Here is a 121,896-nt window from a genome sequence, read left to right as displayed (position 1 = left end):
AGGAAGAACCTTCTGAATGGTTCTTCCTCCTGCTTACTCCCTGAATGTCTGAAAAATCATGAGCTAAACTGTATTTCAGATTCACAAAAGAAAACTGAATTGATAGGAAAATTATGAAAATGGCACCACAGCAGGATGTCACACGGTAGTTCTTCTTACACTTTCTTTAAATGCATGTGGATTGCCAGACTCTATAATGCATTTTGAGTAACCGTCCCAACGCTTAAGTGCTGCACCAACTGGGCTGTTCACATGCATGATTTTTGAAGCAGAGGCGGGACAGCATGGATACCAAATTCTATTCTTTCATTCTTGTACAACACGTTTGCCAAATCTGAAGAAATCGGAGCAGGGAACAACTGACCTACAGATTGCTGATGGTTAGACAGAAGTCTGTGATTGAAGGATCTCAGCAGAAAAACAGATATTCAGCCCATACTTGATTTTATATGCAAGTTCTTAAAATTAGTTCTATGATGTTTACTTAGGTTTAGGGTATTACATTTGAAGAATAAAAACAACAAAAGAAAAATAAAGAGACTGGATCTACCATTTGTATGTTCATCTTGGATCCTGGCCAGAAAGGGAGAGAAGAAAAAAAAAGGCAATGCTTCTGCCTAAAGAGTAGGCACATGTGGGAGCTTGCTCTGCCAATACAACGAGCAGAAGGAGAACTCCTGAAATCAAGATCAGAAGAGCCACAATGAAAAATAGTCAACAGCTGTCATCCGATGACTTTAAATCCCAATGAAATGATCTTTCCTAAACAGATGTTATTGCTTAATTGCAAGGTTTGGGCTTGACATTTGCTCGGTATCCCCTTGCCTAGGACAAGCCAGTCAGAGAAAGCAGCTACAGCAATTCAGTCTGGCCTGAAAAATGTGCTGTGCAGCAAATTGCTCAGCACTGGCCATTTGTACTTCAGCAAAGAAGCAAACACACAAGAAAACAAAGCTGAAACACAATAGCAGGGTTTGCAATGAACTTGGGAGAAATTTACTGGTCTATCTAAAAAACACTGGTACTTTTCTTATGTTTCCAGAAAAGATGCTGCTATTGGCCCTCCCTACTAGAAACTCACAAAACGCCTGAATTCACACACACATATCACCGATTTTCATCTTATAAATTAATCCTGTGTCATATTTCAAGGCTTCTCTCCTCTTCCATGGAATCTGATACTGGATTTTCCCTCTCTACTCGCAGACATCTGAAGCTGATATGCAAGTGCAGCACAGTCATGAGATTAAAAGCACTTAAACAGTTACTGGCAGTCTCTACAGGGAACATTGGTACAGATGGGAAATTTGTATCGCCAGCTACCATTACAAGTTAGTTCAAAATAAAAAAGCGGACGTCCTATTTTCAGAAAACCTATACATAGTAGAAGTTATGGCATCATTAGTCAAAACAAACAGAAGCTGCTTTCTCATATATGAAATATTAAGTAAACAGTAGCCAGCAAATGACATATTGCATGCACCTGTTTTGGAAGCCTCAAAATAAACTCACAAGCTAAGAAATAAAATGTTAGGGAGTGAACTGTACATGCAGGCTAACTGGCACATACACATGAGACATCTCAACAGTGCAATTCACAATGTTAATCAAGAATACGTAAAAGCGCAATCTCTTCAAGATGGCCTTTATGTGTCTGCAAAAGTTCACAGGCCTAACAAATATTTTTATTGAAAAGGATAGAAAAGAAAGGGTCATTGTTTCTGAGGGTCTACTTTTTTATTAAATGAGTCCATCATCTGACATAGTACAGAAGAGTTTTTCATGAAAGAGGCTTTTAAATCAGTAAGAGATGTAAAGTTAGTTAAGTATACAGACCTATTAAAGACACTACTGATGGGTTTTTTTCTGCTGCTTGTTGATATACAGGTTAATGGAATGTCATGTATGGAATTGTTCCTTTCTAATAATTCTATCAGTATTGAATATAAAATTCACAGCTAAATTTCTACAGCTGAGTTTCAAACATGTTGAGTTTTATCTTTTTTGTCACTCCCTCCCTTCACACACATGCAAGAATACAGAATGCAAACTAAAGCACCACCCTTGCCTAATGGGCTGCATCACTACAACTCAGCTAGAGCCAGCTGACATGTCAATTTTTTGTTTCAGTGGCTGACAGCAGTCCAATACTTATCCCTTGCTGGCTCCTGGCAGCTCAGACAACAGCGAGCACACTCAAGCCATGAGAAGGATCTTGTGAGGTCTATTCCTTCCCAGCAGCCAGACAGCTGCTTAAAGGAAGATGGCCAGCGCAAGCAAGGGAAACGCCTCCGTGGCATTCACTAGTGAACAGACCACCTAACAGCAAATTCCCAGAATAAGCTTCTCTCTACTAGGGCAGCAAATGGAATGTCTACCATGAACATATCTTTTAAATCCAGGCAAGCATTTAAGAAAAACTTGTATCACAAGTAAGGAAAACATGCCAGAGAAGTGGATTTAAGCAGCCCACATCTGAGCACTGCAATGAATGAAGTGCCAGCACGATGCCTCTAGCATCAGAGCAGTCAGCTACAGTGCTTTAACTACTGGTGCTGCCCAAAAAAACATGCTGGTTGCTTAAGAAAGCCATTGCAGACTATCAGGAAAACATTAAAAATTCAAACACATGCTCTGTGTGCTTGTGGAGGACTCCTGTAACATTCCAGGTTTTGACTTTTCAAACCTGGGTCTAGTAGAAAACTGCATTTTAATGGAGTATGACATTACTCATTCACACAGAACATTAGGTACTTTATTCTGACATTAGATAACGCAGCAATGAAATGGTGTAAATCTGATTTAACAGTATTTTCATTAGTAAGTGCAAGTAATTTGTGCTAGATATTTTACCCTATACTTCTATAATGCTAATGCTTCAGAATTTTTTAATTGTATCCCTGCCAAGCCAAACATATATCACAGTTTTCACCTCACTGAAACAAATATTAACTGACTGTTTATTAACACCTCTTGACACTTACAATGCTGAGAGTACAGCAACTTAATCACAAATGCCAGAAGTAAAACAATAAACGTTACTGTTGGTCAGATAAATTGCAGTATCTGACAACACATGAAAAAATAAAATACATTCTGCTTGGTATAGGTACTGTACTGAGATCTTGATTAAATAAAAGCAACAGAAATGACCTTTTTTTCTGCCTGAAGAAAATCCACAGAAACCAACCAGCACCATGCTGCAAAGCTTGCAGAATTCAAAAAGCTCTAACTTAGCAGTCTTAGACTGGAAAGGAGCATAATCAACAAAGAAGTAAAATTTACTGTCTGTATTCTTATTCAAAAAATGCCTTGAAGCAGAACAGTTTTGAAAAGTTCTCTATGTACTGTCCAGAACCAGGGTGTGTGCTGCAGCTAGAATGCACAGGAACAATCTACTTGAAGTCTGATTTCAGGACTTGCTGGCTGGTTCAGCAAAGAAGTACAGCCTTGAAGGCCCCTAAGAACATTTCCAGAAAGCAGCAATTACAGAGGAAAAGATGCACATTGGATGGATAATGCAGAAGCCACTGTATGAGAAATCTTCCATTACTCAGATCTACCAAATTGCTCTGTAGCCTTCCACTGGCAAACTAACAAAAGTAGCTTCAACATCCCACAAAATCACAGCTTATATCGAAGTTAGATCATAATTCAAGCACAGTGAAAGAATAAGGAAAACGAAATAGCAACTATTTATAACCACTATGCTAAAAAGAGCAAAAAGAATGCCAGCACAGATGTATCTTTTTTAAGTTACAGACAGTATCAGTTAGGTTTCTTAGAGCCTCCTGGAACTGGCAAACCCTCCTTAGTATTTAAATCATTCAGTTTCTCTTACGAAGCCAAACACAAGAAAACAAGAATGTATCGAGTCACTACTAATACTGGGTTTTTACTACCTTCATTGTACATTTCCTTCCTGCTTGATTCTATTTATCCTTATTTACCAGCATATTGATTTTGTTAAATGAAGTTAGAAGAATTTTCAGGCATTTTGTCAATGGAAAAATAAAAACACTGACAAAGAAAAGATACTTAAAAATACCAGTCTAAAAACTGCCATATACATCTAAATATAATACCTACATCATTCACCTAATTAATCTGCAAAAATTAGATATTGCAGTTCTTTGCTTATCTTTCTTCTACATATTTAAAATGACATATAGGCACAATATGGAGAAAACATAACCAAAGAGTCTCACATGCAACAACCAGATTAGACATTAAACAACAACAAAAACAAACAAAAAACCAACCAACCAACCAACCAAAACCACCCAAAACAAACAAACAAAAAATCATTCTTCCTTTTGTTTAAAATTTTAGTTGCTTATCATTCTAAATAGAGCATTGCACATCTGTTTCCACTAGACAAATACCTCTGAGTTTGTGACCAAAAAATAATTTAGTTTAATTCCATGCTTTTCAGTTATGGTATTCAGGGAACAGAAAACTGGGTTGTTTGATTTTATTTTTAGATACGTGTGGCTATTTAACAAAAGAAAAGCTGCTACATATTTCTTTCTGAATTTTCATTTTAAAATATTTTTTAATCAAAAAAGAGAAAAAAACCTTTTCTTTGCAAATGTACATTACGTGTTTGCTATTTTTTCACTAGCAAACTGACTTAGAGGGCATGTCACTTCCGTAATATGACTCATTGGGAACAAAATTGTAAGAAATCAGTTAACAGCATAACAGAAAATATCTTTCCACTTCTTACAGCCAAAGGACACTAAGTACACTGTTTTCCTTTCCCCTTGCTCAAAAACAAATACTACATTCAAAAAGCTTTATTAATTCAAGATACTTCTCTTGGATTTTATATGCAAGAATAGAATTCCAAGTAACACCTTTGAGTAGCATAGCACAGGCACTGGCATTACAGGTAAGTTATACAAGAGAACAAATTACTGAGGAAAGTTAGGATGGTCTGTCGCTGCTATTCACCATGCTTATTTTTCTAGTTAAGCTAGAGACAGTTTCACAAAACTTCTAGGGAAAAATACCTTCCTAAGGGTAAAAAACATAAGCCATTGCCACCTGTCTATTCTCCTTGCAGGACACAAAAAACCTAAACAAAGAAGTAAGCAAATTACTGCTGGACACAAAAATTAAGGCAATGAGTTGCAACCTTTATAAGAAATCTGTCCCTTTGAACTGGTAGATTTCTCTATGTCTCTGTTTTCCTTGCTCTCTTTTGTCTGAATAAAAGCCCCATATTTCTTAAATGAATAAATAATAGCATCAGTCATGGCACACTGTTAAGTGGGCTGTACTGCAAGCAATTTTATGGCTGCAGTATCTTTTGACAAAGACCAGCTATTGGTCTAGTACTTAGAGGAGAACACTGTTCTGTGAAAGTTGCAGTATTGAAAAACCCCGCAAATCTGGGAAGAGTTTCATTTTGGAAACATTTTCAAAAAGAAGGAAAGAGTTCAGGAAATATCACTCACTGATTTCCTGAGAACACTATGAATCACTTGAGATCATCATTAGTCTCATAAAAGCAGAAGCACAGAACAAAACATTTTAGTAACAACTTACCAATCAAGCAATTGGATATTACTTAAAAGACCCCACAAGTAATTTGGGAGAAAAACTGATCACCAACCAGATAAACAAGAGATGAGCAAACTACTTTAAATTATGTATGTCTCTTGTTACCGAAGGTACTCAGAACAAAATTTTCAACCATCTTTAATATTTATTACTATGTTTCAAAAGATTAACAATTCCAAACAACAGATTATTTTTCAATATAGATGAGGGAATATAAATTAGCAACTATAGCTTATATAGATATCTTTCTGCCCTCGGTAAACTGCAGTGCTAGATGTTAATGGAAATATGACACCTGGATAAGGACCTGATTTGTTGGTTTGATAAATAGATCACGTTAAAATTCTAAACTTTTAATGTAAGTTTTTGAAGAAGTTCATTCATCAGCTTCACAGTCCTTTGGTTTTCTTCTCCACTATGGTTAAATCTGTAAGCAGTACGGATAAGAAGGTTATAAACTTCTTTCCTTGTATCAGTTATCTCAGCAATCTGAAAGGAAACACAGAAAGTTAAATTGGACAATTACATTGCTACATACTAAGAATTCTTCAAAATACTTGCAAGAAAACCAGATTTTTTCCTCACCACTGAATATGTGAGAACCAGCTTCTGCCTGAGGTGTCTCTTTTCATACACCCCAGTGCAGCCAAGGAAGTTTGAGATTTCTGTTGTTGTCTCAAATTTAAGTGAAACAAATCAAGAGGCCAGAAAGTTCTTAAAGGAAACACAAATGGACAGTATAACCATTTGTAAGTCATTGCCATAGAAAATAACTAAAAGCACATGAAGGTTCTGTGTGTATTTGGGGAGACAATTCAATTCTGTAAAGCTTTCAAAAGTGAAAATAAATACCACCCCCAAGAGATGACAAAAAACAGGAAAATACTCTAAGTTGCAATTTTTGCAGATTGGAAGGGACTTGACTTCTCATTGTCTGTGTTAAACCCAAAGTTTACTGTGCTAAAAGGAACCACAACCATGCATCCCAAATCAGTTCCATACCGTTCTGCCTTTCATATATTGTCTTTAGTCCCTTTCAATTCACATGGAGAGCCTAGCTACACATTAGTGATTATACAGATACAGTCAAAATCAATCAGACTGATAAACCAACAAACTGGCCTACAACAGTTCATGACCACTCTGCACTGGGCAATATTCAGAGTTTTGAAAGTTAGTAATATTGCTATCTATAAAGAAGCAGAAGACTGCCTTTGGTCCTCCTGGAGGGACTTAAAGTAGCAGGCTAGTACATTACAGCATCACAGCTCAACAGCTGCACTCTCTTCATGAAGAGAAACTAGAAACAGCAGTCTGTAAAAATATATACCACCCCCCCAAACTTTATCATTACATTCTTATGCTGAGAAAAAAAATAGATAATTTGTGAACTTGCACCCTAGGATGTGAGAAATACCTTAGCCCTTCTTAAAGAGAAAAATGTTATGTCTTTTTAGTCAGCCAGCTGTGTCAGAAAGTCAGATGCCTTACATATGCCATACAGCCTATACAGGTCTATACATAAGACCACAATGCTGCTGAATGGAAAAACGTTTCAAAGTATTAAAACTACACACTGACCCTGGACCTGCTTGCATAGGGGGCATGCACTTCTTACAAGAACATGGTTTGATAGTAAGGAATGGCTTTCTAATCCTACACTGACATAGCACTGTTTATCTTAAGTTACACAAACACATTTTATAGTTTGCACCAATACACCTGAAGGCTGTCATCACCAACAGGAAGATACTGTGGCAAGCTTCCAGCCTTATACTCCTCTTCATCTTTTTTTACAACTTAAGAGATGCTATCTTAGCTCTTCATTTTCTCCTTCTCTCTTAATTACCACACTGTTTTCTTCACTGGCTTTGCCAACCAAGCTTCTGCCACATCAATGCTAAGACCTAGTAACCAGCTGTTCCACCCAATGGAAAACAGCGAGAAGAGAGTTCCATCACGTCTGCAGTAGCTGGATAATTTAGGGATTGATTTTCTTTGGAAAAATCAAAATGTTTGCACATGCTATCTATAGCATTGTAAATGAACTGTAGGTGTCCCTTAAATGCAAGCTATTAGTTCACCTGTTTCTGCATCTGCACAGTGACGACGGTAACCCTGTCAGTGAGATCAAGAAGTGAATGGAAAACAGTTTAACTGTAGCTGAAATAGATATGTAGCAGGTTAGATATAGCTGTTGTAGCCACAGTCTCCTTTAATTCTCTGTGTTTTCTTTCTTAAGAGGTAGAAACTTAAATCAAAAATAATAAAGTAAGTATGTATTTAAGTTAACCTGAAAAAGAAAGGAATAAACACTTACACGGTAAATACATTCCTGGGCAATCTTATGTCCACCAGGTGAAAAGAGCAAGAAGTTGGTCAGAAGATGTGTTGTGCATTGCTGGTTACAACACTGCTGTATACCTGTTACCCTGTGTACAGCAGTCTCCAGGTCTTTGAGAGAAAGGTCTGTGCAGCTGAACAGCATCATTAGATGATTGTAGACTGCTTGAACTTCTACCTGTAGGAAATAATTTCAAAGGGTGCAGGATCAGAGAAGAGTAAAGGTCAAATCTATGGTATTTTACTTTGGATTTATTCACTAAACAAAAACTGAATCCTTGGAGAAACAACTCAAACATGAAAAAAGTTTGAATTTAAACAGCAGGAAAACCAGGAAAGGAAGGGCTGTAACACATTTTTTTACACTGATTCACAGACACAAAGGTGGACAAAATGGACTTTTTTTTTCTTTGGTCTTACAAATGAAGCAGACAGGGCATCAAGCCAGGATTTTACCTTTTTTAATAATATAAGGAAATGGAGAAAGTCCCTCAGAAGAACATGGTCTGATTTTTACATTGTGGGAAAAAGAACAAAGGCTCCTCAAGGGCTCGTTTCAGTATAGCTGCTGTAAATCAATTAGATCCCCATGCAGTCTGACCTCGGCTGATAAAATGTTCTGGTAAGAATGCACAATTTAATTTCTTCCTGTGCTGTTCACAACTTATGTTTTTATGTTGTGACCTAGACAATAAAACCTAACTTCTGCTTGGGGTAGGAAACAGAAGATTTTGGCACCTCTAGAAAGAGAACTATGAGCAACTACTGTAAAAAATCCTAACAATAATTCTGTTCACTGTATTAAAAATTAACTTGAAAAACTTGCAGATGGAATGCAAATGATTATCAGCTGGAGCAATAGAAAAATACACCACTGCTGGCCTAAAGGAAAAGAACACCTGTTTCTCAAGGACATTCACAGGGACAATTTTTTTCAGACATTTCTCTGACAATGACCTACCCTTTCAACAATTTCACATAATATAGTCTGAAAAAGCTGCTATTCTTGCATGAAGTCCACAACTACATGTGAGGCACAAATGATACCAGGATCTACAAAAAGGTAACTGGAATTCCTCACGATTCTTTATTCCTCTGTGCATCATATGAGCCAGAGACTGCAGATGGAGAGTAGCAGGTCCTGCTCCAAGAGCTCATGTACCCCAGAAATCTCATTCTTAGGGCCAAACTCCAAGTTTTGCTCCTTCAATGTTTCAGACCCAAAAGGTATGAAAGGAGTGCAACAAAGGAATAAATATTGAGGAGTAGAATTTTTAGTCCTGCACATATGAATAAACTCTAGTGAACAGCAAAAAGAGCCACTTTCTTCTTTAAATAATTTAAACACTTTGTATTACATTCTGGCTAATATAAAGGTGTTACCTAAAGTACAGAGTAGGAAGACAAAATCCTAAGTGCAAACCTTTCCATACAAAAATCATGCTGAATGAAAAGTACACTACACAAAAAAATGCTGAATGACAAGATTGACATCTGCCGGAAGTTCCCATGGCATGCTAATCCTTAACTAGTGAAAGGTGCTGGGTTTGAGGTGGAAACCGCTTCATTTAAAAGAGCAGAGAGCTAATCTGCCAAAGGACAAATTTAAAAAAAAACCCAAACACCTAACTAAAGGCAAAAGCTTTGCATGAAGTGTGGGAATCCTTCTGAAGTAGCCTGACCTGTGGGGAAAAAAAAAGTCTCAGTTCAAATACCTAAGAAAAGAATGATAATGATCTGAAATATCAGACCTCTGGGAAAAGATGAGTCACTGCGTGGGCTGTCAGCAGAAAAGCTTTTTTGTTTATAAAGTCTGTCTTATGTTATGACTGAATAACAAAATGGAATAGGGGACACACAGGGAGATTATTTCATGGATGGGGCAAAGTGATTTCACTCTGTGGAGTTAGAACAATACATTGATCTGCAGCTATAGTGCAATAGTTTCAAGCACTCTTGTTTATTGCTCATATATTGCCTACTTTCCCAAAACTACATTCTAAAAACAAGCCTGATTTCTTTACTTCACCCTAGCTCTAGCCTAACTCTGCTCAGCCAACCTGTCCCTTGCCTTCCCAGCCAGCTCATCCCATCCCTTGCTCCTAGACAATGAGAAATTTAAGTGCAAAAAAAATTGTAGGTGATTGGGACGCGATCTTGTATTTGTAGTGCCATCAGCAAAAGGGGAAGGAAATAAAATATTGCATAATGCACTGCTGTACGTGGAGCATTAGATGTAAATGTAAATCATTATTTTTACTACTGTGGTGTACAGAGCTGCATTTTTAAATCCATCAGAATCCATTTTCAAATTAAGGAAAACTAGACAGAAGTTGTAGCCTTTTGAATTGGGCCTTCGTAGATCCAGTTGCTTGGGCTAGTTCAGATTTGCACAATAGGTTTGAATTAAAGGCTTTCGGGTATCTGCTTGCAGACAGCGGGTAAGGTCAGAGCACTGCTCCTCCCGTAGCAGCCCAGCACATCCATTATCACCGATTTGTCACTGTATCACAAACTGGAGAGAAATCAGAGCAGCGGGGCAAGGTTAGGATTCCAGACTGTACTTGAATAAGTATCTTCACAGTTTCAGCTGCTGTGATTTCTCTTGTTTCCTTCTCAGAAGATGCCATAACACAGGCATGCTGAATTCTGCCACACTGATTTTCACTAGGGTATTTTTATTTAGGATTGAAAACACCCAAAAAAGAAAGCCAAGAGAGTGCTAATCTATATCATATACTTAAAAAGGAGGAAAAAGCTTTTCTAAATGTCAAAAACCAGAAAAAATTCCCAATTTTCAAATTTGCCGATGTGACACAATTCCCAGAGACTTTGTAAAGTCAATATATTTCATTTTTCTGATGTGCACTATTTGTTTTACAGCAATAAGATATAATCAGACTATTGACTAGTTATTGGCACTTACTATCACTACATTACACACCATTGTCTGAGTCCTTTGTTGATTTTCATTCTTAGGACAGTAGTAAAATGCCAGCAGCCACAGCACAGGATCCGGTTCCACAGCAGCCTTCAGTAATTGTTCTGCTGCAACATCCAGCCATTCTCCAAAACAAGCAACCAAAAACCAGATTTCAAAGAGGTCAGTGAGAGAACTGGAAAACAATGCAGATAAAATTAGTTATTTCTCATTATTTAATATTTTAAATTGCCTTAAATTAAATTATTTTATATTTTATTTTATATTATTATTTTATATTTAAATTTTTTTCTTAAATTAACTGTCAGCATCCTTTAGAAAGGATGCTGACAGTTAATTTAAGAAAAAAATATTTAAAATATTCAACAAAGAATACCTTACCTACTAATCATACAGTCATGTAGTACTTAGTCTATTATCTGAAATCACAATCAAATGAGACACATCCAATGTTCTTACAGATTAGCTTTGACAGTACAACAGACTATCCTTAACAGCAGCTTCTAATAAACTGTGACATACGTACATAATAAAATTCATCCCTACTGTTTATAGGCTTCAGCTCCAGGATTTCCAAAACTTTAAAATCATATCACACTCTTAGCATACTGTTGCCTTTCACTTTCTCTCTGTTGCCTTCCAGGGTTATTTTCTGCTTTTTGGTAATTCATGAAGTGCATATTTTTTGGTAATTAACAAGGAATTACATTTAGAGGGACTAAATATAAAGTTTCAAAGTATATTTTAAAGTATATCTCCTGACTGTTAAAATTTATGTTTTCTTAAATGAAAATTTTGAAGGTGTTTACAAAAGGATTATTGCTATAAGAAAGGATGACCATTCATCTCTGCACTTTCTCATGTGTATTCCTCTAAAGTCAGAGAAGATTAAAGAGAAGAGATGTAAACTAATGGTAGGTGTCTCAGAAGCAAAAAGTTAAACTAAGCATGGAAAGACAAACAGAAGGATGGCTAGATTAAGAACTAGGAACAATTATTTCTAATAAATTTGGCAAAACTTTAAAGAATTAGATGGTTTTCTTATGTTTTATTCCTGAGGCCTCCAAAAGCTGCTGTGCCACCTTTGCAAGGAAACTACAAGAAGATCTTAGAAATTCCAGGAGCTGATATTACCATTATATTGAGGACTTTCTACCATTAGAGAGCCTGTTCTGGATTCATGTACCCTCCACTTCCATCCACACTGCTGTTTCTGCCCACTCTGTAGCGGCACCTATGCTCCACTGTCGTTGCAAAAAGTGGCACTTCACTATTTTTGGGACTTTCCCCCACAAAATGTCCACAAGTTCATCAACTGATCCACTGATTTCTAGTTTAAAACGTCATGTAACACTCACTGCTCACTGAGAGTACTACATACAATAATAAATCTCAGCACAGAAGCAATGTGTTGATTAGGAGGACACAGAAAGCACTTTGCTATAAGATTCACATTTGGTATAAAAGAAAACTTCTGAAAACCAGTCTATATAAAAAGAAAGCCCTGAGAACCAACAGGATATGCTGTGTAACAGTATTTTTTTCTCCTCTGTCCATCTTATTAAGTCAAAAGAATATGGAATCAGGAATAAAGCAATAAAAAAAACTGAATACAGTTTCTTCAAGGATATTAGTATTTATAACATGTTAGGTCAACTTTCTTTCTAACTGGGAGGGGTTTGGTAGAAAACATAATTGTTGTAGGAATTCTAAAGGAAGTAGGAGTGTATTCTGGCAAGTACAATACTGTTCAAACTAGTGTATTGTTTAAAATAAAGGAGGAAGGAATACTGTTCAAATAGACTATATATAAACCAAGCAAGGGCTGGGCAACAAAAGGAGAACAGACATGGTTATATTACTGTAATGCATTATGATGGATGGTATTTGTTTTATTTATTTAAGCTCAAGTTATGTGTTGCTTTAAGGAAACAGAATCAGCCATGGGTCACACTCCAAGGACAGAAAGGTTTGACACACTTCAGGGATGAACAGGCGAACACTGAGCTGTAGCTTATACAGAAAGTGAGACGCTACCACCAGACAGCCTGGCCTCAGAGAGAACAACAAAAAGCTTTTTTCTGCCACTCAGCAACAAAAAAAAAGACCCCCGCGAGTTAACTGAAACCAAACATGGTTGCAAGTATCTTTGTTCCAGTACCCAGGGGAAAACTGGGACAGAGTGGCTGGACAGCAGCAAGGCAGGAAGGGACCTGGGGGTACTGATTAAATGCAGACTGAACACTAGCCAGCAGTGAGCCCAGGTGGCCAAGAAGGCCAATGGCATCCTGTCCTGTATCAGCAATTGGACCAAGGCAGTGACTGTCCCCCTGTAGTGGGCACTGGTCAGGCTACACCTTGAGTGCTGTGCCCAGTCCTTCTCTCAATTTAGGAAGGACAGTGAGATGCTGGAGTGAGTGCAGACAAGGGAAGCCAACTTGGTGAAGGGTGAACCATACCCTGTGAGGGGCAGCTGAGGGAGCTGGGGTTGTTTAGCCTGGAGGGGGTTCAGGGGAGGCCTCACTGCTCTCCACAGTGACCAGAAAGGAGGGTGCGGCCAGCGGAGGGTCGGTGTCTTCTCACAAGCACCAGTGACAGGACAAGATGACAGTCTCAAGCTGCACCAGTGAAGGTTTACGTCGGACATTAGGAAAAAATTCTTCACAGAAAGAGTAATGAGACATTGGAATGGGCTGCCCAGGGAGGTGGTGGAGTCACTGTCCCTTGGAGATGTTTAAAAAAGACTGGATATGGCACTTGGTGTTGACAGCATGGTGTTAGGTCATAGGTTGGACTTGATGATCTCAAAGGTTTTTTCCAGCCTAGGTGATTCTGCGATTCTATGATCTTGTTTCACAAGTCTGCCTGGCCTTGGTGTTCTGTGTTTCTTTGGATATATTTCAAGTTTAAAATCAAAATTAATTTGGTTTTTTTGAATTTAAAAGCTGTTCGACATTCTTTGGACAGCTAACTCTCAGAGCAGACCTAAGTAAACTTGTATCCAAGCGCTATACAAGTCAGGTCTCATCACACTCCTTATAAGAAAGAATTACAAGGCAGCAGCAGATAAAGATGTATGCTTTTCCATTATTTTCATATAGAAAATTCCCAGAATATCCCCTACCAAAGCATAATTCAAGTAGACAAACAAACCCCAAGGGCAGCAGGTCAGAAACATGGAGTGACAGCCCAAAGATTAACACAACAAAAATGATACAGCAGTCTGGCATTCATATTTATGAAAATAAGGAAGTTTGCAGTTTGGGCATTTGTACAAGCCTGCAGAAAGCCAAGCTCCTTCATGAAACAGGGTTAAAAGTTTTGAGGGAGAAATGGGAGAACAGACAAGTAAACATTTCCATTATGCAGCTAGGTATTTATTGGAAGGAATGACAAGATTTTGTTTCCTCAGAGGCTTATTGGCCAGGTAGATAGATGTCATAAAGCTCAGGTTCAGAAAGTAATCCAAGTACTATTCTTAAAAATAAAGCCCAACATAGAGAATAATAAGAAAATTATGAAACACAGCCACTAAAGACTTCAAATGACGTGACCTTTCACAAACTAACGTGCAAATGACAAAAAGTTTGAAGATCTTATACTGCTTACCTAGTGTTTGTATCTTCTACTAATGCCTTGAGCATATCTGAAATGTGTTTCACGTGTTGAGACCAATATGTAGTTGGGAGTTCTGAGGATGAAGGATGAATACAAAACACTTAAAATCATAGCCTGTCCACTAGAATGTAATACTGAAGCATTAAGGTAGCTGTAAGGTTTCTCCAAATTGATTAAGTTATCATGAAGTATTTAAAATTTCATTTTAAAACTTCCCAATTTTAAACAATATTACTGTGTTTCATACAACAATTCATTGATAAAGCCATGGAAGGAAGTACAGCTAGATATATTGAAATGAGGCTGATGTTCCTTTGCTACCACAATATTAATATATAATCAGTGCAGTAGCACTTTTACAGGCTCTTGTACCGAGCTTTAATTATTGTCCATAAAAAAATCATGCCAAATTGAACAGTGGTTTCTTGATATGTATGAATAGGAAACATAAAAAAAAGTTGGGTTTGCAATCTAAAATATCAGACAGAATTCAAGCCTCAGAGAGAAACAGAAAGCCTGTTTCCTGTGAAGTACATGTGAATTTTTCCATAATGACAATTATGGAAAGAAGATTGCAGTATTTTTACAATCTCTGTAACATGGCTTCATTCCTACATAATTATGCATTTTTTCTTTGTTATTCACTTCTGATTTAGTTTTCTTTAAAGTTACATTGGTAGTTTTGTTACATAAGAACCAGATGTTCCTGCAGAAAAATGCATTAAAAAATATTATGAAAATTGCTAAATCAAACACACCCTATACAGGAAATTGCAAAAAGTTATCTCTATCCCTTTAGAAGTTATTTTAAGACATATACAGACCATGCAGATTCATAATGCTACAAATACTTTGTGAAAAAAACTTACCAAAAGGACGTCTGACTAAACCTCTAACAAGAGGCTGGTGATGGTATGGGAAGTAGGCCTTCAGTGGAAATTTATGCTAAGACACAAAATCATTATTTTAAGAGGTTTCTGGTCAGTTTTCAAAACAAACCAACAGTGAATAATCTCATCTAAGGCAGTAATTAACAATACAGAGTGAAGCAAGAAAACGGAAAATTAACTCTTCAGTTAATTTTAGGATTTGGCATTAAAAAGGGGGATAAATAGGAAATGCTTGCTTATAAAAAGTAATTATTTATAGATTTTAAAAGTATATGCATAAAAGAAATTCAGAGCATGAAGAAAATTACATTATTAGTCTCAGTTTTTTTCCCTGTAATCACGTAAGCTTTCACTCTTAATATGCAGTGCTTAAAAGAGACACTAGTTTAATTTCATTTTCCAGTGTAAACAGATTCACAGATTATATTAAACTAAGAAGCAATAACATCTACAGAATCTGAGGGCATTGTGTAGATTATTGCCATCTGTTCAAAAATGGAAACCTGAAATTCTTAGGACCTGATCCAGCAGCAGATAGGGCAGTCAGAGACAACAGACTTGCCCTGTTTATTGAGAATGTGTGACTGGTATACTGTGAACACTGCTTGTGTAACTGAGACTAGCAGCAGCACACCTCTGTTCGTTCTGCAAACACGTACTACAGGCACGTTTAACACAGAGCACGTAGGTGCAAGTGCAAGTGCTCCCCTTGAGACAGACAGAAAGCCAGCCAGGCCCACATGGTGATCACTGGCACAAAATCTAGTTGGAGTCCAGTAACTACCAGGGCACAGCAGGGTCAGCACTGGGCCCAGTCTTATTTAACATTTTCATTAATGAACTGGATGAAGGAGCAAGGACTTCCCTTGGCAAGTTTGGTGATGACACAAAACTGGGAGGAGTGGCTGATACATGAAAGGGTTGTGCTGCCATCCAGAGGGACCTTGACAGGCTGGAGAAGTGGGTTGACAGAAGCCAAAAAAATGTCAACAAGGAGAAAGTATAAAGTCCTGCACTCAGGCAGGAATAACTCCAGGCACATGCTGGCAGACACCCAGCTGGAAAGCAGTTTGCAGAGAAGGACCTGGGGAACCAGTGGACACCAAGGTGAGTGTGAGTCAGCAGTGTGCCCTGCAACAGACCAGCAAGTGGAATTTTGAGCTGCATTAGGCAAAGGATTGCCAGCAGGACCAGGGAGGTGCTCCTTCCCCACCCTTCAGCACTGTAAGCAGCCATTCCAGCAGAGTAACCTCAAGTTCTATGCCCAGTTAATGTCCAGTTAAATAAAGAGCCACAAGGATCATGAAAGACCAGAGAACTTCTATGAGGAAGTGCTGAGAGAGCCTGAAGAAGAGAAGGCTCAAGAGGGATCTTACCGATGTATATAAAGACCTAAAAGGAGAGTGCAAAACAAGAGAACTAGGGTTTTCTCAGTGGTGCACAATGACAGGATCAAAGGTAATGAAACAAACTCAAGCACAGGAGGTTCTGTCTGTATATCAGAAAACACGTCTGTAATTTATCTTTTCTCCTTGTTTTTACTGTGAGATGGCCAAGCACCACCATAGCTTGCCCAGAAGAGTTGTAGAGTCCCACATGGACATAGACCTGGACAACTGGTTCTAAGTAGCTATGGTTTGGAGCTGAGGAGTTAGACAAGATGACGTCCAGAGGTCCCTTCCAATTCTCAAGCAATCTATGATTTTCTCCTTTACATCTTTGAATCTCCATACCATTAATCTTAGAACACTTCTGTCTTCTTTTTTAGGAATAAGAAGGCATTTAGCTAACAAATCATCTCTTGAAGCACAGACTGGGAATATGAACACTATAAAATGTGATACAGCTGTAAATCCAATGAAGACTGTATTTAACAACTATTTTCTACTGGCATATATATGCATGCATCTTATAAACAAACAAAAAGACACATTCTCTTTATTACCTTTTTTCTTTGTTCTGTCAACAACAGTTAAATGAAATTACAGCACATGAATATATACACTCTTCTTAGACAGTCTATATTTCACTGGTGTAGTAAGACTCTGAAGTCTTTTTGTTGAGAGGACTTAGGCTAAATGGAAAAAACAATAATCCCTATAGTAAAGTATGCATGTAGCCAATTAACTTGCACCAAAAATTCCCATGAAAAAGTAGCCCCTTGATACAGTTAGTAGTAACCAAGACAACCACAGCATACACTGCATAGAAAACAGTATGGTGAAGTAAGGGAATAACAGCTTTCAGTATACTGTCTAGGCAAAGCCAAAAAGATTTGTTGCGTAAACACAATATTTTAGTCAGTTCTTTCCTCACGTAAGCCATCACAAAACGCAAACCAAGGTACTATCAGAAAGAACAAGTTTGGATGTGGATGGTTATAATAACTGCCATGATGTATAACTGGAAATAAACATTGAACACGGGTTTAAAATATTTACCCAGCTATTGAAAACAAAATTCACAGGTGAAAACCAATGATAATTCTGAAATTATCAAGGGAAAATAATTCATGAGGAAATTATAATTTCTATCAAATATGAATTTTAACTTCATAAATTTGCAAGCAACATGACTCAACTATCCTCAGGTCAGCTTTCACTAGCACCAAAACTTGAAGAAAATTTGCTAATACAAAACATACCCAAGAAGTGTTTTCAGTATGCCCATTCTTAAATTTCTTCTTCAATGACTACAGAAATGGGACTTTTTCCTAAGCAGGTTTAAACCTCATTTTCCATTTATACTGTTTTCAGTCTCCAAAAAACACGGAAAAAAAAACCTATCCCAGCAGCACTGTCTTTTTCCACTCTTCTGCTTTTTTTCTGCCAAACCTTGTTCTCTCTAAATGGTCTACGAAGTTATTATAAAAGACAGCGATTTCTGACAGCTGCCACACTGCAACAGAGAATCACTCTCCTATCACACAAACCTGTGAACTGCCAGACACAAGCCAGTTCTTTTGCCAGTTTTATGGACGCATGTTTGCCTAGAGTTTTTTCAGTTAACTACCTATAAATTCTGAAGGTCTCAGCAACCAGTAGAACCCACTTCATCTTCTGTCATTAATGTTTTACCATTCTTCTGCTAAATGCTACTGGAGCACACTATGTCCTGTCAAGGGCAAACAGATACCACAAAGACAGATACCTTTTGAATATATGTAATCATGACTAAAGGAAGTCATCAAAGGGACCAAAGGGATCTTTTGGTTATGACCAAAGTGAAAAAAAACGGATATGACTGACTTAAAGTTTAGGAAGCTATCTGTACTTGCCTTTTTGCAAGCTAACTGTTAACTAAAATTACAGTTGATTCATAAACTGTGAGACAAGGGACTTTTAATTCTATCACTGAAGACAACACCTTAATCAGAACTCCATGACTTAAACAGTATACAAGTTAAATAAAGGAAACTCAATATTTAAAACCACTTTAGAAAAATGGGCTGCAGTCCATGCTAGCTGCTAGCTAGCAATGCCAGCAGGCGAAGGACTTTCACCTTGAAGAAAACGTATCACCTGCACAGCAGGATTAGCTCTTGGGTGTCTGATGGGTGTGGAATCTTTACTTTCATTCTCACCCACTGATCCCAACCTGGGGGTACACAGTGTGCTGCTGCCATGCAGTCAGGGTGGCACAAGATTATCATGCACAGAGCTGATGTATTAAACAAGACAGCTGCCTGAAGCTAGAAGACAGATTCTATCACATTGCTAATTAAAAGCCAGTATGCCACAAGTTTCAAGAAATCCCAGCATTCTCTTAATTACCATCTCCTTCAAAAAGATGCAAAAAATCAAAGGAACTGAAAACTTCCTTAAGTTTAAAGTGAGAGGTTTTAAATGACAAGGTCTTCCCAAACTTGCATCATATGAATTTGATTTCAAAAAACAAACACGATGGTCAGGATGTGACCATGTGATCTGGGAATCTGAAGTCAAGTTTGCAACCTATAAGTAAAATAAGATTTTTCATATCTGTATTTCAAAATTTTAAGGTAAGAAACTGATCTTGCTTTTGTTTAAATTAGCACAAAACTGATTCTACTTAATTCAGTTCAGTAAGACCTGTACAAAAATCTGTGCAGAAGAAGAAAGACTAAGCTGTGAAATCTGAAAATTTAGACCAAGGAAAATTTCAGGAAGACCACTGTTGACGATCAGAGACTGAAACCAGTATGCATTCTGTGTCCCAGTATGTATTACCTTGTGTCTTTTACCTTCTGAACAGACAAATATGACTACTTAATATCCTACTTATAATTATTTAAGGGACTATGAATGGGGTTGTTATCTCTGCTTCATTTATTGTCAGAGACCCTGCTACTGCAAAAGAAAAATTCATCTAGCATTTTTCCTCCTTTTTATCAAAGATGAATGTTCATGTTCACTCTGCAGGCAGAAACCTCAGCATCAGGGGAACTGAGCCAGGGAAAAGCACTTTAGGCCAAGGTACCTGAGGGTTAAATTAGGTAAACTGCTCTTACATAGTAATTTCATGCTATAATTTTATGCGCAGGTGAAGATGTTTGAACTGAACTTTGGCATATCTATGCAGCTACAGAGGGATGCTATTATTTACCTCATTATATTCAGTCACCTCTCTTAAGAGTAGAATTGGGTTTTTTTCTTGCAAAATTTTGCCTTTGTCACTGGAAAAAACCACTAAAAAGAGATCTTGACTAACCTGTTTGTTGTCACTCTGATAAGCCTGAAGGAAGAGCTGTGTAAACACCTGTATTATTGTCACAACTTCTGAAGTTCCATCAGTTTCCATCAGTGTATTCCTATGCATCGAAAAGTTAGATATGACAGATCAGATAATTAGTCTGCCCATCACACCACTGTTAATTGAATGAAAGAAGTATATTCTTTGTATGCTGTAGATTCAAACTGTGTCTGAGCTCATTACACCACTAACAGAAATACTAACTTTGCAGGCATTTTAGATTTTATTTTAAATAAAAAAAATAAAAAAAAAAAAAAACAACCAAAACAAATCTCATACACAACTCCTACAAATAAATTAGACTTAGTTAATATATATAATATACATGCAGACAGGTGATTTATCCTACCTAAATAAGTATACAATCAAAAAGACTAGCACAACTTTATTAGCCAAATTTGGCATCTGATCAGTTTATTGTGTTCAGAGCAACTACTCCCTTGACTGAGTTAAGCATACTTTATACTGTTTTGTGGCACTGCATCCCATAGGCCACTCTAGAGGTTTACAAAGGTGAGTGCTTCAACTTGCCTTCCACAGAGCAAAATAACCTTGAGCAAATGGAGGAAGTGGAGAAAAACACACAGCAGCAATTTCCATTCTCTTATTTGAAAGACATACAGTAGAAAGGAGAAGAAATGTTCAAAGTTGCCAGTAAGATACAAGTAATTAGAAAATTGTTTCCTTCCTTCTGAAACATATGAACAGCTAACACATTACTGTAACATAGAAATGTCACAAAACTACAGGCAAATATAATCACTGGTAAAAAAAATAAAGAAATACTACATGGAAAGCCTAGGTGTGTGGGCTTCTGTATAGCCACACAAGGCAAGAAAACATAGCAAGAAAACATTGGGAAATAAAAGCAGTATGTGATATCACTGTGATAAGATAATATAGAACAATTATCTCAGTATGCATGCAAATAGCAGGAAAAGTTATTACAGAAAGAGTTAAAATCCATACTTCCAACAGAACACTAGCCACAAATATAGAAGAAATTTTGTGCCAGCTATAGAAACCTAACACAGTTTCCAAGCAAGGAAGTACATTTTCTTTAACAGCAGTTCTCTAAAATCTCACATGTGATTACAACTGCAATAGTATCTTAACATCTGCACACCGCTTGATAATAGTTGGAAGGATGTTAGAGAAATAGAACAAAAATAAACAGAAGGCTGCATAAACCAACTGGTCTGCAAAAAACAAGCTAACATATACAGCTTCATGTAAGTATCAAGAGGAGGTGAGACACCTCACCTTTTTCACTCACAGGAGGTGAGTATTCTTAAAATACATCAACATTTTAATACCAACAATGTAGAGGAACAAGCACACTAAGCAGAAAAATTCAAAGAAAGGGAGCAGAAATGTAGGCTTAGAATCAGGAAAACATAATTTTTTATGACAGTTTGAAACATTAATAGAAGTGCAAAGTTTTACCAGGAAATACTGTGTTGGACAAAGTCCTGCATTAGCTGAGAAACATAATTTTATCCACTTCTACTGTCGACCAAAGGGGAAGGATGCAAAAGTGCAGTGAATTCATGTGTTTTTTGTTTTTTTTTAAATATTCCATATAGCATGACCTTAAATAAGCCAAGAAGCTCAGAAAAATTTTGTCTCCCTGTACCATCACAATTACAGTCTCCAGCTTAAGACATCAGTACACATCTGCTGAAGTCACATCAATTTTTAAATGCATCTTGCTTTGGGAAAGTGATCAACCCTTCAGAAAATGCTATCTGCGTGCAGACACGGGACCACAGCAACAAAGGACTGCCAGAGCGGTGGCTCCCAGGTGGCTCCACTCTCACAATACAGTGGTCTACAGTTTCTACAGCCAAGCCTCTTCTGTTAGTGCCTGCACAAACCTAAATGTGCACACAGACACACAAATGTTCCCACACACATTACCTGGGAGCCCTGTTTTCCCAATGAGCCAAGGATGTCAGTCGCTAAATACATTGCTGTTGTACTGGAATTGTTAACACTGATAACCTCGGCAGTAGATCTAGTTAAAATTACTAAGTATTAAGTCAAGTGAAAAGAAGAGAAAAGCCACTGAAAACTGAATATAAAGGATTTGAAGCCCCCACATGGTAACCAATATATAGGTTCAAAACAATTTTAATGCATTCAAAACCAAACTCACTATTAATAGGTGGATCAATATTTGAAGGCCATTAAAAGCATATCTAACATAAATCCTGAAAACCATAAATACAATGTAAAAGAGGCTACACTGGCTAGTGCAAAAGTTTTTGCTAAATGCTACCTTCATGCTGGCATGGGCCAAGCCATTTCAGCATTTATAATTTTCACCTCAAAACTGTATTTCAACCACAAATCTCTACTGAAGTACAAAATAAATTACAAATTTTAAAGGCTAAAATACAGTGTAGTCAACTGTACCCATGACTATTATGATGCAAGTTTTACTTAAAGTTCACAAGATTTTTAACATTTTTCATTATTTGCAGTGTACTACATAGAAAGGGGCTTTAAAGCAGACAGGTAAAGAAAACGGTATTCTGAAATTACAATATGTTGCAGATTATAATACTGCTTCTGCTCTTGAAGAAAACCTCAATGTTTAAATGGGTTATTTAAACCCCCTCCCACAGTAATTTCAAAACTTACTTGAAAATTTCATTTACAATTCTGAAAATAGCAGGATGGCTTGCTGCTTGTGGCTGTTGATAATCAAATGAAAGAAAATTAGGTGTTAATAAGGAACAACTCATACAACTGTCATTGCATAATTTACAGCTTAACTCATGGATGCTATTACACAGCCATTATTAAACTGTAACTCTAAGATCAACTCTCACTAAGCCCTCAGATTTTCTCAGGATTAGAATACTTAGGATTCTCTACAGCGAGACCAAGCAGGCTCAAGAGCTGACAAATGCAAACACCTGGGATCCCAAACTGTTTATGACAACAATCACTACAAATACTAAAGGTGGCAAACAGAAAGAACAGGTCGTCACATGCAATTGCTAGAGGCTAGACACAGGGAGTATATTTTCAAAAAGCTTTTCTTTCCTCTCTGCAGACAATCCTCTCAGGATGTGCTTTGAGACTCTTGCTACATCTTCAAAATTAAATTCCACAAATTAAATTGATTTTATCACCTTTTTCTTTAATAGTTTTGCATGAATTTTCATCCAAGACATTTTCTCACAGTATAATTTTCTTTTGTGAATTCAGTGTTGCTAGTACAAGCTAATTGTTTCAGTGTATCAAAAAAAAAATTTTTAACTAGTGAAGCCTTTTACCATGCTACCACACAAAACATTTTTTTGAGAAAATTGTTATATTGAACATGCACCAGTAAACACACTGCTTTCTAATCCCATATGCCTAGGCTTTTATAGAGCACCTAGAAAAAACTGCACTTACGCATTTCCCAAAGTATTAAGTTAAAGTCTAAGTTGAAAAGCAAATCCTTACCCAGTGTCTCTGATGTTAGTGCCTGAAGATTTAGTAAGAATATAGCTCTTGAGCAGCCTAGTGTAAAGCATGTTGAATAAAACGCATTATATAAACTTCAGGAAGCACAGTACTTATAAAACTGCATTTATTAATACAGCTTGAAGTGCATAATGCATTACTGAAAACTTGTATGCACTTGTTTCAAGCTAAAAAAGTACCAAGTAGAAAATTAACATAACACTGTAATAATATATATAAATTATGTTTATAAAAATAAGCTATAATCATTATTATAACAATAGTAATAACAATTAAAATAATATCTTTTAATTGTACACAGGGAGAACAAGGACGTTGCCTGCTACGATCCATACATGATAACATTAGAAAACAAACAACCCTCAGTAAGAGCTGTTCAGAAGAGCTGCTGCTGCCGGCAGCTGTGGCCGCCGTACTGTAGAGAGGAGCGGTCCCGCACCTTGCTCTTTTGCTGTTTCGCCCCCGTTTCTCCAGGCCGTGCGCCATGCATGGAACGTGCGCCACCTCCTGCTCCTGCAGGAGCAGCGGCGCCAAAAATCCCGCTGCCGCCGGAGCGGGCAAGGAACCCGCGGCACCAGACGGGCAGGAGGCACGGGCCTCTCCTTCTTCCGGGGTTTGGTTTTTTGCTCGTGTTTTGTTTGTTTGTTTCTTTGTTTGTGAAAGATTGGGCTGTATCTCCAGAGCTGTCCACTAGACCCAACCATCCTGAGGGGTACTGGAGAGCAGTGGAAAGTGAGAGTATGTTTTCAGTCCTGTAGGCTGAACAGTTGATTCCATACTTCCTCCCCTGTCTTTCACTCTACCCACCTTTGCACGCACACTTCTCTGATGAGGAATGGACACACTGTTGCTTAAGACACGCTACAAACCAGAAAGGGTCCACCAGAGCATCAACTCACAGACCAAGATCCAATCCTAGCTCTTTTGAACAAGTCTAAAATAAATGTGCTACTGTATACAACAATGAAAAACTCTGCAGGTCTTCCTGGCAGACAGCAGCAATCTAACAGTATTCACTACAAGAAATCATAATTAATAGCCCCTAGGATTTTATCTACACTATTGAAATCAAAATGAATTTCACCACTGGTAGTCAAAAGGGAAAAAACAAATCCAAGCCCAAACCTCACTGTTACCTAATTTCACAAGATTTTGATCAGTGGACTATATGGAATTAATTTGCAAGCATTCAAGAACAAGAATGCTGTGATAATGCAAAATTCTGCCCCACAATTTGAAAATGCCCTTTGTGTAGCAAGTCAAGAGCAGGCAGCACAATTCTGCTACTGCCAGGAGCGGTTCTGGAATTTGGGAGGGATTATCATTTTCAGGAGGGATTTTAATAAATTTTTCTTCTTGTTGACATTATCTCCTTATATTTTCAAAATTAAAAAGCATTTTACATTTCAATAATCTTGTCTGCAACTATTCAATGCTTTTCACAGAAATCAAACCCTATGTATTGTTCAATCACTTCTAAAACATGCACAATACAGACAGCACAAAACACACTAAACAAAAAGATTTTTTAAACACAGAGCTGCATGTGTGGTATTATGATACAAAAAATGTACTTTTAACATAATGTTTTCCAGACACAAATCTTAAAGAACTACACCACTTATGTATCTGTATTATTAGAAAGCAGAATCTGTAACAACTTATAACACAAAACCAGAACTGAGTAAAAAAATAAGAAAAATACATCTGTATCTACAGTAAGCAAGTAAGTGGGAAAAATGGAGAAAGAATAATCTGCATTTTATTCGCATCACAGAATCCTTTGTAACAATCACAAGTAGGAATAAATATGGGGAAGTAAACATATCCAAGGTCATACAAATTTGAGGTGGTAACTCTTAATTTCCAGACTCACATGCAATTAATTGGACACAACACTTCTAGAAGTTAAGCACATCTAACTTTAGGAAACTACTACAGTGTTGTATTTCAAATGTTGTCTCCATCTTCCAATTGTATATTTGTATTTCTGAATTTTATTTTATATTTACCAGTTTAAAATAGGAAATGTTACATTTTTCTTATAGGAAATGCCAAATGTGGGTTTTTTTTGAAGCATACATTTCTTTTTAAAGCACAAGCATATTTTTACAGAAGTTTTAAAAGCACATTAAGAGTCATTTTCTCTATCTTTCCTCTTTTCTTCCCCTTAATGCCTCTTACATTGGCTCTGTACACTGGGGAGGGTTTTGGCTGCACAGAGCTCAGGGACAGTGGGGATAAGGCTGGGTGCCTGTGGGTGACAGTCAGAGGGATGGCCAACATGGCAGAGATCCTGCTGGGAGTCTGTCACAGACCACCCAGCCAGGATGAAGTGAAATACTCTATCAGTGGATGTTTCCTGATCACTGGCCCTTGCTCTTGTGGGAGACTTTAACTTGCCAAATGTCTGCTGGAAACTCAGCAGTGGAGAGGAGACAGTCTAGGAGGTTCCTGCAGTGTGTGGAAGGTAAATTCCAGACACAGCTTAAGGGAGCCTACCAGAGCATTCCCTGCCCAACCTGCTGTTCACAAGGAGAGAAGGGCTGTGGGACATGTGGTGGTCAGGGACCATCTTGGGCACAGTGACCACGGAATGACAGAGTTTCTCTGTTCTTGGTGAAGTAAGGAAGGGATCAACAGAACCTCTACCTTGGACTTCCAGAGGGCAGACCTTGGCCTGTTCAGGACTCCGGTTCAGAGAGTCCCTCAGGAAACTGCCATTAAAAACAAAGGGGTTCAGGAATGCATTAAGAAGGAAATTTTAAAGGCCCAGGAGCAGGCCATCTCCATGTGCCAATAGATAAGCTGGCAGAGAAGATAACTCCCCTGGCTGAACAGGAAGTTTTCACGGGAACTCAGAGAAGAAAGGAGAGACCTTTGGAAGAAGAGCCAGTCAACTCAGGATGTCATATGGAGAAAACTAGAAAGGCAAAACCTCAACTAGAACTCAATCTGGCCACTGCTGTGAAAGATTATACAAAGTGTTTTTATAAATACTTTAACTACAAAAAGAGGGCCACAAAAAAATTTCCATCCTTACTGGACATGGAAGGGAACATGTTAGGGATGTTAGGGATGAGGAAAAGGCTGTTAGGGATGAGGAAAAGGCTGGGTACCTAATGCTTTTGACCACAGTCTTTAACAGAAAGCTCCATTATCCTCAGGGCAGCCAGCCTCCTGAGTAGGTAGACAGGATGGGGAGCAGAAGAGACCCCCTGCAATCCAGGAGGAAGTTGTGAGTGACCTGCTGTGCCACTTAGACAATCACAAGTCTGTGGAGTCAGATGGGATCCACCCAAGGATACTGAAGGAGCTGAAGTGCTCATTAAGCTGCTCTCCATCATTTATCATTAGTCCTGATTGAGGTCTCAGATGTCTGAAGGTTGGCCAGTGTGACACCCATCCACAAGATTGGTGGAAGGGAGGATCCAGGGAACTACAGGCCTGTCAGCCTGACCCTGGTGCCAGGGAAGGTTATGGATCAGGTCACCTTGTGTGCCATCACACTGCACACACAGGACAACCAGGGGATCGCGCCCAGCCAACAGGGATTTGGGACAGGCTGCCTGACCAACCTAATTGCCTTGTATGACCAGGTGACCTGCCTATTGGATGAGAGAAAATTTGGGGATATTGTCTACCTGGACTTCAGCAAAGCACCTAATTTTAAGGACAGAGGGGCTTGAATGAGTGCAGAGAAGGGCAACAGATCTGGTGAAGGGTCTGGAGTGTCCTGTTAAGAGCGGCTGAGAGCTGGGGGTGTTTAGCCTGGAGAAAAGGAGGCTCAGGGGTGACCTTATCACTCTCTAAAACTGCCTGAGAGGAGGGTGCAGCCAGCTGAGGATCAGCCTCTTCTCCCAGGCAACCAGTGACAGGACAAGAGGACAGAGTGCCAACCTGTGTGCAAATCAGGAAGAATTTTGTCAGTGAGAGGGTAGTTAAACATTGGAACAGGCTGCCCAGGGAAGTGTTGGAGTTACCATCCCTGGAAATGTTCGAGAAACAACTGGACGTAGCACTTAAGAGTCATGATTTAGCTGACATGGTGGTTTTCAGTCAAAGATTGGACTCGATGATCTTGGAGGTCTTTTCCAACCCTAATGATTCTACAAGTCTATGTTAACAAGGTGGAAAACAAAATGCAGCACGAACAGATGGTTTATAAAGAAAAAGACAACAAATTTTAAGTTCTCTCAACCTATTGCACTTTTCTTGCAACATACCTTTGAAACAAATAAAACTACTTTGGAAAGCTATCTTAGAATCAAACAGAAACTATAAATGACACCAATTCAATCATGTATCTTTTTACATACATGGGCTTTAAAATCTGTGTATATACATATCTATCCATTCCTGGTAAAACATAAAATACTAGTATGTGTATTTACTGCATGTTTAGCTGTTAATGCAGACATAAAAATCCTAAAATTACTTCAGAAAGGAAGACATCCACTCACCCACTCAATTTCAAAGAAGGTAAGAGACCATCTGTGATGGCCACTTCACTTGTTTTTATTACTTCTGAGTAACTACAGAATTTCCAATATTAATTTCAGTTTAGCCACAATCACACAAACATAATAGCATGCCATATAAACATAAGTTAGTGGACCATCACACAACAATTACTCTTGGAATTAAAATATATGAGTAGTACGTATCAAGTTTATTTCGTAAGAGAAGTACAGTAGTTAACAACTATCTGCCTACCTTAGATCTCTGTGAGGTTAATGTACAATATGATTACTGTATCAAGACACTTGATTTAGATAAGTTACTCTGATAATGAAATTATGAAAGAGCTGATTGAAATTTCCTTCTTAAAATGTATTATAATCAAATCACTAACATATTTCTGACTATTTGTCCTCTAAAGGTTTTCTTCCAAGGAGGAAAGTAGAAATCTAGTTTTGTCTCATGATTCCACCATTACCATATCCGTAAGGTAAACAGAGCTTACATCCTAAAACACATACTCCAACTGCCAAAAAATGCATATCCACATTCCTAAATAAATATTTGAATATCCTTTAGGCAGGTTAAATTAATATACTGTTGGAATTGAAGTGTTGACTAATTTAATGTCACACAAGTGTCTTTACTGTACCATTAACATGTACAAAACATCTTTATGCATCTAGACCACTATTTCCAGATCACATTACTTTCCTTCTACACTGCCTCTCTGAAGCTTCTCATCCTGTTGTTTTTACCTATTATGCCATCTCCCATATATGTACCCTCCCTCTTATCAGTGCCTATCAATCCAGCTGCCTACTGCTCTTCTTTACGGCTCCATTCATTCCATTCTTTGTCCACAGGATGTCCTCTCTAAACCAGCTTTCAAAGCTGCTACACTGGTGTTGTGCATATCTTATTTTGAAAGCACAAAGTCTTTGGAGCAGAGTCAAGTAAAGACAACCTAAGTGTGCCAGCATAGTAATGTTCCATTCTTTTCAGAGATCAGGATGTAAAGGAAACTGAAGGATGAACATTTTTATTAAATGACAAAAACCAACACTCAAAACAAGTATTTGACTCTTTTTTAAGATTTTTTTTTCCTCAGCTGGTACATGGTGTAGTACCAGATACTATATAAAATTACAGTATATCTGATATAGAAAAATGATGCATAGACCCTGGTTGCTGTAATACCTAAATCCCCAGATGGCATATGAAGAACTGCTGACAACAAGGCATTTATGAGATTTGCAAGTATCGTAATGGAACCCTAAAATTTCCAGGTTCAATTATAAAGGAAGAATTTTTAAAGGTAGCATTCTTTTCCTGACTAGAATACATACTCTGTAAGCAGTTTCATAGGCTGAAAATAAAATACCATATGCCATTCATTAGTTATGTCATTTTACGAAACATATAATTTGAGTGCATAGCACACATGCTATTTCACACTGCAATTAACAATTAAATTTACATTTAGTGCTGCAAACTAGCTCATTATTTTGGAAAAAGTACTGTGCCAGGTTTTCTCATAGGGAAGATTTTTTGTGCTCTGCATAACATAGCATTTGAAAACAAATTTTAATTACAGTGTAGCAAATGTTTTACATTAAGAATTTTATTCAGGTTAGCAAACAAAACCAAGTAACTAAGCAGTCCACAACAAGGGATTCCAATTGTTCAGACTGCTGGACAAAGGGCACAGAGATTGAAGTAAAAGCAGATTCAAATCCTTCCTGGCCAGAGTTTATAATTTTTAAGACAGAGAAAGCACCCTCACCACTGGGATCCTTGTTTCTTTACCCATTCTTCATGACTGGATGAAATAATTTTTCACTTCTACCAATTCAGTGTAAAAACTAAAAAAATAGTGGTGTTTGTAATACTCAAGATTTGGCTTCCATTAGCAAGTCATATGTCCCATAATGGCCATTTATGCTAACATATGTCTCTATGTTGACATATTTGAAAACTGTCACTCCTGAAGCACAAAAGAGCAGTATCAAATGTACTACATGTTGCACATACCAGCAATGAGTCTTTTATGACATGAGCCACTTCTTCCAGTGAATTCAACTGAATGGAAAACAGCTGGTCTAAAAGATGCAAGGTAGCTTTTTCAAGGCTTGGTAAGTGACGAAGCCAAAGACTGAAGACAGCTGATTCAGGAAGGGAGATCTTCTTCCTGGTTTAGAGAGGAAAATACTGTTTTACCTGAGTAACTAGAAGGAGGACAAAAAAAATGTACTTTTCTTTTTTTTTAATATATTGGGGAAAAAGGAAACACAGTGATCAACCTGAAGCAAGAGAGAGATTATCTCGTTTACAGTAGCCTGTTCAACAGCAAATCATAATAGCAAAGAATAACAGGAAATCACCATCATCTACAAATGCAACTTTACCACACAAGTTCAAAACCTAGAAATTTGGTCATGTTGGATCCCATCAAAGGGAAACAGAATGTTTAAGTCTGGAGTTCCCTTCCTCTCTTGAGAAAGGTCCTGTCCCAGGACCTTGCGCTCTCTCACACCCAGATGAGTTCCTGCAGACAGCTACTGACAGATGAACAGGAAGGTTTCTGATCTATAACCAAAGCATCACCTATCCTTGCAGAGAAATAAGGAAGAAACCCAAAACCAATAACAAAAAAAAGGGAAAAAAAAAAGGTAACAAAAGAAGAAAAAAAAAATTACTTAGAGGTAGCTAAGTCTTCAGCCAACCAGCACTGACCAGAGCTATATAACAGACAAATAGTTAAGACAACAAGTTTTCTCTTCACCTAAAGACTTCAGCTATTGGTGTTGTAGCATCACAAAAGAAAAGGCACAGTGTGGACAAGCACAAATCAAAATATACTAAACTAACCTCCCAGGAAAAGCGATCATAGCACAAACACCCTAGAATATTTTTGTAGCTATTGTGATAGTTTCAAATTAAAAGGTTCAAATCAAAACAATACATAAATAACAATAAATATTTGCCTTGGTCTTAAGATTAAAAATTAGCCTGGAGAGTACATGCAAACTAAAGCTACTGATAAAAGGAGAAAAATACCAGCAGAAAAAATACTAAAGCCTTTTTAGGATCTATTTTTAATGTATTTATTTTGTCATACATTTGTTTCATTATCAGCTCTCAGAATTCTGAATTTCATTAAAAAGCCTATATTTTTTCCATTCAGAATTATGAGTGGAATCACCTTAAAGTATACATGAGGAGACAAGAAATACACTGAAGTATCCAGAATTCAAAACTGTAAAGTAATGCTCAATATCAGGATGCAGTTTTATTAAATATTATTATTAAAGCACATACACATATGAGAGTAAATTAAGAATGACAAGAGATTAGCTGATTTTGCCACTATCAACTTTCTTGCTGTTTTTGTGACAGCATGGTAGATATTATAGATAGTGTGGCAGGAAAAGCAAGCTAATAAGCTTACATAGAGGTGCTGCAACTCTAAGATATAAAAACCATATAGGAAATTAACTGTAGTGATTACACTCCCACAGCTGAACTTGCAGACAGCCCCACCAGGACAATTTTGAGTTCTTTGGAGCCCTGCAAGTGCCCTGTTTTCTGGGGCAGGTATCACCCATGTCCAGAAATAAGAAATGTTCAAAACTCAACGGAGTAAGGGAAAATAGAAATCAGTTGTCAGAGCAGGGAAAAGATAAAATACAAGCACATTCACATCAAGACCACATGAGTTCAGTGACAGTCCTGGAATAAATCATGCAAAGCCCACGTGGTCCTGTATCTGCTCTCAGGGAAACCTTCACAAACTGCACTTTTGCTGAGGACCCTGCAAGAGTCACTTAGTCAAAAGTCACTATACCAAGAGCCGATACACCTGTGAAATCAGATATATTTGTTCACTGTGATAAGTAAGCAGCTCAACAGTTAAAAAAGAGACATTTGCTCCAGTCAGAAGAACCTCTTACGACCATCCAAAGAATGACCTTACTCACAACATGGAGGATAAGTCCATCATGATGGACTGCCCATCAGCTTACTGATATGAGAACAAAATGTCTGTACAGAACCTGTGAACTTGCCCTCAAAGTCATTCAGATTTGTGGAATGTGAACAGCCAGAAGCCACAGAAGATGGACAAGTGGAAGAGTGAAAGATAGCTCTGTCTTTTTGGGCACAACTTTCACTACAAACTGCCACATTCATACTCCTTTTTCATTCCTTTTCCTCGACTTCTAGTAACACTCATGGATTAGTTATTGTACTTTTCCATTAATTATCTATTTTTGTCTGGAGCCCTCAATGGATCACCATAAAAATCTTCCTTGGAACATCTCGGAAATTATGATGAGTACAGAGGAAGCAATTAAAACTGATTAAAAAAGGAGAGAAATGGATAATTGACATTAAATGTTCACAAGGGACATTTTCTAGTATAAAAAAAATTGTTTATAACACAGCACTTCAGCTACCATTTGAATAAAGCTGTTCTCTTTAAAGAGAATAAAGCAGGCTGTGATTTCCCTGACATTTTCCCTTTCCTGGCATAGCCAACCTTGCTGATCTTCAGGTTCACTCAGCTGGTTTTCATCCATAGACTAATTTTATCAAAACAGTGGGTTTAGTGGTAGTGAAACAAGCAGAGCTGTATTTCACAAATTGCTCTTGTCTCAGACTCATTAAAACTAATTTGCTGAAAACCAGGAGAATTTAAAATCTGGAGAACAAATTTCACAATCCCCCCCCCCAAAAAAAAAAAAAACAAAAAAAACAACCAAAAAACAAAACAAAAGAAAAAATTTTGAAAACATCAAACGTAAGAATCTATCTTACACACAGAAAAATTAAAATCGCTCCCAAAATGTCAAGTTAGGGATGGTAATACACTTATGTGACACATAAATGACATTTCTGTGAAAAATTATCACAACTTCCACAAAATTCCTAAAATCTGTTGAAGGTTTTAACCTCCTTTTTAGGAAATAGGTGAGACAAAGTCCCAGTCAATATTTAAAGGTGTTATGCCACAGTTTGTGCATTACAGCAATGCAAAATTCTGCTTTGGCCCACATCCTTAGCTCTGCTATTCAACTGCAAGGGAAGTACTTTACTAGAAAAGTATAGAGTGCATTCAGCATACAAACGTAGAAAAAGGGCATTGAATTGAATTTATAGTCTTTATGAAAAAGCAAAACAATAATACAAATCCTGCTACTTACTTTAAAAAGGCCTCATTCACAGCCTCTAGAAACTCTGAACTGAGAATTTCTTTTGATGACCCTCCGTGGTAAAGAAGGAGAGTTTCCAGCAATGGAGTTAGATCAGGCAAAGTAATGAGAGGCACACAGAAAATGGAAATAGCATTCACACGACTGGCTGAAATGCTGAAGAAAAAAATGAACACAGTTCACTTTTCAAGAAAGTCATAAATTCTAAACTGTTAAGCAAAAAAAAAAAAAAAGAACATTAATAATTACAGAATATTAAATGTAAGGCATGCATACCTAACTGCTGAAAAATTATTTACTAAAACATTCCTTATTGTGCGCAGCATGTTAAGAAGTCACACAAAATTTTGATATTTAAGTGCTCAAAGCAAACCATGCAAGGGATATCAACACAACTCGGAATTTAACCCAGTTGTGTTGGCTCCATCACCACAGCCTTCCTAGTAAACACTTCTCTGTCTTTCCCAGGGTCAGTGAAGGAAGACTAGAGACTCATAGCTCCCAGGCAAGTTCTCTGTAGCCCCAGAAGAGACAAGCTAGCTGCTTTTCAGGGCTCCTATTGCTTTTTTAACCTTTCTCTCCTCTGAACAGAAACAATTTATGAAACCTGCTGTCTTCAAGTGCTCAGCTGGAACACTTTTGTCTTACAGATCTACAGCTGAAGAAATATGTAGCCCCTTTGGATCTTAATACACAAACCACTTGCTGGATCTTCTCACTAAAACTACATGATTGGAACTGGTTAAAGACAGTGGAATCTGGAACATAAAGAAAATACAGAAACTTTGGAACTTTAAGAAAATTAAAATGGCAGAGACTAGATTTGCAAAAGGAAATCACAACTTTCTCAGAGAATATGTATTGTTTCTAGCACACGAAACTGTAGCATTGACAGGAAGACACTTACAAAGACCAAGAACTATGAAACACTGAAAGAATTCTAGCAAATTAAAACATTGTCCTATATTGTTTTAAAAGGCTTCCCTCAGTTCCTGCAAATTTCTCCTGAGTCACTAAAAGAAGTGCATTCTCTGAAAGAATCTGAAAGTATTTTCTTTGAGGAGTCACCAATACTACTCCTGAACAGCTGAGACGGGAATTAAGAAGGCTGCTTGGCAGTATGAACACGAGGTACTAATTATCATCTTTTAAACAGAGAGAGAAATAAAAAATGAAATATTTTCAAACATGCATATTTCTGAGTAATTACCTGATTAAATATTTGTTTAAGGTTTCTTATACTGAAATACTTCAAAATGCACTTCTGTTACAAGTGCTTTTGTAAGAACAGTAATTATTCGGATGATCTTATCGTGCAACAGTATTTTCCAGGATACACAAAATTATGTTTCTAATTCCTTATCCAGGATTAGCAAAATCTAGCAGATTAATTTACTCTTACTTAACTTCAGAAGAAAAACCCTGTAAAGGTAGTTATGTTCTACATAATCTTCAAAATATGTTCTTGGAAAACAGTACACAATTCACTCTACTGTGTACAAGGAATTTGCAACCATATTATCATCTGAATTTTTAAAATATCACTAAGTGCAGAAAAGAGAAAATGTACACCTCAAAAGCAAACTATTTTTGTCTCTGGAATTTTAATAAACATCACATTTTCTACACTCAAAAATCACCCTAAGTTCAAAGTTTTCTCTTTCTCCCAGCAGAAATCAGGTATTTTTCTTCCCAACAGTCTCTACCAGCTTTTCAGCTAAGTCTGTTTCACCCTACTTTTTAAAATGTGGGCATTTAGTTCCTACATGGAAAGAAACTTTGTGATATTCCTCATTAACTGCATCCATAATTTTAATACTAAAATCAGTTCTAAACAAATTCAGCTCATTTAATCTTCCTTACCAAATATCTAGATGCAAAGAGGAAGGGGAAGATAATAGCCAAGTTAAACCAAGAAAGGCACAAATCAGACAGCAAAAGGACATGATCGTGTGACTAAGAGTGACAACAGCACCATTAGGCAAGTGATCTTTGAAGGTCCCTTCCAACCCCTCTACTACTACTATGTTAAGTACAAACTCTTACATGAAGCCAAGCTTACCAAACTTGTCCACACCTTAAATTATCTAACATATGTATCCGAAACTTTTCAACTGAAGCCTAAGTTGCCCAAGACTGTAAAATGATCCTCACTGAACTGTAATGACCCAAATCAAAACATATCAAACTTATGTTTAGATAACACCTACCTCTCCTGAATGTTAAGTCCATTGAACCGGTTTTCTCTGAGTTCTGTTACTAATGAAACTACCATCTGTTAAATAAAATAAAAGTAAATAAAATACATTTACTGACAATAAGCAGACATTAGTTGCATGTTTCTCTGTGTAACTGTAAAGGATGTACTGCAATGGTTAATAACTTCCTCTGTTCATCTATTTTGATTTTTTAACTACTGATGTCAAATTAAAGCTTTACAAATCACTGAACAAACTGTACTGCAAAATGTTATTTTACACATTATACACTTTATACATGCTTTGCCTAATTTGAGTCAATATGTCATTAAATATTTTTCCTATTATTTTTATATATCTTAAATAAAAAAGTGACTTTAGCTAACATTTAGGGTTTATCTCCCATTTTAAACACAGCAGATACATTAAAAAAAACATTCAGAAGTTACATTCTAATACAAAATATAATTTTAACTTCATGGGGAAAAAAAAAACAATAGAATAAGGCTATTCTTTTGTTATAGCACAACAGGAATGGGAATTCTGTTTTTATGGATATTTATTACAGTGTAATCTAATAAAAATGTCTCATTTGTCCAGAGATCTCCCACTTCAGTTTTTCCCTTAAAAGGTTGTAAAAGTAACTGAGGTAAGAAAAGATAAACAAAGTTCAGTTCATGTTCCTTATCACAATGACAGCTCCATGCACATGCTTATAAACTGGTGATTTATTATTGTCAGAATCTCAATTACACAAAATACTTACATTTTTAACCAAGTGACAATAATAATCTGCTGACGTGTAGCCCAAAGCTGATATGAATGTACTGGTTTCCGCTTCATTATTTTCCCACTTAGAAGAAGAAAGGAGATGGCACAGCAAACTCTGAAAAATCAACATAATTGCAATAAAGTTGCATGCTAACACCAGCTGTGTAAAGGGATAGGACAGCTATTGAACTCTGTCTGGGGTAAGGCCTTTTGATCAGCTGTGGCCATTTACACCATTGATGCAGAAGAGCAGACAGCCCCCACCAGCCATAAGGAAAATACGGCAGCTGCTGCAATCAAAGGTGGGTTCACACACACCACACGATTTCGGCAGCTGTCCAGTCGCAATGGAGACCATTCACATCAAAACCACAGACTGTAGCTAGGTTTCAGCTCTCTGAGAGCCATTTCAATCATCTGTAGTCTTGATCAGTACAATGATCAAGAAGAGCAAGTGTGAAATTAACATCTATTTTCCCATATCACTTTTTCAGGACGCTCTGGAACTCAGAGTCTGGTCTCATACTGCAATTTGCTTAATTCCCTCATTACTTTGAGAAGATGTTGATAAAAATCTTGACATTTACTTCCCCACCAATTTCACTACAAAATGCTTTACATTTCATTAAAGCCTTTTAAATACATCAAATGAAAATCTAAGCAATCCTTTGATGATAGATTCTAAGTCAGATTAACAGATTTGGTACACTGGTTCTGCAGGCATGCACAGGGGACTCTGAGCATAGTACTTATGTTTTCCTGTTTCTTCAGCCCTATAATACAGCTCTGCTGTCATTCGGACAGATCTTACACCCCAGCACATTCCCTAGCAAACTCATTATAAAAACCAAAAGTGTGAAATCTTGAGCAGGTTTTTGCATCCTAGTGTCACAACTGAGCTGAGATAGCTCTAAGTTGATCATCAAACTATCTGCTCTGCATTTTTTACAGCTTTCATTTCTTTCTGTTCTTGACTGCTACATGCTGACATAACAACAGTTATGTTCCCTTTCCAGGGTTCATTTCAGGCTTTATGTATCACTGACACTTAAAGTATAAACTTTATATGGCACTAAGTATATAAAATTCTTTGTAACAGAGGGTCAGGATTAGTATACACTGGAAAAGGCCTTCATTTAAAAACCATATGATTAAAGGAAAGTTCAGACAAAACCTCAGTGACTTCCATGGGTTTAGGCTGCTTCGTTCTCTGCATTCTTATTAATAAAAAGAAGAACCTGATGAAAGATTTTTGAGAGTAAAAAAAAAAAAGGAAATCTCATTAACTTATTTTGTCCTTTCAGAAACTCAAGTATTTATATATGCTTTTGTTGAACAACCCTAAGCAACTACTTCAGAAGTCCTGGAATTAGATATATTCAATCCATGTGTTCCATGTTTGATTGATGTGAGAGAGAAGAATCAGCAGAAGAACACCAGAGGTCTAAGAAAATTCACAATTATCAAAATAAGTGACAAGAATTTGGGATACCTTATTTACTGTACTTCAGGATTCTTTTACTACCTTGAAGAGTTATGTCAAATGTCTAAATAGCCTTTTCCTTCATTGTACAACTTTTTTCCTAGATAGCCCTCAACAGGAGCAACGGCTGTTCTACTGCCATCCAGAGAATTCCCATAAACAAAAGGGAAGGCAAAATGCTGTGGCAAAACAGTTTCAAAGTTTACATTCAATTTTTGCATTCTTAAGAAAAAGACAGAAAAAAGCAGATTAAAAAAATGTACAAGCCTCTAAGTGCGTCAAAAGCAAAAGCTAAAATCTATTACACTGTACAATCTCCCAACAGGACTGAAATCATTAATAAAAAATAATAACCTTTATATATTTTTATTGTCTTTTGCAACTATTACTAAAGTTAAATTTTCTTTTCAGAACACTATCAAGGGTACCTACAAAACAGGATAGTTTGCCAAGTGGAATGATATAAGGGACCAAACTGCAAGTCAAAAACAAAATAAAGGAGACGTTACAACAGCAAACCTAGGATGCCACTTTCCTGAGAGGTAAGGAAGGGATTTGAAAAGTCTAAAATCTGTTGGACTAATTAGTGAAAGACTTACAAAAATCTTGACCAGTGTTAATAAACATAAAAATCTCTGAGAAGGATTTGGCAGGCTGACATGGCAGCAAATAACAGCTAAATGAGGGAGTGGCTTAAAACCCCACATATTCACCTGTAACACTACAAAATTTATTGTCTAGTGACCCTTTCTGTAATCAGGATTTTCCTAAGGGTAAAATAAATTCAACACTCTCTTTGTGAAGAGTACTTTCGAAATTACTTTCCCCCCTACCCCTGTGTAACAGCCAGTGTTAACCAAGCAGCAGAAGAAAAGTGAAGACAAAATGACTTTACATCATCAGACTCTGCATATGTCCTGCAACACCTTTCTGCATTGGTTTTCGGTTAGGTACTGTTTTGGAGTTTTGCTTGCTTATATACTTGCTTGGGTTTTTTTGTTGTTTCATTTTCAATTTACTAGATCCGTGCAAGGAATTTGCAGATTTTTTTCTTGAAATGTACAAAATCTCTGAGCAGCCAGAAGGGGGCAAGGGCAACACAGGCAAGGAGATATTGTAGTCAAGATGAAAGGAGCTATTAAGTATTTATATAAGACAAATAGGTATTAAAGATGGAAATATTTACAATTCAGCTCTATGTCTTATGTATTTCATTTTACTGACAGTGTTGCAGTGAAAAGCCTGAGACATCCCTACATGCAACAAAAGTATTTGTTAAAGGTAAGTTAAAGCATTTGTCTTTTTCAGTTTAAAAGCTTTCTTAACTCTTCTAGAACACATACAGAAAGTTCTCCTTCTCTCTAGAAAAAGTAGCTTATTTATTTCTTATATAATTCTGGTTGTAAGTGATAATTCTTTTACTACTCTATATTAACAGAGAGCTGTCTGGAAGAAAAATTAGTAATGATGCTTCACTCATACTTGACAAATAAGTGGTTAGAATAAGGAATATTTAATGTCATCAGTGGGATGGGATGGGATGGGATGGGACAGGATCCACCCAAAAAGGTCATCTGGGAAGTGGGACAGTAGGACTGAGTGCACCCCTAACAAGTTTGCAGATGACACCAAGATACGTGGTGCAGTTGATTCCCTGTGGGAAGGGATGCCATCCAGAGGAAGGAGGGGCGGGTGAACTTCACAAAGTTCAACAAGCCAAGTGAAAAGTCCAGCACCCCCACTGGAGCAATCTCTAGTATCGATTATCAGGCATGAACGGATTGAGAGCAGCCTTGCAGAGAAGGGCTTGGGAATATTTGAAATTAACTCTTTCAGAAAGTATTCTAGAGAAATATAAACAATTTCTGATTTTCTCACATATATAGGAAGCAATACAAACATTCAAACCTTGTGACAGGTTCCAGTATTACACTGTGAATCCGCCAAGCATTTTAGAAAATCAAAAGGCATGACATATTACAGAGCCACAGTATCAAACAGTTATTTGATACTGATGACTTTTAAGGAATCATTTCAAGATCAATACCTACGAGGTATTCAAGTACATGATGAGAACATTGTCAGTACTAAATGTATTCCTGCACTGATGGTACCAGCCAAGGATCCTACACTACACCAGCAAAATTAACAACCGGTGATCTGCATAATCATCAGTTACTCCTGGCAGTGAATCAATCACCACTCACTGTCTAATCCGCTACTACCACATTCTATAAGCCAGGAAAGTGGATCTGCAGCAAAAATACTGCATTCAAAAGGAAAAATAACAAGGGGTCTTTCATTCTTGCATTTACAGAATCAAGATGGCTGATTTTGGAAAACAAACACTAGTCAGGCACACTGTAATATCCTAAACAACTTTTTTCTTGACTTCTCTCACCACTGAGTAAGTAAGAATGAAACCACCATGGCTGTAATTGCAAGAGAAGAAATCCTTTCCCCAGCCTAGGATTAAAGGCATGCTATTCAAAATCCTATTCAACCTGAAACTGAATTATGAATTTTTATAAAGCCCTCATAAGGATCAACTTCTTTGAACAACCTTGCAATTGACTTTATTGTACTGATGCAATTTATACTGAGTAATACTGCAGATAATTCAAAATCCACTGCTACAGAGAGATTTCTAATACCTGTAACAGGCAGACAATCCTATGAGCATTACCACAAAAACATAAACTCATGTATGCACACTGCTTCATATCTACAAGATCCTATACAATACCTCCACTACCTCCCCACTCCCAGAACAAAATTCAGTATGGCATATGGGATAGGATATGATTGATTTGCTGAGGCAAAGCAAGGGAAGAAAACAAACTGTCTCCAGTTCTTAGACCTCACAGTAGTCCTTGTTCTGTGGATGGTCCAGAGCTGGGATATCAAGACAAAGAAAACAAAAGAAAAAGAGAGGATAAAGAGAGAAAAGAGAAAGAACGCCAGAGAAAAGAGAGAATGAGAGGAAAAAATAAAGAGGGGACCTGATTCATTCCCTTTTGTAGTTCATCTGGTGCATGCTTCTTATGTAAACTAGACTTGTCACACAATTTTGTTCATTCATGCACAGCCAGCCCTTCTCCTGGAAGTGTGGTGGGGATGGGGAACTAAGCATGAGTCTCAAGGCAGAGCAGGATCTTAGCTCAGAACAGTACTGCCCCAGCTCCCCAGGACTCTTTGCTCCAATCACTGTAGCAATACTCAGAATGTTTGAGACAAAACATGCTTAGGTCTGATCCTCTACAGTGCCCCCTCAGTCAGTTTGCAGATGAAACCAGAGTTGGGTGGGAGATTTAATTTGCTGAAGTGTAGGAAGGCTTCACTGAGGGATCTGGACAAGCTGGATCAATGGGCTGAGGCCAGTGGTATGAAGTTTGATATGGTGAAGTGCTGGGTCCAGCCCAACGCTGGGTCCAGTCACAACAACGCCAGACAGCACTGCAGGCTGGGACAAGAGAGGCTGGAAAGCTGCCCAGCCAAAAAGGACCTGTGGGTGCTGGTCAACGACTGAGCAGGAACCTGCTGTGCCCAGGTGGCCAGGAAGGCCAGTGGCATCTTGGCCTCTATCATCAAGAGTGTGGCCAGCAGAACAGGGCAGTGACTGTCCCCTGTACTCAGCACTGATGAGGCCACACCTTGAATCCTGAGTCCAGTTCTGGGCCACTCACTGCAAGAAGGCCATTGAGGGGCTGGAGCAAGTCCAGAGAAGGGTAACAAAGCTGGTGAAAGGTCTGAAGCACAGCCCTATGAGGGCCAGCTGTGGGAGCTGGGGATGTTTGGCCTGGAGAAAAGGAGGGGAGACTCTACAACTATTGCTCTCTACAGCTGCCTGAAAGAACGGTGTAGCCAGGCAGGGGTTGGTCTCTTCTGTTACAATCTCAGTAACAACTGATAGGACAAGACAACACGGTCTAAAGTTGCACCAGGGGAGGTTTATACTGGATATTAGGAAAAATTTCTTCACTGACAGTGTTGTCAGGCACTGAAATAGACTGCCATACTGGTGGTGGCATCCCCACTCCTCGAAGTCTTCCAGAGTTGTGTAGATGTGGCACTAGGGTACATGGTTAGGTGGCAACATGGCAGTGCCGTGTTAACATTGGACTTCATGATCTTATAGGTCTATTGCAACCTCTATGATTCTAAAGTGGACTAAGTAACTAAAATACTTTTCACACAAGCTAAGCTAACTCTTTTGATACTCCTCTTTAAGTAATGAAGGCTGATTTCCATGTGCTATAAGAGATTTGTTGAGTTACTCCATAACTTTTCTTGTAACAACTATCTCATGAGGCACGACTCCATGAAAGTGTGGAAATTACTTTTCTAGAGCAAAACTTGTCTCTCCACTGGTTTAACCAACACAGTCCCAGGCAAACACGAACTCAACTAGTGTCCACAAATCCAGCAAGGCAGGAAGTGCTTTAGGTTCTGATACTGTATTTACCAAGCAGGGATCCAAAAACTCTGAACCCTTTTACCCCTTTTCTTTCTGAAATAGCCAATATTTTCCTGTACACATCAGTGGGGAAAAATATAGAAGCTTGAATTAAAGGCACAATTAGTTCTAAAATTCAACCTCAACACATAAACAGAACTTGATTTTTATTACAAGATGGCAAGTTTTATGCTAGTAACTGTATTTGTGTAGCAACTGTCCTGGAATTTATGAAACAGTTTCAAAGACATTCCAGGGAAGGCAATTTATTTCTGGAAACTTCTCAAGACACTCTTTCCAAAATATTTATGGTTCTGAATGTTCTCAGAAGCAGATGTGAAAATCGATAGCTACAATGTATTTTGAACAGTGGAGATGGATGTTTTCACTGAGATAAGCCATTCAAACCTGACACTAATTAAGACTTCCCAGCGATGATACTGAGCTCTTTTTTGCCATCTTGGATAAGTCTATCAAAGCAACAGTAGAGCAGGATGAAACTGAATAATCTATCATTTATTCTAAAGAAATACTTCTCTTAAGTATATTCTGCTCAAAAACACAAAGTGCAGTTATTTTTTGAGGAGACCATTAATGGCATTTTGCAGAAAATTATGATCTGTGTAAATCTGTTGGAGTAAGTACAGCATGGACACCCAAGGGGAAATTTCTGAAACCTGGTCAAGTAACATGTTTATTTCTGACCTTTCTATTCTGTTGACCAGATTCTCACAGCTCTACTAAAAGAAAGCAGGTATAATATGAAAAACTACATCTTATCCAGAGGAAGCTTTAGATGCAAGTGCTATTTCTTATTTGCATTTAATAAGACTTTGGAATGAGAATTCCTTGTATGTCAATGACTTCAGGAGTCTGTACATCAGTGCTGCTCTTAGGTGTTTCCTCTACAGCCAGATGGCCCATGGCTTTCAACACAAGTCCGGAAGACAAGAAGTGAAATTCTATTTCCAATTTGGCTGAAAAAGTAATTCAAAATGGTATAATCGATTACATTACAGATAAATCAGACAATGTGATTTCCCGTCATAATTTAAAAAGATAAAAACATTACATAACAGGGTTTCTCTTTAAATGTAGGATCCTGACATTACTTCCTAAATCATTTAAACAGAGCCCTCAGTAAGCAAGATACACACATTGCTCTGTTTTGTAAGTATAAATTAATTTTTTGTTTGCTAGCTTTCAGCGGCTCAAATTCCTGTATTTTTTAGTAATGTTTTCTTAAAAGTCCTCCCTAAAGGCCTGTGAGTTTTATCATGTCTCATATTCTCTAGAATGAATAACTGACAATAAAACACAAACGGAGTTGGTACTTTTAAAACTTTCTTACTACAAAATAAGCAGCCAGTTCTGAAGAATCACAGTGGTCTGAAGAATAACAAAGCAGTATGCTCATTTAAAGACCATTTCACCAACCGTTTATGAAATCAGTTCTGGGACTGGGTTGCTGACATTCATACAATTCATACTATTTCCACACACTTATCCATTCATAACAAAGTCTGTGACTTCAAATTTTTCTTCTAAGACCTTTTGTTCATTTGCTCTGTGGCTCCAGGAGAAGACAGAAAAATACTTTTCTGCAAACAAAATCAAAATGTAAAAGAATATAAGGTGTGGGAAATGCAAGCACAGAGAGCTCCTAAGGCCTCAAGCATACAAGCTCAGAGATAGAGATGGATACAGTGCTTAACCTAAGACCTTTGATAAGGTTTGGAGCTTTACAATAGAACAGTGAAACAAACATGAAATAAGAATAATTTAAGCACAAATATGTATTAAGCAAGTAGATATAGGCTTCATATAAGCGAACAAATATATTAAGCAAAATAGTAGAAGATTTCAGAGTTTCACAGGAGAACTTGTTGTAGAGTTGATAAAAAGTAGAAGATACAGCAATATGTTTCTGTAGAGTTCTGTGATTGGATAGAAAAAGATGCATTGCTGTAAATCGTGTAAAACATAGCAATTGGCAATTGGTTATGAAGATGCTAGCGAGCTTTGTGGAAGTAGCTGATTGGATAAGAAATTTATAAAAGACATTGCAACTAGAATTTGTTAGAATTAATGGCTTCTGACACAAGGTTTCTAATGTGATAACTATGGATGAATCAGCCTTAGTCTCACCCTTCCATGAGACTGATTTTGCAATAAACCATCTTTTAAACGCCTCAATAGTTGACTCTGTCTTTCTGCATCCCGAACAATTGGTGCCCACCATGTGAAGAACAAGACTTTTATCTCAGTTTGGGACCACCCTGGAGGATGGTTAAGGGAAGCCCTGAAAAGAGGTGAGAGTCGAGATCCAATCGCTGCTGAGAGGAAGAAGATTACCATGTTTGCTGGACCGAGCCTGGCATAAGTCCAACTTCGATCACCTGCAAAGAGACGTCAGGTGAACTCTGGGGAACGGGACAAGAGATGTCCAAAGAACAGAGATGTGTATACTCTGATAAGATCTAACTGTTGTGCCATACCCAAGCAAGAACTTAAAGATCTTTCAAGCTGGCTACAGAAAAATTTTGAAAATGCAGATTTTGAATTTGCCTTTACTATGTCTTTTTGGGATGCTGTTGGAGTTAAGCTATAAGACGTGGTTACTCATTGGGGTTTTACAGTCGCTAGGTTGCTCCTAGTATGCCATGTGCTTATCGAGATATTTAACAAACAGTTCAGTCCAGCTGCACCCTCGGTAACTCCCTCAGCTCTGCCACTCGCTGCAGCTCTGCCTGTGTGGCTCTGCCTGCTCAGGCAAAACCCCTGCCTTGGGTGAGCCCCCCTCCTGCTCCTGCTCCTGCTCCTGCTGTTGCCCAGACCGTGCCTGCAGCTCTGGTTGTGTTACCTCTAGCCGCTTCTGATACTACAGAGAAAGGGAAAGATAAGAAGGAGCTTGAAACTTTTAAACAAACTACAGAAGTACAACAATTTTCTGACTCTTGCACCCCTCTAGTTTGTTTAAAAGTTTCAAGCTCCTTATCTTTGCAGAGAGCTTCCAAGGCCTCCAGCATACAAGCTCAGAGATAGAAATGGATACAGTGTTTGACCTAAGACCTCCGAGAAGGCTTGGAGCTTCCTGTGCTTGCATTTCCCACCATAAGGTATCAAACACCATACATATTTTAATGTCATCTAGCTTTTAAAGTACTATTTTACTCAAAATTATTCTGCTTTCTCAACATTTTATAAAATTCTCAGTGGGAGAATTAGGGGAAATTACATGGCATATATTTGTGAACAACAATTATTAGCAGTATGTGAGAGCATATTATGCTGAAAAAGTAGTAAAAATAATTTTAAAAAAATCTTTTTAAATAAATTAAAAAAAATAGATCATTGATAAGCTAACCAAAAAGTCCAGTCTCTCCTTTAAAATGAAAACCGGTTAAAACACATTTCAAAATACTAAATGTTAAATCACATACACACATACACTTCAATTATTAGCTACTCAACACAAACTCTTACTTTACCAAACTGAGTCTATTCCAGTAATCACTCAGAGGTTTTGCATAAAAGAAACCTCTTTCTCAATTAACATTAGGAAAGCTTGGAATATTCCTCAGTAATTTAGTTAATTAGGGTCAAAGTGCCTAAGTGCAAGGATAGGAGAGGCTTGCTTCCTACATTTCTTTCTGACATTCACTGTCCGGGAGTTTTTCTGTTTCAGCACAGCTTATGGATATATACACCTACAGGATGGTTTCCATTAGCTAAATTCTGTGCCAGCACACTAAATAAAAGTGCTGGCCACGTTTAGGATTTACTGGATCTTCTCATTTTAGTCCTTCTTCGTTTGGAACATAAGTCTGCTATCTGCCTACATCCAAATCTCCATTGATAACCATGAAAGACTAGTTGATCATAAATAAATTATTCTGCTAAACACTCCTACAAAGACAAGGATCTTGTCATTCAAGCATGTGATCAAGTTACAGAAAATCTACAGATAAATGACTAGACTGAATTACTTTTGAACTAAAAATAAAACAAAAACCTCTACAGGAATAGTACTATTCTTTCAGAAAAGTAATACACAGACTTCATTGTTTTTCATGTATTCCCAGACATGAAAACAGATTCTCTGAAGTTCTCCACACTCTACCTGCTGATTACTCTTAACCATGTTCTGTCTCTGAAGAATTAAGCAGGCTCACTTTCAGTCAAGCTGCTTTAGGTGCTCTTATGTTAGGCCAATTTCCTCAACTTTAACAGTCATGACTACATTTTTCTCTTTAAAAATATTTTAAAAGTACGGCAAAAATACACTAAAGGACCATGAAAACCTACTAGAAAAACTTAAATGAAAAAAATTTCAAAATCCCATTGAGACAAATATGCTTTTTCTTTAGAAATTAAAGTATACTATGAATTGTATTACTCTTGCTGATACATGAAGCTTAGTAAAGAGACTAGGCTCATGTTCTACCTCTATTTCCTAAAATGGATGAAAAATGTTACATGATCCTAATTTCCAAATGAAATGTGGAAAGGAAAATTATGGGGAGGGGAAGGGAGGGCTGCACTGTTTTTCCCTCACCAATTCAACCTCAGTTACCTTCTGTGACACTGCTACAGTAAAAACACGCTGCACTACTACTGCGGCTAAGACCATGAAACTTTTTAATGGATGAGTTCCAAAGCCTAAGCTCCATCTGCAAGTCACTAACAAAACCCTCAGAAATCAAACGAAAAAAGCTGAAGAACTGTTGGGCTGTCAAACTTTGAGTCTATTCTCGGCCTCAGACAGGAAAAGCAGTTTCATATCTCCTTCCCTTTACTCTCCCCCTTCTCTTTAAGAAACACCCATCTAGAAAGTGCTATTACTCTTTTTATTAAAAAAGGGGAGACTTTTGATGCTGAAATAAAACACACATTTACACTAACTTACAAAAGGAAATTCAATAGCTCTACCAGAGTAAACCGTAAATCTTTTTTTTTTTTTTTAAAAAGCTCTCTGGTTTAACTAGCTAGTGATTTAGAGTTAATGTCCTTCTTCCCTACATCATTTTCAAAAGCCAAAATGCAAGCTTCCCACTAAAGAATTCCTTCTATGCACACAAAAAAGGCGTGGAAAAGAGGGATGAAAAAGTTTAGAAAGAGTGGATGGATTGTAAGATTGTTTCACTTTGACCTTAAATCTGTGAGTTACACAATTTCTAGACAAATTATAATCTCAAATTTATGCTTTTTTTCAATGCATGTATGTACCCATTTTTATACTTCCAATAGGTACACATTGCAAATACTGCACCTCATTTACAATGATATTCAGGAAAAATTACTTTAATCATTTCAGGGTTGGACTTCCTAAGTATCATGCTGTTAAATGTTTAAGGGAAGAAAATTGTCCACTGAACTTCTTAGCAAAAAAAGCACAAAATACACCTATAATGGTGATACAACAACTGCCAGTCACAGTTATATTAGATTGAGCAAAAATATCTAACGCCAGTAGAATTTCTTCAAATAGAGACTTCTTTTTGTGTCTCAGTAACAAACCATTATTCTTTACTAGAGCCACCTGGCACGACTAAAGTACTCTGAGAAATGTCAGCTGCCTAGCAATTTGTGACACTTGCTGTTAAAGCTCAAGCAGCCTTGCAGGAAAGCAGAATTCTTGGTTTCTCATTTTGTTCTTTGAAACTTAGCCTTTGTTTATTTTGACCCAGAAGCTGAGAAATCCTTTATAACCATGTTAGCCTGGCATTGTTAAAGAAATAAATTTGAAGAAGAGAGGTCTGTTTTTTTCCTAGCCCATTCATAATACCATTCTATTTTCAATCAGAAGACTACAGTAATGTTTGCAAACTTGAAAACATTGCAAATTCTCTTACATCCTACCAATGCAACTGTGTACAGGTGACCAGAGAAGGTCCAAATCAGCTTAAAATGCTGATTCTCAAAAGAGCTAGTGAAAAGACTAACTAACTATCTAGATGTATAATCTTCAAAATTATCAAGTTCAAAGTTATCAAGAACTCCCTCTGGCTGACTTTACAAAAGTGAAAGAACAACAGAAAAAAGAAAATACTGACAGTGAAGTCAGCAAAACTTCAAGACAATAGGCATTAGAAATAGTTTATGTGCTGTACATGAAGACATCTTCATTCTAAAATGTTTTTTCTATGTTAAAAAGATCCAGCCCCAGTCTCTTCTTGTATGAATAAGTTTAACATCTTTTATCATCCTCCTGTCCTTTATGAATTAAATTGCTTTAGAAGCTATTCTACTAGAAATCTCAAATACATACTATCACTGTATCAACTGCTCATCTTTGATTCATCAGTCAATTCCCATTTTCATTGCAGTATTTCTCCTCACCCACACCTCACCATACCTAAGAACCTTGGGGTCTTTAACCTTTAACAGAACTGTACATTAGCAAGTTTAAGAGGCTCAAATTTCTAGCAAATACTGCTACGAGATGTGGGTTTCCTAAGGTGTGTACACCTTAGGAAGCGCACTTCCTTCAACAGGATAAAGTCCTTGGTATGTGGGACACAATTTAATCACACAAAGGACAGAGAAAAGTGCCTGAATTGCTTTTTACTCTCTTGGGACACATTGCAAAGCAAGCCAACTTGATTCTTAAAATTCAATTTTAACTAGTAATTTCAAATTTGAAAAGTTTCTTATCACATTAAGAGTTCATGAAGTCACTAGGCTTTAATAAATTATGTCAGATCTTAAACACGTGCCCATGTTTAACGTAAGTCTTTTGTCCTCTGTTTTGATTCAAAAGAAAATTCACTTTGAACTGTTACCCACTGACACTTAAGACATTTCTTTCAAGCTCATTCACAAACTTGAGTCCACATATGGCTAATTACAATGTAAAAGGTCATCTATCAAAGCATATGCTTTCATGCACATGCACTTAAAAAATGAAATTAAATTATTTGTCCTCAACTGCAGCTGATTAACATACTCCAAAAAAGGCCTGTAAATGCTATGTAATGATTTTCATGACATGAAGTTTAGCTGCTCAAATCTATTCTATTAAACTCAGATTCCAGATATGGATATCTGTACGTCAAACATCAAGGAGGAGAAATCAACTTCCAAAGGAGTAAACTGGCCACAAGGTTAAAAAACACCAGAAAGTTCCCCTTCATTTCAGTTGGAGAAAAGGTATTGTGCTAATGGCTAGGGAGACAATAACGCATTTTACAGAAACAGCAAAACCACACTGGGCATTGAAGAAAAAAAAAATTAGGAGAATGAAAAAAAGATGAAAAGCTTTCAAATTAAACATAATACAGCATTTAATGTAAGGCCAGAGGTTATTTCTTGCTACAAAAACCAACAAATCATTCAGCTTCTAAAGTAATACGTATTTTAACAACAAAAGCTGGAAGAGAGCACAACAAACTTTTTGAAGAGCCCATAGATACATATATACTATTTAGTTCAAGCAGAACTGATTTGGTAGGTAACAGCTGACAGAAGCAAGCAGCCAAAAGGAAGGGTGAAGGGAAGCTATATTTTTTCAAAATTAAAACCCCTTAATGATCTGTGGAATGCTGTTTACTTCAGCTCTTTTTTACAACCACTGCTGCATGGAGAAGCGATTTACTGAAACATTTGCAGCCTGCGGCCACCCACACTCTGGGAAGCACTACGATTAAAGAGAATGCTACGTTGTTGTATCTGCCAGCAGTCTGTTCCATGCTGTAATTATTATACTAGCCGTCTTCTTATAATCTATTGCATCTGTTGTGGCAAGACCCCAGTGTAAGCACTGTCCAACAAGAAAACCACTGAACCTGAATATCAAATTATTTTTAATGTGCACAAATGGTCTGAAAACTGGGTACTTTAAATACCTCTCTTTAAAGTTTATGAAAACATTTTGCTTTACAGGATAGCCAGTGATATAGAGAAAGCAGAACTACCACTGAAATACTCACTTTATCGTAACTACTTAAAGGTACAGTCTGACACACCACCCATTCACCCCACATCTTTATAATGAGCGAAGTTGTTGCGTTAGATCTTTGAAGCACAAAAACTGTGTGAATTCTAGATAAGACACATATCTAGAAAAAACTAATATATCAGAATATATCTCTGTTATTACATATACTGAACATTTCTGATGACCCTATGATTATAACTGCCCCCTTCCTCTATAAGAATATTTAATATTTAATAGCAACAGCAACTTTGAAAATAACAAAATAAGCCCTAAACACCAAAATAAGTAGCAGTTCTCTAAGCAGAAATTTTATTTTGAATTCTGATGTCTGCATTAAGTGGTAAAGAAGTTCAAAACTTGTATTACATGCATTCTCCTGATTTTTTTTGGTGTTTTATCACACAAAATCAAGCAGTACAACACTATTATGCACAACACGTAGCTGTTATTGCACTCTTCTCCAACAAATGGTACAGGCAGCCTGTACCATTTCAACATTTTTGCCAGGAGTTGGCTGCAAATGCTCCTGTGAAAAGCACAGACTGTCTACGGGCTGTAACGATGAGGTATCGCACTAACCGGTGTGCCATCACCTAGCAAAAGAGGGAAAAAGGATACATCACAAGCAAGGCTGAATGAAAACAATCAAGGACTGAGTAAAAGCCCATTTATTCCAAGCACTACAGACCACTTTGAGGAAGTATCTTTAGACCCTCTTACATACAAGCCGTTGATGGAAGGCAAGGGTAAATTCCATACACAGTGATTGAGGAAAACTTCTACAAAGACTCCTGAAGGACCAGTGAAAAACACAGAAAAAATTATTAGAAAAAGTATAAACAAGATACATACTTTAATCACCATCAGATGCCTTTCATCTGAAGGAACACACTATGACCTCTGCAGTGATCAAAGCTCCTGATGATTATTTGCACAGGTTAGAGGAGGAATAACAACGCTTTTCCAAACATACCAAAAAAGCCATAAGACCCGTAAAACCACAAAAGTGAGTCTCAGAAAGTGATTAAGGAACTTTGAACTACTTTGGCCTCCAGGAGACTTAACATTTTCCATTTGTCTCTTGGATGCATGCCTCCTGGAACACAGACGTCCCTCTCCCCAAAACAGCCAGGGAAAACCAGATCCCCTGCTCCATGCCTTCCCATCCCTCTTACACTGACATTCCCTTCTGATTATTTTGTGTTTTATCAAGGTAAAATATTGCAGTGATATTATCACAAAGGTAAGAAATAGTCCAAATCAACTAGTTATTAATCTTAGTGGAAATACTACTCAAATTGTTTTCCCTTTAGAGAGGGGAAATGACAACAAAAAAGTTTGAAAATTCTGTATTGTAATAGAACCCTGCTAAAACCTATGCTCTATGACAGATTTTTTCTCCTTTAACTTTCTCAGTAATAAATAGCAGGTGAAGTATGTTCATAATTTTAACTCAGGTATCTCTGTTCAGCTCTTAATCTCCTTCTTTCAAAGTTGTCTAGATAAGAAGGAAAAAAATATGTTTCTCAGTATGTCCTCTAGCAACTCATAAGCCTTTTAATAGACACATTACCCATATATGTCATTAAAGTAGTATTCTTATCTCATAGAGACATCCTTTATTATAAATTCAACATTATTTTAATACATCTTCCATCAGATGGTCTTGGGGCCCATATACCCTGTGGAATGACAATTCACAAGTGATTTAGGCTCTTCCTAACATAAAAAAAGCAAACTAAAGAACAGCTATTGAGGTTCACTATAATTTGAGCACTACGTATTTTCTCCATGTTACCTTAAATTTCTTTCTCCTAGAAAAATGTGAACTAGAAGACTTCCTTTATAAATAGTTAATTATTAAAAGAATACCTTTTAGGAATAGAAAGAAATAGAAGAGAAAAGCTCTTTACATTATGTTTGGATTAGTCTTAACATATGTATGTCCTTTCCTAACAACTTCTAATGTTTTCCTAACCATCTGACACAGCATGCATACAAATAAAACAGTAGGCAATGAGTTTGAAAGATGGCAAGTATATTGCCCCGAAATCAAATCAACATTCTTTACGTAAGAAAAGAATATTGTAATTCCAATTCTGTACATCCTACACAGCACCACAGAATGGTTTGGGTTGGAAGGGGACCTTGAAGATGATCTAATTCCAACCTCCCCACCATGTGCAGGGATACTTTCAAGGCTGCAGATGTGCCTGTACTGGCCATACACCTTGCTGCCCTGGAGCCTGACCCCTGGCCATGACTTCACAGCTAAACCTTGGGCCTCCTGTGTCACTGTGACCATCACTGGACTCACGGCTGACCCTCGTGATTGCCACTGGACTTGCTCTGCTCTTCTTGTGCAACTGGGCCATTTCCATGTCAGCACAGCTGCACCTGGCACACAGCTCCTGGCTCACCCTGCCCTGTGGAGCAGCCTATCTTCACACCAACTGCGGCAGTGTCACTGAGCTACTCTCAACTGCCCCCGAAATACAACAGTCTCAACACTCAATTTCACTAGGTGTCACTATTAAGTCTCTTCAATTAGCCTCTCTGTTGACTACCCTCAGATCTTGCATAGATTAAGAGTTGATCTACATCTACATTTTGCCTCACTGAATTTTTTCCAAACGCTTACTGAATTTTCCAGCCAATGGCAATTCTACTGGGGATCTGAATTTACCTTCATAAATGCAAAAATTAAGAGCCGAAAAGTGTTTCATTTCTGAATTTACTTACAGATCTTTTGGCCACAACTGGTTTATTATTATTTAAGATGAAGTTCTATTTTCACCAAAAAAAAACCACACAAGCATTTTACTGCATGAACTGAGGTCAGTGGATGACACGGATTTCTTATTCTTGCCTTTGTTAGGCCTGTGGTACAAACAGAAGCATTTTCCCATTTTAACTGACATGACTGCAGCGATACCATCTCTCGGTTTTTTTGCAGAGATGGTCACTAAAACTGAGGATTCTTTTTAATAAATTATTTATTCCATTCTGTTTTGAAAACCTTTCAAGATGTGTAAAGATTGCTTCTTGAAGAGTTTTGCACAAGAGTACACTTAACATAAGGATGGTTCAGGCCACTTGATGATATTCAGAAGACATTTTATACAGTGCATCCACATGCATGATATTCTTAGTACAATCTGTCTTGCTCTACTCTTCTCCATGTGTGTGTTATGCCTGTGCAAAACCCTTTGTGTTTGTTTCACCTAGCTCAGGAATTCTGCTTCTTTCAAAAATTACTTGGAGCTTCTGACTATATGCACTTATTTATAGGCAGCTTTCCCTATGGTGAGGGCTGAACTGGAACTGTTTTTCTAAAAGCAAGCCTGGTGTTATAGAAAGCTTAATGCCTGGCACCAGCCAGAAACTTCTCTTTTTGTGTTATTATCACATATTCTCTTCTTATATATTTAAATGAATAATCTTTCATTGGTGTTGGGTTGGCTTTGTGTATTGCCAAAAAATATACCAGTTATTCTACAGAACAGATGGTCTTCAGGAAAGAGTCAAAGAATATCTGGGCATCTTCAGGTTTGTTCTGCACTTTGAGTACTACTCTACTGAACTGGAAGATTTTTTTTTTGGTCCACTGTCCCAGCATCTGGCAAATGTCATTCAGTTCCATCAAGATCTGCATGCCCTTTCAGCTCACCTTTTTCCCACCCTTTCTGTCAGATTTGCTTTGATAAGTGGCCCTGACAAAACAAGTATTCCATTTTTCCATGCTTTAGCTTTGACTGACATAACCTTTTTTGTCTTCTTTTGGCTCTTATTGTCCCATTGGTGCTTGATGAATACAACGAATCACAACGGTGGTCTATACCTGCTAACATGTAGCTCATCACTTGTTCCACATTCTAATTTACACTGTGATCTCTTGGCTGTGAGTCAGCCTTTAAGTTTGTAAGACTGGCATTTGTTGGATTCAATTCTGATGGCTTATCAACTTAGAAATGACATTAAAATCTGCATTTCCCACCCTCTCCATAGAATATAAGCTTATGGGGGATGAAAAATTGGATTAAAATTTTCATAAATGTTAAGAACATTAATAATTGCATAGCATAACAATAAAATTTCTAAAAATACATTGTTCCAGTGCTTCAAGGCTTTAACCAATCATAAATTATAGGAATAACCTAAAAAAACTCCAAGCATAAATAATGCAATATGACAAAAGGGATCACTAGCCTGTAATTGTTCATAATCTCTTGTGTGTTAAGAAAAGCCTCCAGAACAGGCAACCAGTAGCAGCAGGAAATATGGAAACTGTTCTTGTTTCCTTTTTTATGAGACATGTTTATTTAATGATTGCTCTTAGCTTTAATTAAGAAAGGAAAACTTTAAAAACACAGAACAGCTGAAGATAATGTATATGTACAAGAGCTAATTTCCAGTTTTTATTTTCACCCTCTGCTCTGGTGAGACCCCACCTGGAACACTCCATCCAGCCTGGGGTCCCCAACACAGGAAGGACATGGACCTGTCGCAGACAGTCCAGAGGAGGGACACCAAGATGCTCAGAGGGATGGAGCACCTCTCCTGTGAGGAAAGGTTGAGAGAATTGGGATGAGCCTGGAGAAAAGAAGGCTTTGAGGTGACATAATTGTAGCCTTCCAGCACCTGAAGGGAGCCTAGAAGAAAGACGGGGAGAGACTTTTTATGAGAACATGTGATGACAGGACAAGGGGAAATGGATTTAAACTAAAACAGAGTAGAGATTTGATATTAAGAAGAAATTCTTTACCGTGAGGGTAATAAAGCACTGGCACAGGTTTACCAGACAAGCTGTGGATGCCCCAGCCCCGGAAGTTTTCAAGCTGGATGGAGCTTTGAGCAACGTGGTCTAGTGGGACCTTTCCAACCCAGGCCATTCTGCGGCAAGTTTAACAAATTATCAGCAACCCACCGTACAATACTGCCTTTTTATCAAAACACATGCAGGGAACACCTGGGAAAGGCCACAACAGCACTGCATTAGTTTAACCTCTAACAACACCTAAGTTACCCCCGTGCAGGCAGGGATGCGGGCGGGACACAGCGGCGAGCACTCAGGGCAGAGATCGCCATCTCCCGGTTCCAAGAGCGCCGGCTCTCGCCGTGGACCACGCCTGTGCTGGTGCACTGAGGAAGGCTAAGGCTGGCTCCTACAGAGAGACCACACACAGAAGAATGCGCGATTTGTTGTCCCCCACATCGTGGGGAAAGTCTCGTGCCCACAGAAAAGAAATGGGTGACAGCAGCAGCAATTAAAAAAAAAGGTAGCAGAATGAATTAAAACATGGGAGCAGCAAACCAAGAAATGTGATGAGAGACATATTATGAACATTCAGGATAGATTGGTTAGTTTGTCCTTAAATAATACAAATGAGCTACTAGGAGACCATGCAATAAGGAAAAACGAAGGAGTGGAAATACAGAAGAACCTGTGCTGTTCAGAATACTACTTGTAATTTTACAACAGTGAGAGGAGGAAGCGAGAGAAAAGGAATAGCTGTTTATGCTTCTTTTTATTCAAGCTACTTGCATGGTGAGTTTTTCATTGTAAGTACTTCGGAACCAAGGTTTGAAGTGTCCACACGTAAACTGTTCACATATACTCTTTAATATAACAGATCCCTGGATAGAAAGCCTTAAGTGCTAAAACCCCCCTTAAATATTAAGAATCAGTCACTGTCAAAGCAAGTGAAAACACAGACAGAATTCTTCCATATCTGTGGAAAAATTATGGGCATAAAAATAAAAAACTCAGTTCAACTGAATGCACTATGAATACAGCAAAGATAATGAAATTAATTTTCCTATCAGTGAGGATCCTGAACTGTTGCCAAAAATTTCAGGACTCTTAACACAGAATTCTCACTACTGCAACCAACATTAGAAACTAAGAGTTGAAACAATGCCACACAATAAGGGCAGCAGGGAAGCTGGCTTCTAAACTTGAGACTACTATTAAAATAAATGTTCAGTCTTCCTTGGAAGTACATTTATCAGAATGCTGTGAAACAGAAAACTGTGTACATATTAATAGAAAATGAATCGATACGTATCTATATGTAATAGGAAGAGCGCCATCTACTGGTATATAAAAATACACACCACTGTTCCTAAGTTTGTAAACAGCTGTCACGATAGGCAACAATGCTGTCATTACTATGTTCTACAAACAACAGTGTCCAGTTTTGAACTTTGCCTCACACATTCAGCATACTATATTTTAGCAAATACATGTAAGCCATATATCCTACAACATAAGCTTCTACCCATAAAACAGGAAAAGAACCAAATTCAATTGTCTTATTTTAAGGTCTTAAGACCTTACTGCAGCCGACCAGTATTTAAAGGGGGCTTATAAGAAAGATGGGGATAGATATGGCCATGCACAAGATAAAGATTTGCAAAAGAACTACATATTTTCAGAAAGGAAAATTTGGCGATATCAAAAAAAACACCTCTAAAAACATAGGGGAAACCTTAGAGGTCTTCCACTCCTATACTTATACTGTTATGTATATACTGTCTTGTTCCTTTGTATTCGTGTGAGGGATAGTAAAGCACTGAAAAAGTAAATCTGAAAAAAAAAAAAAAAAAGAAAAACAAAAAAGAAGACAAAAATTTAAAAAAGGATATTAACTTTCTATTTTACCTCATGTGAAAAGAGACAGGCTGCAATACTCTCATAAGTAGGTATGGCCTTCCAACAGAATACACTAAAAGCAGTACTGGGAATAAATTTCAGAGACATAAACAATTCATAAACACAGCTCATAAACTGAGAGCACAGAAGAAGGTGTGGCCAAGTTAATAAAAAGTAAACCTGCTTCAAAAAAGCTCTTACTTGCAGCAAAGTGATTGCAAGAGTAATGTGCAGTGAAAGGAAGCTGCTCTAGCCACATCACAGAGAAGTCTATCCTAAAACCATACGTACTTCACAGCTCCAAAAAATCTCTGCTCAGAGAAGGCCAGCAGGAGAAACTAAATAACTTTCTTAGAGACTGGTTTCACCAGGTCATGATTGTTTTTATTAGTGAGAAGTCTGTGGCAGCATGTATCTTGGCTTCCTGTGCTGTGCTGAGCTTTACAAAAGACCTATGTAACCTGGATTCCAACACTAAGGCTCAGAGTCATAAACAAAACAAAAAATATCTACCATTTTAAGTAGCATCTAATTCTAAAAACAGTCAACACTGCACACTAATTAATGTCACTAAATTTCTTTAAATTAAATGTCACTAAATTTCTTTTCACGTTTTATTCTTTTAAAGAACTTACCAACCTGCACACTCTTAGCATCAGAAATATAGTAATAATGCATTTCAAGTGGGTAGCTACCCTTCTTGCCTTTACAAACAACACAGCTTCTCTATGACAATGGCAGGAAAGTTAAAAACTAACCCAGCATTAAATACATTCAACATTAAATACATTTTTTGCAACTTTGAAAATGCAATTTAGTAGCTAAAAACAAAAGTCTTGAGATCAGCCTGCCTGTCAATGACCTTAGCTAAAGAAGTACTGAATGGCCCCAGTACCCCCCCAGAGGAACTCACGCCTGCCACCAACAAAAAAAGCAATGTGTAATTTTATAGTTAATGTATATAGCTATTAAAGGGAAGAAGAGATTCAACACTAACTTGACCAAATAATGTAATTTTCTAATCAGATACAACTTTGCGTTTTGTTTGTTTTTTAAATATAAATCATTACCATAGATGGCAAAAGAAGACCCTCAAGAGTAGCAAAACATTTAGTTTAGTTTGTTCCGTAAAAACAAGCGTGATAGTCCTTATTTTATCACAATTGCTGGTGACTGGAATGACAGGGATAATCAGGAAAGGGAAATAAAATCACTTTCTTCAAAAGGTTTTGTGATGATGTTTCAGTATAAGAAAAAAGCAGCAGCCCCAGCTCCAACCATTTGCAACTTGTTTGTTCCTGATACGTTTTCTTACATCAGCATCAATTCAGTTACATGAATCAGATGAATCAGATGTTGTAGATTAAGATAATTCAGGGTTTTTTTGCTGTCTGTAGTAGACTGTCTGGGTACAACTCTCCCTCACCACTTAACATCATCAATGCACATGTTATTTACATGCATCATTAATATGTTACGCTACTAAAAAGCAAAATGGACAAATTTTGCTCTGTTTAGTAACTAACTGCATACTACTGTACCTCTCCTGTTCCATTACAAAGAATACAAGGAATCAGCAAGATTACATTTGAAAATGCAGGGGGTGGTTTTTTTGTGTCATTTTACTCTGGTATTCAAGCTTTCCCACACTTTGAATTAAAAGTATACGAACCTCAGTAAAAGCCTCCTGAAAAACACCTTAAAGACAGGAAAAGAATAACAGTGATTTTACTCAGTACTAAATTGTTCAAATTTTCATGGTAGGTGGTACAGCCCACTAAACACGTATATACAGGCACCCAAGGCCACCCAAAAGACTGTGAGAACATATTTCTAAGACTACTGCCTTTACATCAACAATAGTTGTTTACTAATATGTGCATCGTCATCATCACCAATTATTTTATAGTAACTTGTACATCCTAGTATTACATCCATAGCTAGATAATATGACATACGAAATTAACCAGTAAGCAAGAAATTATCTACCTACAGAAACCTAGAAGTATTTTCAGCTTTAGCAGAGCTGTACATAAATATTGATGAGGTTGCTACATTCTCACAAGTTGTGGGGACTAAAAAATTTTAAAAAACATATTAACAATTCCCTTTACATTTTCTACCATAGTTTTACATGGAGCCATGGAAAAAGGAAGTACGCAACAGAACTGCACCCTCAAATTAGTCAGCAATGTAAAATATTACACATCAATGTGCTGCAACCTATTTACATGCTGATATGCTTTGTTAATTCAGTGTGGAAATATATAAAATATGAACAGATGTGCCATGCAAAACCCTAATTTTGGGACTAAAGTTATATATTCATTATTTGTTAAGTCACTAAATATAAATCCACACACAAGCACTGCCTCTTCCCTCTCTGATTGTCCTTGAAGAAAGTTCGGATACAATTAAATTCTTCATAGACAGGAGATTAAACAAAACCAAAAAAGAATAAAAAATACAGAACACATATAAGTTGCTTTCTAAACAAACCATGACATTTTTCTAGGTTATTTATTTTATCCTAATTGAAAAGTTCTTTCATTTTTAATAACAACACTTGCTTCCCTTCTGATTTGAGGTTGCCGCTCATTATTCAAGGATACTAGACCTGATGAATCTAGGAGGTTAAGAGCATCAAAACTATCAAATGTAAAATACCTCATCCTTTTAAGATTTAAAATGAAACTAACACTGACTGTATTATAATTAGAATCATATATTCTTCAACACAATGTGTGTGCAAACTGTGTTTGGAGCAGTTTCTTAAATGACAGAATGACAGTGTGTCTATGCTATAGATGTAGCACCTTTAAATCTCCATTTAATTTAGAGCAGTCCTGGGAAGGATTCATTCACTCACCCGTATCCAGCTGTTGGCCTTCAGTTCCACAGCATTCTGTGGTTCACTGCTGTACAGACAGCATAAGCACCACATCAGAGTCTTCTGGCTTTCATCTGCAGGGAAAAAAGCAAATAAAGATATACTTAGAGGGAAAAGAAAAACCCAAACAAAACAGACAGAATCACAAACAAACCCTATTCATCCACAAAACTGAGACCCTAAATATCAGCCTCAATTCATGCTGCTTCTATTCTACCAAATTCATACCACACACTTAACTTTAATCACTATATACATCTTGTGTAATCATTTCTTTCAATAGCAGATTAAAAGGTACCAAAGTGTTCAGAATCTATACCATAGTTAGATGATATTAAGAAACTTGCAGGACCTAGTAATTCATTCACATAAATAATACCTGAAGCTACCTTCAAGGAACTTTCAACTCAGTAAATAATATCACTAATAACAGACAATAGTCTACAGTAGTAAAATAGTTTATTACATTGTGTCTAAAGCTTACACAACTCAAGTATGCTCAGTTACGAAAAACTAAAGTTTGTGAAGTATGAAATCATTCATAACTAGAATATAAATTGCCAAATTCTCTGTAAAAATACAGAAAGAGTCTCCATACATCAGGAACATGACATTTCTGCACACAGCAGAATAGCTAGATGATGATGAAAAAAAATCCTATTCCAATTTTCTGTTAAGGATCAGATTGGGTTTTACTTAATTCTAACCCACTCGTTTCAAACGAGTTCACTTCTTTAAGGATCTACTATAAAACGAGCACAACTCTCTCTGCTCAGATGAACAGATATTATGGTGGAGTTGATTATCTGAAGTAAGCAGCTGAAGAGCCATTTAACTCATAATTATTTCCCACAACTTTGTTTTCGATAGGCTTTGGTGGTTTTTTTCCCTAATGTTCTTTGGCACATATTAAGACGTTCTACAGTGAATTTAATGCCAGAACAAAACTGTGTGATTGAAATGAAAATTCTGAAAACTGGATGTACTTCAGATAAAATGTTCGCTTAGTAAGCAATAAGCTTCTTGTTAAAAATAATACAAATAAGTGATACTATCAGTTTTAGACATTATATTATGAGACAATTTGATTATCAAGCTGAACAAGTAAATTCTTTTGTTTTCTGTGTATTTGTTATCCAGGATGCAATAAACAGTATTATTTAGAAGTGTTTTGTTGAGAAAGCCTGAGGAAAAAATAAAAGGTCCATTAAGTAATGCCTGTATTTTCACCAGGTGACCAGAGACGTTAACACTGATTTAAACCAGTATGCTTCAATAAATGTCCAACAAACCTGGAGGCCATTACTGACCTCCCACTGAGTAACATCTCTGCAACAGGAATGGTTTCCCAAGCATACACTTAACCCACCACAGTTCAGGGTACTCTGCCATTGTGTGTTTGGGGACTTTTTAATATGGATCTTTAAAAGGCTAATAATTTCCTATGTTTTGTAATTCTGCAGTAAAGGATGCATCTTGCATACTGCTCAGCTAAAATTCTTAAACTCTGATTATATCCAACCGACATTCAGACATCGGCACTAGTAGACAACTATCTCCTTCAAAAGGACCCGTCATCTAAAGTCTACTATGACATTATCTGGGAGGAAAAAAATAATGAGTGGTTTATTTAATTAAATGACTAAATCACAGCAAATTCCTTCTTGGAAAATAAAGATTTTAAACATTATTAATTACTAATACTAAATATCGCCTAATTACAAAATCTGACTTTTGACATACCCTTCAATTATATAAATTACACAGAAAAAGGGAAGAAGACATCAACTCCAAACTTCTTACCTCAAACAACATATACATAGTTCAAGTATTCTTTTGACTCATACAGTTTATAGTGTATGTCTACAATACATCAATAAGTCACTTTATTTAAATTCTGGTTTTCTTTTAACTTAAAAAATTAAGAAAAGGGGTGAAGAAAATACATGTAAATGCTTGAAGAGATTTCTGGATGAGATTTTTGTTACATGTGATGACTTGCTGCATACTATAAAATACTTTGCATGTATTGCTGCCTGTCAGAAATGCAAATCAGTATGATGAAAGCTAAAATGATGAAAACAAAGCCTAGATAAACTAAGTTGGTACACTTTGCCAGCATAATAAATTTACACAGATTAACATAGGTAGATTCAAACTACATCCCCAGTGAAACCATCCTATGCTGGTCTCACAGATAAGTCAAAAGTTTCCAAAAAATAAGGAACTGGTACAAATTCAGATTTTCTTAGTTCAAAAAATTACTTTTTTTTACAAAAATGACTAAAACTGAGGTAGCCTCCCATAGGTCTGTGAAAAACAGGAAAAGGACCCATACAATCCTCCTCCCATGACACATTCTGAGGGAAACTCTTGGTTCACTGTTTTCACAGCTGCCCTGGAAGAGGGGATGAAAGATGGGAAGATTAGGACAGATCTTAAAATAATTACAGCAGCTGCAAAATATAATCCTATCAAAAGACGAAACACAGAGCCATCAAAAACCTAGTGGTGGATTTTTTCCTCCCAGTTTTCTAGCAACTGTGATCTCAATGGTAAAACTATCATCATGATACACACTGAAAAGCATTATCAGGGTACAAACAAAAGCATTTGATCTTACAATGGCACGAAAGGCTGCCTAATACCCAACCAATCAATTAATACATCCACAGAAATAAAATTAAAAACTCAAAGGCGGATATTTCAGCTCAAAAAAGGTAATCTACCACCTATCTACAGGACTCCTTTAGGGAGGTTAATACTGTATTCCAACAAAGGGAATAAAAAATTTCTGTAGGAAATTTTAGACAGCTTGGAAGCTGCTTTGGAAAAAAAAAGGCAAAAAGAAAAAAAAATGACCAACCAAAAAAAGGGATAAGAACCCCAAAGAAACAAACAAGCAAAGAAACAAAAGAACTGAAACACCTGAAACCAACCAACCAGTCAAAAGCCCAAACTTTTATAATTTTGTACTTCTTTCCTGCCAATCTCACAACAAAAAAACTATTTAAAAAAGAGACAAAGAACAAAAACGTATGCTTTTCTCATAACACAATGTAGTCTCAATCATCCCAAGCACATTCACTTTATAAATACCTGGCAGCCAGATAGAAGAAAGAAAACCCTAATCTTTCAGCCAGAAATATTATTTTTTAGAGTTTGCTGTAAAATTTTATTGAAACATATCACAAAACGTGGATTAGCTAAAACTGAACTTTCTGCTGAAATGAGTCCATTCCCAAGCTTGCATGCTCACACACATATACTGACATATAGAGCCACCAAGAAACCTCCAATTTATAGTATTAGTTTGGGATTTGAGACATTTGGGCTCAAAACTCAAACCAGAAGGGTTCTACTGAGAAGATAATCACACAGCCAACAAAAAAAAACAAAAACAAAAACAAAAGAAACCAAAACAAAACAAACAAAAAAAAAAAAAAAAAAAAAAAAACCAAAAAAAAAAAAAAAAAAAAAAAAAAAGAAAAAAAATGAAAACAAAAAAAAAAAACAAACAAAAAAAACCCCACACTCCAAAAAAACTCCAACCACCCAAAAAACAAAAAAATAACCACCAAAAAAACTCCAAACAGAAAAAACACCACCACTGGAATTCCTAACCAAAGCCGAATTCTTCCTGTATCCCTTGTGGCTCAGGACCACAAGTACAGCCATGAGATTTTCTTCAGTCGTGCTTCCCTCACATTAGCATTCTAAATAAGGCTAACTTGGTCACCTCCTCCTCAGGAGTGTTTATGAGGAGATTATTTTCCCTCAGAGACTATGCTTCCTGCACTGAGCGGTCAGCCATGTCAGCTTCCAGCACCAACAGACATTCATCTAAGGTGATAGGTATTGTGGTTTGGACATGATGCAAAAGTATAATGTTTTTCCTGCTCCATTTTTTAGTATGAAAGACTGAATTGAACAAAATTAGCTCCTTCTTCTGTGAGGGTGGCCTGGTCTCAACACATGCCTGAATGAGCTATTTATCCAAATGAGAAATTATATGAAACCCACTTGAGAGTCAGCATCTGCTATAGCCAGCACTATCTCAAAGAATATCTTCAGAACCAGTGCCAAACAAAATGAAAAACTGCTGAATCTAAAATGCCACCAGTACAAAGAGTGCTCAGGTGGCTCTAAGAAGAGGAAGTGGTGCGAATGTATAAGCAGACATCTTCAGGTCTATTGATGTCAGAAAATCTTTAACCATTAAAGTGAAGAATTTCATTCTGAGCAAGTAAAGCTCTCTGGCTTGCTTGCCACTTGGAAAAAAAGAACCTGTAGTAAGACTTCATTGTCAAGCAAACTTCAGAGGCAATGATCAAACTGCAGAAGAAGTGCTTTTGCAGCTTCAGAAAATGCTGAAGGAACACAAAAAAGAGGAAAGAAGTAGAGGAAACCAAGAATGTATTGATGGGATTTTTTTGGAAAGGAGCCAAAAGCAGACACAGATGGCTTTCAACTCTGGTGAGAAATACAGGTGAAGCTACTTTCTCTAACACAATACACTGTCAGCTCAGAAAAACTGACCATTGGAAGACTTGCATATTCCAAACAAAAACTTAGAAGCAAAGTGCGTAAACATCAATCATTACCAACACACTCAAAAACTATGATTAGAAGGGAAACCTCTCCATAGTAAAAATACATCTGTAAAGCACGAAAATGCTTTTCAAAAAGCACACATTTGTTTCTCTGCAAAAGTGGTCTATGCCTAAACCTGTGGTTCCTTCCCAAATTTTGCTTTCAGAGGTGACATGCTGACATTCTACACATCTATTATGCATTTTACAGACAAGTTCATTTTGTCTGTGCTTGGAGCTGTCTAGAAGACAAAGCCAAAACAGAAGATGTATTCTGTGCTTGACTTAAAAAGCTCTTCTAGTTGAAAAAAATTTGCTCTTTTCTGTATTTTCCCAAAAGGAAGCATAAAGCAGAAGAGACATCATGTTATTTATTTTTGTTTTATTTCCCACTTTTATTTGTAGTGGTAATAAGAACAAAAGAGTGACAAAAAGTTATTTTAAGGGGCTCACAGGGAAGGCCAGAATCACTTTCTCTGCTTAAATGAGATCCCAAGTAATTTATCAAAATTTTAATGTCTCAGTTCCTGAAAAATGCATCAGGACTGTTGAGACATAGCACAAGGAGTGTCTCCTCCCTCCCAACAGTTTTCCTGTGCCAAATTTATTTTTTCTTCCATATTCTCACCCACACACATACTCACCACCAGTAAGAACATTTCATTTTTCCACATGCCTTTTTCCTATGTTACTACTTTACTGTTTTAAGGTAGATTCTGTGTGCATTTTCACTTGTTAAGGATGGAGAGATGGGGAGAATACATCATAAGGATTCAATAAAAACAAACAAAATCATAATGTAGACTCATTACAAAACACACCTATCAGAAAAGTTATTTCTTCTATCTTAGCATACACATATATTCTGATACACACAGAAAGAAACTTTTGTTGAAAGTAATTTAAAGCACTAGATTTTGAACATATTGAGACTCCAGCAAAATGTAATCAATACAACAAAAAATGAGAATGGAAATCATGATGCATATAAACACTCACAGGGTTTAAAACCTACTGGTTCCAAACAAGATTCTGTAACCATGAAATTAATTAGATCCAAAAGTAAATTTAACATTTCTGAAGCCCATGTATTTTAAATAACATGGATAGCCTCTTCATCTCAAAATTTTACTTCAGTAAAAAAGAATGCTGTGTCTTCATGGAAAAAATCATAGCATATAACAACTCATTTTTTCGTAATTTCTACAAAATGAAGTTTATGGAACTGCTACAGAAATATCTTAACACATTCTTACCATATCCTATAACAAAAGGATTCCAACAGAGCCTTCCTAGGAGCTGTCCAATTAAAGGGAACTTCTGGATTGCTACAGTGGGACCCTGCTAAAATACAAACAAAAAGATAGTAAATATATTGCACAACAAAAGTAGGTTAAGAGAACCATAAATGATACACACTGCTGTAAATTACAATCCCAATTATTATACTGTGAAATGCTCTGAAAGCAAAACACCTGCAAGTATGTAGATTGTCTATAATGTCATCATTCAAGTCAAAACTTAGATAATTTTCTTACCTAATACTTCACTATGTTAGAAAATTTGTTCATTTGCCTCACACCCAGCAAGCAGATCAGTATTAGTAACCAGCAAGTATATGATTTCATTGTAGTAAAAGCCTAATTAACTCACATTTTTTGATCATCATTCTTACAATACACTGTCTCAGTTTCTGAAGAAAACTAGTACATACTGTGGCATAAAATTATCTTTGTTACTTTTGTTTGTGTTTTTTAAATTAACTTCCTTAATAACTAGCCAGTAACAAACTGACATTTAAGTTCTAACCAAATAGAAAGCTGTTTCACTATAGAAGTAATAGACAATGTAGTTTATATACAGTCCTGCGTCATCAGTCTTATTTTTCCATTTTTGTAGCTTTACTATCTAATAAATGAAGGCTTTGAAAAATAGTGATAACGTGCAAGTAGCAGGGATGATAAGCATCTCCTGCTACTACAATAAATTCTTTACATTGTCTCATGTCGGGAGCTAGACCAAGACTTTCTGGCATCATAGTCACGAAGTCCATTTCAGACCATGCCTTGGATTACGTGAAGTAGCAACATTCTCTTTCCCCATTAAGGAAAAAGAAATAGAAATATGGGAAGAAACTCCACTTCCACAAAACCTTTTACTTAAATTTTAACATTTAAAGTCAGTCCAGAAACAAACCTCACTCTGCAGTCAGTCTACAGATAAGAATATTTTAAAAAAAGAACTTCCATAAGAAGCAAGCCTTATGCCATAATGCAGTACTTCTAAGTCTAATTATATTGAATATATACACTGAAAAAGTGTATATTCTCATAAAAACATACTAGCAACTAAACATGAACAACTACTTTTACTCAAGTGAGTTCAGACAATAATTAAATCAACAAATAAAACAGGCAGCAGCTTATGCCAATGATCTGACCATGCCGCTAGAATTCACTATGTATGCCGTAACACTAGGGTTAACGTGACAGCAGACCCTCTTAAGATTTAAAGGATCAGTCACAGTTTTGCATGCTAAGGCCTTCAAATCATCCAATTTATGACCTGACAACCAGAATCAAATTCTTCTTTACTTAAAGTGTTTTTTTAAGAAGCTAGAGCATTGGCTGGGAAACTTCACGTGACATCAACCTATCAAGAAGAAAAAGTCCCTTTCACAATAAATCAGGGAAACAGGAAGCACATTCCTGTTTGCATTACCTGTGACTGTTTCCTCAGTTTGCCCCTCTGATCCAGTAGTATCTTAGTCAACAAGACAAACCTTTTTGCTACTGTTACCTTCTGGTTTTGTCAAAACATGGTGCAGATTGTTTCAGAGGACCTCTTCAAAAGAGGGCACTCTTCCTTCTAAAGTCACTTACCAAATGTTTTATTGTTTCATAAAGCTGATGTAGAAATTCCTGGAGCTGGGGCAAGTGAAGGCACACATCTTTCTGGGATTCCAAAGTAGTGGCTTGACCCCATTCAATAGCTTTATCCAACCAATACTCAAAGTTCAGTTTGGGCACTGTAGTGTCCTGAGCCATTCCACAATCCTGAAAAAAAGATTTTAACTCCACATCAGGCAGCACTGAACACTGGCTTCAAACCAAGAACAAATATACAAAAGCGAAAGATTTCTGCTACCTTTTTGGTGTGCACACTAGAATGGAGTGTAGGGAGCGTCTGTTTACATCTCATAAGGCTGCTAATTTTCAAACCAAGAACAAATATACAAAAGTGGAAGATTTCTGCTACCTTTTTGGTGTGCACACTAGAATGGAGTGTAGGGAGCGTCTGTTTACATCTCATAAGGCTGATAATTTTAGTTGCAATATTAAGAAGTTAAACTAATAACCCCATCATAACAAAGTAGCAAGGGGGGCACAGTAATCAGTAAATTATCTTAGAAAAAATGTAACACCCAGATGTGTTAAGCCTTTTCTTATCCAACTTTGTCATCATCAATATTTCAATTAGAATTTTAGAATAATTTGAGCATGCATTTGTTTCAAATGCTATGCATGATGAAAAACTAAAAATGCCTGTTCCAAGACAAATGAAAGTATTAAAAATAGGCTCAATCAAAACAAAAGGCACTAGAAGGCCTTCAATCATTGTAATTCCTGTATTTGCAATCGATCATTAGATTTATGTGAAAAAAAGAGTATTCTCCTTAATAAAAACTAACAAATTTAATATTTCAGGTCTGTTTCCTCCTGCATACCATACAAGGAAGAAGGGAAAAAAATATAACCATATGCAGCTTTATATATAACCCAGTTCTGAATGGAAGCTGTACCATAAATGATCTACATCCTATGGCACACTTCACTCTAAAAAACTGGTCTTTGCAGGATAAGCACTATCACCAAGCCAGAACATAAAAACCTAACCAAACTGTGCCAGTAAAAGATACCAAAAAACAACATACAATTTTTTCTGCTTTACTATTATATTTTCTTTGACAGAAGGACAGAGAATAGTACAGCAACCTTTAAATCTCTCTGAAAGAAATGTCTCATAGGCTAGAAGACCAAATGAGCACTTGCAGCCTTTCAATCATTGTTCTTTCTGTCAAAACTGTAAAGACAACTGTCAATTAACAGAATGTGGTGGCAATTTTCAGAAATTAATTGCTGCATACTTGGAGACAAATTCAGACACTCATAGATGCCACAGAAATGAATGAATATGTATATTTGCAAGCTATAAACCAAAAAATAAACCAGAACCTCCACAGCAGCCCTGCAAACCAAGCTTGCTTTATACAGCTAACCCTCAGAAACACAGGATTTGTACAGCATGCTGATCTCAGCCAGATAAAAACTTGAGGATAGTTAATAAGCTTGTTTAATTCTATGAGAAATAAATAAATAGATAAATAAATAAATAACTCCTAGTGAATCACAACTATCATTTAAGTTTGGATCCTGTCCAGACAAAAAATAAAAAAAATTTAAAAATATAAAAGGGGAAAAATTAAATTGATGTTAAGCTGTTGGATTGCTAGTGTACAATATTATTTGCCCCAAACTGGTTCAAAGACAAGTAAGCAAAGCCACTGCTCTTGTGTTCTTTACTACACTCCCATTTTTATCTGCCACTGTTGCTGTTGGCAGAGCTTAAGGGATCTGTGCAGTACCAAGATGTTGGTTACTGATCTTGTTACTGATCTTCTCTGAGTATCAAAACACATTATGAGACTCTCCATCACAGCAGCTGGCTGAAGCAACACGGGTCCCAGATGCAATTAGCCATCAAACACTTTTATCACTACAGGGACATAAGAAAGACTTTCAGAACAAGTTGAAGCCAGGAAGTGAACTAACACATGTGGTTAAATTAATGAGCCTATTTGACGTTTCCAAACAAGATCAATCCTACTAAATAACTGAAAAATCAATCCCCATATAAAATGGCTCCTAAAACTTTTAGGAAAGAAGATAAAAAGGAAAAAACAATCAAAAAAAGAGGAAGCACAACAACTCCAGCATTTTGGGGACAATCATGACTTGATTAAGTATTAATTGAGAATCCAAGGAAAGCAAATCAAGAAGGATAATCTAATATACTGAGTACCTGTTTCTACTACTTCAGTATGCAGAATGGCACAGCCATCACTCTTCTTTTTCCAGAAGTCTGAGATCCCAGCTCTCCAATAAGAAAGGTGTTTTGTCTCCCTGGCTATTATAGCTAAATAAACTGGATTGCACTTTTTTTTTTTAAAGCACTGCTACTTATTAAAAACCCCAAAAACAACAGCACACATCATAAGTGAAAGAAAATCTTAGAAGTGTATCTCTCCTCTATACTGCAAGTGTGCATTTTTTACTGTTTCTGATAGCTAACTCCCTTAAAATATCTGAATATTTTGGAGATGAGAATTCTCCCGTCAACAGACTTGCAATAATCACACACAAGACAAAGCAGCTGTATGTTCAGTGCTATTCAAAACCCTCACCTTGTAGCATGAAAGCACAAACGAAGGACCTGGAACAAAAAAACCTCCAGCTATACCAGCTAACCTAGGATTCAGAACATATCCTCAGAAGTATCAGTCCTGGCCGTGATCTTTTTGCATAATTTTCTGATGAAAATGAAACACTGCTCTGTTTCTAAAGCAAGAGTTCAGGAATTTTAGGTGCAGTATAATGCTCAATTCACGGATACATTTATGGGTAAAAAATAGAGGAGTCAGTTTTATGTGCATTTCCAAAGTAGATTAAAGGACAAATATCTGTGTTTTTCTGTGCAATTAATTTTCTGAAACTGCTAAAAATCCTAATATATCAGCAATAAGGAACAAATGATCCCTACGATTAAGAGAAGATGTAATCTTCAGCGCACATTTTGAATAACCATTTAGAGTGACATGTAAAGATCTTTGCACTTTTTAGGGCGGGGGGAAGGAGGAACGGTTGTGCATTTCTGTAAAGCTTTGAACAAGAACTACTCTGGCAGATTCATTGGTAGCAGAATCCCTTACAGCAACTCTAACATAGTCACAGAATCCTCTGAGCTGGAAGGGACCCATAAGGTCCACCACGTCCAACTTTTAAAGGAATGGTCTATGAGGGAATGGAACCCACAACCTCGGCATTGTTAGTACATTACTCCAATCCACTAAGCTCATCTCAGGGTTGAATGTGGATTTTCAAGAATTATAATCACCAACAATGCTTAAAGGCATTGCTGCTCTCTGTTTTGGAACATCACCAATTCACAGTTTTTATAAAATTACTTCAACTGTAGCATGTAGTCCTGAAGAGAACAATTTGATTAATACAGCTTACTCTTGTTTTCACCCCCACATTACTGGAAAATACACAGTAAAGCTACTGTGTATGTATAAATACTGTGAATTTATAAATAACCTGATTAAAAAGCAAACATACCAGAGACACAGATTTAATCTCAAAAGCCATCACAGGATACAGGATATGGTTTATTAGAGAAACAGAAAACTGTTAGGTAATCAAAGGTAACTTAAATGTTCAGGTCCCAGTATCACATTGAACATATTAGAAGAGCTACAGGAATCACAGACAATAAATACTTGATTAGTAATATGACTTACAATACTGACAGATATATTCCTAAAGTCTCTTTCAGACTAATTTAGATTCTTTTCAATTAGAAAGGACTCATTTTAGCTGCCAAAAATGAAAAACTGATTCTTATTTTGACTGCATTCTCCACAACACAGCAAACTCAGAAGTCAGATTTATTGTGAATCATCTTACAGTATCTTTTACTTCCAGAAAGAAGTCTTTAGCCCTCTTCTCTGAGAACCCCCAGGCAAACCCTCTTGGCCTCACACTTTCAAGTACACAGAACCTTGGGGACCACTGGTATGAGGGTACTCATTATACCTTTCAGAAGTTAATGGCAGCACTTCTAACAAGGAATTTTATTCTGTCAAGTGAGCTCTCTGGATAGTATCTGAAACATACTACTTTAGTCACTAAGTTTTGTTACCAGATCTTGAGGCAAAGTCCTCACATCTTGCTTTAGTAAGTTCAAAAAAATTACAATTAAACTTTCATGAATTTATTTCTCTTTAATCTTTTAAATTCAGCTGCTAAATTTAAATAAAGCCTTTTAAGTAGAAGGATCTTTGAGGTACTATTAAGGTACAATATTTCCTTATGTCACAGTGTTCCAAATAAACATGACTAAAACTTGTATTCAAGGTATAAAGCTCCCACTTTGCCTTGAATCAATGATAAGTAGTTCCATGCTCCAAATGAACATTTTACTTTCCACTCCTCCTCCTCTTCCTTGTCCTCTCTTATAAACTACCTACGAGCAATCTCAGCTTATGAAGAAAAGCACAAAATAAGAAAACAGTTAAAAATACTCTTATGATGTCAGGGCCCAAGGGCCCCAAGCACAAAAGGTCACCATTAAGATAACAAAACATATGGATATAAACTCCAAATTCCAAACTATTTTAAGGGGCTTTCATACTTACAAAAGCAGTAGGACAGTCCTTTTGTGCATATTTATTACTCTAATATATATTAGGAGATAATATTACCAGTTAGGAGCACTTCAGTAATTATATAATCAAAAGATACCACCATTTTGACTCCTTAATCACCTTTAACTTGATTGTGATACAGCATGGTTGATACAGTAATATAACAAAAGAGTATTAATTTTTTCAGTGTGTCAAAGATTATTATAATCAAGTCACAAATTTACTACCTAATGGATATTCTGAGTTTATGCAAAGAGGAAAAAAAAAAGTAGCAATTATCCTGAACATTGTTACTATTTTCTCATTTATTACTTCTCTACATAAAATATCTATTTCTTTACCTTGTTCTCAAGTATATTTTTCATCTTCACCTTGACAAGTCTCCTTCTGCTTGCCAAGAATAGAAGAAAATTCAATATATACTTAGATAGGAAGTAAGAGCAAACATAATTTAAATCTGTTACCAGCCTCCCCCAAAAAAATTTTTTAAATAGTTTATTAGAAAAAAAAAACATTTTTTTAGAAACTTCAGAAAGGCCCAGGAGTAGTAAAGACTATGTGAAAATTAAAAACTATTATTAATTTCAATTATGAAAATTAAAAATTATTACTATAAATTTATTTATTCCCGTCATCTTATTTTCCAGTATAACTCGTTGATATATTAGCTTCACAGGCTGCTTTAGAGGTTGGTATTAAGTCTAATCTACACACAATGGCAGTCCAGCAGTCAAGAATAATTGAGAGAATAACTTCCATCTTCATTTTAGACTGGTGTGCTTACAAGCAGTGTTGATTAGTGTTCATTTTTTATTTAGTAACTTTTCACATAAAACCAAGTTCACCTATTTCTCTTTGTGCCTACATCCACAGATATTTTAGAGCAAGAAAAAACAACTGTTATAGAAAACTGCCTGTCTAAATGCGCACTTTTCAAATTAAAACAAATTGCATGCTACTATATCTTCCCCTGGAAATAAAATCAAAGGACGCAGTTTTGCCAAAACAAAGAAATCAATATTGACTAAGCAACCTGTGAAATCTGGCAACTAAACAGCTGTCAACCTGGTGGCTAACATTATTATTCAATGTTTAGACTAAAAATTCTCCAGGAGAAAGTAATTAACTCTTCTATTTTACTGCTCTATATTACTGCTCTATATATTTCTTCTATTTACTCTGATAATTGGTAATTTAACAGAGTTGCCTTCTGAATTACATTATCAGGTCTCACAGGAAAAAGAGCTCAGTTTTCATCTAAGCAACTGTGGTCCCCAGCAGGGCTAATTTTGTGGACAGTATATGTATTAACCCTCTTGCACAGGTTTCATCTGCGTATCACTGCAAACTGCAGAATTATATTTCCAGTTTCATTCTGTTACTCTACAGGTCTAGAGAAGACCTGATGCCCTGAGGAAGCACGTTTTGCTGGGATTCATGCAAGATCTCCCTTTCTCAGATACTCTGAAAAATTACATCTCCCTCTCCCTGCAAAAGGACTGTATGATCACAATAAAGCTTTCCTCTACCAGAGGGTGGCTGGGCACTGACCAGGATCCCCAGGGAAGTGGTGACAGCACCAGCCTGGCAGAGTTCAAGAGCACCTGGACAATGCTCTCAGCACATGGTGTGACTCTTGGGGTGTCCTGTGCAGGGCTAGGAGCTGGACTCGATGATCTTTGTGGATCCCTTCCAATTCAGTATGTCCTGTGATTTCCATTAATCAGGCTTCATGAAAAATATCATTTATTTGCCTCACACAAAAACTGATTTTAAAACTTCTGGTTTCAATAGCTCATCCTGTAGCAGCAGATCTTTCCTCTAACCTACCCCATTTCAAGAGGCTTGAAAACAAAGAATAAAACCCTATTTAATGGGAAAAGCATAAATAATATCTCAGCATATCATCTAACTCTTATCTTATGCCCACAGGAACAGTAAAAGCAGGAGTGATATCACTGAATTTTACATATGTTATTTGTTACCTTTCCGTAATGAATCTTAACAGGGCAAGAAGGCAATCAACTATACTTTCAAACACAAAAATACATAAGTATCACATAATGGATTTTTAGGAACCAACTAAATAAAAAATCTGATCACAGTCCATTGTAAGTCACTCTTGCAAGGAACACTCCAAAGAAGTTACTAATACTCCATCACCACTAGTACTTTTTTTCCTTTTTAAGTTAAATTTCAGAGGAGAAAACAGGCAATAAAGTAAGTTACCTTTACATCACTGGCAGAAGACTCCGCACTTCAGCAAAGTACCAAAACATACAACGTCCTAGTTTAAAAGAATTTCAACGTCAGCAGAGCCAGAACAAAATCCAGCAAGACATACATAAAGCTATCTGTAGCAGAGCACAGGGAATCAGATGGATGCACAAAACTGAAATTTGTTTCAAGGCAATTGGGCAAATTCCAGATTTGACCAGCGCACACTGCTGTTAAGCAGATCAACGTGACCTTCCAGAACAAAACCCAGACTTGAAAGAAACAGGGGGCTGCTACCTCGCCCCTTAATTCCTCGCTTGCTTTTCCATATATGGAGTGCTTTCCTCTTATCAGTGATCCACCACAGAGGTAACTACAATGCACCTCAAAATACAGCAGAAGCTAAAATTTACATCCTGAAAATGTGTGACATGGTGAACAGAAGCACAGTCAAGCACACACCTTCACCATTTTCTAGAAATGAAGGGATGGAAGGGGGTGTGAAGCACATCTCCTTTCAATATATTTCCTCAGTAAGGTTTATGTATTTTGTCTTGCAATCTACATAGTACACCTTACAAGACTACTTGGTAACACTCAGGTCACTGGAATGTAGCAATCTCTCCTAGTGCTTGAGGAATTAAGTTTTTGGTGGGATATCTCTATTGAAAATTAATGTTCAAATATTCTTGGATTTAGTTTGTTGGACAGGGCCTATTCCTCCAGTCCAGCTAATTTTCAGCTCACTTCTGTGACAACAATGTAAATAAAGATGACACATGGGAAACTGCAGCTAAAACAACTATGCAAAGAATAAAGGCAACTCTGGAAAGAGACACTGATTGAGCCTCCAAACTACAGAAAGCAGAACTGTCTCTGGTATCTGCCAACATAAAAATATTTTTACAGCACTTTGCTGAAAGTCCAATTATTGCTAACACCACTTTAGATTCACTAACAGTTACAGGGACATCACATAACAATTGTCTATAGGTCTTTGATAACAGCAGTCTAAACGCCACATAAGGTAGATCTTATTTTGCAGGTTACAAGAAAAGGGATGAAATGCTGGTTGTGGCAAAATTTCTGTTAGTCTCAATGAAGCCTAAGTTTCACATTAAGCTTTCATGGCAGTGAGAAGCCCATCCACATAAGATCTTACCACGTAACTACATTAGAAAAATTAGGCCTTTTAGCAATAATGGTAAATTCTTGTTAGATTAAATCTATTGTTTGTACCCACTCTCCTATACCAAATCTGCCAGCTAATGCATCACTCCCTATCTTGTAGATTACCTGATAAAATACAGTTATCTGCGTTATCTGACTACAGTTTTCATTACCCAGTTCTAGCAAATATGCTCTCACAAAGCTTCAAGTAAGCCAAAGGAAAGTGAATGAATTATAGTTACTTACACAATGAGCAATTTTCTTAGCAAATATAAATTCTACTTTTTCACTTAAAACTTCTACATGTGGTTACCCCTCTCTCCCATAGCTTAAAACCAATATTAGAGATTTTATACTGTCATTTCAGACATGGGAAAGATTTTCTTCCACTTCTTCTCTACAGAATAACACTTCAGGAAAAAAATTTTCTGGGGGGTGCTGGTCGGCAGCAGCTCAGGGTGAGCCAGCAGTGCGTGCCCGGGCAGCCAGGAGGGCAAACCCATCCCGGGGCGCATCAGACACAGCATCACCAGCTGTGATTGGGATCATCCTGCTGCATTCAGCCCTGGTGCGGCCTCACCCTGAGCCCTGTGTGCAGTGCTGGGCCCCACACTCTGAGAAGGGTGGGCAGGTCCTGGAATGGCCCAGAGGAGGACAGCAGAGCTGGTGGAAGGGCTGGAAGGCACATCCTGTGAGGAGCGGCTGAGGGCTCTGGGTTTGTCTGCTTTGGAGAGAAGGAGGCTCAGGGGTGACCTCATTGCTCTGTACAGCTCCCTGGGGAGCAGACCTGGAGAAGGTCTATTCCCAGGATTTCCTGGAATCCAGTAACAGGATATGTGTGAATGGTTCAAGCTTTATCACGGGATGTTCAGACTGGACACTGGGAAACCTTTCTTTACCAGGAGGAGAGTGGTCAAACACTGGAAGAGGTTTCCTACAGATGTGGTTTTTGCTCCATATCTGTCAAGTGCCTTAAAAAGAGGCACTTGGACAATGCATTTAATATCAAAGTTAACATTTGTTCAGCTGTGAATTGGTCAGGCAATTTGACTAAATGATTTTTGTGCCAAAAAAATAGTCCATTCTGTTCTATTCTGGTCTGAACATGAACCAAACCAATCACCCAAATTTCCCTCATCACAGAACCTCCTCCTCTTCTATCAACTTGTATTTGTATACTGCTTGAGTGGAATACAGTTCCTCTGGGGAAAGGGAAAAAAAAAAAAAACCAAAAAACACAACAACACAAAACCCAACAAACCACAAACCAACCTAGGTTAAGATTAATTCAAAGTTTCACCATGGAATAAGCAGCATTTTGTGTCAATTACATACTATGAGCTATCAGTGATGGGGATGTGGCATATACACCAATCCTTGGCACTTTCTTTTTCATAAATTTAAGTTCTGCAATTAACAGATATATTATAAAGTCATTCCTTCATGTCCAAGCATGAACAGAAGCACATACATTAAACTGTACATAGCAAGTCTCATCAGAGGAGACACTTATAACCTGTAATATAGTAGGAAATGTGTATTCCTTTGTACTAGTGTATCAAGCAATAGCAATTACTTCCACCTGTATGTACTAAAATTACAAGGAGGCAAGGGGAAAATCTAAAAAAGTTCCTGCCAGAACATAATCTTCCTCCAGCTAAGCTGTGGGGGTTGGGAGGGAATGCAACAGGGACACAACCTGTTTACATGCAGAGAAAAATGACTACTCACCTTTCTTCCTTCACTTAAGTAATGAATGAACACTAAGGGGCCTCATATTTCCAATAATGCTTATTTAATTGTCATGCAACTGCTAAATTCAAGCAGCTGCCCCTGGCTTACACAGGTATTCGAAAAGAAGATGTATGTTCCAAACTCTTTATCTCAAGTATGTGAACATAAGGTAAAACACTGACTGTGCAATTAATATCCAGAGCTACTCATACAGTTGGGTTCTAATTCTTATACTAAGAATTTTTATAAGAACCTCTAATATTTAGTAATGAAACACATACCTTCCATTGAAATCCCACAGTTCTACGGAGTTAAAGCATTTCTGCGTAAGCATAACGAAAGAGAGGAACAGAAAACAATTTCTTCAAAGTCACTGAGGAAGCATATGACAAAAAGAGATGAAACACACAAATCTCATATACTTTAGTCTATTAGGAAACACTGTTTTTCAAGGCTTTTCTCAAAGATAATCTATTATTCACCTTAAGCTCCTCAAGCATGACATGACAATTTACACAATGATGGTCAATATTCCACCAAAAAGAAAATGACCACACAAGAATCCCAAAAAAGTATCTTCTTTTCAGTTTATATTACACTTACTTACTTTATATGAACTCTAATCACAGCTTAATAAGTGTAAGTACAAAAATCTGTGATAAGTGTTCAGAGAGTCCACAGTAAAAGCAAGCCTGCAAACGAAAGAAAGCACTTCTCTGGCATAAAAGAAAAGAGTCTCACACTTTTCCCCCTCCTCTCTCTCTGACTACTCACACTCAGAAATAGCCACAAAATAAAATCTTCAAAATGAAGATGTATTTATGACACTAAGTACATCTGACAGAAGAAGAAAAATGTATTCTTCAGAAGAATAAAAATAACTTAAAGACATTCCCATCAACATTTACATGTTTTTGTTGTACATTATCTTAACACACTCCCACAAATACTTGTCGCTGGAGTCCATTGACAAGGTTTCATGCTATTCACAGGCATTAAATCAGGCCATTCATTCTTTGCAAACAAGAAGAGATAAGTTTCCTCAGAAACATTCAGAGGAAAGACTTTTGGTCATTCACTCAGTCAAACTCATACAGCAGCAACAATTAGCTATGTGGCCATTTAGACTGAAGGCAGGGAACTGACATTCAAATTGATGAGACAATGATTTGTGGAATTTTCAGTCAATTATTCCTGCATATTTTATGAGCATTTACTTTTTAATGTGCTACAGACGATCCTCCGACTTGTCAATAATGCCTGTCACATTCGTTCACGAAAATCTCACAATTTTGCCCCTGGCATGAAATTAAAAGCTGTACTTTTCTCTTATGGGAAGAAAGCTTCTTATGAATGTGGTCAGTTGATGATAAATGAGAACTTCCAATGCACAGCATAGAAAAAAAAATACTAACTAGTGGTATGTCTCCTGGCCTCTTCTACTTGGACACTCATTTATGCCAATTTAGTTGATACCTTATTAAAGGCCTATCTGGAATACTTCAATACTGTCACATAGTTAATCAATATTTATAAAAAAAACATGTCAAATGAATCTACTAATAGGGAGGAATGACAACACTACAATTTGGCTTCAGGAATCAGAAGTCTAAGAATTCAATTCTCACTTCTGACGTATTACACTAAAGAAATTAAAGTTAGTTAAGTAAGGCTCATTCTGCTTCACCTCTGCAGAAGCTTGATTAGTTCTACTCTGATTTTAAAGAATAGGATATTTACTTATATACTTGTTTACTTTAAAAAAAAAACAACAACAAAAAAACCCCAAACTAAAACCAAATACCTGGTAACATCAGATTTATTCCATTTACAATTTTTTAAAAAATCTATTATGCTCAAAGATTTACAAAGTTCCTTTTGCTGCAGTAGCCTTGTGGGTTTTATTTTGCAAGATTACCATAAATGATGCTGCGCAGATTAGACTTGAGCAAGTAATGTGTCTTTAGACTGTGTCCAGTAATATCTGTACAATTCATCACTAGTAAAATTATGAAACTATAGCTCACAGTATTGCTTAGAAATATAATTTCGATTGGAAGTTAAAAATGCATGGAGAAGTACTATGTCACAACCCTGCAACCATATGCAAGGCTGACAGTTAAAAAACTAACAGAAACCTCTCACAAACAGCAAGGGAAAGACCTTGTGACATTAATCTGACATTAGTCTGCCCTTTATTATTACACAGAGTAAAAGCATTCTTGAACAAATTTTAAAGACACTGTAATCAAAGCTTCCAAAATTCAGAAGAGTAAATTGTGATTGTTAATACAAATAAAATAATATAATCTAGATATCACATTAATTTATTACTTATGTTTACTGGGTTTATGGTTAATATAATACTAATAAAGAGTATTTTGCACCCCTATAATATTCAACATACTGTACATTCCTGTCACTTAGAAAGTGGACTAACTGCACAATCCTAAAGTGTTCTTGGGAGCTGGTGGTATGTGCCACCAAGTCTCAAACACAAAGAATTTTCTAATTCCCAAAGCTGCATGAAAGGAGTTACAGATTTTTAATGAGTATTATTACCATTGTCTTCATTTTAATAACATTAACAATTACAGCAATTTATTATAGCATTAACTGAAAAACATTGTCTGGGAATACCCTTCTTGGTGAAAGTTGAATCGTTTAAGATTTGATTTTTGAGAGCTGTTCTACCACTTATACATGTAGCAAGATCTTCACAATCAGACATACTTTTGTGCATTGTTTAGGTACGTTGGCACAAAATATGCTGTATTCATTAAACAGAATTTTTAAAAAATCATCTGATAAAGACTGAAAATTTTTACTTGGGAATGATCTCATGCAATATATACATCTTCCTGTAAATGCCAAGAATTATTCCACAAACATCAAAGAATTCTAACACTGAGTTCCTGTTTCAAGAAAAACTTGTTTCATCTATCTCTGTCACCCTTCTCAAGATCCTCCACCCAAATGTCTTTTGGAAGACATCTCTGCCAAAAGCAGCACCTTCACAACTGTAGGGCAGTATACTGAAACATATGTCTTAGGGAAAAAGAAATTATAGTTTAAAAGTACACTGAGCACCCAAGGCTGTCCCACTGATGGAACACCTGTGTCCAGTGCCTTCAAAGGGGTATCATTTGTTGCTTCAACTCCTCATAACATCACCCCAACTCCACCAGTGTCCCTTAAGACACTTTCACCCATGGTATTCTGTGGTTAATTTCAGGGGCACTCACTCCGCTGGTCCATATGCATGTGCTGACCAGATGGAACCGCAGAATCCCACAATGTTAAGGAGGCGGAATGGACGCTACAGATCATCCAGTCCCACCCCTCCCTGTCACAGGCAGAGACATCGCCCACTACACCAGGTTGCTCAAGGACTTACGCAGCCTGGCCTAGAACGCTGCCAGGGATGGGGCACCCAGAACCTCCCTGGGCAGCCTTTTCCAGTGTCTCACCACCCTCACAGGAAAGAATTTCTTCCTAGTACACAAGCCAAAGTTCCCCTCTTTCCGTTTGAACCCATTGCCCCTTGCCTTATCACTACAGTTCCTAATGAAGAATCCCTCTCCAGCTTCCCTGTAGGCCTTCTTCAGATACTGGAAGATGGCTATGAGCTCCCAACACAGCTTTCTGTTCTTCAAGCTGAACAGTCCCAAATTTCTTTGCCTGTCTTTGTAAGGGCGGTTATCCAGTCCTGGAGGACTCCTAGCCAACAACATGGGGAACAGGAGTCTTTCTCTTTGACCTTCCCTTCAAATGTTAGAATATATATATATATATAAAATAGAATCACCATAAAACCTTTATCCTGCTTTCAAACTTGGTTAAAATTACCATGTTCAATCCTTAATAGCCAAAGAATCACACACATCTCACTTCCTGAGAATACAAAGACAAAAAGCACAGAAGTTATTCCCAAAACTGGATCCATGCTTGTAAGCGAGAAGATAACCTCCGGGATGTGTTTCCGACCCGGGTTTTCCCAGTGCCACGCTCCCGGGAGTCAGGCCCCGGCGGAGGGGCCCAGCCCCGCAGCGCCACCGCCGCCCAGGAGGCGGCAGCAGTGAGCACGGGCCCCGCCGCGCCGAACGCGCCCGAGGCTCTCCCGGCAGCGCCGAACCCAACAGGCTTCCATGGATTTGGGAGCGCCTCGCCCTGGGCCTTCCGCAGCGTCTCCACCCCTGCTTCAAATAGGGTGATCAATTCTTACGACACAACTTTTCAGTCTTGAGCTAAGAAGGCGAAATGAGCATAAACCCAAATAATGGAGCAAGTAACGCATGTAACTCAGAACATAAACTGAATTAATTTATTGGGCGCAGACAATAAAGCTTTCTTTTCACAAAAGAGATGGGGGACAGCTTCAGATCCTTTAATTACATATCAGAAAAAAATCCCAAATTCTGAAGGTTCTCCTAGTTTTCAAAAGCCCATCACTAGGTTGTTATATCATAGTACTTTTACCTGAAGGATTCTTCACTCTGAGGGAGAGAGCATTATGCCATTTCAGTTGTTTTAGTTATCCTCCCACATGAAAAATGGTCATTCAGAAAATTTTTGAGAGGAGTGGAAATTTAATTACCTACATTTGTGAACCAAACCCAAAACTTAAAATGTCAACTTCTCCTAGCACTTATGGGACATCTGTCTTCCCTAATCTTTAGTTTAAATAAAAGGCCAGCTACATTTTCTGACAGTATTTCCTAAAAGCCTGCTCTAGTGGAGTTCCTCCACCACAGCAGATGTCTGCGTCAGATTGCACAGGACAAAGGCCGCCAAAGTCTGCTGAATCAGAAACAAACCCCCTCCCTCTACCAACCATTTAGGAAGGTAGCCGCATATTACTGTTGCACCGGTCTTGCGCATATATCACAAAATGACCTTTTGTCACTCTGTTTCCTCCCAAGGAGGGGGAATAGCAAGACGCAGACAGCACAGATGTTGATGTCTCTCTTTGCACATGTTTCCAGAACCAGACAGTACCCACACGGGGAGTACAAGAAGGCTGGACATGGATTTTTTACAGGGGCATGAAGTGACAGGACAAAGGGGAATGGCCTTAGACAAAGTTTAGCTAAATGTTAGGAAGAAACTTTTCACCCAGAGGGTGGTGAGGCACTGGCACAGGCTGCCCAGAGAAAGCGGGGATGCCTCATCCCTGGGAGGGCTGAAGGCCAGGCTGGCCGGGCACGCTGGCACGGACAACACACCGACCGCAGGAGCGAGGCACGCACAGCGCTCGGCACGCAGCGCAGGCCCGGCCCCACCGCCACGGCCACCTTCCCCTGCCGACCTCAAAGCCTCAGGGAGGGCCTGCCCGACGCCTCGCTGCCCATGTCATCCCTTCCCCGGCGGGCTCGTCCCCGCCAGCTCCCGCGGAGGGTGGAAGGGGAGGCCGGCGGACGATCCGCACTAGCGCATCCCCTTCCCGCCACGACAGCCCCCGGCCCGCGACCACCGCGGCGCAGACAGCGGGGGCAGGACGGGCGAGAAGCCGCCGCTCCCTTCAGCGGCTGGGCAGGTCTCGCCGGAGCTCCCCGCGCCCGCTCCGCTCCGTCCCGCCCCTCCCTCCCTCCCCGCCGCTTACCGCGCCCGCCGCCCCGCACCATTGGAGTTTTCGCGCGCGCTGCCCCGCCGCCCCGGGCCGCGCCTGCGCCGAGGGGCGGGGCGGGGCCGCCGGTCCCCTGGTGCCCCGGGGCAGCGCGCGTCTGCGGGTTTGGGCTGGGGTTTTGGAGGAGGCTCTTAGAGGGTCGCTGGCAGTGGAACTGGCCTCCCGGTACTAACCCTGTCTGAGTTAAAGAATTGTTTGGATAAGGCTCTTAAGCACATGGTTTTACTCTTGCGGATGTCCTGCGCAGGGCCAGGAGTTGGATTTCCATGGTCCTTGTGGGTCCCTTCCAACTCAGGATACTCCGTGGTTCTTTGATTCTGAATCTGTGATTCAGCCTGCCCCAGCCACACACGCTTGGCGTCCTGACCCAAACACGGGACATAAGAGGCAGAGCTGTGGCAGAAACCCTGTCGGTCTTCGGGGCCTGTTCACTCCCAGGGGTCCCTAGCGAAACTGAGGCGCCTCTGTTGCCCGCACACTGAAAACTCACCGGGCACACTGAAACACACACTGAAAACCAGTGACATGGGCAAAGGCAGTCTGAAACACACACTGAAAACCAGTGACATGGGCAAAGGCAGTCTGAAACACACACTGAAAACCAGTGACATGGGCAAAGGCAGTCTGAAACACACACTGAAAACCAGGGACATGGGCAAAGGCAGTCTGACCCTGCATGTGCAGCTCAGGAGCGGCTCCACAGGGAAAGCAAAGTGACAGGGACACGGCGGCTCCAGTGTGGGTTGTGTCTTCTCAGCCGCCGTACACTGAATTCTGGCCGTGGCCAGGCCAAGGTGCCTGCCCACAGTCTTTGTCCTTTGACCATGAATGAATAAAACCCCTCAGCTCTGCCACTTTTGGTAAGACTAAGTGCAAAACGTTAAACTTTTGCTTCTTTTCAGTTCTCTGAACATAGAAGGTCCTTGTATCCCTGTGAACAAAATGTTATCAGTATGAGTACAGACATACAGTAAATAAGAAATATTGTTTTGAATAAACTTAGGGTTGGAAATAAATATGTGGTTTACTGAAATTTTTGTTGGTGCCAAAATGAGAAATATAGACAGGGTGAACCCTACTGTCCCTCAGTTTGTTATAAAGCATTAGTAATAAAACTACCAAGACCTGTGCTCTGACGCTGATCCTCAGAGCAGTCCTGCTGAAAATACCAATGCTACACAACCTGACTACTTGGTTCATTTTTGCTCATTACTCTCTAGCCTACTTACACAGTCGTACTTAATTCTCTTGCTCTCATTCTTCCTCTTCAGCTTATCTACTCAGCTCCTTCTCCTGTTTACCCTGGTAGTTCTTTCACTCCTGCCTGCTTTTACTTTCTTGTTCACTATTTGAAATATAGAGCTGGTGGGAAGTTGCTACTATATTTCCACACTTTTTTTTTTTTTTTTGAGAAGCCATCAGCACACAGAATTTTCTGTTTCCTTGCATCTTCCTCCAAATATATATTCTTACATCTCCTTGTCCTTATTTCTTCCATGAAGAAACTGGATAGTCAAGCACTGATTCTTACCTGTGGAAAAACAAAACAGAGAAAAGAAAGAACAAAGTTACTAAGGCAAAATGCTCTCTGTCTTTAGCCTAGTTTTCATGTGGATTTTAAATTAAATTGCAATGACATCATTAGTCTGAATTATAGGCTAGTTTGTATTAGACTTGTATTCAAGATTTAAAGTTTGCTTGAATATATGACAACCACGGCACCTGAAGTTAAAGTTGCTATTTTTCTTTTCTCAATTTTATAAGACCAGCTGATGTTCAAACTCCTTACTCCCATTCAGCTTTCATATTTTTGCATTCATTCTTGCATTATTCTTTTTTTTTTTTTTTTTAGAGGTTGCCTCTTGATCACCACTGCTTTCAATTTTCTATAAAATGAGACATCCCTATCAGTACAAAAGCAAATTCAGCCTATCCATATAGTGAAATTCCCATGCATTACTTGAATTACTTTTTCCATTTCATCCTATCAAATCAGAAACACCTGATGAATTAAAGGCTTGTTTGTAAAAATTTCAAAGTTCTTTCTTGGGAAACAGCAACTGGTCATCAGGCAATCCATCAAGACAAACTGTCAGGTATATTTCCCATACGTCCAACACATTTGCAGACCACAACTTGGAGCTTTGTATGTAATGCCCATATTCACACAGTGAGTCCAGTTCATAACTCATGCAACTCTTTTAATCATTCTACTCCTATTTTTTGTCAAGTGAAAACATGGAAGAATTTGTATATGTTTTCTACCATGAATTGTGTTAATGCTTTCTTAAATGGCAGCATTATTAGTTGTTTCATTCATGACACTTTTTATGGGCCTGGTACACTGGAAGAAGCTTGAGTGGAAGAAGTTTGATAAAATCATTTTTCTTGTTCCTGATTGAACATATTCCAGAATTGTCCAAAGTTTATTTCTGTCCCGTAGTCAGAGTAGCAAAAAGCTGCCTTTGTTAATCAGCTTGATGCATACACCATCAACTTACACAATTTTGTTGCTTCTCAGCAAGCCAACCGCACAAAAAGTTCTCATGCACACCTGAACATATGGCTAAAAATATATAGGAGCTGTAAAAAATAAACCCCAGAATTTAAAAAATAGCCAAACTAGAGCATTTAAGGAAGTAATGGGAAAGGGTATAATAGATAAATATGTAAAAAATATGAGCAAACAAAAAACAAATATGAAAGTAAATTACTAATATGAATAAACTCCAGTAGGTGGAAAGAACTCTTGGTGATATTACCTACAAAGGACCCTCATTTTAAATAGTCAAAAAATAAGTGGCAATGATACGAATAATGAAATATTACAAATCAAGTGAATGCCAGTACAAATGTTATGTTACTTCAGACAGTCTGTATGGAGGTTTCCACTCCCACTTTTAATAAATGCAAAACATTTGAGGTTAAAAAAATGTCATAGGGACTATTTCTTTAACCTTGATCTTTAATAACAGATACTACTACATATAGAGCTAATACAGCTGCCTTAGAGAATTACTAATAGTAAATCTCTGACACCTACAAATAATATTTGAAACTATAAAGTCACCAGAAATAGTACTGCTACAAATAAAAATTCCATTACTTCAAACCCTGAATATTTCAGAAAGGATGTTCCACATACCAGAAAATTCCTGGCTGCTCTCTGAGAACCCTCGCAATCTCCTCTTGCCCAAGGTATGTTGCCAAAGCCCCTCAATAAGTCTTGCACTTTGATGAGACACAGCAGATACTATGCTTCGGTTCAGAGTAAAATATCTACATTTGATCTTTTGGCCAGTATTAATTTGGTAGAAAAAAAGTCCTCTGTTAGGGGAAGAGAAAGAAATATATATTTGTCAAGTTTGAGAGGGAAAAAGGAAGAGAGGGGAAAATAAATTTAAAAAAAAAAAAAAAAAAGGAAAAGTCCCAGCTGTTTTAAGCTTTTCAGAAGTTTGGAATGTTAGCATAAATGCTGGGGGAGGTGGACTGATGGGATGAACTGCAGGTGAGGCGCACAAAGGTGCAGGGTAAATATAATTATTAATGCACGTGACTACCACATACATAATATATTTTACGCACATCATAACAATTAGCTACAGAGGACATACTGCTGTAAGCAACAGGCAAGTACCAAGCAAAATGTCCCCAGACCCCTTAGCTAAGAATATACCTTCATCTAGATCTGTGGCTAGCTCAGAATGGTGGGTACAGAGATAACAAAGATAACAAGGACCTATGGTAAATGCTGCAGCCATACTGTTGTCCTTTACAGATAGGATGGGAACTACATGACCACCGCAGTGGCAAGCAAAGCATAAATCATATTCAAGAGATTCCCAGGGAAGACCACAGTGTGTAACAAGCACCAATACATTTTAGTGTATTGATGTTTGCTAGCCACAGTAGGGAATTTCTGAATAGCCAGATGTGGTATTTTTAGGTACTGATTATATATTTGAAAATTTATCCACTAAAATACTGTATTTTGGGCAGCTGTTAGCCGAATAGTTAGGCATGTTGACTTCCATGAGTTCCAGGTGTTCATTTTCTCCCATATCTCCCATTTGATTTGCAGTATAATTTTGTGGTTGCTTGTGCTTTTCCATTAAAGAAGTTGTCTTCAGTAAGGAGAAGGGAGTTGCTTCTTGGAGGCATCAGAGTCTGCAAATCCTATTGGTGAACTTTGTAAACAGTGCATGCCACACAGTCTTTATGTTCACACTGGAATAATTTAATCTCTCCTTCTTTTTTTTTGTTGATTTGGAATTTAGTTCCTGTTGACTTGACATCCTGGGGATGTTTACTTACTCCCGAGCAGGAAAAGAACATTTTCTGTGTTCTGTATCCCAAGTGATGGATGAATATGGTTGGTTTCTTCTTAATGCAAACACTATTAAGTCTTCAGATCCTGCTGAAGGATTAAAAAAAATTGGCCTAGAATTGACCAGTGCTGTTAAATGTTCTTTAAACCAGACCTGAGGAGTTCTCCTTGGAGCTCCCCTACCTTCTGTTAAGGCAGGCCTGTTATTTCTCAGACTGGTATAAAACATGGTCACAAAAATAAAATTTGGAAATTGTACCATGTATCAATCACTTGGCTAATCTTGGCACAGTCAAGATTTTCATAATTCATCTTATTATATATCTTTCCAAAATATTATTAGAGAAGATGAACTGTTTAGGTCGGTGATTATGTTTCTATCTGTAGTTTATAAATTTTCTTGTGGAAAATAATCCTGAAAATAAATCCTTTTCCTGTACCTGTCTGTACTCACAGCAGGTGCCGTAGAAAGAAAGCATGAGTTACATCAGTTATTCCCAAGACACTGAGACAATAAAAATAAAAAATAAATCTTTCATGATTTCCTCCTCCTATTGTGTTCTGCTGAACCCTTGAATACTGGAGAGCATTTCCAAAGTTTGTTCCACAGAATCAAGCACAGTACATTGAAGCAGAGCACTTAGTAATTTCTGTGGTATTCCCTATTGATATTATAAAAAGTTGCTGTAACATATACAGAAGATGCATGAAATATTTGCTACAGGATGGAAAGTTAGTGACTTTGCCTTGACCTGTTCTCTTACTGACAACTATTAACAGTATGGAATATTCCAGTGAGCATTTCAGTTTCATGTGTGTGACTATATTCCTTCCTGCTTTATATAAAATATTCTCCATAACTAAAAGAGGTATTTACACATTCTAGAACCTGTGAGGTTTAACCAAAATTTAAGATGATAAAAGGGGAAATGCTGTTTTTGCTGGCAGCAAGCAGGAACCATAATAAAAAGTCAGCAAAATGTGATAAAGATCATACCTGAACCAATTTTCAGAAGGTTGGAGATATGGGAAACTGCCTGTTGAGAATTGGTATGCAGCTACAAAATTTCATATTCTTTCATGAATGCCATTATTATTCCAATTCATTATAAGTTATGAGGCATTAAATCTTACAAAATAAAGTTACTATCATAAAGTAAATCAGTGAACTCAAAGATATCGCACACTGAAAGTCTTTAGCTTTTTCCTTTGCAAACCTGATTATTACAGATGATATTTTCAAATTAAGCAAGTAAATCTCAATAAATTCATTTTTTTTCACAGTTTAAAAGTATGAGAGAGCTGGTCACTACTGAAATTCCAAACAAGCTCAAAACACTGTAAAACACTGCAAGCAAAACGGCTTTTAAGTTCTAATTCTATTAAATACAGAAATTTACTAAATATACTAGAAATGTACTAAAAATGCATCAAGACAGTCATTGTCCATGGAATATAAGACAAGTGTAAGAATAAAAGGAGGAAACAAAAGCCTTTTATTGTATGGATTAAATGCTTTTGTTAAAAATGGAAGCAGAGTTGACATACTAACATAGTTTTCCTTGAAATGAGAGACTGTTTCTTCATCTATAAGCTTTTCCAAGCCTATGTCTCCATCAAAACCAACATGTAAACCAAATCCCACATGTAAACAAAAATGTTATACATCAGATGAAAGTGAAGAAATTACCAATATTTACTCAATACATGGACTTCCATCATAGTACTCCTAGTGATGACTTTGCTATTAAAAAAAAAAAAAAAGCCATAGAACATAGGAAAAGAGGGTTGAATGGAGAGACAGTGAGAAGATACTTCTTTTTGGTTTTAAACCGATCTCATTCAGGCATTGTTAGCTAACCAGTTTGAAAAACTCATCTTTATGGTCTGCATTTTTCTGTGTTTGCTGAATGTTGTATATGATCATTTGTTCACAGCAGCATAGGCCAGTCTACGACCGTAGCCTTTAAGCCTTTACAAATTACATGGTTTCAGTATCGCAGACCACTGCCTCATGGAAAAAAAAAAAAATCCCTCAGTTGGGATCCCTTCAGAATGGAAAAGGTCTCCACTATTGAGTAGCTTGCCTAAAGTAGCTACCAAAATAGTATAGAGAATTCTGTAGAATCATTCCAGTGTTAATCAAAAAGTGGCTGAAACAGCTCTATGACAGAAAATAAGAACATCAGTTTGTGGATTGCAAATTTTCCCCCCACAGTCTCTATACATTACTGAGAACCTTGTATTTCTCGTTCCTTCATGTAGCCTGTTAGACACTGCAATGCTTCTTTGACCTCCCAAAGGAAGTATAATTCTAGTATTCCATTGCCTTCACTCCTTCTTTAAACAGTTTGTCATCCACACTCCTTTGCCTGCAGTACTCGTATTTGCAAGTCTGTGGAATGCACTCTTTCATAAATATCCTTTCAGTTATTTTAGCAATCATTCTTCCTTTATTGGTATTAACCTTTCTTTAACCTTGTTTATCTTCAGATTTAATCCCTTCCTTGTGACATCTCCGATGAAATACCAGTTTGTTTTCCATCATTCTCTCATTAATACAGCGCTCCTTTGTTCCCTTAATTTCTTATGTCATTAACTGAATATTTACATTGGGTCACCTTTAAATGATCTATAATCTAATACACTGAATCTTATTCACAACTGATAATCATTTACATTAATATAATTCATACTGTTCAAAGAGCTTTATGCATCTTTGTACAGACCACATAAAGCCTGGTTGGAAAACATTTTTTTCAAATGCCTCTATAAATGAAAGGTATATATGCAAATGCATCATGCTAAATGAAATAGCAAAATAAATATTGTATTATGTTGATGAAAAGACTGAGAGTATGTATCTGTAGACTACAAATAAATACATTTTTAAAATAGTGTTGAATTAATCCATATCTGAATGTCACAGTGCGAAGTTATTGTCACCTATAAAATAAATTTTAATGTATTAAAAATCACAAAGTAGGAGCCCAAAAGCTCATAAGACTGTTCATGCAATCCTGAGTTTAAGGCATAGAGCTTGTTGCTCCATAAAAGATTTTATTAATTTTGGAAATTGTTGCATCCCCCTGTTTCTCTTGTACTCACAATGTCACATTCCTTGTTTTCCATGTTATCTCTCAGAGGTGTGCCCTGAAGTTTGCTTAAGAGCTTTAGCTCAAGCCTGAGATTTAACTATGTATTTCCTTACCTTTACGTATTTCTTTCATTTCATAGAACATAAAAAGTCTCTGATGGCAGCTACAATACCATTAGAGGTTCTTTCATATTTGATCTCACAAAATAGTTTTTGTCATAAAATAACATGATATCAAACATGATATGTAGCTAAATTCCCTTCCTCCAAGTGGCTGTTTTTCTCCATCTAGTAAATGAGCAACATGATACTGGCATTGTAAAATGTTGTAGAAATGGGGACTAAGGAATATGATTTAAAAAGCAAGTATAATAATTATTATAAATAAAAAAAATACACTCAAATGATAGGACTAAAGAAGCCTGGCTGCTCTGAATCTTTATTATTTGGGTTTGTGGCTTCTAGGAAGTCATAAATCCTTGCCTTTTCCAAGTATTAACTAAATACTATAAGGCCATAATGTAAAGAAAAAAAATTAAAGCATCAGTAACTTTAGTAACTGAGAAGGAAACTTTAAGTGACACTGGGCAAGTACCTAGAATGCAAAAAGCCTTCTGTGTGGTTTCTTAGTGTAATTTACTGGGTTTGGACACCACAATATAGGAAAGACATTAAGCTGTTAGAGAGCTTGTAGAGGAGGGTCATAGGGATGGTGAAGGGCCTTTGGGGGAATCTGTGTGGGTGGCTGAGATCACTTGGTCTGCTCAGCATGAAGAGGAGACTGAAGACAGACCTCACTGCAGTTACAGCTTCCTCATGAGGCGAAGTGAAGGGACAGGCACTGCTCTCGCCTCTGTGGTGCCCAGTGACAGAACCCCAGGTAATGGCCTGAAGATGTGCCAGGGGGTGTTTAGGTAGAACATTAGAGATCCTGGACGAGGAGGGGCTGCAAATGCAGATCACGGGGATCTGAGGGGGAAAGACCCAGCCTGGGCTGGGAAGGCGGCTGGAGATCGAGCCAGAGCTCGGAGCTGGTGGTCCATGAGCAGCTCCATGATAGGGAGAAGCCCCACACGTGTGTGGAGTGTGGGAAGAGCTTCAGGAGGAGCTCCAGCCTGATCAGGCACCAGAGGACCCACACTGGAGAACGGCCCTACGAGTGTGATCAGTGCAGGATAGAGGATGGTTGGGCACTAGAACAGGATTCCCAGGGAAGTGGTCACAGCACCAGCCTGGCAGTGTTCTAAAGCATTAGGACAATGTTCTCAGGCACATGGTGTGACTCGGGGATGGTTCTGTGTAAGGCCAAGTTTTGGACTCAGTGATCCTTGTGGGTCCCTTCCAACTCAGCTTATTCTATGATTCTGTGATGTGGGATACAGCAGTGAAATGTTCTAAACATGATCATATGTGGCTATACATTACAACATGTGAAATGCAACATGTAAAACAAGTAACTAAATTAGTTAGGGAGACATTACCTTTTTTCAGTGTTTCCAGTGTCCTCAATATGCAAAACCTATGTGGGGCCTGTGGCATTACTTACTACCTCTCAAAATTCCTTCTCTACGCCACAGGGTGAGAGCCAAGCTGTACATGGGAACAGATGGCCAAAAGGATGAGAAGATAGGGAGCTTGACCCTGTCTAGGTTTTTTTCTCAAGGTGTAAGGAGGGGGGAGCAAAAACTCCATCAGCAAGACCTTGTGCATCTTTTGTCAGAGCTGCCCTTGTGCTGCTGACATCCTGATGATTCATACTTTTCCAGGTACTCTGTTCAGTTATGGTCTGTACCACTAAGAATTAGAAATGGACATGATTTAGTGCTGCTCCAAGTTGTGTCAGTGCATGAATGGGAACTGAAAACACATATGATCTGTGTCTGAATAATAGTGTGATACCTGTTTGTCATGGGATAAAGAGAGCCTAATTAAGAAACAGCAGGGAGAAAGCACAAGAGGTCTTTTCAGAAAGTCTACAACAAATGAAAAACAGATCTCTAACTGTCATTTTGCTAGCTTCAGCAGCACTCTATTTAAATGATAATAAAATGTATTAGTGCTTGTTCAGAGAACTTGTAACCATGTTAGACCTACAAAATTCATACTAGGCCAGTTACAAATGATGATAAAATTTAAAAGATCAATGCTGCAAATTATTCTTTATCACAAGACCACTGAGGGTTTTTTCTGTTGAGGTTTTTTTTTCTTTTGAGGTTGATTTCTCTAGTGGTTTTATGCTCATCACTGGTTTTTATTCATATCCACATTATAAAATTCCTTAACCAACATGTGACAAAAGGTATTTATCATATCATATTTAGCACTGTTACAAATCTGTAGTATTAGTCTCCTCTCATGCACAAATTTGAAACAGACGAGTTTAACAGTGAGTTGTTACAAATAAATTTCAGGTTCTAGAAGCTCTGTGTTTCTGTGTAGTGTAGCTGCATACCTAGCAAAGCCTTCTGCACAGCCTTTTCTCATGGCCTGGCGAAACCTAAGGTCCTGCGCTTAAGGCTAGGCAGAGTACTTGGCAAGTGCAAGTGATGTGCATGCTGTTCAACATGAATTTACAGTTTCTCAGCATCAGGAATAAATTCCTTGGCACCTCACTAATACTTGTGCTTGAATGGGAAATGGCCTGAATGTGCCACTCTGACCACGCTAGTGTTACAGAGTAAGCTAGAAAATCTGGCTTCCAGAGAGGTGCTTCCTCTGGTTTATCAGTCACTGACTCTGACTCTTCACACTTCTAATATCATACTTACTAATGTCATCGCAGATGTTTTTGAAGACGTGGCAGCAATCAAAAATGATTTTGTTTGGCTCATCCTTTTCAGTAACCACATTTTCCTCACCTGCACCAAGCAATCACTGCAGATAAAGCTCTATTGCCTTAGATGTATTAGATGTTGTACACAAAAAGACTTAATCACAAACAACTTACTTCTTTTCTTCCTTGCCATTCTGGTTCTCTGGTGACAGACGTTTGCAGACATTCAGTGTATTTCCCCAGAAGACTTATAAATGTCCACAAAACTCAGACTGTGTTGGCCAGTAGCCAGCAGTAGAAGAAGGTAATGCTGATGCTTCCCTAGCCTACAGCCAGAAACACTAGCAGTGAGCAATGACACAGCCCTAAGGGTGTCTAATTTCTCAAAGACTTACTGGGAATATGCATCTGCTTAGACTTGTCCGTTATGAAAGACCATTTTCCCAGCAATATAATAATTTCTGCTTACCTTCTTTTTCAAAACCCTCACCTTTTAAATAGTTTGGAGTTGTTTCTGAAGGAAGGTACTATGTGCATTTAAGAATATAATTTTCTCTGCTAAGAGCTATTTACAGTCTAGGTTGTCATGCTGTTAGGCAGTAACAACCAAGGAACAGAGCATTTCCTAGGAATTAATGGCTTGCTAGGCTGAGTTTAAAGCCTGAGGTACAGCCAGAGGCTATTAACTCCAGCTGGTCATTAAAAATCCTTCGGAAATACCTTGCTCCAAGGTCAGTATTACTGTTAAAACAAATGTAGGCAGATGGATTTATTTCATGGGTTGCATTTTCAGCTGGTATGCACAGGGCTTTTCTGGAGAATTTACACCTTCTTAACATTCACCAGTCAATTATTTAAGTCACCTCTCAGCATTCCAGTCATACAGTTTTAATTATCCTTATTGTGAAAAATAGAAGTGTAGCAGTCTGGCAAATTTCATATCAGTTTATCTGATTAGCCTTCCACATCTGCTGGCAAATATAGCATCTTTTTTGCCTACCAAGGAAACAAAGTCTCTGATATGAGCATTTATTCCCCCAGAAATAAGTACTTCATCTTCTCCTAAGTATCTAGTGTGTTTGCACAAAGACAGGATCATTCAGAATACCAGCTGGCCAGCAGGTCAAAATGAAAATTTAACACAGGCAGAGTTTTACAGTCTTTAACAAGAGCCTATAAATAATAAATAGTTCAATTTAAAACATCTTCTGGGGAGACAGTGCAGTAGCAAAAGATGAAGTCAAGAAAATACATTTGGAATTGATTTGCTGGAATGGAATAGGAGCATTCAGTGGAATTATTCCTGCTCAGAAGTGAAGATGGGCACAGTTAAGAATAAACCATGGGTTGATTTAAGCTCTACAAAATAAATCTTGAAACTCATGTATCTGCTAGGTCAGATATCTTTCAGAACAGTCATCTGCACATGGGTTTATATCATTGTAATAATCATATTTTAAAAAACAAAACACAGTAAAGACACTGTTATTGAAAAATTGCTCTTGCTGCTGTGGAAAAAAAATAAAAGATATTCTGTATGTTTAGTAAATATAACATTACTTTTTACTGCCTATAATGTGTTTATACTGTGATAATACAAACAAGTCCAGGTACAGATAAAGCCTTTTATGTTGCCAGTTCTCTAATATTTGCAGTTTTTACCTCAGTACTGACTTTTCTCAAAGTGAAATGACCTACCTGAAGTTTTGTGACCTTTATCAGTACATAAAACCAGTCCTGATCTTGTCAAATGACAGACTTTTATTTCACCAGAGTTTAACTCCCTGGGTGATTACATTTAAAGGAAAGAAGCAGGGCTTTGGGATTTGACTTCACCACTTCTAATAAGACAAAACTAAGTATCAACACATCCCTCTCAGCCATTGTTGGGTTCCTATCAGTTGATGGGGAAGTTTCTAAAGTTTTACTGCACAAGCTATATTGCAGCAGTGAAACTAATTTTCTTAAGGTACTCAGAACTATAGAATAAAAGGTGATTCCAGGAATCCTGCTGATGTCCTATTGCACTACAAAATCTTGTGTTTTTTCTGCTGAAGTGCACCTATAGTTACTTGCTTGCTTCCGTACACATAGATACACATACAGATCCTGATAGGTGTTCCATCCTATTTTTAAATTATTTCCACTGGCATATGAGTGTCTTCTACTTTCAAAAATATTTCAACACCTCAGCAAGGCTTTTAAATGTCCCAGACTTGACCTTCATGGAGCTTCACAGGATAGAGAAAAGTCCTAAGGCACAAATCCTACAAATAATTACATGTCTGCTTAGTTTTACAAACTTAGGAATCCTTTGAGAGTTAAGCCCTTAATAAAGATTTGCAGAATTATAGCTTGACTATTTTTATTTTAATATATTGTTATTCATATAGGAGTATGCTTAGTACATGACTGTACTACCTGTTTAAATGCAAATTTTCTTTCTCTGTCACCAAATTCTGATAGCAATATTTGAATGCAGCTTGTGATGTCAGACTCCTAACCTGAATTCAAGGCAGTCTAAGAAATGTAGGCTTCTCCAACAAAGAAAAAGGTGCTTTCCCAACTTAGGCTGAAATAGTTGCAAATCCTGCCTGTGGCTGGGCATGAATTATGGACTTTTATACAGTGTTTGAAAATCTGTGCTTTTAGTGTAAGAGACAGTGTGTATAAAATTAAATTTTGTCCTTCTAAATATGCTTCGAGATGAAACATCCACCCCTTCAACATTAACTGGATAAGTTGCAGCAGTTACAGTGAAAGGATGCCAAGACTAAACTATTTACTTAAAGGATTCCAATGTGTCCAAGCACCAAATGGTTTAAGTCTTTCAACCAGGCAATTAATAATAAAACCACTATTCCAAAACACAGTTATCAGCACCCCAGATGTATAACCGAATTTAGCAGTATCTGATTGTCCAGCATGTTGCATGTTATCCTGAACAAAAATTTCTCACCAAATGGATAGCTTCAGTCCTGAAATCCATATCAGATATTCAGGGTATACTGGGAAAAGGTTTGCCCCAGCTTTTAAAATGCAGCTCGTCTTCCTGTGGACAAGTACTTGGAAAAAACCAAAAAGCCTCCCAAACCTTTGAAATTTTTTTTTTCCGCTGGGTTGTTCCATGAGTTAGCTCTTCTTCATATTAACAGACTTTTTTCCTTGTGAGGATACCTAGATATCACTCATCTGGGTAGAAAGGGTATTTTTCTTTAATAGAATACGTTGCATCAAAATAAAAAGAAAATATCTTGAGGCTGTGTACTTTATCATTTATATTTCTACATTATCTGACACCTGTTTAGAAGACCTAACTCAAGTGTCTCTGTTTTCTTATGTCTCTGTTTTCTTTCTTTTCTTATGAAAAGAAGGGGGAAATTGGAGCAAATGCAAGTAAATATCCCAGTGAAAAACGTAAGTGAACACATATAAGCAGTATGGTGGTCCAAAAGAGAACACTGGGAACCAGAAACAACCACAAATTTCTGTATTTTAATAAAAGAGATACAACCACTGCTGCAACACTCAGAAGTCGCAGATCCAAGTAAGCAACATACACCGAATTCTGTTCACAAATCTGAAGTCAAGCCAATTGACATAGTAGATGTTCACATGATAGTGTTCAGATTCCACAAAAGATTAAACTAATCTGTACCCAAAGCTGCAATGTTTTACTGCTATGCCAGAACCACTACTGACAATTCACAGAATAACTATTTGGATACATTTTATTCTTTAGAAAGATGAGTTATTGAAGGTAGTATACACTTATTGGAGGCAGCATTTTATGGGGAAAGCAATGCATTCTCTTTAATAGGATTGCAGGTATCCTTTTATTTATTCCAGGAGTTTTCCTCTTCATTTGATGTCATGTACTGTAAAGATATTAGAGAGAACCTAACAAAGATGCTTTTGCATAAACTTCTTGAATGTGTATAAATGATTCTACACAGCAGCATACAAAGTTGCACATTTCATAGAGGCAATGTGTTCTATCAGCCACTTGCAAACATCATGCAGTTTCAAATTTTGTATGCCATGGAGTGCTGTACATCATTATTCCCAGGCTACGACAAACTGCTTAAACGAGCATGTACCTAGACATGCCATTTTTATCAGAGGGTTTTTGAAGAAGACCGGTATTGTGGCTGTGTTTCTGCTGACCCAGTGAACATCTGTTTTCAGCAACATGTTTTGAGACACGTATGAAGATCATGAAGTAGATACCTGACCAGACTACCTGATCTAAATTCTTTGCATGTATGCATGCACAGTAAATTCTGTATATTGTATTTCCACATTGACTTCAGCTTATCTCATCTCAACTAATTAAGAAAAAATCCTTCCTCAATGCCTCCTCCTGAGTTACTAAACATGGAACTTTCCTTCCATGGAAATGCACAAGAGAATTTAAACCCTGATAAAGACACAGGAGAGAATTTAAATAAAATTTAATTGTATGAAGCTTAGAGTCACACATTTATTAATTAGTCTAAAGGATTACACAATTTGTCTGTTTATTAATTTTCTACTTCAGGGCCACTCAAAATCCTTTTGTACTAAAAAAGCAATAAGCCATTTAGAAAAATGTAATGATAACAAGATAATCTCTGAAAGCACTGAGGTAACTACTCTGATAATGATGGCATAATTTTTGTTTAATATCCTGAAATGGGCAGATTACAAATCTATGTTTTCCATTACAGTGGTAGAAGAGATCTTAATAAAAGGATGCCCTTATGAAACATGCCACAGCTCAAAAAGCTCTGGTGAAAATGCTCTGACCCTATAGTGCAATTTAAGACAATCATATTGGATCAAAGGCCTGCTGGAATATGGGGTGTCTCTAGTGGATTAAAGGCTTAGATTTTATCAGATAGTGTAAGGTATAATCATAAAAGAATTGGAAAATATTCATGGAACACAATAAATAGAATGTGTAGCCACTTTTACTTTTGAAACATTAAGGATTCTTTAATATCAGTATTTTCTTGACAATTTACTACTGCAGTTTTACTGTAGATTACACTATCCATTATGATTTTCATATATTTTCAAGTGACAATACAGCACTCTCTCTTCTCCCAATGATGCAGCACTGGGTGCAAATCTGAAAACAAAGCAGCAGTTAAACAGATGACCAAGTATCGAATTTAAGCCATGATTTACAATGGTGAATGTTTCCAGAACCCACTTCCTTTGGAACAAAGTATAGCAAGAAATAAAAGAGAAAAAAGCTTTGATAGCTCTTTCCTACCTCTGTAGGGTGAAACAAAATGGGCCAGCATCCATCCAACAGAGAAACCATAGCTGAGCTCTCAACACTTCTGAAAATCTAGTAACCTCTTTTGGTGCCTAAATACAATTGTATTATACTGAAGAGGGCCATGGGATAAACCAAAGCCAGAAGGGACTTGTAGGAAGGCAGAATTCCCTTTTCACTTGCTTCAGTTAAACAGTGTCAGTCTTTTTTATTGTGGCTCTTCTCTGCTTGTTTTTAAAGAGTGCTTTGTTATCAAAACTTTATAGAAACAAATATTTGAGATGTTATCTTGATAATAAAGGTTCTTTGATCATAGATGCGTATCTATTAATTTGCATGCAGAATTTATGAAGTTAAATAATATCTATTGTCCATGTATTCTTAGTAAGGTTATGCTCTATATATAGCCAATCACAAAATCCTATTTGCCTTTTAAATTATTTTTATTTTTTAAAAAAACACTAAAAATTACAGATTTGATCTTGAAAAAAATAATCTACTTGTAGGAAAAACAGAAGAAAAAAATACATTGCATTCTTCCCTGTTGCTGGTTTTGTTGTAGCAGAATTTCAGAAGAAAAGGATCTAGAACTGTGGAAATCCCCCTGTGGAATCCCTGATGGGGAGACCCCTAAGAAGTTCTGTGACAGGATTGAGAGATGAACGGGACTTTTGGTTTTTTTGGTCTTCAGTTTGTTATTTTTTCTCTTATTAAAAGTTCAGCACACTGTATACATGCCAGACTTAGCGTACAAAGAGAAGGCACCAAAAGTCACAAGACACACAGGTTCAAGGTCTTTTAAAACTATTTTGTCTAATTAACTCTTAGAATATATTTCATTTCTATCTTTCTAACAGTAACTAATTACTTGTCTGTCCACACAACATCTGCATTGTGGCTCTAACCAATCACTCTGTGCTACCAACACTGAAGAAAATGGAGTAGATGAAGAAGAAGAAAGAGATCTGACAATGCCCAAAATCCTCCATCTTGTCTTCTATCTACCTCCGTACTGAAAACCCAAAACTCTACATTTTTCACCCTGTCATAAACTATACTACTATCTATTTCACACTTGTAGATTCCAATTCATCCCAAAGTCTTGGAAGCTTTCTCCATGGACGAAGGTTAACAGCAGTGCTCTCCTGGGGACCAGGACTTCTCAGGACAGAGAAACATTCCCTGTGCCTGGGTTCCAACACAGAACAGCACTAGCCCCTCTTATATTTGGGGATTTTCTTGAGTAATTGAATTTAAAAAAAAAAAAAAAAGATAGCAAAGTGGACAAAATGTCAACTGAAGCACATTTGTAAGAGAATATAACCCAAGTTTGCCAACAAGACTACTTTTCTCAGTTCTGTGAACTGCAAGTGCTTTACTTAACCCTGTGAAGGTCTTGCCTTCAAACAATGCCATAGTCTAGGAGGTTCCTGGGGTTTTTGGCAGAGAGCTTTCTGACAGCTGGTGTGTGAGCCAGCTAAGGACAGCAGCTCCTGCACCTGCTATTTGCAAACAGAGAGGGTCTGGTGGGTGATGTGGTCACTAGAGGTCATCTTGGGCACAATGATCACGAAATTATGGAGTTTTTGGTTCTCAGAGATATAAGGAGGGGGGACAGGACTACTGGTGCCTGGAACTCCTGGAGGATGGAGGTTTAGGCTGAAAGACTCCCTTGGACAGCAGTTCTGAAAGGCAGAGGAGGTCAAGAACGCTGGACATGCTGAAGAAGGAAATCCTAAAAGCACAGGAGCACAGGGGCTGTCCCCATATGCTGAAAGACAGCAGCCAGGGAAGACCAGTTTGGCTGAACATAGAGCTTTGGCTGGAATCCAGGGAAAAAAGGTAAGTTTATGACCTTTGGAAAAAGGGACAGACAACTCAGGAGAACTAGAAGGATGTTGTGAGGTTTTGCAGTGAGGAAATTAAAAGGGCCAAATCCAGTGAGATTCTAATCTGTTTATCCCATAAAAGAAAATAAAAAATGCTTCTGCAAATACATCAGCAACAGAGCAGATGTAAGGAGAATCCCCGTTCTTAACTGGTTGCAGAGGGAAACACAAAGGATGAGGAAAAGAGGCTGATGTACTTAATGCCTTTTTTGACTCAGACTTTAGTAGCAACAACAGTTGTCCTCAGGGTACTCAGCCCCTGAGCTGAAAGATGGAGACCAGGATCAGAATAAGCCCTCACAACCCAGGAGGAAATTATCAACAACCTGAAATGTCTCTTAGATGCACACAAGTCTATGGGGCTGATTGGGGTCTACCCAAGGGTTCTGAGGACACTGGTGGAAGTTCTCAGAGAGGCACTTTTCATCATTTACCAGCAGTCCCGACTGATAAATGGATCCAGTTGACTGTAAGTTACCGAATATGACCCATACCACTATCCACAAGAAGGGTCAGAAGAAGAATCCAGGGAACCACAGACCTGTTAGCCTGACCTTGGGGATTCTCCTGGAGCAGGTCATCCTGAGCGCCATTATATGGGAAAATACATGCAAGATAACCCAGGGATCAGACCCAGCCAGTGTGGGTTTGTGAAAGGCAGGTCTTGCTTGACCAATCTGATCACCTTCTATGACCAGGTGACCAACTTAATGGAAGAGGGAAAGTCTGTGCATGTTGTCTACATGGACTTTAATAAAGCTTTTGACACCATTTCCCACAGCATTCTCCTGGAACAGCTTGTTACTCATGGCCTGAGTGAGTGCATCCCTTGCTGGATTCAGAACTGGCTGAATGGCTGAGCCCAAATATTTGTGGTTACTGGAATTAAATCCAGTTGATGTTCAGTTGCTAGTGGGGCTCCCCAGAGGGCTCAGTGTTGGATCCTATTTAACTCCTCATCAATTATTTGGAAGGGGAGATCAAGTGCCCGCAGTCATTTCCAAGAGGACACCAAGCTGGCAATGGCATCCTGGCCTGTATCAGCAACAGTGTGACCAGCAGGACCAGGGCAGTGACTGTCCCCAGTATTCAGCACTGTGAGTCCACACCTCAAATTCTGTGTTCAGTTTTGGGCCCCTCAATTCAACAAGACATTGAGGCGCTGGAGTGTGTCCAGAGAAAGGCAATGGAGCTGGTCAAGGGTCTGGAGCACAGGTCCTGTAAGTTGCAGCTGAGGGAGCTGAGGTTGTTTAGCCTGGAGTAAAGGAAGGCAAGGGGAGACCTCACCACTCTCTTTTAACTACCTGAAAGATTGTAGCAAATTAGGGCGGTGGCCTGCTCTCCAGGTAACAGAAGACAGGACCAAAGAAAAATGCCTCAGGTTGCACCAGGAGAGGTTTAGATTGGATACTAGGAAAAATTTCTTCATGGACAGGATAGTCAGGTGTTGGATGCTCTATTGGTAGTGGCATCACCACTCCTGGAGGTGTTCAAAAGGTGTGTAGATGCGGCACTTTGGGACATGGTGGTGAACATGGTAGTGCTGGGTTACTGGTTGGACTTGATTATCTTAGAGGTCTTTTCCAACCTTAACGATTCTATAATTTTATGACCAGAGTTCAGGGATTGAAAAACACCCACCAAGATGCACTTATCACACATTCCCACAGAAAAGCCAAAAAACCCCAGGAAAAGCCAGCATAACAAGCAGATTCCCAGCTGACCCATTAGCCATGGCTTCCTAAGCAGTCCTACTGCAGTGCTTCTTCATGAGGGTTTCCAGAGCCTTTGCTTTTTCACATACTTAGCCTGTCAGATGGCACGTGAAAAATAATATGGTGCTTATTAAGGGCATGTGTGTTTTCTGGAACTGGAAAAAAGCATCAGCTGGGTCACAGCCCACTTCTGGGTCTGACACACAATTTCAGTGGGAAAAAAAATTAAGTGTTATTCCAAGTATCCATGCAAAGAAGACCTGAAAGGGAAAGGTACTCTTGAGAGAAAATAACTTTAAATGACACAGTAGAGTGTCTTCAATTCAAAGTCTGTTTCTTGTATTACATGTACATTAAGGAAGCTAACAAGGCCACTTCCAGTAAGTCAGTTTTCTTCCGTTCTGCTTAATCCTATTTGTAGTCCAGAGAAATAAATCAGAACAACAGAAGTGTGGAAAGAAAATCTAGAGACTCCCATGGTGTCTAGAACAGTGCAGAAGAAAATTCTTCATTGAAAGTCAGGGAAGCCAGCCCCCAGACCAAAGACAAACACTTGTCTGGAGCCTCTTCTTCTATGGTTCCCTTTTGCTAAACAATAAAAATTAAAGCAGAATCAGAAAATGAAGCAATATGCACTGGGAATATCAGCCCCAAGGAAAATGTGAAATCCAAGGTGCAACTTCCCGCATTTTGGAAGACTTTTAATACATTTCAGGACAAAAAAGCACATGCAAAAAACATAAGCCTAACTGGTATTTATCTTGGACTCAATGCTAAAATAACTTGCCAGTAGCAAATTCCATACACTGAAACCACAGTTCTTACTACACACTCGCGTGTTTCCCATCATACACACTCACACACATAGACACACACACATTGCGTAGAAAAACACTCAAAAAGCCAGCATCAACATCATAAAAAAATATCCCCCAAAGCAAGTTATCACCTCACCTCTGAGTAGGAACACTGGGCTCTTATGCTCAGCGTGCAGGCACAGCCAAACCTCCCTTGTCCATCAGAATGACACCCCTTGTCATTTTACACAAACTTCAAACGCACCTTTTAAATAAATTCTTGTGAGTCCTCCTACATGGGCTCAGGTGTAGTTCTCTCTATTTCTCTTTCTGCTGTTTCCTTTATTTTCTACTGTACAGCTCACAAGCCTATTTGCTTCTCTGTGTTTCAGCATCCCTTCACCCAGCATCTACCAAGGCAAACAAACCAGCACCACTGTGCCTGTGTGTACTACTGCATGCAGAGCATCCAAGTTCCATGTTGCCAAGCTGAAACAAGTCTCATTAGTAGTATAACTCAAACTTTCTTATATGTATTGTTATCAGTTACAGCACTCACATCCAATTTCTGAATTAATTTTTCCAGTATGAACAGTCTTAGTTATTTGCCGTGATTGTGAAACAGAGGACTTAACTATTCAAAGGATCAGAGCCCATGTCACTTTTTGTTAGGAGAATCTTGGGCTTTCTCTATCAGTAATTTTTCCGCTAAGCATGTCCGATAAAAATGGCTTTCAAAAATGTAAACTCTCCATTAGACTAATGCAAGACCTGAATAATAAAATAATTTATGAAACATACACAAAACAAAAAGTAAACAAAACAGAAGAAGTGCAGGTAATCATTTTCATGGGAATACACTCTGAAGGCTTCTTACAGAGATTTATTTTTTGGGATTCCTCAGGCCTGATGCACAAGAGATCTTGTATTTCTGCACTGGCTCTTTTCATGGGCTTTTTAAAACAATTCAAATCGCATCTTAGGTATCTGTGGGCAGAGCTCCATTCACTAGCTAACCATGAGCAATTCTGGATGCCATGCTGACTGACGTACCTGTAAGGATGTACAAGGGGGAAAGAAAGGAAGAGGTGTTGCAGTTGTGAGTAAAGTAATATTTAAATTGAAAGGAACCGCACCTCAAATATTGCCATACATAAATGCAGTTCTGCAGTAATTTCTTGACTTAAAAAGTTTTCTAAGATTTAAACAGAAGAAAAATTGAAAGGTGATAAATTCATACAGAATGGCAAAACCAGAACACAATTATAAAATATGACAATAATAAGAGAAAGACTAGTCATAATGGCAGTGACCTGGAGACCTAGGTTTATAGTTCACAAGGTTATCCTAGCATAGCTCTTCTGCACATCTCGGATGAGTGTGACAGGTCCCTTCCGCAAACAAAATCACTGGCTTGTTTCTCCTTGTGCAACTTTCTGCTTCAGATGCAGCTCAAAAAGGCTCCTGAAGTATGTGAATCCCTCCATGAGGTACCAGAGTATCATTGATTAAGTTACCATTACAGTCTAAAGGAAGAAAAAACCCTGTATTTTTTTACTTGATTCTGAGCTACATGCAACTAGCTCAAGAATGTGCTGAAGCCTCAGCAATCACAAATCTCCGTACCTCAACAACAGCAGAGGACACCTCCATAAGGATGACTCATAGTGTCCAAGTTATATACTGTGAATTAAAGGAAGGGTATGAACAGCATAACCAGGAACACACTTTTCACTGTACACCAAACCATTAAATATTAATACAAAGTTATATTTGCAGATTTACTTTTGAGTAATTCCACTGGTGACAATTTAAAAGCTGTATTTCCTTAAAGTTCTTAAATGCCTTTGCTGACTCATGGCTTATTCCCATCAGATTTTCAGGAATTTCCATGCTCCGTGTGCACTTATTTACGTAATGAAATGTTTAAATGTTCAGAATAGCATAGCATGGCACAGCATAGAACAGAATAGAATAGACTGTTTCAGCTGGCAGGGACCTACAATGATCATCTAGTCCCACTGCCTGAACAGGGCTGACCAGAAAAGTTAAATTGTATCATTAAGGGCCTCTTTTTAATTCACTGACAGGCACAGGGCATTGAGAACCTCTCCAGGAATCCTGTGCCATTGTTTGGCTATCCTCTCAAGAAAAGAAATTCTTCTGAATGTCATGTCTGAACTTCCTATATTGTGAGAGCTCCAGAAATATCCCATGCCTTGCAGCCAAGCTCCCTCAAGGACACACCTCTGTCGCTCTGTGCAGCCTCAGAGTGATGATGCCTGGCCTGCCCTCGCAGCTTTCTGCCTGCCTGCAGAGCCTCACCATGTTCTGCTTCACCCACCTGTTCCAGCTGTGTGCCTGGGGCCATCTGGAACCCTCTCTTGGCATGGGGAGCTGGGCCTTCCTCCGTGGCTCAGCAGCAGCTCCTGATGCCAAACCCAGCAGCTGCCCTCTGTCCCTCGGCTCATTTTGCATGGTCAGCCTGGCTGCAGAAGGGGAGGAGCCCAGGGGAGCAGAGAGGAGAAGAGGTTTTTTGTGAGGTGTGCTCACAGCAAACAGCGCTGGTGGACATCCTGCAGAGCATGAGATGGGGAAGGCAGTGGGGTGGTGGTAGGGGGTGCTGGGGGGCTTGAATAAAGAGTCACAGAATCACCACATCCTTTAGGCTGGAAGAGACCCTGAGGTCACTGAGTCCAGCCTTTGACTGATCAGCACCTAACAGCTAGATCATAGCACTGAGTGCCACATCCAGTCATTTCTTGTACACCTCCAGAGACTGACACCACCACCTCCCTGGGCAGCTCATTCCAAGGTTTAATAACCATGAAGATATTCTCCCTAATGGACAACCTGAACCTCCCCTCTCACAGCTTGAGGCTGTTTTCTCTTGTGCTGTCACTTTCTGCCTGGGATAAGAGCATACAGCAAAACAAAACCTGCACATAGCTAAGTCTATGTAAGCCTCTCAGATTAACTTGCTTTTCTTCATATTTGCTTCTTTTAAAAATTACCACGCATAGCGTGTTTGAAAGTTAACAGTAACATTTCATACTACCACAGGGTTGTGATACACAAATTTAAAACATTTTAAACAGACATGTGTGGAGAGCAGTACAGTCTCTTCTTGAGCTTCCTTTACTTCAGGCTAAGCAACCCCAGCTCCCTCAGCTGCTCCTCACAGGACTCGTGCTCCAGACCCTACCTCAGCTCTGTTGCCCTTCTCTGGACACACTCCAGCTCCTCAGTGTCCTTCTCAGAGTGACAGGCCCAGAACTGAACTCAGCACTCGAGGTGTGACCTCAGCAGTGCCCAGCACAGGGGGAAAATCACTGCCCTGGTCCTGCTGCCCACACTATTGCTGGTACAGGCCAGGATGTCATTGACCTTCTTGGCCACATGGGCACACTGATGGATCATGTTCAATACTCCCAGGTCCTTTTCCACTGGGCAGCTTTCCAGCCTCTCTTCACCAAGACTGTAGCATTGCATGGAGTTGTAGCTGAAGTGCAGGACCCAGCACTTTGCTGTGTTAAACCTCATGCAATTGGCTTTAGCCTGTCCAGATGCCTTTGCAGAGCCTTCTGATCCACCAGTAGATTGACACTCCTACCCAACAGGTTGTCATCTGGGAACTGACTTGGGGGCACTTGATCCTCTCCAGTTCATTAATCAAGATGTTAAACAGGACTGATCCCTGGGGAACCCACTACTGACAGGCCACCAACCAGATGTGCTACCCCAAGGTGTGTGATCCTGTGCTATAATACCTGCCCTTAGCTTTTACAATAATTTTAAGTTTTACCTGTTGGTCTTCTAAAATGTTGCAACATGGTACAGCAGCATATTATATTGGCTAGCAAAGTAAATACTCTCAAGTAAAATGAATATCCTAATTAATATGGTTGTGTAATCCTGAAAGAGGGTTTGAATTCTCTTACTGCAAATACTATTTTAGGATGAAAGTTGTGAGTTTCCTATTTACGCTCAATATTGTACTGAAATAAGGTGCTTAAATATTTTACCTTATTAGTTTTAATACCTGAAAAAATATCTGGTTCTTTGTTTAATGAGAAGCAATAACCTGTTTGTCTCACAGGTGAACTCTAATTGTAGATGGTTCATATGTTTGGTAACCAGGAAACAGTCAATTGGCATTTTAACCTCAAGATTATTAGTTTAAATTTAGACATCTCAAGGGTTATTGGTCACCTGAGTTTGCGACTTATAGAGTAATATATATACTGTCAGCAAAGCCAGCTTAGTGCAGGAGCAGCACTCTATGATGGCAGGCTCTCCTAAAGGAAGCTCCCAGCTTACACACCCTGCTTACACACATCTCCCAGCTTACACACATCTGACAGACCATAGAGGTGCAAACCCTTACCTTCCAGATGAGACACGACATCTGTCACCAGGTAGAGAAAGAGCAAAGATTTCCCTGTGTCGAAGTTACAAAATCTGGGGAAAAAAAGAAGCATGATAATGTTATTCCTTTGAGTTCTTCTTAGTTGCCAAGTAATTATTGTTAAACGTCTTTCCCTTCTCCTGTCTTTCAAAAGCCTAGGCAAACATGCCTTCCTACAAATCTTTTCCCCAAGACAAACTACAGATGAAAAAATGCACAGCTGCTAACTTTGACTCAACCTGGAGCAGTAAAATCAGTTTTACATAGGTGTTGAAATAAATTTATAATATCATTTTGGGTCTCCTTAATCAAATGGTGGAGCTCTTCCTCTTCCAGAGCACCCAGAGTCTCTTGTTTCTGCCATAAATAATTTTTCAAATATTTCAGTTGTCTTTCCCACACAACAGTTGGGGAAATCCACCTAATTCGCACACCCGTAAGTGAAGTCTAACACCTCTTCAACTGAGGCAGAGCCCTTCCTTGCATGAGAAGCAGTTTCCAGCCTCCAGCTTCTCATCTCCCTGCTTCCCATCTTCTGTGGTTTACGGCCCTGCTCCCCAGCAGGTTTCATTGGGCTGCAGAGTATTAAGCAGCTAGGAGCCTGTGAAGTTGGATGCAATGCAAAGATTTGAGCTCAAGGGATGGAAAGACCAGAGAGAAAAGCCACATTTTTTGTGCTCCATTGTGCAAAAATTTGCATCCACTGTGCACGCTTGACATTCTAATTCATCTAGGAGATTCACAGATCCAGCAATTTTTAACCTGGCAGCTTGAGTTAAGCCTGGAGAAGAGCCTGTGAGAATGCCTGGCTTAGCAAAACAGGCTAAAACACAAGCTGCCTTGTGTTCTGGGCATCATTAACCCTAAATACAGTGTTCTCCACTGCAGCCTTACCTTGCACCAATGGCAAGGCGCTGCTTTTCATCTGCTGTGGCAGCTGAAACACTAGCGACCCACCCAGTTACAGCTGTTAAAGTGAGAGTGGAAATGTTCATAAGGAAAGCTGTGGTAGGGTGGTAAGTGGCCCAAATGACACCGCAGACAACCAACTATTTGAGCCACAGATTTCTTTCTTAGTGTCTATAGGAGCAAAATTAATTCTGCAGTATCAAATATGCCAGCATATACATTTAACTTTTTTTATTTTTTCCAAAGCTGTGTACTGCTCGATTTTTGTGCTTAATTAGCTGAAATTAACCAGGGAAAGTTAAAATGGGCGTGTGTTTTTTCAAGCCACTCAAGCTAGGTAGTGTTGTTGCCTGGCACGCACCCTGTTCAAGCAATAAGATTCAACATGTTTGCAACAAAAAAGACAAGAATGATTAAATGGAGTTGGAAAGTAGTAATTGTTCTCATTGCTTGAAGCAGACGTTAAAAATAATTACAATTTGGCAATGGTATATTCAGATATAAACAGTCAGTGTCTCAAACACTCCTTGGGAGTAAAAGTTAACAAAAATGAAACACCTGTTCATATATCAGTGCTGCTGCAGTTTAGCAGCATGAAGCATTCCTGAAGCTGTTAAATACATGCATTATGCCAACAAAAATTTGGCCACATGTTTACTTAAGTTCTGAATAAATATGGCCAACCTCTGGCAAAAATCAGATCAAGTTCTTACCTGAGGTTAATCAGACTGACAGCAAAATGATAAGAAAACTAAACATTACAAGTAATATTATGTAAATAACTATTGTTGTTGCAAACCAGGATGTTTAAAGGAAAAAAAATTCCATGTTCTGATGGACAGAATGTATTGATTTATTTACATGGCTTCCAGCTGTGTGAATGGAGCAGCTCCCATGGATGGCTGGAACATGAAAGATGAAGTGAGTGAGCTGAGCTAAAGCAAGGCCTAAGTGAGCACTATTCTCATGGGCTGTATTCACAAGAGCCAAATCTGCAACTTGACTCAGGCTGGCTAATCCTGAGGGTGTGAGGGAGAGTATTTTGAGTAGTAAAAACATATGTGTTGAAGTTTTGCAGTTCAAGTCCTTTAACTCTGCTTTTCTCTTTTGTGGTTAAACTTCCAGAAAACATAAAATTGAAAATTGTATTTGTATTTACTCTGGCCATGGAAAGTAAAGGCTGAATTATAAATTATATCAAGACAGGTTTGGGCTTTTTCCTTAGGAGAAGTTTAGAAGTCTCATGTAAAAAAATCATCTAAGGGTTAAAGGATGAAGTAAAGGACTGCTGGCTCTGGCACTTTGAAGGATGCTTGGCAGAACATCCGCACAGGAGAAACCATACTGCAGTTTGTGATGTGAATGACTTCAGACAGACGTTGTTACTCTGTTCTCTGCTGCCCACTGTAGCTTCTCCTCCCTGCGTAGTGGGGCTTGTGCAGGGCACAGGGACCTGCATCCTGGCTGGCAAGCAGTAGCACGCTTCCCAGAGTGAATTTTGTCAAGAGTCTCCCTTCTTATGGAGGGCTGTAGTTTTCAGAACTCAGAAGGCATTTATTTTTTCTTCCACAAAGTGGAAATACCAGACTGATTCTGTTAACCAATTTAGGGTGCAACCACAGAGGTGGGAAAAAGACAAAATATTTCCTCCCATGTCTAAGAAGAAATAACCTTTATATAAGGTGCTTTAGTCAACAAATTGTTTCATTCAGAGTGAGAATGACATGCATAACCCAGTCCTAAACCTATCCCCCAACATGCAAAGGTAATAAACAGAATCAACAGACAAGGACCAGCAAGTATGCTTTAGACAGGGTAACAAATGGCTCCTGCCCCAAAATGGGCAAATCTGAATATCCCATACATTCCAAATACTGAAAGATCTCAGATTCATGCTCCAAATCAGAATGATTGCATGGTTGCACCTGCAGAGATAACCAGCAGTAAATAAAGAAGCATTCCATAAACAACCAAATCCATAACCAGTAAGTTATAATATTTTTTTATTCATGTTAGATTTTCTATCAGTGTTTGAACATTAATATTTAGAGAGTTTGTACAATTTCCATTCAAAGCTTAAAATGAGAACCACGCTAGATCACAAATGGTAACTAAAACACAGTTCAGAATTGTATGAATATTCACTCTCTCTTTCTCTCTTAACACTGTAAAACACTTTCTTTTCTCCAGGGGGTTTACAAGGAAAAGTGTGCACTGTAATTGTATCTCAGCAGTGTTCCAAAACATAATGGTATCATCATTACATATAAACTCTTTAAAAATATACTTCTGTCAAAAGACTTGATGACTACTATGTACACTACAAAAATAAATTTTCATATAAATAAATTATATGGCATAATTTTATCTTTGTAACTGAAATGACACAAACCCATTCCTACCAAACAGGCAGGCAATGAGTCCCAGTTTGAATATTTTTTTTTTCCTTTTAATTCCTTACACTAAAAGCTACAACAAGTCCATAATGTAAATGTTATATACTCTTTCCTATTTAACATTAGTAAGCACTCTATACAAATAAAAATCCATTAAACAGTAAAAACATAATTGTAATAGTGTTTCCAATAGAAATAAAATCCCTGCATTTTGTTTGTTATAAACTGGCATGACAAATACTGTAAGAAAAACATTCTTATGATACAAAAATATAAATATCACACATGATTAAAAAAGTTAAGAAACAAAACCAAAACAAAATAAATGTTGCCAGCCACTGAGTTCTCCCCTTGCCAATGTGACTATTGAAGAAGAAGGTCTACATTGTGCACAAAGCAGCAGACAGCTCACCCACACACAAGCACGCAGGAAGACTCGGGCAGGGGCAGGTGGGAGACACTGCAGCTTGCCCTGGGCCCTTTCCCTCCGAGGAAGAGCAGGAAGCAAGGCAGCCTGCGGCACAGAGTGGTGCCAGTGGGAGCCCTGCCAATCTCTGGCACGTGAGTGCACAAGCTTGGTGGTTGAAGGCGGCTTCCAATTAGTATCATACAGTTTTGTTGCAGTGTGTATGATCTGAGGTCACTATGCTGCTAGTGCTAAACTGAGGCCCCTCATCTTTTTGTCATCAAGAGTTTTCATGTTAGACAGTGAACTGGACCAGTAGGCAGTTGTGACATTAACCCTTGGTGTGCACTGAAACAGTAGCTTATGTATCACAGGAATGACACCAGGCTCTCGCCACCTGCTCTTCGAGCGTTCACATTGGAAATCTGTAAACAAGTGCCTCATATCAAAGTGTTTTCAAGTGAGCAAAAAAGGCATGGAAATTTGTGCATTCTAATTATCCCCATTTGTTTTGCTGGCAAGGTCTGTAGGCAAAGATAGACTCCCTGAAGCCACTGGAGAAAAACACTTTCCCATCAAAGAATTGGCCACTGCTGTTCAGGTACACATAAAGAAAAGCCCCACCACTGCTGTGTTTAGAAACTGAATATTGGTTGTGTTTGGCTCTGAATACAAAAGTGAACATCTACCTGCTCTAAAAAAACAGCTTGGTGAAGGGCAGAAAAAAAGATTAAAAAAAGAAGACTGAGATAATGAAAACTTGTGTTGCATTATTTTAAATTAAGGTTCTTTGTTCCTACAGTTTGTTTCCAACTGAAACACAGATTGTAGTGTTTTTCCAGACCCTTCACCTGCGACAATCCCCTTTTAGTTTAAAAACAATAGTACAAAAAGCTAAATTAGTTTCGCAAAGAGATCCCAGTTTAGCTGTTATAATTAAAAGTGCCAATGCAGCATGGGAAAACACAAACAATAAAGAAAATAACTACCCAGGCTTTAAGTGTCATTACCATCCCGGCCCACCAGAAAGCCATTTATATTTAAAAGTGAATATACTTTTTTTTTTTTAATCTTTCCATTTGATTTTACTACTTACTATTAATTCCTTCCTGCCATGAAAATAAGGTGACCAAAGATACTGCTTTCAATGCTGTAATGACTCAGCTAAGCTGTGGCTGACCATTAAACAATCCATTATCCAGCCATTTCAAATTAACAGTATCAAAATAAGGCAGATGCTCATTGTATTTCTATAACCACCAGCACCTGTCAATATTCAGCACCTTTGGAAGTGAAAAAATAACGGTTATAGTGCTTGCACTTACCTGGCATATTTTGCGAGGGGAAAAAAAAAACCCTCAAAGCACTACATGAACTGTAATTAAGCCTCACAACATTCCTGGGAGGTAGGTAAGTGTAATTATAACCATTCTACAGAATGAAAGACTGAGGCATCGGGCAGTTAAGTGACTTGACTAAAGTCATGTGAAACAGGTCATTAAGGATTTGGGAACTGAAACATAATTCTAAACCTCAACTCCCTGTCTTCTCTAGTATTTTAGTTGGGCCTTTGATGATGGCAATCTATAGTTGTATATACTGGTAAACAACAACAGAGTTTTCACTAGTGCCTACTAAGAGGGAAAGCCAGACTCACATCAGCATCAGTGGGTTTGTAAGCCCACCAAGTGTTAACATACAGTAAAAGAGAAACTAGAGTACACCAGGAACATGCACACAAAAGCACGCATATTTCCAGATGCACACTTGGACACATACAGCAAAACAAAACCTGCACATAGCTAAGTCTATGTAAGCCTCTCAGATTAACTTGCTTTTCTTCATATTTGCTTCTTTTAAAAATTACCACGCATAGCGTGTTTGAAAGTTAACAGTAACATTTCATACTACCACAGGGTTGTGATACACAAATTTAAAATATTTTAAACAGACATGTACCTTTAAAAAAATCCTATTACATAAGCAATATTTGCATAGAATTATACAAGTAAATTATAAAGTATTTAAGCAGCAGCAACTTATGCTGAAATTTAGAACTAGATTAAGCTTAGTTGTGGCACAGATATCAATGTACAAAAAGTACAAAGAGCACACAATATTGTCCCCATTCTATTGCCCAAAGGCAAATTACTCCAGACTATACTACTTTACATCATTCTTTTGTATATTACATATGTGTACATCTTTTAAATACTTAAAAGAAATATTTAACAAAATAATACAATAGGTTACAGTAACAGTGAACTGTTGTCCTGATGCAGCATGTCCTTTTCTACAACTTCAAGCAGTTCTTCTCTTCAAGCAGTTCTGGAATACAGTTTTCCATCTTTGGCCTCTTCTTTGCTTCAGTTATTACCCTGTACAAATAAGGAGAGATAAAAAAGCAAACATTCACTAAATTTCAATAAAAACAAATCAAATGAAACCAACTCATTTCATCATTCTTTAATTAGAGTTAGCAGTCAGGAAATGCTAGCTCTACTTTCATCTCAGTCATTAATTTCCTGGTGAACAAATACTGATGACAATTAGAAAAATGTAGATGCTTTAATTTCTAAGTTCGCAGTTTTAGATAGCTGTGACAAATTCAGTCAAAAACCAACGAATAGTTGAAAGAGAAGCATGCTACATTGAATACTGAGCTTATTTAAGAATCTCACATTACCATACCCTTCAGCTTGAAAAAACTAAGCCCAAGTATTACCTTATTCTGTGGATGCTATTATTTGTCATATTTCTAGACTGGAAGTCTAAAGGCATTCACGTCTGTTTACGCTTTGGGATGTTTGGAGAGACATTTTATAATTCAGAAAGTGGTTTCATTTTGAGTTATCATAAAAATTTCCATCAAAACTCAATGTGTGTATACACATGCATGCATGTGTACGTGCAAAATATTCTAGAATCAAAATAAAATTACTTGCTCTGCTCAGACTGGTGTCTGTCACTGAAAAGCTCAGATAAGCAAAGAGAAAAAGCAGTAATCCACAGATAAGTAACTACTCTAACACATTCTTTTTCCCCTGCAAGAGAAGAACATTGTAAAAATAGTGAGAAATAGTTTTCATGTAAGAGGCCCAAGAAGTTTTCAGTGTAAAAGCCCAATGGGCAGCTCTGTCCTGTACAAACCTGCAATTGCCACTGCAGCTGCCCCAGGTCACTGGGGAGGTCTCTGAAGGCCTCCCACAAAGAGCAGGGGATGCTCTGCTGAGCAGCACTGCACTAGACATGGTAGGACTTCCCACTTCTCACTTGGCTCATCTTCTGGAGGGATTCAGTCCTTATTATGGATTTTAAATTTACTTTCTTTCATGAAGTATTTTATTCAAGAAATGACACCTCTGAAGTAACTGGCAATTTTAAACTCTCCTAGGCAATGTCATTTTATATAATGTTTTAGAGCATGCCTGATTCAGGGATCAGATGACAGGACTTACAAAATGGTAAATGCAGTCACACAGCTCTGAAACTGTTATACAACATCTCTACTTTATTTTCCTTATCTGGTAAACTGGGATTGTATGATATACCTATCCATTTTGCAAGACTCTTCGAAGCAGTTAATACCTGAATGCACTGTGACTTCCCAGTGTTGCAGTGCACTATCTTAGCCAACCTCATGTCTAGTGCAAAATGTACTATATTCACAGTTAGCAGATTTAAGGTGATCAGTGTGACCTGTAAGTAGTGCTATCTATGAAAAGTTACCTCTGAGAAACTTTATTTTTCCTCTTTCTTTTGATCACACCAAGCTTTTTGACACAGGCCAAAGCTTGCAGTTACATGGGATGGACCTACCTTATTGTGAACTGTTGCTAGGTATCCTTTCCTCACATTCAACATCTTGCAGTTCTATAACTTCCACTTTAGAATTTCTTCTTTCACACCGCACATTGAAAGGCACATGGGGATCCTCAAATGGAGCATGGCTGGCTTCGTGATGTCCCTCGTAGGATGGAAAGCTTGCTCCCCGAGAGCTGTGGCTGTGCAGGGCAGGGTGGACAGCGACAGTGACTGAGGCCGAGGCAGTCACAGTAGTGATGGGCTGGCAGTAGGCTGCTCCTGCGGCGCCCGCAGCCCCGAACGCCGGGCTCCTCACGCTGTGGGAGCGAGCCTTGTGGCCCAAGCGATCCCTGCTGCTGCTGGGTCCCGGGTGCCCTTCAGTAGAAATTTCGAAAGCGTCCCTGCGAGGGCGGTAAGGAGGTGGTCGTGGCCCTTCCCTCGCTTCCCTTTTGGGCTGTCTGCCCTGATGCCACGGCTGCTGCGCGCTGGGCTCTGGATTCGGCTGCAGCCGAGGGCTCGGCTGATGCCTTGCTTCCGGCTGAGCCACCTGAGAGAGACACGCACAGTTACGCCTCTGACAAAGCAAACTACACTTATACACTTGTATACTACACTTGCTTATATTTTATGCTGAGAATCATAATAATAATGCTCTGACTCTACAAAGGGAATGTTGTGGAATCTGATAATTGATTTTTCCATGGTTTTTGACTGAAGTTATTGAAACCTGGAAAGCACATCTTCAGAAAAACAGAGGATGACAGCTGAAAACATTATTGTAAGCTTCCTACATGCTGGTCCATCTTTTCAGAGGGATGGGTGACAAGCACTTGGTCTTAACTCAACAAGCAGAATTGCAGGCATTTGGAAAAGGCTATTCCATGCAGGGAATATACACAGGATGTTAGTAGGGTAGTTTGTATAGACTGTAGGAATCTGTTTTCTGATTTCCATAAAGAGCGTGAAGCACAGCAGCTACATCAGTCAATAAACCGTGACGAACTTCAAATGTGGCTGTGCTTGTACCTATTTCTAGGCCTCTGCTGAACAAAACCAGATCCGCGTTGCAGCTCAGCATGCAACATCAGCAGGGGTAGGAGACAGAGCTTTTTCACTTTCCTTTGAAATCGCAATTATGCCAACCCAGTAGCAAGATGCAACAAGGCCCAAGATTTGGTACAACACTTAAACTGCTTTCTTCTCGCTCTAATCTTTCTCCCCTAAATGTGCTGCCACAGAGAGGTAGATGATAGCAATCCACAAGGAGCTGTGTGAAAGACGTTGGTTCTTGTAATCTCTCCTCCTCCTGTCTCTGAAAATGGTCATTAAACAGACTGAGAGCTCTCTCTTGTGGCTGGTGCCAATGGGATGTAACAGCAATTACCCATGCCAAAGGCCGTGCTTTTGTACCACCACTTTACCCCCAGCTCAGTTCTAAAGGAGAGAATGAGGAAAACCTTCACTCCTTGCAAACAGGTTTTGGCACAAAGTCACAAAGTACAATCAGTCAGAATGAGTTTTCCACGAAAATAAACAGATTAAAAAAACAAAAAAAAAACCAAAAAAACAAACAAACAAAAAAAAAAAACCACACCAAAAAATTTCTTCTTGCCCTCCTGCTAATACATAAGAAAGCCACTTACAGTGGATCTTGCAAAGAGAGGATTCTCAGTTGCTTCCACTATAACTTGATGGACTGGTGCCCCAGGACCTTGTGTGGCCTCGTACTGATGCAGCTCTTCACTGATGCCAGACACTGTGGTTTGAGAGCTGTACTCAGAATCAGAGGAATCTGAAGCATTATTTGTGTGGCCAGGTGGCAGTGCAAACCTCACAGTACCAGGGGGTGGCTCAGGAGATGGTGTGGGCAATCTGTCCTGTCCATTAGCTGGAGAAACCTGATGACAGCAACACTTTCAGTTACATTCAGCTAGCTTTACCCTTTTAATCACTAGTGCTTGACACAAACAATGTTCTGCCAAATACACCCTGCCATGCCACAACATGCTTAGCAACAGTTTTCTGATGAACACAGATACTGAGCTGAAAAAAATTAATGGAAGTATAAAAGACATGACCTCCACCTGCAGATACTTATGTAAACAAGACTACACAGATTCTTCTGAATATCATTGTATCAGGAAGAGCATACATGTGTGTATGTGCATGCACTTGCAAATATAAAATTAATACATGGGCTCCCCTCCCCCTTCAGCAAGCACTAGCAGTGATTTCATAAAATCACCTCAATGGGTTGGGACAGCGTTACTACGTGTCTGTTTGCAAAGAGAGATGGATACACACATCATAGCCATATATGCGGTAATAACACACACATTCACATTGTTTGAGTAAGAGACAGGCCATACATACTGTTAGGAATTAGGAGAGTACACACTGTTGTCAAAACTGTTTTACTATTATTAAAAGAACCCAAACACTTCTGAAATAGACCACTGCTGAATACTTACCTTGTGCTTTATTCTTGTGCACACACACATATATATAGACATGTGAAACATAGCACATTGATTCTATTGACACATGATAGAGATAATCCCACGTAACACAATAATTATATTAACTACAGAGCAGGCAATAAATGACCGACAACCAAAAATAAATTTGGTATCTGTGAATCCTGGAGTCCAGACTTGGACTTTGTACTGTAAAGTCATCTAAGTGATGACATATCTAAGTGAAGCTTTCCCCACATCAAAAATGCTACTTGAGGCAGGAGAATGCTGCAGGGAGAGGTGACTGGGCTGTGGGGACCTGGCAGACCAATCATGGTTATCAAGGTGTGGTCTGTCGACCACCACTGTGTGTGTTGGTCCACACAGGCCTTCCTGGTGGTCTGCTCAGTTAAACACTTCCAGGAATGCAACAGAGCCAGTGAGGTAGGAAAGTAGAAAGTATGTGTACAAAACAAACTATCTTTTGCAAAATATTGAGGGAAATCCTTATTTTACAAACTTGTTTACATATCACATTATGCTAGTAGTATAAATAACACTATCAGGTTTGCTTATTGTGACTTCTAAAACAAGACTTATTTAAAAAAAAAAAAACAGCTTTAAAAACTAGTAGTATCAACTATGTAACAAACAGCACTTGTAATAAAAAATTATAAAGAAGCCTGAGCAAGAAACTCAATCCAAGAAAAAAAGTATTTAAAAAATACTTTCTAAAATTGGGGGGTGATTGAGGGGGACATAGTATTATTTTTCTGTTCACCATTAATTTTACTCACCTCAGGGTATGGTCCAAAGAATGAGAGAAGAACAGGAAGCAGCACCAATCCATTGAGAACTCCTAGAATGGTTAGGATTGCCAAAACAGCAAAGAAATACCTGAAGTACAGTTTAAATGGTTTGGGAGAGAGAATAGCCACTGTTAGAAACAAGGGATTACAAATTACTCCTGCATATGTTAAAATAATAAAGATACTAAATTAACTCTAACATATTACTAACTTCAAAGGAAACAATTATGTCACTCTCCATATAAGATATAGGGGTTTTTACCTTTTGAATTAGAGAAGCTACATTCCACAAAGTGTTAGTTGAGAAAGGAAAGAAAAAAATTAAATTTGTTAATTTCTCAGAATCTGGAAGCATGTAATGTTATTTATGAATGTGTTACACAAACACAAAAATATGGAATGCCCAGGGAATGGCTGAATGGATTGAAAGCACAAATACAATGAAAAGGGGCCCCCATTAGTGAAAACCCAGCAGAAGCAAACAAATGAAGTGAAGGGTGTAGAATTTAAACAATTTAGTGTAGAAGGAAAAGAAGCCCTCTTCTCCCAGCAGCTAATCCACTGTGAAATGCTTCTGCAACTTACAGCAGAATGTCTAATTAAATCTACAGTATATCAGGTAAGGGTTTTCCTTGCTGTTCATTAATCAAACTTAACGCCTAGATTTCTGTGAGTTCCAGTTTTACCAAATAGCTTGAATTGCAACTCTTTTACAACACAGGAACCCGCTTTCTGCAAAGAAAATGCCCATTCTATAGTAAGCTTCAGCATTGTACTGAGTAAGAGCGCTCCACAATGGCAGAGCTGCATTGCAGGCTAATCTTTTGTTGAACAATTTAGCATCTCTGAATACTCTTGTTTTGCGTCAGCCAATTCAAACATAAAGGCTGAAATACTATGGAAGAAGAGAAAAGTGCACAAGTAGTTGTCCTTTCCCACCACTGAGGGCTAAGGTCTGGGATCCTTCATGAATACCAAGGTAAACCTGTCAGTAAAAGGAAAGTCTTGCTAGTTGGTATTTGGCACAGCTGGGGATCAGACTAAACTTAAGGCTGCGTTGTAACTAATGATTTCAAGGACTCAGTCTTGGTAAATTCCTAGAGGAGAAGGCAAAGGAGAAGAACAGAGGGCAAGTTTGCTACTAATGGGTCTGCTGATTACATTGTCTAGCTGGCAACAAACTTTACTGCCTCCCTGTTTCCACATCTGATCAAATATATCAGACTCCTGTAAAACTATAAATATCCTGCTATTGTAAACATTTGGGAATTTCTGATCTGCATTAACAAAAATCAGCAAGCCAATCTACTCTACTAACATAAACCACCAGAACTTTAAACTGGGACACAGATCAACAACAGACATTAAAAACATTTGCATCTCATCCATCTAACGTTAGAATAAACAGGAGGATTATAGCTTTGACCAGTTGGTGTATACAGTGTCTGTTAATTTACTTAATCTTCCACATTGCTGGACTAATCTGTCGCTTTCCGGAAGTTTAGGATCTTCTTCGCCCACTCTTAACAATGCTCAGGCTCCCCATAGTTTATTCTATTATATTTTTTAAACACAGCAAACTGAAGTGAGATTGTGCTATAAAAACAGAAACTGATGGCCAAAAAAAGTAAAATAACCTAAGTTGAAAAGTTGAAAGGCTCATTTTATAAACTGAGAGCACATCCAATCCAAATTTGGTGTGAAGGGCTGCTACAATCTTCCATTTGCTATGACACAAAAATGTGTGCCAAAGTTTCATCTGTTAAGTAGGAAAGTAGCACACCAAAAATATACCCCTGTAAATTTAGGTTAAAACTATCATTAACCTGTGCATCAAAATGTTCCAACCCTTACAAAACCAGGTCCTAAAAGAATAATTATATTTCTTCAATATCAATTCATTAAAGTTAAAAAATAGAGATTTTGGGGGAAAAAATTTATTTCAGGACATGGAATGCCTATACAGTAATAATTTTTCATGCAGGTTTCATGAGATCTAAATACAAACTGCCTGCTTTCTTCAAATCTCTTTCATACATAAACAAAAAGCCTGATGAGATTTAGCAGTCATTCTCTCAGTTCCTGCCCCTGACATTTGTTGTTCTTGTTGTCAAATGGATGTCAGTTAAGTCTAGTCATCTATCCAGCTTATGTCTACCTAAGTAGTTAAGCCATCTTTCAGAGCATTTTTATTTGGCCCAGCTCTACCTCAGTTCCATTTTAGGGCTTGGATTATTTTTTTTTTTGTGTGTGTGCACTATAGTTTACCACAAAGAGCCTGTGTTACTTCTAAGATTAGCCATTTTGCAGAGCTCCACAGGTTGTTTGGAATAGAAGAGGATCTGTTTCATTGCACTTCTCAAATTCCCCTCAAGAAAAGACTTGCTTTCCTCTGTACTTGACAAACACACATTCTTAATTATATTCACAAGAAACAGCCTGCTTGTAGTTCTAAACAGAAGGGCCTTTAGGCTTTGCTGTACAAAATTTTAGTATGAAGTTCTGTGTTCGTATTTATGGTTCCCCAGCTCCCAAACAGCGCCTTCTCCCCCCCACATTCCCCCACCCCTTTTCCTCATTATGTAAAACCTACATAAGGATAGAAGGGGAAGGCCCTGAGAGAGTCACTTGCAGCACAGTTGAATGTTTGTAGGTTCACATGTCTTTTGCATACAAATTCTTGTGCATACAAGAAATCTAGAGGACCTCAAGGCTAAAGGTCAGCTGCAGCTAATACTGGACAATACAAGATGCTTTGAACTAATTCAAACCCAGAATCAGCAAACTTTCTAAAGAGCAATATCTTTGTGTTCCTTCATGCTAAGTCTCAGATTTTCCTGGAACAGATTTTAATGTCAGCAATGGAAACACTACCACATCTAGCAAGTAACAAGGAGTTAATAACACAGATGGAAAGCAGGACCATGACATAAGCATACTTGACACACCATGCATAGTAATAAAATGACAGATTCACTGAAGTGAATAAAAATTAAAAGCACACCTATTTTTATTTTTGAAAGAGAGTCAAAACACAAAAATGCTTTACCTGACAATAAAATCAAACTCTGATCCTGCAAGCATTAACACCCCAAGCAGAGTGGACACAGCTCCATCCAGCACTGGTGCAAACATGTGTTCCAATGCAAGGACAGCCCTATGGTTCCTGTCTCCTATGGCAGTTAAAAAAGCCTGTAAAACAAAAAAGTTCATTTCCTTAGGCAGATGTATACAACCTTCCAAACAGCCTCTCTCCTAGTATACACAGATTTCCATCAGTTAATTACTCTAAACTACAGTTTATCAAAATTATCTCTGTAGCTGCCTAACCCTTGAGAGAAGGCTTGATCCTGCAGATATACCACATAGCAGCTGCTGAAGGCACACAACCAGAGTAAGCACTGGTAACAGAGTCAGACCATAATAATTCTGGAAGCAATGCCTACTTGCAACAGTAGCCTTTTGTCTCTGGATTTGCCTATTTCCACCAGAAAAGAATCCACATCCTAGTGAAAGCACTTCAGGTGTGAAAATTGCCTGGCTGTTCCTCTCATTCTTGTGGGTCCATGGCTTCTGTGACTTTTTTTAACATTTTCATTTCACTCAAAAAGGTTTTGGAAACTTTCAGGACTTCAAAGCTGGCAGTTCTATACATACAAATTATCCTAGGAATAGTGCTGAACATGGTAGTGGCTGAGCAACAAAATCACTAGTGAACTGTCTTCATCCCTACAACTCTGTATGCATAAGCTTTATCAAGAACATGCAAATGCTGGTGTTATAAATTTGTCTAATCTGTGTATGACTTAATGGTTTAAGAAAACAAGAACCTGACTGATCTTATTGTGATTTGTAAGGGCTCTCTTTAGTTAATTCCCTACTGGCTATTAAGATAAGTGCTGAAGCAGCTATCTTCCTCACAGTCCTGGAATTTAAGTCTCTCTTCTCTACAACTAGAAAAAAACAAGGTCACAATTCACAAGCAATAGCAAAAACCTGACCCACTAGTGGATTGTGAATCACTCTTAAACTCAGTTAAATTTGGCATTAAAAGTTCCAGCACTAACTTTTTGGTTTATACAACACTGATTTGACTATTTATATGTTACCAAGTTTTTTATCTCCAGTGTCAATGTGAGAAAAGCACTATTTTCAGTTTGCTTGGCATTTTACCTTCAGGCACAGGTGATCACTAAAGTCCTGTAAATTAAGTTTGTTTCTTCCCATCTAGAAACAACTCTTTTGTCCTTTTTTTTATTCCATTTTTTCTGTTTTAAGTCCTCAATACTAAGAAGCTGGCATTTCTTTCTTCCTCATCTACACTAACACTTCCCAAATGATTCCAAGTCCTAGCAAATTCATTTACCTCCACAAGCTAG

The 121,896-nt window shown here is 38.1% G+C and overlaps 2 protein-coding genes across 5 annotated transcripts in view; both read right to left on the bottom strand.

The window, feature by feature from the left end:
- Positions 1-5,743: 5,743 nt before the first annotated feature.
- FANCC (FA complementation group C) lies at positions 5,744-82,470 on the bottom strand. The gene is made up of 15 exons (XM_041480747.1): positions 82,442-82,470; positions 67,115-67,288; positions 65,489-65,576; positions 59,620-59,714; positions 36,213-36,332; positions 35,459-35,523; positions 33,240-33,404; positions 30,070-30,226; positions 22,738-22,790; positions 20,050-20,149; positions 15,340-15,415; positions 14,462-14,543; positions 10,856-11,027; positions 7,889-8,089; positions 5,744-6,057 (listed from the first exon to the last, which is right to left on the bottom strand). The coding sequence occupies exons 2-15, from the start codon at positions 67,277-67,279 to the stop codon at positions 5,914-5,916; spliced, it is 1,683 nt and encodes a 560-aa protein (XP_041336681.1). The 5' UTR covers positions 67,280-67,288; positions 82,442-82,470; the 3' UTR covers positions 5,744-5,913.
- A 27,162-nt stretch (positions 82,471-109,632) lies between these two features.
- Positions 109,633-121,896, bottom strand: part of PTCH1 (patched 1) — a 67,920-nt gene continuing 55,656 nt past the window's right edge. For all 4 annotated transcript variants that reach the window (XM_041480762.1, XM_041480763.1, XM_041480764.1 and 1 more), the window contains 5 exons: positions 120,567-120,709; positions 117,506-117,605; positions 115,896-116,150; positions 114,268-114,799; positions 109,633-112,826 (listed from right to left, as the gene is read on the bottom strand). In XM_041480762.1, the coding sequence (XP_041336696.1) occupies positions 114,269-114,799; positions 115,896-116,150; positions 117,506-117,605; positions 120,567-120,709 (1,029 nt within the window). In that variant the 3' untranslated portion in view covers positions 109,633-112,826; position 114,268. The remainder of the gene's footprint in view (positions 112,827-114,267; positions 114,800-115,895; positions 116,151-117,505; positions 117,606-120,566; positions 120,710-121,896) is intronic.

Source organism: Pyrgilauda ruficollis, unplaced genomic scaffold (assembly GCF_017590135.1).
Source record: "Pyrgilauda ruficollis isolate IOZ18807 unplaced genomic scaffold, ASM1759013v1 scaffold53, whole genome shotgun sequence".
NCBI classification, from domain to species: Eukaryota; Metazoa; Chordata; class Aves; order Passeriformes; family Passeridae; genus Pyrgilauda; species Pyrgilauda ruficollis.
This window is presented reverse-complemented; position numbering and strand designations above follow the sequence as displayed.

Coding starts and splice junctions, on each gene's coding strand:
- FANCC (XM_041480747.1), bottom strand. CDS start 67,279: ATGGCTCAGGACACTACAGTGCCCAAACTGAACTTTGAGTATTGGTTG. Junction 36,333..59,619: donor AGGCCAACAGCTGGATACGG/GTGAGTGAATGA, acceptor TTGATTTTTCAG/AGTTTGCTGTGCCATCTCCT. Junction 35,524..36,212: donor ATTGTCACTTGGTTAAAAAT/GTAAGTATTTTG, acceptor TTTATTTAACAG/ATGGTAGTTTCATTAGTAAC.